Source organism: Medicago truncatula, chromosome 8 (assembly GCF_003473485.1).
Source record: "Medicago truncatula cultivar Jemalong A17 chromosome 8, MtrunA17r5.0-ANR, whole genome shotgun sequence".
Classification (NCBI taxonomy): Eukaryota; Viridiplantae; Streptophyta; class Magnoliopsida; order Fabales; family Fabaceae; genus Medicago; species Medicago truncatula.
In genome coordinates this window covers 23,715,244-23,837,004 of record NC_053049.1, presented here as the reverse complement: position 1 = coordinate 23,837,004, position 121,761 = coordinate 23,715,244, and the positions used below count along the sequence as shown (strand labels likewise).

Below are 121,761 nucleotides of genomic sequence, written 5' to 3'. Positions count from 1 at the left end.
GTCGTCAAAGTCACGTTCATACATACACACATGCATTCATCACATCAACGCTTCCATGCACTCATACAACCACAAGCTCATAACAATCATGCATTTACTAGTAATCATGTATTCGTGCGTACACAACATGCGCACGACATTGATTCATACATAAACTCATCAACCGTTTCGGCCATATCACTTCGGTCCAGTCTTAGTTTACCATTGCGTCAAGCCGCAAGTTTCTACGAGTAAAACATCTTCCATTTTATCTTCCATATTTCAAAGGTGTCATGCCCGGCGAAAAGCCGTGCTAAGTCATGTCACTAATCAATGCCAATTTCAACTTTAGTTTTGAAGTGTCATCCCCGGCGGAAAGCCGTACTAGTCACAACGCTAGTTAATCTCGATGTCAACTTCAAACTCCAGGTATCATCCCCAGCGTAGCTGTTCTAGAGATGTCACCAATCCAAACTTTTCAAGCGACCGATTCCAACAAACGAATAGCCTATGCCAATGTTTTTACCTTCCGAGCAACTAGTTCCAACAAACGAACAACTCATGTCAATCTTTTATCTTTATGCCCAGCGACCGATTCCAACAAACGAATAGCCTATGCCAATGTTTTTGACCTTCCGAGCAACTAGTTCCAACAAACGAACAACTCATGTCAATCTTTTACCTTTATGCTCAGCGACCAGTTCCAACCAACGAACAGCCTGTAACAAGTGGCCAATTTCAACCAACAAATAGCTTGTATCCTTCTATTATTTCATTTTCAAAACCAAGTCCACAAATGGACATTGGAGTCTGAACCATTTGCGCTTTGTTTCGAGATGTCGAGACAATGAGGAACAACCATTTTCCCCAGTGAAACCAGATTCCCCAGTGAAGTCGGATCCCTTTCTTCGAAGAATTTGGGTATCCTAGGGTCTTTTCATTCCAGTCGAGCCGTCATTGTCATCATGCATTCATAATTAAATCATGAACATTCATAGTATCTTAGGTCAAAATTGGTGCACTTTTGTATTTAAGTCTCTTCGGCTCATCGAATCAAAGATTCCATCTTCAAATCTCTGAACGAAGAAACTTAAATAGGGGCATCTGTCATACCCCAATTTTTGACCCAAGATCTCACTGACACACGCCATTTAAACCTGATCGGTCTCACGTTTCAGTAAAAAATTCGGCAGGGAGGTATTTTGAAATACCTCATAAAGTTCCGAATCGGGCCCTCTTCTCTCAGTCTTTGATTATTTATTTCCATCTTTTAATTTAGAACTCTAATTTTAATTTTAGTCCAAGTTAGATTAAATTTCTTTTATTCCCATTTTAATTTTTTCTTTTTTTTAAAACCAAAAATGTAGATATTACCCTTTTAATTATTTTTTTAAGTCCAAAAAGTCCAAAATCCAAAAATGTCCAGGTGCAAAATAACAGCATCACGCGTATGCTGTTCCAATCCAAATCCAGTTCACACTTCTTCTGAAACAAATCCAGTACGCGTTTCCCTTTTTCTCCTCCACAAGCTACTGATTTTTTGCTCATCAGTAACAAATCCTAGCCTCAAACTCACTCTATAAATAGAGACCTGCACAACAAAGAAAGGGACGGAGAACAACAGAGCACAGCAGAGCACACGAACAACAGAACGCAGCAGAGCACACGAGAAACAGAGAAAAAGGCATTGCACAGAAACGGAACACGGCCGCGCGCAACACAACCCACACACGCACACACAGAGGCGCGCAACCCCCAAACCGTCACAACAGCAACAAACACGCACACACAGAGGCGCGCAACCCCAAACCGTCACAACAGCAACAAACACACACGCACAGAACCGCAACATCAACAACACTGCATCACACAACGACACACACGCACAACATCACAGAATCGGCCACAAGAAAGCCGAATCCGTTTCTTAAACAAAAGGTATAAATTTCTTTCTTTTTTTTTTAGATCTACGCGTTTGGGTAAAGGTTTTGGGAACTTGAAGGCTAGAAGTGAACAGAGGGAGGGAAGTAGAAGAGAAAGAGCGGAAAAAATAAAAAAAAGGGGAGCTTTTTTAGCTCCGGCGCGGCGGCGCAGCCGCGATGGCTCGCCGGCCACCGCGCCGGAATTCCCCCGGCCACCGCGCCGGAATTCCCCCGGCCACCCCATCTCCAACCGGAGAAGAAGAGAGAGAACAGAGAGTTTAGAGAGAGAAGGGGACGGAAGAGAGAGAAGGAGGGGAAGGAAATGAAGAAATTTAGGGTTTACAACCCTTATATACTCTTCAAACCGGGTCGCCCATGACCCATGACCCGCGACCCGGTTCGTTTACTTAAAGCCCAATTCTTTTTTTTTGCTTTCTGCACACCCCTGCTTACTACTGCACCCCACCTTGTGTTTGGACCTTTTTTTATTCTTTTTTTCGTATTTATTTTTTTTTATTTATTTTTTTTAGCATTTTAATTTTTATTGCAGACCTTAGAATGTAAATAGGCTTTTTATGTAATAGTCATAGATTTTATATTTCTAACTTAGGGTAGCCGCGTTTTTATTCTTTATGCTCCGTTAGTTTATATTCTAATTCATTTATTCAAAAACAACAAAAACATGCAAATAACCAAAAATCACAAAAACATTTTCATAAACAAACCTTGATCCTAAATCAAGCGATCGTTTTTTTATTCTATTTTCTTAAACAAATATCAATCAATTTAATCATGCTTCGAGTCATCTTTCTTTTAATAAAAAACACAAATCGATTCTTATTTTGCCACTTGGCTTTTTTTTCATTTTAAAACCCTTTTTTCAAAACTAATAAAAAACACTCAACAAATCAAACGTCATTTTCTACCCCGAACTACGAGGTTTTGATCCTTCACGGGTACGTAGGCAGAGGACACTCGTCCTTCCAAACAATAAAAAATGTAGATAAATTAGGTCTCACTTTATTTTCTTTTTCATCACATTACTTCTTTCTTTTCAAAAGCAAGCAAGTTATAGCACATTAAATTAAATAAAACCAAGAGGTTCCCGTAGAGTACTACGGACGTAAAGGGTGCCAATACCTTCCCTTTATGTAACTAACCCCCGAACCCTAAATCTTTTCAATATGGGGTGTTTTGAACTTTTTTCCCCTTTTCCTTAAAAATTAAATGTTCGGTCGTGAAACAAATTAGTGAGTCAAAAGCTAATCAAATAGCCTTGATCTCCGAAAAATGACGCGACATAAGGTAAGGGGGTTAGAATTCATCATAATCATTATTGCAATTTTTCAATTATTTGTATGAAAAGTGCTTAATTGGGTGAATTGATTAATTGTTCATAAATGATGAAATTTGTGCTCTAATTATGATGACATGTTTGGATGTATGAAGTTATAGATAATTGAATTGTTGTTAGTTGAATTACATGTTCAAAGTATGAGAAATTGGTATATGTTGAAATTATGTTTAATTGGTGAATTATGCTATGTTGTTGATGAATTGTGATAAGTTTCATGATCAATTGATTTCGTTGTTGCTAGGTCATGTTGTTGATGTTAATCCATGGCTTGGGTTTGCATGATTCATGATTTGTTGTGGAGAAGTGAGATTTTGTTGGTGTTTTGGTGAAACTTGGTGAATTGGTCCTAATGTCAAGAGTTTTCATGTTGATTGAGTCTTTGTGAATCTTTTTAGTCATATTGACCTATAAACATCATCTGGAAACACATTTGGGCATTGAGGGATCAAATTTGGGGATTTTGGGTGAATAGGGGTTGAAACCTGTAACATTTTCTGCTGAACTGTGAACGTTCGCTTAGAGGTTCGCTTAAGCGACCAGTAAGCGAGCATTCATACATTTTTTCTGGGTTCAGGTCGCTTAAGCGACCTGCGAGCGAGCTGGTAAGCGTACTTTCTGGTAGCTTCTGGAACTCGTTCGCTTACGCGAACAGGTGAGCGACCAGACAGCGACCAAAAAGCGTACATTGTTGTTGGCTACTGGAACTTGTTCGCTTAAGCGAACCAGGTGGTTGCTTAAGTGAACAAGCCCAGTTTCAGCCACTTTAATCTTTTGTTCCGGGTCTTTGGGGGCCAATCCGAACTTTGTAAAATGATTCTTTCAACATGTTTAACTACTGTTTAATCCCCTAAACCTACTGGAACAAGATTAGCTTGCCTAAACTTAAAGTTTTCCATTTGAGTCTTAACTTGGAAGTTTTTGAGAATTCTAGACTTTTGTCGAAACCAAACTTTTGCAAACAATGGAACTTACAAGTTGATCCTACAACTCATATAGACTTAGGTAAGACTTGTAAGATTAGTCAAACATCTTAATCATGTCCAAAGTGATATTTCGGGTGCGAATGTGAAAGATTGTGAAATTGGGTTTTTCGTACGAACTTAAGTTCTTCTTGGATTAAAGTCTAATGGTCCGGAGGCGGCTTAAGTTCATGAATACATGATTGGTCAAGGTTGTTTGAGAACTTTCAACTTGTCTATGCCGTTTTGTCTTGGGATTTATCAATGTTGGCTGTTTGCCACTTGATACGGTTTTGGCCGGATATGTTTCAAATCCGATTTCAAAGAAAAGGGTATCAAGTACCTATAAAAGGGTCGAGAGCGACCTGGGATCTACGAGATCAAATGATGAAGATTCGATTAATGTCGTGGACATGTAATAAAAGATTGCATCCAATTGAGGACAAAATAGAAAACCTGATCCAAAAAGGAAAGTTGGGCAGGCTCGAGGTAGGAAACAAAGGAGGGTCTCAAGACTGAAGAGTCGTGTTAGAAGTCTCCTCCACTTAAGTGGAGATCAGTGGCTGAGACTGCTGAGGTCAAGAAATCTGAGAAGTAGTCTCGATATTCATCTTCAAAACATTTTGTAGAGGCACGCTCTATATCCAAGGGAATGTAATATGTGTCCAAAAGAATGTTCATTCCATGGAAAGATGTATTCGCCATCATGTCTTGTATAGGGTGTAACAGCCCGATTTTTCGCCAGATTTTTTTTAATTACTTTTATTATGTGTTTTATGTGCATGTGTGTGATTATTCATCATTGGGTGCATTTCCATGGGTTTCCGTGTTAGAAGGGTATTTTAGTCATTTTGGACTTAGGGGTATTTTGGTCATTTTGTGAGAACGGGTGAATTATAAGTTTGATGAGAATTATTTTTAGTATTTGGTGAGAGCCATTAGTTTTACCGAGTTACTAGAGTAATAATTAGTATTTTACCGTTTAGTGACTGTTGGTGATATTTTATCGTTAATTAACCGTTATTAGTGAATTGTCGTTGTGTGTGTAGAAACATTTTAGATGTGAGTTGAAATGGGTTATGTCCATTAAGTTGAGGGTTAGGCCCATTTATGGGACATACTATAAAAGCCTAGTCTTATGAGAAATTTCCACACACTTTCATTTCATAAGATATTTTTGAGAGAGTTAGAGAGAGAAAGTAGGAGCAAGAGGAAGAAAGGGTTAGAGAGAAGAGGACTTGAAGAATCAAGGATTGGGAGAGAGCTAGGAGCAAAATTGAAGCCTAAGCTAGGGAGATTAATCTAACTAAGGTAAGGGGGTTAGAATTCATCATAATCATTATTGCAATTTTTCAATTATTTGTATGAAAAGTGCTTAATTGGGTGAATTGATTAATTGTTCATAAATGATGAAATTTGTGCTCTAATTATGATGACATGTTTGGATGTATGAAGTTATAGATAATTGAATTGTTGTTAGTTGAATTACATGTTCAAAGTATGAGAAATTGGTATATGTTGAAATTATGTTTAATTGGTGAATTATGCTATGTTGTTGATGAATTGTGATAAGTTTCATGATCAATTGATGTCGTTGTTGCTAGGTCATGTTGTTGATGTTAATCCATGGCTTGGGTTTGCATGATTCATGATTTGTTGTGGAGAAGTGAGATTTTGTTGGTGTTTTGGTGAAACTTGGTGAATTGGTCCTAATGTCAAGAGTTTTCATGTTGATTGAGTCTTTGTGAATCTTTTTAGTCATATTGACCTATAAACATCATCTGGAAACACATTTGGGCATTGAGGGATCAAATTTGGGGATTTTGGGTGAATAGGGGTTGAAACCTGTAACATTTTCTGCTGAACTGTGAACGTTCGCTTAGAGGTTCGCTTAAGCGACCAGTAAGCGAGCATTCATACATTTTTTCTGGGTTCAGGTCGCTTAAGCGACCTGCGAGCGAGCTGGTAAGCGTACTTTCTGGTAGCTTCTGGAACTCGTTCGCTTACGCGAACAGGTGAGCGACCAGACAGCGACCAAAAAGCGTACATTGTTGTTGGCTACTGGAACTTGTTCGCTTAAGCGAACCAGGTGGTTGCTTAAGTGAACAAGCCCAGTTTCAGCCACTTTAATCTTTTGTTCCGGGTCTTTGGGGGCCAATCCGAACTTTGTAAAATGATTCTTTCAACATGTTTAACTACTGTTTAATCCCCTAAACCTACTGGAACAAGATTAGCTTGCCTAAACTTAAAGTTTTCCATTTGAGTCTTAACTTGGAAGTTTTTGAGAATTCTAGACTTTTGTCGAAACCAAACTTTTGCAAACAATGGAACTTACAAGTTGATCCTACAACTCATATAGACTTAGGTAAGACTTGTAAGATTAGTCAAACATCTTAATCATGTCCAAAGTGATATTTCGGGTGCGAATGTGAAAGATTGTGAAATTGGGTTTTTCGTACGAACTTAAGTTCTTCTTGGATTAAAGTCTAATGGTCCGGAGGCGGCTTAAGTTCATGAATACATGATTGGTCAAGGTTGTTTGAGAACTTTCAACTTGTCTATGCCGTTTTGTCTTGGGATTTATCAATGTTGGCTGTTTGCCACTTGATACGGTTTTGGCCGGATATGTTTCAAATCCGATTTCAAAGAAAAGGGTATCAAGTACCTATAAAAGGGTCGAGAGCGACCTGGGATCTACGAGATCAAATGATGAAGATTCGATTAATGTCGTGGACATGTAATAAAAGATTGCATCCAATTGAGGACAAAATAGAAAACCTGATCCAAAAGGAAAGTTGGGCAGGCTCGAGGTAGGAAACAAAGGAGGGTCTCAAGACTGAAGAGTCGTGTTAGAAGTCTCCTCCACTTAAGTGGAGATCAGTGGCTGAGACTGCTGAGGTCAAGAAATCTGAGAAGTAGTCTCGATATTCATCTTCAAAACATTTTGTAGAGGCACGCTCTATATCCAAGGGAATGTAATATGTGTCCAAAAGAATGTTCATTCCATGGAAAGATGTATTCGCCATCATGTCTTGTATAGGGTGTAACAGCCCGATTTTTCGCCAGATTTTTTTTAATTACTTTTATTATGTGTTTTATGTGCATGTGTGTGATTATTCATCATTGGGTGCATTTCCATGGGTTTCCGTGTTAGAAGGGTATTTTAGTCATTTTGGACTTAGGGGTATTTTGGTCATTTTGTGAGAACGGGTGAATTATAAGTTTGATGAGAATTATTTTTAGTATTTGGTGAGAGCCATTAGTTTTACCGAGTTACTAGAGTAATAATTAGTATTTTACCGTTTAGTGACTGTTGGTGATATTTTATCGTTAATTAACCGTTATTAGTGAATTGTCGTTGTGTGTGTAGAAACATTTTAGATGTGAGTTGAAATGGGTTATGTCCATTAAGTTGAGGGTTAGGCCCATTTATGGGACATACTATAAAAGCCTAGTCTTATGAGAAATTTCCACACACTTTCATTTCATAAGATATTTTTGAGAGAGTTAGAGAGAGAAAGTAGGAGCAAGAGGAAGAAAGGGTTAGAGAGAAGAGGACTTGAAGAATCAAGGATTGGGAGAGAGCTAGGAGCAAAATTGAAGCCTAAGCTAGGGAGATTAATCTAACTAAGGTAAGGGGGTTAGAATTCATCATAATCATTATTGCAATTTTTCAATTATTTGTATGAAAAGTGCTTAATTGGGTGAATTGATTAATTGTTCATAAATGATGAAATTTGTGCTCTAATTATGATGACATGTTTGGATGTATGAAGTTATAGATAATTGAATTGTTGTTAGTTGAATTACATGTTCAAAGTATGAGAAATTGGTATATGTTGAAATTATGTTTAATTGGTGAATTATGCTATGTTGTTGATGAATTGTGATAAGTTTCATGATCAATTGATGTCGTTGTTGCTAGGTCATGTTGTTGATGTTAATCCATGGCTTGGGTTTGCATGATTCATGATTTGTTGTGGAGAAGTGAGATTTTGTTGGTGTTTTGGTGAAACTTGGTGAATTGGTCCTAATGTCAAGAGTTTTCATGTTGATTGAGTCTTTGTGAATCTTTTTAGTCATATTGACCTATAAACATCATCTGGAAACACATTTGGGCATTGAGGGATCAAATTTGGGGATTTTGGGTGAATAGGGGTTGAAACCTGTAACATTTTCTGCTGAACTGTGAACGTTCGCTTAGAGGTTCGCTTAAGCGACCAGTAAGCGAGCATTCATACATTTTTTCTGGGTTCAGGTCGCTTAAGCGACCTGCGAGCGAGCTGGTAAGCGTACTTTCTGGTAGCTTCTGGAACTCGTTCGCTTACGCGAACAGGTGAGCGACCAGACAGCGACCAAAAAGCGTACATTGTTGTTGGCTACTGGAACTTGTTCGCTTAAGCGAACCAGGTGGTTGCTTAAGTGAACAAGCCCAGTTTCAGCCACTTTAATCTTTTGTTCCGGGTCTTTGGGGGCCAATCCGAACTTTGTAAAATGATTCTTTCAACATGTTTAACTACTGTTTAATCCCTAAACCTACTGGAACAAGATTAGCTTGCCTAAACTTAAAGTTTTCCATTTGAGTCTTAACTTGGAAGTTTTTGAGAATTCTAGACTTTTGTCGAAACCAAACTTTTGCAAACAATGGAACTTACAAGTTGATCCTACAACTCATATAGACTTAGGTAAGACTTGTAAGATTAGTCAAACATCTTAATCATGTCCAAAGTGATATTTCGGGTGCGAATGTGAAAGATTGTGAAATTGGGTTTTTCGTACGAACTTAAGTTCTTCTTGGATTAAAGTCTAATGGTCCGGAGGCGGCTTAAGTTCATGAATACATGATTGGTCAAGGTTGTTTGAGAACTTTCAACTTGTCTATGCCGTTTTGTCTTGGGATTTATCAATGTTGGCTGTTTGCCACTTGATACGGTTTTGGCCGGATATGTTTCAAATCCGATTTCAAAGAAAAGGGTATCAAGTACCTATAAAAGGGTCGAGAGCGACCTGGGATCTACGAGATCAAATGATGAAGATTCGATTAATGTCGTGGACATGTAATAAAAGATTGCATCCAATTGAGGACAAAATAGAAAACCTGATCCAAAAAGGAAAGTTGGGCAGGCTCGAGGTAGGAAACAAAGGAGGGTCTCAAGACTGAAGAGTCGTGTTAGAAGTCTCCTCCACTTAAGTGGAGATCAGTGGCTGAGACTGCTGAGGTCAAGAAATCTGAGAAGTAGTCTCGATATTCATCTTCAAAACATTTTGTAGAGGCACGCTCTATATCCAAGGGAATGTAATATGTGTCCAAAAGAATGTTCATTCCATGGAAAGATGTATTCGCCATCATGTCTTGTATAGGGTGTAACAGCCCGATTTTTCGCCAGATTTTTTTTAATTACTTTTATTATGTGTTTTATGTGCATGTGTGTGATTATTCATCATTGGGTGCATTTCCATGGGTTTCCGTGTTAGAAGGGTATTTTAGTCATTTTGGACTTAGGGGTATTTTGGTCATTTTGTGAGAACGGGTGAATTATAAGTTTGATGAGAATTATTTTTAGTATTTGGTGAGAGCCATTAGTTTTACCGAGTTACTAGAGTAATAATTAGTATTTTACCGTTTAGTGACTGTTGGTGATATTTTATCGTTAATTAACCGTTATTAGTGAATTGTCGTTGTGTGTGTAGAAACATTTTAGATGTGAGTTGAAATGGGTTATGTCCATTAAGTTGAGGGTTAGGCCCATTTATGGGACATACTATAAAAGCCTAGTCTTATGAGAAATTTCCACACACTTTCATTTCATAAGATATTTTTGAGAGAGTTAGAGAGAGAAAGTAGGAGCAAGAGGAAGAAAGGGTTAGAGAGAAGAGGACTTGAAGAATCAAGGATTGGGAGAGAGCTAGGAGCAAAATTGAAGCCTAAGCTAGGGAGATTAATCTAACTAAGGTAAGGGGGTTAGAATTCATCATAATCATTATTGCAATTTTTCAATTATTTGTATGAAAAGTGCTTAATTGGGTGAATTGATTAATTGTTCATAAATGATGAAATTTGTGCTCTAATTATGATGACATGTTTGGATGTATGAAGTTATAGATAATTGAATTGTTGTTAGTTGAATTACATGTTCAAAGTATGAGAAATTGGTATATGTTGAAATTATGTTTAATTGGTGAATTATGCTATGTTGTTGATGAATTGTGATAAGTTTCATGATCAATTGATGTCGTTGTTGCTAGGTCATGTTGTTGATGTTAATCCATGGCTTGGGTTTGCATGATTCATGATTTGTTGTGGAGAAGTGAGATTTTGTTGGTGTTTTGGTGAAACTTGGTGAATTGGTCCTAATGTCAAGAGTTTTCATGTTGATTGAGTCTTTGTGAATCTTTTTAGTCATATTGACCTATAAACATCATCTGGAAACACATTTGGGCATTGAGGGATCAAATTTGGGGATTTTGGGTGAATAGGGGTTGAAACCTGTAACATTTTCTGCTGAACTGTGAACGTTCGCTTAGAGGTTCGCTTAAGCGACCAGTAAGCGAGCATTCATACATTTTTTCTGGGTTCAGGTCGCTTAAGCGACCTGCGAGCGAGCTGGTAAGCGTACTTTCTGGTAGCTTCTGGAACTCGTTCGCTTACGCGAACAGGTGAGCGACCAGACAGCGACCAGACAGCGACCAAAAAGCGTACATTGTTGTTGGCTACTGGAACTTGTTCGCTTAAGCGAACCAGGTGGTTGCTTAAGTGAACAAGCCCAGTTTCAGCCACTTTAATCTTTTGTTCCGGGTCTTTGGGGGCCAATCCGAACTTTGTAAAATGATTCTTTCAACATGTTTAACTACTGTTTAATCCCCTAAACCTACTGGAACAAGATTAGCTTGCCTAAACTTAAAGTTTTCCATTTGAGTCTTAACTTGGAAGTTTTTGAGAATTCTAGACTTTTGTCGAAACCAAACTTTTGCAAACAATGGAACTTACAAGTTGATCCTACAACTCATATAGACTTAGGTAAGACTTGTAAGATTAGTCAAACATCTTAATCATGTCCAAAGTGATATTTCGGGTGCGAATGTGAAAGATTGTGAAATTGGGTTTTTCGTACGAACTTAAGTTCTTCTTGGATTAAAGTCTAATGGTCCGGAGGCGGCTTAAGTTCATGAATACATGATTGGTCAAGGTTGTTTGAGAACTTTCAACTTGTCTATGCCGTTTTGTCTTGGGATTTATCAATGTTGGCTGTTTGCCACTTGATACGGTTTTGGCCGGATATGTTTCAAATCCGATTTCAAAGAAAAGGGTATCAAGTACCTATAAAAGGGTCGAGAGCGACCTGGGATCTACGAGATCAAATGATGAAGATTCGATTAATGTCGTGGACATGTAATAAAAGATTGCATCCAATTGAGGACAAAATAGAAAACCTGATCCAAAAAGGAAAGTTGGGCAGGCTCGAGGTAGGAAACAAAGGAGGGTCTCAAGACTGAAGAGTCGTGTTAGAAGTCTCCTCCACTTAAGTGGAGATCAGTGGCTGAGACTGCTGAGGTCAAGAAATCTGAGAAGTAGTCTCGATATTCATCTTCAAAACATTTTGTAGAGGCACGCTCTATATCCAAGGGAATGTAATATGTGTCCAAAAGAATGTTCATTCCATGGAAAGATGTATTCGCCATCATGTCTTGTATAGGGTGTAACAGCCCGATTTTTCGCCAGATTTTTTTTAATTACTTTTATTATGTGTTTTATGTGCATGTGTGTGATTATTCATCATTGGGTGCATTTCCATGGGTTTCCGTGTTAGAAGGGTATTTTAGTCATTTTGGACTTAGGGGTATTTTGGTCATTTTGTGAGAACGGGTGAATTATAAGTTTGATGAGAATTATTTTTAGTATTTGGTGAGAGCCATTAGTTTTACCGAGTTACTAGAGTAATAATTAGTATTTTACCGTTTAGTGACTGTTGGTGATATTTTATCGTTAATTAACCGTTATTAGTGAATTGTCGTTGTGTGTGTAGAAACATTTTAGATGTGAGTTGAAATGGGTTATGTCCATTAAGTTGAGGGTTAGGCCCATTTATGGGACATACTATAAAAGCCTAGTCTTATGAGAAATTTCCACACACTTTCATTTCATAAGATATTTTTGAGAGAGTTAGAGAGAGAAAGTAGGAGCAAGAGGAAGAAAGGGTTAGAGAGAAGAGGACTTGAAGAATCAAGGATTGGGAGAGAGCTAGGAGCAAAATTGAAGCCTAAGCTAGGGAGATTAATCTAACTAAGGTAAGGGGGTTAGAATTCATCATAATCATTATTGCAATTTTTCAATTATTTGTATGAAAAGTGCTTAATTGGGTGAATTGATTAATTGTTCATAAATGATGAAATTTGTGCTCTAATTATGATGACATGTTTGGATGTATGAAGTTATAGATAATTGAATTGTTGTTAGTTGAATTACATGTTCAAAGTATGAGAAATTGGTATATGTTGAAATTATGTTTAATTGGTGAATTATGCTATGTTGTTGATGAATTGTGATAAGTTTCATGATCAATTGATGTCGTTGTTGCTAGGTCATGTTGTTGATGTTAATCCATGGCTTGGGTTTGCATGATTCATGATTTGTTGTGGAGAAGTGAGATTTTGTTGGTGTTTTGGTGAAACTTGGTGAATTGGTCCTAATGTCAAGAGTTTTCATGTTGATTGAGTCTTTGTGAATCTTTTTAGTCATATTGACCTATAAACATCATCTGGAAACACATTTGGGCATTGAGGGATCAAATTTGGGGATTTTGGGTGAATAGGGGTTGAAACCTGTAACATTTTCTGCTGAACTGTGAACGTTCGCTTAGAGGTTCGCTTAAGCGACCAGTAAGCGAGCATTCATACATTTTTTCTGGGTTCAGGTCGCTTAAGCGACCTGCGAGCGAGCTGGTAAGCGTACTTTCTGGTAGCTTCTGGAACTCGTTCGCTTACGCGAACAGGTGAGCGACCAGACAGCGACCAAAAAGCGTACATTGTTGTTGGCTACTGGAACTTGTTCGCTTAAGCGAACCAGGTGGTTGCTTAAGTGAACAAGCCCAGTTTCAGCCACTTTAATCTTTTGTTCCGGGTCTTTGGGGGCCAATCCGAACTTTGTAAAATGATTCTTTCAACATGTTTAACTACTGTTTAATCCCCTAAACCTACTGGAACAAGATTAGCTTGCCTAAACTTAAAGTTTTCCATTTGAGTCTTAACTTGGAAGTTTTTGAGAATTCTAGACTTTTGTCGAAACCAAACTTTTGCAAACAATGGAACTTACAAGTTGATCCTACAACTCATATAGACTTAGGTAAGACTTGTAAGATTAGTCAAACATCTTAATCATGTCCAAAGTGATATTTCGGGTGCGAATGTGAAAGATTGTGAAATTGGGTTTTTCGTACGAACTTAAGTTCTTCTTGGATTAAAGTCTAATGGTCCGGAGGCGGCTTAAGTTCATGAATACATGATTGGTCAAGGTTGTTTGAGAACTTTCAACTTGTCTATGCCGTTTTGTCTTGGGATTTATCAATGTTGGCTGTTTGCCACTTGATACGGTTTTGGCCGGATATGTTTCAAATCCGATTTCAAAGAAAAGGGTATCAAGTACCTATAAAAGGGTCGAGAGCGACCTGGGATCTACGAGATCAAATGATGAAGATTCGATTAATGTCGTGGACATGTAATAAAAGATTGCATCCAATTGAGGACAAAATAGAAAACCTGATCCAAAAAGGAAAGTTGGGCAGGCTCGAGGTAGGAAACAAAGGAGGGTCTCAAGACTGAAGAGTCGTGTTAGAAGTCTCCTCCACTTAAGTGGAGATCAGTGGCTGAGACTGCTGAGGTCAAGAAATCTGAGAAGTAGTCTCGATATTCATCTTCAAAACATTTTGTAGAGGCACGCTCTATATCCAAGGGAATGTAATATGTGTCCAAAAGAATGTTCATTCCATGGAAAGATGTATTCGCCATCATGTCTTGTATAGGGTGTAACAGCCCGATTTTTCGCCAGATTTTTTTTAATTACTTTTATTATGTGTTTTATGTGCATGTGTGTGATTATTCATCATTGGGTGCATTTCCATGGGTTTCCGTGTTAGAAGGGTATTTTAGTCATTTTGGACTTAGGGGTATTTTGGTCATTTTGTGAGAACGGGTGAATTATAAGTTTGATGAGAATTATTTTTAGTATTTGGTGAGAGCCATTAGTTTTACCGAGTTACTAGAGTAATAATTAGTATTTTACCGTTTAGTGACTGTTGGTGATATTTTATCGTTAATTAACCGTTATTAGTGAATTGTCGTTGTGTGTGTAGAAACATTTTAGATGTGAGTTGAAATGGGTTATGTCCATTAAGTTGAGGGTTAGGCCCATTTATGGGACATACTATAAAAGCCTAGTCTTATGAGAAATTTCCACACACTTTCATTTCATAAGATATTTTTGAGAGAGTTAGAGAGAGAAAGTAGGAGCAAGAGGAAGAAAGGGTTAGAGAGAAGAGGACTTGAAGAATCAAGGATTGGGAGAGAGCTAGGAGCAAAATTGAAGCCTAAGCTAGGGAGATTAATCTAACTAAGGCAAGGGGGTTAGAATTCATCATAATCATTATTGCAATTTTTCAATTATTTGTATGAAAAGTGCTTAATTGGGTGAATTGATTAATTGTTCATAAATGATGAAATTTGTGCTCTAATTATGATGACATGTTTGGATGTATGAAGTTATAGATAATTGAATTGTTGTTAGTTGAATTACATGTTCAAAGTATGAGAAATTGGTATATGTTGAAATTATGTTTAATTGGTGAATTATGCTATGTTGTTGATGAATTGTGATAAGTTTCATGATCAATTGATGTCGTTGTTGCTAGGTCATGTTGTTGATGTTAATCCATGGCTTGGGTTTGCATGATTCATGATTTGTTGTGGAGAAGTGAGATTTTGTTGGTGTTTTGGTGAAACTTGGTGAATTGGTCCTAATGTCAAGAGTTTTCATGTTGATTGAGTCTTTGTGAATCTTTTTAGTCATATTGACCTATAAACATCATCTGGAAACACATTTGGGCATTGAGGGATCAAATTTGGGGATTTTGGGTGAATAGGGGTTGAAACCTGTAACATTTTCTGCTGAACTGTGAACGTTCGCTTAGAGGTTCGCTTAAGCGACCAGTAAGCGAGCATTCATACATTTTTTCTGGGTTCAGGTCGCTTAAGCGACCTGCGAGCGAGCTGGTAAGCGTACTTTCTGGTAGCTTCTGGAACTCGTTCGCTTACGCGAACAGGTGAGCGACCAGACAGCGACCAAAAAGCGTACATTGTTGTTGGCTACTGGAACTTGTTCGCTTAAGCGAACCAGGTGGTTGCTTAAGTGAACAAGCCCAGTTTCAGCCACTTTAATCTTTTGTTCCGGGTCTTTGGGGGCCAATCCGAACTTTGTAAAATGATTCTTTCAACATGTTTAACTACTGTTTAATCCCCTAAACCTACTGGAACAAGATTAGCTTGCCTAAACTTAAAGTTTTCCATTTGAGTCTTAACTTGGAAGTTTTTGAGAATTCTAGACTTTTGTCGAAACCAAACTTTTGCAAACAATGGAACTTACAAGTTGATCCTACAACTCATATAGACTTAGGTAAGACTTGTAAGATTAGTCAAACATCTTAATCATGTCCAAAGTGATATTTCGGGTGCGAATGTGAAAGATTGTGAAATTGGGTTTTTCGTACGAACTTAAGTTCTTCTTGGATTAAAGTCTAATGGTCCGGAGGCGGCTTAAGTTCATGAATACATGATTGGTCAAGGTTGTTTGAGAACTTTCAACTTGTCTATGCCGTTTTGTCTTGGGATTTATCAATGTTGGCTGTTTGCCACTTGATACGGTTTTGGCCGGATATGTTTCAAATCCGATTTCAAAGAAAAGGGTATCAAGTACCTATAAAAGGGTCGAGAGCGACCTGGGATCTACGAGATCAAATGATGAAGATTCGATTAATGTCGTGGACATGTAATAAAAGATTGCATCCAATTGAGGACAAAATAGAAAACCTGATCCAAAAAGGAAAGTTGGGCAGGCTCGAGGTAGGAAACAAAGGAGGGTCTCAAGACTGAAGAGTCGTGTTAGAAGTCTCCTCCACTTAAGTGGAGATCAGTGGCTGAGACTGCTGAGGTCAAGAAATCTGAGAAGTAGTCTCGATATTCATCTTCAAAACATTTTGTAGAGGCACGCTCTATATCCAAGGGAATGTAATATGTGTCCAAAAGAATGTTCATTCCATGGAAAGATGTATTCGCCATCATGTCTTGTATAGGGTGTAACAGCCCGATTTTTCGCCAGATTTTTTTAATTACTTTTATTATGTGTTTTATGTGCATGTGTGTGATTATTCATCATTGGGTGCATTTCCATGGGTTTCCGTGTTAGAAGGGTATTTTAGTCATTTTGGACTTAGGGGTATTTTGGTCATTTTGTGAGAACGGGTGAATTATAAGTTTGATGAGAATTATTTTTAGTATTTGGTGAGAGCCATTAGTTTTACCGAGTTACTAGAGTAATAATTAGTATTTTACCGTTTAGTGACTGTTGGTGATATTTTATCGTTAATTAACCGTTATTAGTGAATTGTCGTTGTGTGTGTAGAAACATTTTAGATGTGAGTTGAAATGGGTTATGTCCATTAAGTTGAGGGTTAGGCCCATTTATGGGACATACTATAAAAGCCTAGTCTTATGAGAAATTTCCACACACTTTCATTTCATAAGATATTTTTGAGAGAGTTAGAGAGAGAAAGTAGGAGCAAGAGGAAGAAAGGGTTAGAGAGAAGAGGACTTGAAGAATCAAGGATTGGGAGAGAGCTAGGAGCAAAATTGAAGCCTAAGCTAGGGAGATTAATCTAACTAAGGCAAGGGGGTTAGAATTCATCATAATCATTATTGCAATTTTTCAATTATTTGTATGAAAAGTGCTTAATTGGGTGAATTGATTAATTGTTCATAAATGATGAAATTTGTGCTCTAATTATGATGACATGTTTGGATGTATGAAGTTATAGATAATTGAATTGTTGTTAGTTGAATTACATGTTCAAAGTATGAGAAATTGGTATATGTTGAAATTATGTTTAATTGGTGAATTATGCTATGTTGTTGATGAATTGTGATAAGTTTCATGATCAATTGATGTCGTTGTTGCTAGGTCATGTTGTTGATGTTAATCCATGGCTTGGGTTTGCATGATTCATGATTTGTTGTGGAGAAGTGAGATTTTGTTGGTGTTTTGGTGAAACTTGGTGAATTGGTCCTAATGTCAAGAGTTTTCATGTTGATTGAGTCTTTGTGAATCTTTTTAGTCATATTGACCTATAAACATCATCTGGAAACACATTTGGGCATTGAGGGATCAAATTTGGGGATTTTGGGTGAATAGGGGTTGAAACCTGTAACATTTTCTGCTGAACTGTGAACGTTCGCTTAGAGGTTCGCTTAAGCGACCAGTAAGCGAGCATTCATACATTTTTTCTGGGTTCAGGTCGCTTAAGCGACCTGCGAGCGAGCTGGTAAGCGTACTTTCTGGTAGCTTCTGGAACTCGTTCGCTTACGCGAACAGGTGAGCGACCAGACAGCGACCAAAAAGCGTACATTGTTGTTGGCTACTGGAACTTGTTCGCTTAAGCGAACCAGGTGGTTGCTTAAGTGAACAAGCCCAGTTTCAGCCACTTTAATCTTTTGTTCCGGGTCTTTGGGGGCCAATCCGAACTTTGTAAAATGATTCTTTCAACATGTTTAACTACTGTTTAATCCCCTAAACCTACTGGAACAAGATTAGCTTGCCTAAACTTAAAGTTTTCCATTTGAGTCTTAACTTGGAAGTTTTTGAGAATTCTAGACTTTTGTCGAAACCAAACTTTTGCAAACAATGGAACTTACAAGTTGATCCTACAACTCATATAGACTTAGGTAAGACTTGTAAGATTAGTCAAACATCTTAATCATGTCCAAAGTGATATTTCGGGTGCGAATGTGAAAGATTGTGAAATTGGGTTTTTCGTACGAACTTAAGTTCTTCTTGGATTAAAGTCTAATGGTCCGGAGGCGGCTTAAGTTCATGAATACATGATTGGTCAAGGTTGTTTGAGAACTTTCAACTTGTCTATGCCGTTTTGTCTTGGGATTTATCAATGTTGGCTGTTTGCCACTTGATACGGTTTTGGCCGGATATGTTTCAAATCCGATTTCAAAGAAAAGGGTATCAAGTACCTATAAAAGGGTCGAGAGCGACCTGGGATCTACGAGATCAAATGATGAAGATTCGATTAATGTCGTGGACATGTAATAAAAGATTGCATCCAATTGAGGACAAAATAGAAAACCTGATCCAAAAAGGAAAGTTGGGCAGGCTCGAGGTAGGAAACAAAGGAGGGTCTCAAGACTGAAGAGTCGTGTTAGAAGTCTCCTCCACTTAAGTGGAGATCAGTGGCTGAGACTGCTGAGGTCAAGAAATCTGAGAAGTAGTCTCGATATTCATCTTCAAAACATTTTGTAGAGGCACGCTCTATATCCAAGGGAATGTAATATGTGTCCAAAAGAATGTTCATTCCATGGAAAGATGTATTCGCCATCATGTCTTGTATAGGGTGTAACAGCCCGATTTTTCGCCAGATTTTTTTTAATTACTTTTATTATGTGTTTTATGTGCATGTGTGTGATTATTCATCATTGGGTGCATTTCCATGGGTTTCCGTGTTAGAAGGGTATTTTAGTCATTTTGGACTTAGGGGTATTTTGGTCATTTTGTGAGAACGGGTGAATTATAAGTTTGATGAGAATTATTTTTAGTATTTGGTGAGAGCCATTAGTTTTACCGAGTTACTAGAGTAATAATTAGTATTTTACCGTTTAGTGACTGTTGGTGATATTTTATCGTTAATTAACCGTTATTAGTGAATTGTCGTTGTGTGTGTAGAAACATTTTAGATGTGAGTTGAAATGGGTTATGTCCATTAAGTTGAGGGTTAGGCCCATTTATGGGACATACTATAAAAGCCTAGTCTTATGAGAAATTTCCACACACTTTCATTTCATAAGATATTTTTGAGAGAGTTAGAGAGAGAAAGTAGGAGCAAGAGGAAGAAAGGGTTAGAGAGAAGAGGACTTGAAGAATCAAGGATTGGGAGAGAGCTAGGAGCAAAATTGAAGCCTAAGCTAGGGAGATTAATCTAACTAAGGCAAGGGGGTTAGAATTCATCATAATCATTATTGCAATTTTTCAATTATTTGTATGAAAAGTGCTTAATTGGGTGAATTGATTAATTGTTCATAAATGATGAAATTTGTGCTCTAATTATGATGACATGTTTGGATGTATGAAGTTATAGATAATTGAATTGTTGTTAGTTGAATTACATGTTCAAAGTATGAGAAATTGGTATATGTTGAAATTATGTTTAATTGGTGAATTATGCTATGTTGTTGATGAATTGTGATAAGTTTCATGATCAATTGATGTCGTTGTTGCTAGGTCATGTTGTTGATGTTAATCCATGGCTTGGGTTTGCATGATTCATGATTTGTTGTGGAGAAGTGAGATTTTGTTGGTGTTTTGGTGAAACTTGGTGAATTGGTCCTAATGTCAAGAGTTTTCATGTTGATTGAGTCTTTGTGAATCTTTTTAGTCATATTGACCTATAAACATCATCTGGAAACACATTTGGGCATTGAGGGATCAAATTTGGGGATTTTGGGTGAATAGGGGTTGAAACCTGTAACATTTTCTGCTGAACTGTGAACGTTCGCTTAGAGGTTCGCTTAAGCGACCAGTAAGCGAGCATTCATACATTTTTTCTGGGTTCAGGTCGCTTAAGCGACCTGCGAGCGAGCTGGTAAGCGTACTTTCTGGTAGCTTCTGGAACTCGTTCGCTTACGCGAACAGGTGAGCGACCAGACAGCGACCAAAAAGCGTACATTGTTGTTGGCTACTGGAACTTGTTCGCTTAAGCGAACCAGGTGGTTGCTTAAGTGAACAAGCCCAGTTTCAGCCACTTTAATCTTTTGTTCCGGGTCTTTGGGGGCCAATCCGAACTTTGTAAAATGATTCTTTCAACATGTTTAACTACTGTTTAATCCCCTAAACCTACTGGAACAAGATTAGCTTGCCTAAACTTAAAGTTTTCCATTTGAGTCTTAACTTGGAAGTTTTTGAGAATTCTAGACTTTTGTCGAAACCAAACTTTTGCAAACAATGGAACTTACAAGTTGATCCTACAACTCATATAGACTTAGGTAAGACTTGTAAGATTAGTCAAACATCTTAATCATGTCCAAAGTGATATTTCGGGTGCGAATGTGAAAGATTGTGAAATTGGGTTTTTCGTACGAACTTAAGTTCTTCTTGGATTAAAGTCTAATGGTCCGGAGGCGGCTTAAGTTCATGAATACATGATTGGTCAAGGTTGTTTGAGAACTTTCAACTTGTCTATGCCGTTTTGTCTTGGGATTTATCAATGTTGGCTGTTTGCCACTTGATACGGTTTTGGCCGGATATGTTTCAAATCCGATTTCAAAGAAAAGGGTATCAAGTACCTATAAAAGGGTCGAGAGCGACCTGGGATCTACGAGATCAAATGATGAAGATTCGATTAATGTCGTGGACATGTAATAAAAGATTGCATCCAATTGAGGACAAAATAGAAAACCTGATCCAAAAAGGAAAGTTGGGCAGGCTCGAGGTAGGAAACAAAGGAGGGTCTCAAGACTGAAGAGTCGTGTTAGAAGTCTCCTCCACTTAAGTGGAGATCAGTGGCTGAGACTGCTGAGGTCAAGAAATCTGAGAAGTAGTCTCGATATTCATCTTCAAAACATTTTGTAGAGGCACGCTCTATATCCAAGGGAATGTAATATGTGTCCAAAAGAATGTTCATTCCATGGAAAGATGTATTCGCCATCATGTCTTGTATAGGGTGTAACAGCCCGATTTTTCGCCAGATTTTTTTTAATTACTTTTATTATGTGTTTTATGTGCATGTGTGTGATTATTCATCATTGGGTGCATTTCCATGGGTTTCCGTGTTAGAAGGGTATTTTAGTCATTTTGGACTTAGGGGTATTTTGGTCATTTTGTGAGAACGGGTGAATTATAAGTTTGATGAGAATTATTTTTAGTATTTGGTGAGAGCCATTAGTTTTACCGAGTTACTAGAGTAATAATTAGTATTTTACCGTTTAGTGACTGTTGGTGATATTTTATCGTTAATTAACCGTTATTAGTGAATTGTCGTTGTGTGTGTAGAAACATTTTAGATGTGAGTTGAAATGGGTTATGTCCATTAAGTTGAGGGTTAGGCCCATTTATGGGACATACTATAAAAGCCTAGTCTTATGAGAAATTTCCACACACTTTCATTTCATAAGATATTTTTGAGAGAGTTAGAGAGAGAAAGTAGGAGCAAGAGGAAGAAAGGGTTAGAGAGAAGAGGACTTGAAGAATCAAGGATTGGGAGAGAGCTAGGAGCAAAATTGAAGCCTAAGCTAGGGAGATTAATCTAACTAAGGTAAGGGGGTTAGAATTCATCATAATCATTATTGCAATTTTTCAATTATTTGTATGAAAAGTGCTTAATTGGGTGAATTGATTAATTGTTCATAAATGATGAAATTTGTGCTCTAATTATGATGACATGTTTGGATGTATGAAGTTATAGATAATTGAATTGTTGTTAGTTGAATTACATGTTCAAAGTATGAGAAATTGGTATATGTTGAAATTATGTTTAATTGGTGAATTATGCTATGTTGTTGATGAATTGTGATAAGTTTCATGATCAATTGATGTCGTTGTTGCTAGGTCATGTTGTTGATGTTAATCCATGGCTTGGGTTTGCATGATTCATGATTTGTTGTGGAGAAGTGAGATTTTGTTGGTGTTTTGGTGAAACTTGGTGAATTGGTCCTAATGTCAAGAGTTTTCATGTTGATTGAGTCTTTGTGAATCTTTTTAGTCATATTGACCTATAAACATCATCTGGAAACACATTTGGGCATTGAGGGATCAAATTTGGGGATTTTGGGTGAATAGGGGTTGAAACCTGTAACATTTTCTACTGAACTGTGAACGTTCGCTTAGAGGTTCGCTTAAGCGACCAGTAAGCGAGCATTCATACATTTTTTCTGGGTTCAGGTCGCTTAAGCGACCTGCGAGCGAGCTGGTAAGCGTACTTTCTGGTAGCTTCTGGAACTCGTTCGCTTACGCGAACAGGTGAGCGACCAGACAGCGACCAAAAAGCGTACATTGTTGTTGGCTACTGGAACTTGTTCGCTTAAGCGAACCAGGTGGTTGCTTAAGTGAACAAGCCCAGTTTCAGCCACTTTAATCTTTTGTTCCGGGTCTTTGGGGGCCAATCCGAACTTTGTAAAATGATTCTTTCAACATGTTTAACTACTGTTTAATCCCCTAAACCTACTGGAACAAGATTAGCTTGCCTAAACTTAAAGTTTTCCATTTGAGTCTTAACTTGGAAGTTTTTGAGAATTCTAGACTTTTGTCGAAACCAAACTTTTGCAAACAATGGAACTTACAAGTTGATCCTACAACTCATATAGACTTAGGTAAGACTTGTAAGATTAGTCAAACATCTTAATCATGTCCAAAGTGATATTTCGGGTGCGAATGTGAAAGATTGTGAAATTGGGTTTTTCGTACGAACTTAAGTTCTTCTTGGATTAAAGTCTAATGGTCCGGAGGCGGCTTAAGTTCATGAATACATGATTGGTCAAGGTTGTTTGAGAACTTTCAACTTGTCTATGCCGTTTTGTCTTGGGATTTATCAATGTTGGCTGTTTGCCACTTGATACGGTTTTGGCCGGATATGTTTCAAATCCGATTTCAAAGAAAAGGGTATCAAGTACCTATAAAAGGGTCGAGAGCGACCTGGGATCTACGAGATCAAATGATGAAGATTCGATTAATGTCGTGGACATGTAATAAAAGATTGCATCCAATTGAGGACAAAATAGAAAACCTGATCCAAAAAGGAAAGTTGGGCAGGCTCGAGGTAGGAAACAAAGGAGGGTCTCAAGACTGAAGAGTCGTGTTAGAAGTCTCCTCCACTTAAGTGGAGATCAGTGGCTGAGACTGCTGAGGTCAAGAAATCTGAGAAGTAGTCTCGATATTCATCTTCAAAACATTTTGTAGAGGCACGCTCTATATCCAAGGGAATGTAATATGTGTCCAAAAGAATGTTCATTCCATGGAAAGATGTATTCGCCATCATGTCTTGTATAGGGTGTAACAGCCCGATTTTTCGCCAGATTTTTTTTAATTACTTTTATTATGTGTTTTATGTGCATGTGTGTGATTATTCATCATTGGGTGCATTTCCATGGGTTTCCGTGTTAGAAGGGTATTTTAGTCATTTTGGACTTAGGGGTATTTTGGTCATTTTGTGAGAACGGGTGAATTATAAGTTTGATGAGAATTATTTTTAGTATTTGGTGAGAGCCATTAGTTTTACCGAGTTACTAGAGTAATAATTAGTATTTTACCGTTTAGTGACTGTTGGTGATATTTTATCGTTAATTAACCGTTATTAGTGAATTGTCGTTGTGTGTGTAGAAACATTTTAGATGTGAGTTGAAATGGGTTATGTCCATTAAGTTGAGGGTTAGGCCCATTTATGGGACATACTATAAAAGCCTAGTCTTATGAGAAATTTCCACACACTTTCATTTCATAAGATATTTTTGAGAGAGTTAGAGAGAGAAAGTAGGAGCAAGAGGAAGAAAGGGTTAGAGAGAAGAGGACTTGAAGAATCAAGGATTGGGAGAGAGCTAGGAGCAAAATTGAAGCCTAAGCTAGGGAGATTAATCTAACTAAGGTAAGGGGGTTAGAATTCATCATAATCATTATTGCAATTTTTCAATTATTTGTATGAAAAGTGCTTAATTGGGTGAATTGATTAATTGTTCATAAATGATGAAATTTGTGCTCTAATTATGATGACATGTTTGGATGTATGAAGTTATAGATAATTGAATTGTTGTTAGTTGAATTACATGTTCAAAGTATGAGAAATTGGTATATGTTGAAATTATGTTTAATTGGTGAATTATGCTATGTTGTTGATGAATTGTGATAAGTTTCATGATCAATTGATGTCGTTGTTGCTAGGTCATGTTGTTGATGTTAATCCATGGCTTGGGTTTGCATGATTCATGATTTGTTGTGGAGAAGTGAGATTTTGTTGGTGTTTTGGTGAAACTTGGTGAATTGGTCCTAATGTCAAGAGTTTTCATGTTGATTGAGTCTTTGTGAATCTTTTTAGTCATATTGACCTATAAACATCATCTGGAAACACATTTGGGCATTGAGGGATCAAATTTGGGGATTTTGGGTGAATAGGGGTTGAAACCTGTAACATTTTCTACTGAACTGTGAACGTTCGCTTAGAGGTTCGCTTAAGCGACCAGTAAGCGAGCATTCATACATTTTTTCTGGGTTCAGGTCGCTTAAGCGACCTGCGAGCGAGCTGGTAAGCGTACTTTCTGGTAGCTTCTGGAACTCGTTCGCTTACGCGAACAGGTGAGCGACCAGACAGCGACCAAAAAGCGTACATTGTTGTTGGCTACTGGAACTTGTTCGCTTAAGCGAACCAGGTGGTTGCTTAAGTGAACAAGCCCAGTTTCAGCCACTTTAATCTTTTGTTCCGGGTCTTTGGGGGCCAATCCGAACTTTGTAAAATGATTCTTTCAACATGTTTAACTACTGTTTAATCCCCTAAACCTACTGGAACAAGATTAGCTTGCCTAAACTTAAAGTTTTCCATTTGAGTCTTAACTTGGAAGTTTTTGAGAATTCTAGACTTTTGTCGAAACCAAACTTTTGCAAACAATGGAACTTACAAGTTGATCCTACAACTCATATAGACTTAGGTAAGACTTGTAAGATTAGTCAAACATCTTAATCATGTCCAAAGTGATATTTCGGGTGCGAATGTGAAAGATTGTGAAATTGGGTTTTTCGTACGAACTTAAGTTCTTCTTGGATTAAAGTCTAATGGTCCGGAGGCGGCTTAAGTTCATGAATACATGATTGGTCAAGGTTGTTTGAGAACTTTCAACTTGTCTATGCCGTTTTGTCTTGGGATTTATCAATGTTGGCTGTTTGCCACTTGATACGGTTTTGGCCGGATATGTTTCAAATCCGATTTCAAAGAAAAGGGTATCAAGTACCTATAAAAGGGTCGAGAGCGACCTGGGATCTACGAGATCAAATGATGAAGATTCGATTAATGTCGTGGACATGTAATAAAAGATTGCATCCAATTGAGGACAAAATAGAAAACCTGATCCAAAAAGGAAAGTTGGGCAGGCTCGAGGTAGGAAACAAAGGAGGGTCTCAAGACTGAAGAGTCGTGTTAGAAGTCTCCTCCACTTAAGTGGAGATCAGTGGCTGAGACTGCTGAGGTCAAGAAATCTGAGAAGTAGTCTCGATATTCATCTTCAAAACATTTTGTAGAGGCACGCTCTATATCCAAGGGAATGTAATATGTGTCCAAAAGAATGTTCATTCCATGGAAAGATGTATTCGCCATCATGTCTTGTATAGGGTGTAACAGCCCGATTTTTCGCCAGATTTTTTTTAATTACTTTTATTATGTGTTTTATGTGCATGTGTGTGATTATTCATCATTGGGTGCATTTCCATGGGTTTCCGTGTTAGAAGGGTATTTTAGTCATTTTGGACTTAGGGGTATTTTGGTCATTTTGTGAGAACGGGTGAATTATAAGTTTGATGAGAATTATTTTTAGTATTTGGTGAGAGCCATTAGTTTTACCGAGTTACTAGAGTAATAATTAGTATTTTACCGTTTAGTGACTGTTGGTGATATTTTATCGTTAATTAACCGTTATTAGTGAATTGTCGTTGTGTGTGTAGAAACATTTTAGATGTGAGTTGAAATGGGTTATGTCCATTAAGTTGAGGGTTAGGCCCATTTATGGGACATACTATAAAAGCCTAGTCTTATGAGAAATTTCCACACACTTTCATTTCATAAGATATTTTTGAGAGAGTTAGAGAGAGAAAGTAGGAGCAAGAGGAAGAAAGGGTTAGAGAGAAGAGGACTTGAAGAATCAAGGATTGGGAGAGAGCTAGGAGCAAAATTGAAGCCTAAGCTAGGGAGATTAATCTAACTAAGGTAAGGGGGTTAGAATTCATCATAATCATTATTGCAATTTTTCAATTATTTGTATGAAAAGTGCTTAATTGGGTGAATTGATTAATTGTTCATAAATGATGAAATTTGTGCTCTAATTATGATGACATGTTTGGATGTATGAAGTTATAGATAATTGAATTGTTGTTAGTTGAATTACATGTTCAAAGTATGAGAAATTGGTATATGTTGAAATTATGTTTAATTGGTGAATTATGCTATGTTGTTGATGAATTGTGATAAGTTTCATGATCAATTGATGTCGTTGTTGCTAGGTCATGTTGTTGATGTTAATCCATGGCTTGGGTTTGCATGATTCATGATTTGTTGTGGAGAAGTGAGATTTTGTTGGTGTTTTGGTGAAACTTGGTGAATTGGTCCTAATGTCAAGAGTTTTCATGTTGATTGAGTCTTTGTGAATCTTTTTAGTCATATTGACCTATAAACATCATCTGGAAACACATTTGGGCATTGAGGGATCAAATTTGGGGATTTTGGGTGAATAGGGGTTGAAACCTGTAACATTTTCTGCTGAACTGTGAACGTTCGCTTAGAGGTTCGCTTAAGCGACCAGTAAGCGAGCATTCATACATTTTTTCTGGGTTCAGGTCGCTTAAGCGACCTGCGAGCGAGCTGGTAAGCGTACTTTCTGGTAGCTTCTGGAACTCGTTCGCTTACGCGAACAGGTGAGCGACCAGACAGCGACCAAAAAGCGTACATTGTTGTTGGCTACTGGAACTTGTTCGCTTAAGCGAACCAGGTGGTTGCTTAAGTGAACAAGCCCAGTTTCAGCCACTTTAATCTTTTGTTCCGGGTCTTTGGGGGCCAATCCGAACTTTGTAAAATGATTCTTTCAACATGTTTAACTACTGTTTAATCCCCTAAACCTACTGGAACAAGATTAGCTTGCCTAAACTTAAAGTTTTCCATTTGAGTCTTAACTTGGAAGTTTTTGAGAATTCTAGACTTTTGTCGAAACCAAACTTTTGCAAACAATGGAACTTACAAGTTGATCCTACAACTCATATAGACTTAGGTAAGACTTGTAAGATTAGTCAAACATCTTAATCATGTCCAAAGTGATATTTCGGGTGCGAATGTGAAAGATTGTGAAATTGGGTTTTTCGTACGAACTTAAGTTCTTCTTGGATTAAAGTCTAATGGTCCGGAGGCGGCTTAAGTTCATGAATACATGATTGGTCAAGGTTGTTTGAGAACTTTCAACTTGTCTATGCCGTTTTGTCTTGGGATTTATCAATGTTGGCTGTTTGCCACTTGATACGGTTTTGGCCGGATATGTTTCAAATCCGATTTCAAAGAAAAGGGTATCAAGTACCTATAAAAGGGTCGAGAGCGACCTGGGATCTACGAGATCAAATGATGAAGATTCGATTAATGTCGTGGACATGTAATAAAAGATTGCATCCAATTGAGGACAAAATAGAAAACCTGATCCAAAAAGGAAAGTTGGGCAGGCTCGAGGTAGGAAACAAAGGAGGGTCTCAAGACTGAAGAGTCGTGTTAGAAGTCTCCTCCACTTAAGTGGAGATCAGTGGCTGAGACTGCTGAGGTCAAGAAATCTGAGAAGTAGTCTCGATATTCATCTTCAAAACATTTTGTAGAGGCACGCTCTATATCCAAGGGAATGTAATATGTGTCCAAAAGAATGTTCATTCCATGGAAAGATGTATTCGCCATCATGTCTTGTATAGGGTGTAACAGCCCGATTTTTCGCCAGATTTTTTTTAATTACTTTTATTATGTGTTTTATGTGCATGTGTGTGATTATTCATCATTGGGTGCATTTCCATGGGTTTCCGTGTTAGAAGGGTATTTTAGTCATTTTGGACTTAGGGGTATTTTGGTCATTTTGTGAGAACGGGTGAATTATAAGTTTGATGAGAATTATTTTTAGTATTTGGTGAGAGCCATTAGTTTTACCGAGTTACTAGAGTAATAATTAGTATTTTACCGTTTAGTGACTGTTGGTGATATTTTATCGTTAATTAACCGTTATTAGTGAATTGTCGTTGTGTGTGTAGAAACATTTTAGATGTGAGTTGAAATGGGTTATGTCCATTAAGTTGAGGGTTAGGCCCATTTATGGGACATACTATAAAAGCCTAGTCTTATGAGAAATTTCCACACACTTTCATTTCATAAGATATTTTTGAGAGAGTTAGAGAGAGAAAGTAGGAGCAAGAGGAAGAAAGGGTTAGAGAGAAGAGGACTTGAAGAATCAAGGATTGGGAGAGAGCTAGGAGCAAAATTGAAGCCTAAGCTAGGGAGATTAATCTAACTAAGGTAAGGGGGTTAGAATTCATCATAATCATTATTGCAATTTTTCAATTATTTGTATGAAAAGTGCTTAATTGGGTGAATTGATTAATTGTTCATAAATGATGAAATTTGTGCTCTAATTATGATGACATGTTTGGATGTATGAAGTTATAGATAATTGAATTGTTGTTAGTTGAATTACATGTTCAAAGTATGAGAAATTGGTATATGTTGAAATTATGTTTAATTGGTGAATTATGCTATGTTGTTGATGAATTGTGATAAGTTTCATGATCAATTGATGTCGTTGTTGCTAGGTCATGTTGTTGATGTTAATCCATGGCTTGGGTTTGCATGATTCATGATTTGTTGTGGAGAAGTGAGATTTTGTTGGTGTTTTGGTGAAACTTGGTGAATTGGTCCTAATGTCAAGAGTTTTCATGTTGATTGAGTCTTTGTGAATCTTTTTAGTCATATTGACCTATAAACATCATCTGGAAACACATTTGGGCATTGAGGGATCAAATTTGGGGATTTTGGGTGAATAGGGGTTGAAACCTGTAACATTTTCTACTGAACTGTGAACGTTCGCTTAGAGGTTCGCTTAAGCGACCAGTAAGCGAGCATTCATACATTTTTTCTGGGTTCAGGTCGCTTAAGCGACCTGCGAGCGAGCTGGTAAGCGTACTTTCTGGTAGCTTCTGGAACTCGTTCGCTTACGCGAACAGGTGAGCGACCAGACAGCGACCAAAAAGCGTACATTGTTGTTGGCTACTGGAACTTGTTCGCTTAAGCGAACCAGGTGGTGGCTTAAGTGAACAAGCCCAGTTTCAGCCACTTTAATCTTTTGTTCCGGGTCTTTGGGGGCCAATCCGAACTTTGTAAAATGATTCTTTCAACATGTTTAACTACTGTTTAATCCCCTAAACCTACTGGAACAAGATTAGCTTGCCTAAACTTAAAGTTTTCCATTTGAGTCTTAACTTGGAAGTTTTTGAGAATTCTAGACTTTTGTCGAAACCAAACTTTTGCAAACAATGGAACTTACAAGTTGATCCTACAACTCATATAGACTTAGGTAAGACTTGTAAGATTAGTCAAACATCTTAATCATGTCCAAAGTGATATTTCGGGTGCGAATGTGAAAGATTGTGAAATTGGGTTTTTCGTACGAACTTAAGTTCTTCTTGGATTAAAGTCTAATGGTCCGGAGGCGGCTTAAGTTCATGAATACATGATTGGTCAAGGTTGTTTGAGAACTTTCAACTTGTCTATGCCGTTTTGTCTTGGGATTTATCAATGTTGGCTGTTTGCCACTTGATACGGTTTTGGCCGGATATGTTTCAAATCCGATTTCAAAGAAAAGGGTATCAAGTACCTATAAAAGGGTCGAGAGCGACCTGGGATCTACGAGATCAAATGATGAAGATTCGATTAATGTCGTGGACATGTAATAAAAGATTGCATCCAATTGAGGACAAAATAGAAAACCTGATCCAAAAAGGAAAGTTGGGCAGGCTCGAGGTAGGAAACAAAGGAGGGTCTCAAGACTGAAGAGTCGTGTTAGAAGTCTCCTCCACTTAAGTGGAGATCAGTGGCTGAGACTGCTGAGGTCAAGAAATCTGAGAAGTAGTCTCGATATTCATCTTCAAAACATTTTGTAGAGGCACGCTCTATATCCAAGGGAATGTAATATGTGTCCAAAAGAATGTTCATTCCATGGAAAGATGTATTCGCCATCATGTCTTGTATAGGGTGTAACAGCCCGATTTTTCGCCAGATTTTTTTTAATTACTTTTATTATGTGTTTTATGTGCATGTGTGTGATTATTCATCATTGGGTGCATTTCCATGGGTTTCCGTGTTAGAAGGGTATTTTAGTCATTTTGGACTTAGGGGTATTTTGGTCATTTTGTGAGAACGGGTGAATTATAAGTTTGATGAGAATTATTTTTAGTATTTGGTGAGAGCCATTAGTTTTACCGAGTTACTAGAGTAATAATTAGTATTTTACCGTTTAGTGACTGTTGGTGATATTTTATCGTTAATTAACCGTTATTAGTGAATTGTCGTTGTGTGTGTAGAAACATTTTAGATGTGAGTTGAAATGGGTTATGTCCATTAAGTTGAGGGTTAGGCCCATTTATGGGACATACTATAAAAGCCTAGTCTTATGAGAAATTTCCACACACTTTCATTTCATAAGATATTTTTGAGAGAGTTAGAGAGAGAAAGTAGGAGCAAGAGGAAGAAAGGGTTAGAGAGAAGAGGACTTGAAGAATCAAGGATTGGGAGAGAGCTAGGAGCAAAATTGAAGCCTAAGCTAGGGAGATTAATCTAACTAAGGTAAGGGGGTTAGAATTCATCATAATCATTATTGCAATTTTTCAATTATTTGTATGAAAAGTGCTTAATTGGGTGAATTGATTAATTGTTCATAAATGATGAAATTTGTGCTCTAATTATGATGACATGTTTGGATGTATGAAGTTATAGATAATTGAATTGTTGTTAGTTGAATTACATGTTCAAAGTATGAGAAATTGGTATATGTTGAAATTATGTTTAATTGGTGAATTATGCTATGTTGTTGATGAATTGTGATAAGTTTCATGATCAATTGATGTCGTTGTTGCTAGGTCATGTTGTTGATGTTAATCCATGGCTTGGGTTTGCATGATTCATGATTTGTTGTGGAGAAGTGAGATTTTGTTGGTGTTTTGGTGAAACTTGGTGAATTGGTCCTAATGTCAAGAGTTTTCATGTTGATTGAGTCTTTGTGAATCTTTTTAGTCATATTGACCTATAAACATCATCTGGAAACACATTTGGGCATTGAGGGATCAAATTTGGGGATTTTGGGTGAATAGGGGTTGAAACCTGTAACATTTTCTACTGAACTGTGAACGTTCGCTTAGAGGTTCGCTTAAGCGACCAGTAAGCGAGCATTCATACATTTTTTCTGGGTTCAGGTCGCTTAAGCGACCTGCGAGCGAGCTGGTAAGCGTACTTTCTGGTAGCTTCTGGAACTCGTTCGCTTACGCGAACAGGTGAGCGACCAGACAGCGACCAAAAAGCGTACATTGTTGTTGGCTACTGGAACTTGTTCGCTTAAGCGAACCAGGTGGTGGCTTAAGTGAACAAGCCCAGTCTATACGGTTTTGGCCGGAAATGTTTCTTGAGCCGATTGGCTTATGAATTATTGTGATCATTCTTGTATGACTAAGTGAAGTTGTATAAATGAATGATTGTATTTTTGATATGATGTTTATCATGAGTTGGGTATGCTATCTTACTTAGAATGTAAGGAATGCTTGAAATGGTGAAAGCATATGTGATAATTGATGTTGGATGACATTGTTGATTGTTGATAATCATGTTGATGTGTGATGATGAATCCTATGATTTGATTGTGTATGGGTATGTTTTCTTGATAATGCAAATGTTGTGGAGATGATCAATATAATTGGGAGTTGTTCTATATATTGTGGTGAAAATTGTGAATTGTTGTCGCATTATCGAGTCTTGTTACATGTCCATGCATCATAGTCAAGTTGAGATTTGATAAGATGTTTTTGTTGCATCTTTGGGCTCCAGCCTAGCAGAGATCATTTAGTGATCTAGTTTTGGGGACTTCGGTCTTGCAGAGATCCTTAGTGATCTAGATTTGTGGAACAATCCACCGATGAGGGGAGGCTCGATAGGTTCTTGAGGAACAATCCACCGACTTTCAAAGGGAGGTTCGATCCAGAGGGAGCACAGACTTGGGTGCAGGGCATGGAGCGGGTTTTTCGAGCTATGGTGACGGGAGATGACCAGAAGGTCAGACTGGCGACTCATATGCTTGCTGAGGAAGCAGAGCACTTGTGGACTAATGCCAAAGGAAGACTTGAGTTGGGAGGTGATGTTGTGACCTGGGCGAAGTTCAAAGTTGAATTCTTGAGGAAGTGTTTCCCTGAAGACTTGAGGACCAAGAAGGAGGTTGAGTTTCTGAATTTAAAACAAGGAAGCATGTCTGTAGCCGAGTATGCGGCGAAGTTTGAGGAGCTTTCGAGGTTTTGTCCCTACATCAATGTTGAAGATGCTATGGTTTCGAAGTGTGTGAAGTTTGAGAGTGGGCTTAGGCCGGATATCTATCAGTATATGTTTGTCCAGGAGATCCGAGACTTTGATACTTTGGTGCATAAGTGTCGTATGTTTAATGATGCTGGGAGAGCTAAGACTAATTACTATAAGGCTCAGAATGAGAAAAGAGGAAGAGGTCATGGAGTTGGGAAACCTTACAACAAAGACAAAGGAAAGAAGAGGGAAGCTGGTGGGGGCTCTAAGCCGAATTTTGCGGATGTCAAGTGTTACAAGTGTGGAACCATGGGTCATTATGCCAATGATTGTAAGAAGGATATCAGTTGTCACAAGTGTGGGAAAGCGGGTCACAAGGATTTTGAATGCAAGGGTGATGCAAAAGAGATTACTTGCTACAATTGTGGGGAGAAGGGTCATATTAGTACTAAGTGTACCAGGCCGAAGAAGGCGGCGGGAAAGGTGTTTGCTTTGAATGCGGAGGAGGTGGAGCAGCCGGATAATCTTATCCGAGGTATGTGTTTTATCAATAGTACTCCTTTGATTGCAATTATTGATACTGGTGCTACTCATTCTTTTATCTCGGTTAGTTGTGTTGAGCGTTTGAAATTGGTTGTAACTCCTTTGTTGCGGGGGATGGTTATTGACACCCCGACCAGCGGTTCGGTGACTACTTCTTTTATGTGTGATAAGTGTCCTGTTAATTTTGGTAATGTTGATTTTGAGTTGGATCTTGTGTGTCTTCCGTTGAAGCATATGGATGTGATTTTTGGTATGGATTGGTTGTTATCTTTTGGGGTTAGCATTAATTGTTTGACTAAGAGTGTGACTTTTTCGAAGCCGGTAGACGAGTTAGATAGGAAGTTCTTGACCGCGGAGCAAGTGAAGAAGTCTTTAGATGGTGAAGCTTGTGTGTTCATGATGTTTGCATTGTTGAAGGAGAGTAGTGAGAAGGGAGTTGGTGATTTGCCGGTAGTGGAAGAGTTTTCGGAGGTTTTCCCAGATGATATTACCGAGTTACCGCCGGAGAGGGAAGTTGAGTTTGCAATTGATCTGGTACCAGGCACGAGTCCTATTTCGATTGCCCCGTATCGGATGTCTGCATCAGAGTTGGATGAATTGAAGAAACAGTTAGAAGAGTTGCTTGAGAAGAAGTTTATCAGGCCTTGTGCTTCTCCGTGGGGTGCTCCAGTGTTGTTGGTTAAGAAGAAAGATGGAAGCATGAGGTTGTGTGTGGATTATCGGCAGTTGAACAAGGTGACAATTAAGAATCGGTATCCACTTCCGAGGATTGATGATTTGATGGATCAACTAGTTGGTGCAGAGGTGTTTAGTAAGATTGATTTGAGATCAGGATATCATCATATTAGGGTGAAGGCAGAAGATATATCCAAAACCGCGTTCCGAACGAGGTATGGACACTATGAGTATTCTGTGATGCCATTTGGGGTATCTAATGCGCCAGGTGTCTTCATAGAGTATATGAATAGAATATTTTATCCTTATCTGGACCGTTTTGTAGTGGTGTTCATAGATGATATTTTGGTGTATTCGAAATCTGAGGAGGAGCATGCCGAGCATTTGAGGATTGTGTTGCAAGTCTTGAAGGAGAACCAGTTATGTGCTAAGTTGTCTAAGTGTGAGATTTGGTTGTAGGAAGTGAGTTTCCTTGGTCATGTGATTTCTAAGGGTGGTATTTCTGTGGATCCGTCTAAAGTTGATGCAGTGTTGCAGTGGGAGTCTCCTAAGTCTGTTTTTGAGATTAAAAACTTTCTTGGATTGGCAGGTTATTATCGGAGGTTCATTGAAGGATTCTCTAAGTTGGCGTTGCCATTGACGCAGTTGACTCAGAAAGGACAAGCTTATGTTTGGGATGCTAAGTGTGAGAAGAGTTGAAGAAGATGTTGACTTCAGCTCCAGTGTTGATTTTGCCGAATCCGAAGGAGTATTGTGATGCTTCTAAGATGGGGCTTGGTGGTGTGCTTATGCAGAATCGTCAGGTTGTGGCTTATGCTTCAAGACAGTTGAAAGTGCATGAGAAGAATTATCCGACTCATGATTTGGAATTAGCGGTCGTTGTGTCTGCATTGAAGATTTGGAGGCATTACCTGTATGGTTCTAAGTTTGAGGTGTTCAATGACCACAAGAGTTTGAAGTACTTGTTTGATCAGAAAGAGTTGAATATGAGGCAGAGAAGATGGTTGGAATATCTTAAGGATTTTGATTTTCAGTTGAGTTATAATCTCGAGAAGGCTAATGTTGTTGCTGATGCTTTGAGTAGAAAGACTTTGCATATGTCTGCTTTAATGGTTAAAGAGTTGGAATTGATTGAGCAGTTTCGAGATTTGAGTTTGGTTAGTGAGTTGACACCAGATGGTGTGAGGTTGGGGATGTTGAAGCTGACAAGTAATATTTTGGATGAGATTAAGAATGGTTAGAAGGAAGATTTGGAACTCGTGGATCGAGCGGTGTTGGTTAATCAAGGTAAAGGAGGAAACTTCGGATTGGATGAGAACAGTGTTTTGATGTTTCGTGACCGAGTTTGTGTGCCGGATGTTCTTGAGCTTAAGAGGCAGATTTTGGAAAAAGGTCATAGAAGTAGTTTGAGTATTCATCCAGGAGCGACTAAGATGTATCAGGATTTGAAGAGGTTGTTTTGGTGGCCTGGAATGAAGAAGGAAATTGCTGAGTTTGTGTATGCTTGCTTGGTTTGTCAGAAGTCGAAGATTGAACATCAGAAACCGTCGGGTTTGATGCAACCATTGTTTGTGCTAGAGTGGAAGTGGGATAGTATCTCTATGGACTTTGTTGTAGCGTTGCCGAAGACTAGTAAGAATTTTGATTCGATTTGGGTGATTGTTGATCGGTTGACGAAGTCAGCACATTTTGTTCCTATTAAGACTGGTATGTCTGTAGCGAAGTTGGCTGAGATCTACATTGAGCAGATTGTTAGGTTGCATGGTATTCCTTCTAGTATTGTGTCGGATCAGGATCCGAGGTTCACTTCTAAGTTTTGGGAGAGTTTGCAAGCTGTTTTGGGAACTAAGTTGAGATTGAGTTCTGCTTACCATTCTCAGACCGATGGGCAAACAGAGAGGACTATTCAGAGTTTGGAGGATTTGTTGAGAGCTTGTGTGTTAGAGCAAGGTGTCAGTTGGGACGAATGTTTACCTTTGATTGAGTTTACTTACAACAATAGTTTTCATTCTAGTATCGGTATGGCACCGTTTGAGGCTTTGTATGGTAGGAGGTGTAGGACACCGTTGTGTTGGTTTAAGTCCGGAGAAAGTGCCTTGTTAGGACCGGAGGTGGTGCAAGAGACTACGGAGAAGGTTAAGATGATCCAAGAGAAGATGAAAGCGTCTCAGAGTGGACAGAAGAGTTATCATTATAAGAGGAGAAAGGATATAGAGTTTCAAGTTGGTGATCATGTATTTTTGAGAGTGAATCATGTGACCGGTGTTGGTCGTGCTTTGAAGTGTAGGAAGTTGACTCCTCGTTTCGTTGGACCGTTTGATGTGGTTGAGAAGGTTGGGGTTGTAGCGTATCGGATTGCATTACCACCATCGTTGTCGAATCTTCATGATGTGTTTCATGTATCTCAGTTGAGGAAGTATGTGTATGATGCCTCTCATGTGATCCAAGTGGATGATTTGGAAGTAAGAGATAATTTGACCGTTGAGACTTGGCCGGTTAGGATTGAGGATTGTGAAGTGAAGCGTTTGCGTGGCAAAGAGATTGTTTTGGTCAAAGTGATTTGGGTTTGACCAACTAGGGAGAGTGCCACTTGGGAATCGGAGAGTAGGATGAAGGTTTCGTATCCGGAGTTGTTTCCTTCAGGTAATTTTCGAGGGCGAAAATTCTTTTAGGGGGGGAGAGTTGTAACAGCCCGATTTTTCGCTAGATTTATTTTAATTACTTTTATTATGTGTTTTATGTGCATGTGTGTGATTATTCATCATTTGGTGCATTTCCATGGGTTTCCGTGTTAGAAGGGTATTTTAGTCATTTTGGACTTAGGGGTATTTTGGTCATTTTGTGAGAACGGGTGAACTATAAGTTTGATGAGAATTATTTTTAGTATTTGGTGAGAGCCATTAGTTTTACCGAGTTACTAGAGTAATAATTAGTATTTTACCGTTTAGTGACCGTTGGTGATATTTTACCGTTAACTAGCCGTTATTAGTGAATTGCCGTTGTGTGTGTAGAAACATTTTAGATGTGAGTTGAAATGGGTTAAGTCCATTAAGTTGAGGGTTAGGCCCATTTATGGGACATACTATAAAAGCCTAGTCTGATGAGAAATTTTCACACACTTTCATTTCATAAGATATTTTTGAGAGAGTTAGAGAGAGAAAGTGGGAGCAAGAGGAAGAAAGGTTTAGAGAGAAGAGGACTTGAAGAATCAAGGATTAGGAGAGAGCTAGGAGCAAAATTGAAGCCTAAGCTAGGGAGATTAATCTAACTAAGGTAAGGGGGTTAGAAGTTATGGATAATTGAATTGTTGTTAGTTGAATTACATGTTCAAAGTATGAGAAATTCGTATATGTTGAAATATGCTTAATTGGTGAATTATGCTATGTTGTTGATGAATTGTGATAAGTTTCATGATCAATTGATGTTGTTGTTGCTAAGTCATGTTGTTGATGTTAATTCATTGCTTGGGTTTGCATGATTCATGATTTGTTGTGGAGAAATGAGATTTTGTTGGTGTTTTGGTGAAACTTGGTGAATTGGTCCTAATGTCAAGAGTTTTCATGTTGATTGAGTCTTTGTGAATCTTTTTAGTCATATTGACTTATAAACATCATCTGGAAACACATTTGGGCATTGAGGGATCAAAATTGGGGATATTGGGTGAAAAGGGGTTGAAACTCGTAACATTTTCTGCTGAACTGTGAACGTTCGCTTAGAGGTTCGCTTAAGCGACCAGTAAGCGAGCATTCATACATTTTTTCTGGGTTCAGGTCGCTTAAGCGACCTGCAAGCGAGCTGGTAAGCGTACTTTGTGGTAGCTTCTGGAACTCGTTCGCTTAAGCGAACAAGTGGTCGCTTAAGCGAACTGGTGAGCGACCAGTCAGCGACCAGAAAGCGTACATTTTTGTTGGCTACTGGAACTCGTTCGCTTAAGCGAACCAGGTGGTCGCTTAAGCGAACAAGCCCGATTTCAGCCACTTTAATCTTTTGTTCCGGGTCTTTGGGGGCCAATCCGAACTTTATAAAATGATTCTTTCAACATGTTTAACTACTGTTTAATCCCCTAAATCTACTGGAACAAGATTAGCTTGCCTAAACTTAAAGTTTTCCATTTGAGTCTTAACTTGGAAGTTTTTGAGAATTCTAGACTTTTGTCGAAACCAAACTTTTGCAAACAATGGAACTTACAAGTTGATCCTACAACGCATATAGACTTAGGTAAGACTTGTAAGATTAATCAAACATCTTAATCATGTCAAAAGTGATATTTCGGGTGGGAATGTGAAAGATTGCGAAATTGAGTTTTTGGTACGAACTTAAGTTGTTCTTGGATTAAAGTCTAAGGGTCCGGAGGCGGCTTAAGTTCATGAATACATGATTGATTAAGGTTGTTTGAGAACTTTCAACTTGTCTATGTCGTTTTGTCTTGGGATTTATCAATGTTGACCGTTTACCACTTGATACGGTTTTGGCTGAAAATGTTTCTTAAGCCGATTGTCTTATGAATTATTGTGATCATTCTTGTATGACTAAGTGAAGTTTTATAAATGAATGATTGTATTTTGGATATGATGTTTATCATGAGTTGGGTATGGTATCTTACTTAGAATGTAAGGAATGCTTGAAATGGTGAAACGATATGTGATAATTGATGTTGGATGACATTGTTGATTGTTGATAATCATGTTGATGTGTGATGATGAATCTTATGATTTGATTGTGTATGGACATGTTTTCTTGATAATGCAAATGTTGTGGAGATGATCAATATAATTGGGAGTTGTCCTATATATTGTGGTGAAAATTGTGAATTGTTGTCGCATTATCGAGTCTTGTTACATGTCCATGCATCATAGTCGTGTTGAGATTTGATAAGATGGTTTTGTTGCATCATTGGCCTCCGGCCTAGCTGAGATCATTTAGTGATCTAGTTTTATGGACTTCGGTCTTGCAGAGATCCTTAGTGATCTAGATTTGTGGGCTCCGGCCTTGCAGAGACCTTTGATGGTCTAGATATAGGTGATATGGTACCACATGCATATATGTGTCGAACTAGGTGCACATCATGACATGAGTCTTGTTTTGAAATGTGATTGGTGATTGGTGATTGTGTATGAATAACTGTGAATTGATGATTGTTCATGACACATGTGATTGGTGATTTATTGATGTGAGATATTGGGATCATGATATAAGTATACATATGTGGATATTATTATTGATCAAGTACATGATGTTTATATTGAATTATTCATGCTAACTGTTATTTGGATTATGATGATGTAATACTTACCCCCAGTGGTTTTGACCGCCTACCTGTCTGTATGGATGGGTAGACGTTGTGCAGGATTAGTTGCTCGGTGAGTCTTTTGTGCTTGGTGGATATCAGGAGCTTTCTCCGGTATCGGTGTTATAGAGTTTAGGTGGCTCTGATCTAGGTGTTGTCATAGTCTAGATTGTTTATTTGGATTATTGTTCATGATTGGAGATTTACCCATATGTTGGGAATTTGAGATTCATCTATGTTGATGTAATCATTAATCCATGACATGTTTATTTGGAGTTCTCTGGTTTATATTCCGCTACGACTGTTGAAGTTTATATATATGTTTATGGTTTTGAATTTTTGTATGATGACGTAACATCTATTTCTTGAATAAATGTATTATTCGCATGTTTAATTGCTTTAATAGAAATAGGAGTGTTACACGGGGAAGATCTACACCTCTTGGGAAAGCCTCCCCGTTATAGCCACCCTTCAAACTCTTCCACCTAGGAGTGGGAATTCAACCCGACCTCCAATTCAAGTTTTGGCAGATTCCCAAGGCCTGACGAGTATTCTAAAAACCTCACCAAGAGAAGAAAAGACGTCCGCCAATCTCTTTCTATGATGAAGATTTGCTCAGTCGAATTTCTAAACACCACATCTTGTTTCTTATTCTAGTTGTGATGGCGAACTATGATTTCGACGGGTTCCAGTTGACTGGAGTGATTTCTGTGACATCATGTTTGTTAGCTTGTTTCAAATAATAAGCCTCATAGAGAAATGTCACCTCATGTACGACGAATGCAAATTAAAGAGATTCAACGGTTCTTCCACATGGCTCGACAGTTCTTGCAATTACTTGTGCCCTTTGTACATAAGGAGTCCGAAAAGACTATCAAAATTCAATTCGTGGTTGTTGATTTCCCATTGATTTTCTTCCATATTCTTCATTTTATAACTCGTATACTTTCCTTCTAACCTTTTCTTTCTTACTTTTCTTTTAGGGTGGTTACAATGTCAATATTTTACTGTTGGCCTTGCATGTGAAGGGGTTAACAGAGACCTTGTGTCATCTTGTAAGATTAGTATGAATGGTCAAAGTTGGTTGTCCAATATCAACTTGTATGTCAGACCGATTTGAATTTAGGATTGTTGAGAGTAGTTTCCACCTTCTCCTGCCCTGTCATCTTGTGTTTCCAAATTATTCGAAGGGCACACGAGAGAAATGACAAACCTTCTCCTCCTTCTTCCTCCATCTTTTTGTATTAAAGTGTTTGATTCATTTGATAACTACACCACAAAATCACAAACACTTATCATGTAGATCTAAACACCAAGTTAGCCGCAGTTAACTATAATGGAGGAAAACATAATTTGTTTAGGATCAAGGTCGATATCACAATGTCTGGCTTATAGGAATAGTTGGACCAAATTAACCGTCAACTCAACCACAGAGACACAAGGAGGATGGAGAGTGTTGATTATCGTCGTCCATTAACCGACTTAGATCGAAGCGTCCAGTTCACCCAAATGAAGCTCAAGAACGACGACGACGTGAGAACCATGTTGTTATTATTTGGTATTTACATTTCTAAAGGACCGACCGAGTAAGACGCTCCCTTTATCAGATCTTTCCAAGACATTCGAGAAAGTTTGATTCGTCCCAAAAACTACGAAGAAATCAGAGCTTGCATGGATAGACCAGATGAAGAAGTTTGTTCAGCTGATTTGTGATCTTGTGCGTGTTTTATTATATTGTCTTACATTATTGAACTATGTTGTTGAAATTATGTTTAATGTTGTTGTGCATTCCTTTTTGAACTAAGTTTTTCTCTGTAACTAATAGTTAACTACCATTCTTGGGGCGACAATTAACTACGAATTGCTTCTAGGGGTATATGCCCAAGAGCAAACTATGGGTGCCTGAAGAGTAAACCAGGGGGCCTAAAGAGTAATTTTCAAAAGAAAAGTCTCTAAATATTTCTGGGTTGCAATTGTGGTTGTGGGCTTGCTTTCAAAAACCCAATCATCCATCCATCCTACCTAGTACTAGTTACCAACCAACTCATGCACGGTACACACAGTTGGTCATTTAACAAACATTTTGAAAGCACGCTGAGTTTGTTTTCACTTGACAATGGCGACACCATTCTCTACAATCCTTCAAAAGTCTCGTAACATCGCTGCAACTTTTCTACTGTGTAAACCATACTCTTCCACAGTCAGAAACCGTAGAAACCTCTTCGCCAGAATAAGCCCCCTTGGCGACCCTTCAATCAGCATTTCCCCCATTCTCGAAAACTGGGTCCAAGAAGGTAACCCTCTCGGTTACAAACAGCTTCAGCGCATCATCAAATCCCTCCGCTCTAGCAAACGCTTCAGTCAAGCACTCCAGGTCTCTCTATCTTAACTTTATAATTAGGTTTTTATTTATTTTTTATTATATATATTGTTTAGTGAAGACTTATTCTAATAGCTGAGAATAAATGCTCAACTAATTTAGTTGCTAAGTCAAATTATGTGAACATAGCTGTCTATGTTGCACCGAAACTTCTGATTGAAGGCGTGTCCCATGTCCAACACGTGTCCTGTACACAGACTCCTGTGATCACATCGAATCATGTCATTTTCTCAAAACTTGTCTGTGTCTGTGTCTGTGTCTGTGTCTGAGTCTGTGTCTGGTGTCCGTGTCCGTGTCTGTGCTTCATAGATAGCGGTAATAAGTTAAGATAGAAAATATTGAATATAGCTATATGTGTTCCTATGGTGTCCGATATTGAGACTTTTCAACATTAGACACTATTCAATCTGATGTGTTTGTGTTATGTAGATAAAAATTACATTCATCCCTCTATTAGTGAAAGTTGAATATTTTTAGAATTTGGATTGACCTTAACTCGCGGAGGAGGTCTCTTACTTATAAATATATTTTCAGACCCTATCTCATTCGATCTGGTACCCTGAATACACCCCCTTACTACATGAGTTGCTCGATAGCAAGTTCTTGGATAGACTCTGAATTTTATTTTTGGTTTTTATATGCAAATAGAAGAAATTGAGTGTAACTATATTTGTTAGTGTCCGTGTCTGATACTGCCACGTTTCAAACATTAGACACGCATTCAATCTAAGGTGTTAGTGTTGTGTAGATTAAAATTTAAACCTACATTTGTCCTTCTGCTAGAGACAGTTGTGTGTTATTTGGATTTGGGTTGGATTTAAATCAACCCCTAGATTTGTAAAGTTAGAAATGTCTCCAACTTATTAACATATTTTCCGGCCCTATATCATCTGAGATACACCCTCTTACACCTATGAAAAGACATCTAGTGCGTGACGTGAGTATCTTGATAGCGGGTGACCCGACAAATTTTGGATAGGTTTTGAAACTGTATTGGAATCTACATAGAGTCCAAGGTAGTTAAAATCAAGATTTTACACATAATCGATAAGAGGAATTAAAATTGTAAATCATTACAACCATAGGATTATACGAAATTCATAAAACTCAAATATATGCATATAAAATAGCATAAGTAGGAAAAAGAAAAACTCCAATCACACTTTCAATACTTAATTAAATGTAAGTTTATGAAATAATGGAACTAGAAAGCAAGGATCACAGGAAAAGAGAGAAGCAAGAGAAACGATCAGAGTGGGAGGTGTATGGAGAAGTTACGCTCTTCCAATTTTATAGGCAATCAGTAGCAGGGGAGGGAAAGGAAAGGTGCCTGTTGCACTGGAAAGGTGCGTGTCAAACTTACTGCACAGTTAAATGTGCACATGACCATTTAAAATACTCAATTTCCTATTAAGAGAAACTCCAGCCCTTGGTATTTTATGTTGTCCGCCAGCATGTAATGTTTGTTATTCCAATATTTTGCTCATTTTTCCGCTGGAGTCCGCCATAGTGGAGTAACCATCACTTTCTGAAGTAACGTTACTTTGTGGACCAAGTTAAATAACATGCATTGCTTTAAGTGACAATAAGTTGAAATATAAATATAATACTCATATATAAGTTAAAGATATTGAACCCAATATGAGATTTTTAGAGTTCACTGTTGGAGTAAAAAAATGTGAGTTGTTTTAACATGATGTGGCACAACGGGGCCCACAAAATAACCGTTAGTAGTGTTCACCATTGGAGGTGCGGTCAAAAACCCTAATTTCTAAATGGGATACTGATTCACGAAATGAAACTGGCCATATTCTACTCGAGTTACTGAAAGGGTCATATTCTTAACCCGAGTTACTTAAATGGGTTTTCTCTGACCAAAGAATGAAAACGCTCCATCTTTCCACAACCCTAGAGTGCACCGCGAGTTCTACCACTGCAACCAGAATCAAGGAATCGATTCAAAGATCGTGGATTCTATGATTTCACGATTGATAGGAGCGATTATACACGATTTTACTAAATTACGGTTCTGGGTATACTCATGATTGTTCAGGGCAACCATAATCGTAAAATCGTACGACTATATGATTAAAATCCTGATTTTGACTACTATGGTATCTGAGTTTTAGTTAATTAGTCATTTTTTAGTCCTAGTGATTTTTTTTTTTTTTTTTATCCATGTAATACCATGCATGTACCATTTTTTTGGTCCTTAAAAAGGAGAGAGAAAGAAAAGTGAAATAAAAAGTAGAATGTTGAAGGCAAAAAAGAATGAAGGTGTGTTCTCGTTTGTGAGTTTTAAGAAAGGGGAATTTGGAGTTGAAGGGATGAAGATTGTTATGCTCTTTGAATTTTATTCTAAAAAACTATTTCAAAGGCGTAGTCTTAAAATGAGGTGGGTGAAAATTTAATTACAAAAATGCCAACTCAGAGGTGCCACGTGGACCTCAATTAGTCACATCAGCAATTTTATAATGGAAAGTGACTTTAAAGACAAAAAAAGATTGCGGGATAAAAAAACAAAATTAAAATGACCAAAATCAAATTCGCTATATTTACATGGACTAAATGAATATCTAAACCCATTAAAAAAATGAATAACTAGACCTTAATTGTTTTTAGTGAAATTGCATGTTCCGAGTTGAGGAACTATTATTTACTTTTTTTGTTTTTGTTTTGAGGAACTAAACCAGGTGCCAAATTATTTCTCTAACAACTAGAATTGGTCTTAAGAGAAAAAGGAGTTGAAATCCTATCATGTGTTTCTTTCTTTAAATCGATCCTTTTGTCCCGGTTCTGAAATGCTGACTAAGATATCTTTAATGTTGATAAGTTCAGGTTTCTGAATGGATGAGTAGCAAAGGTCTATGCCCAATTTCAGCAAAAGACCATGCCGTGCAACTAAATCTTATTGGTAAAGTTCGTGGACTTGATAGTGCGAAGAGCTATTTCCAGAATTTAAGTGATGAAGATAAAACTGAAAAGGCTTATGGTGCTCTTTTGAATTGTTATGTAAGAGAAGGATTGGTTGATAAGTCACTCTCCCTGATGCAGAAGATCAAGGATCTGGGTTTTATTTCTGTTCTAAATTACAATAATATTATGTGTCTTTACTTGCAAACTGAGCAGTATGAGGAAGTCTTTGGTGTTTTGGAATCGATGAAAAAGGACGGTGTTTCTCCCGACACATTCAGCTATAGGATATGCATAAACTCTTATGGCACAAGGTCTGATTTTTTTAATATGGAGAAACTATTGGAAGAAATGGAACTGCAAAGCCACGTCAGATCAGATTGGGCCACATATGCTATGGTGGCTAACTACTTCATCAAAGCAGACCTGAAAGAGAAAGCTTTAGTCTACCTGAAGAAATGTGAGGACAAAGTAGACAAACGCGACACGATTGCATACAACTATCTGATTTCACACTATGCAAGTCTTGGAAACAAAAAAGCCATGATGAGATTATGGAAACTTCAGAAAGAGAACTGTAAGAAGCAACTTAACAGGGAATATATAACCATGTTGGGTTCTTTGGTGAAGCTGGGTGACTTTGACGAAGCTGAAAAACTTCTTGCAGAGTGGGAGATATCTACTAATTCTTATGATTTTAGGGTGCCAAACATCCTTTTGATTGGTTATTCCAAGAATGGATTGATCGAAAAAGCAGAAACAATGCTGCAAAGCATAATTGAGAAAGGGAAGAATCCTATTCCTAACAGTTGGGCTATCATTGCTGCTGGGTATGTTGCCAAAGAGAATATGGAGAAAGCATTTCAATGCATGAAGAAAGCTGTGTCTGTACAACCCAAGAATAAAGGTTGGAGACCAAAAATTGATGTTCTTTCCAGCATTTTGAGTTGGGCTATCAATAACAGAGATATAGATGAAGTAGAAGATTTCGTGAATTCGTTGAAGAATGCAACTTCAATGAATAGGGATATGTATCTGTCCTTGATCAAGATGTTTGATAGATCTGTGAAAGAGGTTGATAAAAGTTTAGACAGTATGAGAGCTGATAAAATAGAGGTTGATGAGATTTGGGAAAGTATGAAAGATGATAAAACGGAGCTTGATTAAGAGATTGAGGAAATTATTTACTCAAGATTGCAATAATACTGGTTTCTTTCTTCTCTCTCCAGTTTTAAATCTTACCATCATTGGTGTTGAATGCAGTTGATGTCAAATGAGTGATCCAGAAGTCCTACCTCAACCGCTAAAATGCTGAAATTGTTAGGCCGGATGCCATGACCGGGGTTCGAATGCCGGTACCTCCACTTGTGTGTGTGAGTTTATAATGACTTTGTCATTTCGTCTATCTACCAAAAAAAAAAAAAAAAGGAATAGCATTTTTGTGTGTCGTAGATCGATTTTAAAGCTGCATTTATCATGTAGACATGTAATCACTTTGATTCTATGATATAGTTGGATACCTGGATCTACTGTTAAATGGAGAATTGGCTGACAATGTCACATAGAGACCGATGTTATGATTATGGTAAATATGTTATTGAGTAACTAGTTGAATTATTGAATTGGTGAGCATAAAATATACCAAGAGTAAGAGGTCTAAATCAAATTTATACTAAACTAGTTACAAACCCGTGCGTTGCACGGGTTTAATAACGTGTTTTATAAAAAAAAATATTTTAAAAGAAAAATGAGCAAATTAATGAATATTGCACAAACATTATAAATCTTTATCAAAATATTTATGAAAGCTTTATCAAGTCTTTAATACACATTAATATTTGTGATGATTGATAAAAGAATTAAAAAGAGTAAAGGGTATAGAAATAAATTTATTAAAGAATTAACAATTTGTTTAAACTTATTTTTGTTACAATTTAGACCAAAAAAAATATTGGACTTCATTGAATTTCTCTATAATTTTTTTATCAGGCTTGAAGTTATGACTCTGAGTTTGAAAACCGCAAAATTCACAAAAATTATTGAAGAAACACTATAAACAAATAAATGGCATCGTCAAAAATGAAATCATATTTGGCTATAGTGATCAAGCAAACAAAAAAAAAGAAGCATATTAAATACCTATAATCAATGGATTCTAATTGCATAGAGGCGACACTTATACTTTCTCTATGTTTGTTCATCAATGAGAGTGATTATTTTGCGATTTCCTTTCAGAATTGTTCTTGACACCTAGTTTGGGAAATGCTAAACAGGGAAATAACTGTAATATTAATCTAATGCATATTAACATGGATAAGATGTATGCGAATATAGTTATATATAACTTATGAAATGAAGGTAACATAACTGATTTTAAGCTAAAGAAAATGTACCATGACTTCTAATTTATCTTTCTATTATCTTCCTATAAAGTCTAGAGAAATGCATGCATGTGCATTATATGTACCCCGTTGACCAATTAACATTTTTGAAATAAATGAAAATTAAGCATCACTCCCGCATGTGCATCTATAGCTAACACCATTTGACATTGATGTCTTCGAACATTTGGTGCAACTCTCATAATACCATCCAAACTGGTTAGGATTGAATTTAGTTGTTTTTCCAAATAGTGATGGAGTATGTATCCTAACACAAATTATGCACGTGAAATAAAGAATAGTGCAATATGCATTTTTAATTTGTGCGTAAAAAAACTCAAAGCATGTTTGTGCATAAAAAATAAAAAAAAAAACAGACCTTTACTAAGTTTATAGATTCATCAATTGGCCTAACTTGAGACAGATTGGAAAAATCGTTCTACGAAGTACTTTTTAAACTTTACTTTTTAATCTATCTGAGCTTGAGAAGTGTTAAGTTCACGACAACAATTCAAGAAACTTGGTCAATAAACAATCAAATCATATTGTGAAATAATAAGTTACTCTAACACTGTATTGTGAAATCATAATGCAAACTTACTAAGTCTTAAACTTTTCAACAATCGGATGATGTAGGTTGATGAGCAGCCTCGAACCTGACCAATTGTTACATCTATTTGCGTTGTCATTGACTACAAAATAGAAGCAAAGAATTCAAGGTAAATAAATGGTAAATGATAAAGCTACAAAGTATTTTACCCATAATGTTACATCAACTATATTCCCAATGCTCTAAATCTCTATATCGAGTTATTACATGAACTCGATCACCCTAAATCCGAGAAAGAAACCAAAAAATATAAATAAATCAAAATGTATACTAATAAGTAACATTGATAAATCATAAAAGAAATTACTACAAATCTTAACTAACTTATCTAACCTTTGCATCACAAATAATGAGCTTCATATGTTGATTCTCATTACTACCAGTCACAATTCAAGAATCCAGTACTCCAAATCCTATTTTCCAAACGTCTAAATAATTTTTGAGATACTTAATGTAGTCATAATCCTTTGACATTGAAATTCATATATAGAAATACAATAATACATCATTTAATTTTATTCCCTTTGTTCATTCTGATATCGAAAGAAGCTAACATATTTCTATGTGATCAATTTTTGTATCATCAAATTAACCTGATCTTAAATGTACAAATTTCTATCATCAACTTTCTGGACCCCAATGATTTGATCAAAACAAATTTACACCAATCAACTTTTTGCACGGCTCAATGATATACGAAAGAATAAATAAAATATGAAAACTGTTACAGCTTTAGGATTACTCACAAAAACTAAAATAATTGAAATGCATCAATTATTTTCAACTCCTGTACCAGAAGCTAAAATAACAATTGTGTCAAAACCTTACCATCAGTTAAAATTCAGTCATCATGACCTCTACTATACTCCACATAACAAAAGATGATTTTTCTACAGCCATGCAACATAACAAATTTTGGTACATAATCCAATAACAATTGGAAAAAAAAAATAAAAAACCCTTAAAATGCATAATCATGAAAAAAGGAAGAAAACCATCTATGATGAAGCAAAAACTAAAACGGTGTCGAAAAATGAAGCCCATAAGCCATAAAAATCAGTCAACTCAAGTCATGCATGGTCTCAGAACCATGAAAAAAGATAGAAAATGACCTTTTTTTTTTTGTGGTGGCCGGGGTTTGAACTCCGGACCTTGCATATTTTATGCATTGTCCTACCAACTAAGCTAAGCTCACGAGGACAAAGAAAATGACCTCTTATGAAGAAGAAAGTGAAACAGTGTTCCCGACTGAACTTAGATACCGTTTGGTCAAGGTTTATTACAGTTTAAAAGTTACATCAAAACAAAGTAAAAATAAAGGCCTTTAAGAAAGAAACTAAAGTTATTTGGTTTTTTTGTTTTGTTAGTTTTAAAGCTATTTAAGTTTAATGTTGTTTGGCAAAATATTGTACAAACTTTGAATTTATTATTTTTTATATGGTGTCTGGGGTTCGAACTCCGGACTTGGCATGTATTTATGCATTGTTCCTATCAATTGAGCTAAACTCATGAGAACAAAACTTTGAATTTATTATTAATTAACATAATAAATAAATAAAATGTTTAGAATAATTTATGAAGGCTAAAAATGTTAAAAAAATAAAAGATATTTTTTTTACAAATACGATATTTACTCAATAACGTTTATTCTGTGTAACATGAATACAAATTAATATCATCATATAAATAACTTGTTAAATATTTGAATAGGAGAAACAATTTAAGGAGTCTGGAATAATAATATAAATAATATCAAAATATTTGATTTTTTCTATTTCAATTATACTCTATAACAAATTTCGTTATAAGAATACCATATTTTTTGTGTCTTTCAAAAAGATAAGAATTTATATTATATGATATTATATTTGTTACATTGTTGGTGTCATGGAAACAGATATGTTTAATTTTTTTGAACATGAAAATGATATGCATAGTTTGTTACGATATAAAGGTGCAATATATATATATATATATATATACCTTTTTAGGCATCTATACCTTTTTTTGAAGAAAAGACATCTACAATTTTACTTTTAATTAAAATTTAAATTTTATAAAAATAATCATACGCATTATGCAACACTAAAAAAAATTATACACATTAGCGTAACAAAAAAACAGACACACATAAAGAATTACTCTAAACGCTAATGTGTATGTGCGTATATATTTGCGAGGTTGAAGAAAGAAAATACAAATATTTGATATCATTAAATGACAGCGTGAATAAAAATATTTGTGAAGTTGTGATGATTAAACGATATTGAAATTATAAGTGATAAAAAGATAATAAAATTCCTTTGAAAAAAAGGTAATAAAATTAAATGGAACCTCCTTAAAAAAAATTAAATTGAACGCTTCAAATTAAATGGAAGAAAAAAATATATTGAAGTATAATATTAAAAAATAAAAAAAAAAGGTTCCCAACGTGAATTGAAGAGAGATGCTTGTGAAATAAATTGTCGGGAATTAGTTTTTTGAAGAAGCATTCAACAACTTTTGGTCAAAGTTCATTGCATTCAATTTTATGCATTAAAAAATGTACATTTTTTAGAAAGTACTTAATTGATATTGTATTTGACCTAACTTCTCCTTAAAAATATAGGGAAGTTGAAAAAAAAAACCGGGTCAAACGGTATCTTAATTTCCCACAACGGCAGTGTAGAAACAACTGAATTTGGGAGAAAAAAATTGGAAAATAGTTAAAAATAAAAAAAATTGAAAAATAGTTAAAAAAAATCGGTGAGGTAGCACCTAACCAAACAACACTAAAAAAATTATATGCATCAGCGTAACAAAAAAACAGACAGACGGACATAAAATATTACTCTAAACGTTAATGTGTGTGTATATATTCGCGACGTTGAAGAAAGGAAATAAAAATATTTGGTATCATTAAATGACAGCGTGAATAAAAATATTTGTGAGGTTGTGATGATTAAACAATATTGAAATTAAAATAATTAATATTGTGTTTGACCCAACTTCTCCTTAAAAATTTAGAGAAGTTGGAAAAAAGTCGGGTCAAGCGATACCTTAATCTCCCACAACGGTAATGTAGAAGCCACTGAATTTGGGAGAAAAAATTGGAAAATAGTTAAAACTAAAAAATAAAAAAATCGGTGAGGTAGCACCAAACCAGGCAACACCAAAAAAAAATTATATGCATTATCGTAACAAAAAAATAGACAAACAGACATATAATATTACTCGAAACATTAATGTGTGTGTATATTCGCGAGGTTGAAGAAAGGAAATAAAAATATTTGATATCATTAAATGACAACGTGAATAAATATATCTGTGAGGTTGTGATGATTAAACAATATTGAAATTAAAATAATTGATATTGTGTTTGACCTAACTTCTCCTTAAAAATGTAGAGAATTTGGAAAAAAGCCGGGTCAAACGATACCTTAATCTCCCACAACGGCAATGTAGAAGCAACTGAATTTGGGAGAAAAAATTGAAAAATAGTTAAAAACATAAAAATTGGAAAATAGTTAAAAGTTATTAAAAATTAGAAAATAATTTAAAAAATTGGTGAGGGGCAAAATGGGAAATTTGGCATAAAAAAGATGAGGTGGCACCAAACCAAACCCACCAATTAGAAAATTACTTAAATGCCCATTCCAGGGATAAAATGGGAATTTCATATGGCATCAATTTTAATAGAGTATATAGACGATTTTTTTTAAAAAAATTTATACTAGTTGAACTAGTAAATTTTGTGTTGTAGTATAAAATATATAAATAATAAATTAATATGTTATATAATAGGTCAAATATCATCTATTGTCTTTTTAGGTTCCGTATAAAATGGACTAGTAAAATTTTTGGTTCATCATGGACCAATTTTTTCTACAATCTGATTTGATTATCTACCGAATCTTATCATGGTCCACTCATACCAAATTTAGCCTCAACTCTATCTTTTCATTCTACTCTCTTTTCTTTCTCTCTTCCCTGTATGCAAAAAACCAATACTGATTTTTCTTCTCATGTTTTCCTTCTAACTCTAAGCCAAGTGGTTCATCATTCAAGGCTCTCCAAACATTAAAAACTTGAGAAAAAAATAGTACAATTTCTAATAATGAATAATTTTGGTGACTCTCACCATGCATGTTACGGATCTCATTATGTTCCTGGAATTTTGTCAAGTCAATTTGGTGAATTATCAATTGTTTGAGTAAAACTACTACAAGATGTTCCAACTTAAAAAAAAAAAAAAAGAATCTTTACAGGATGGACTCTAGAACCGGCGCCGGAGTGACATATAGGGTGCCTGTGTTACACTGTCGGGTTGGGTATATTCCGGAGTGACATAAAGGATTGTGGTAGGTCTTACACTATATTATATATCCAAAAACAAAAACCAGTTAATTTACATGATAGAATCTAAGATGGACCGCCATATATGTTATCTATGGTAACTTACATCTTTTGGTAATTTAATTTAACAGAACCAAACAATAATACAAATTGAATTTAAGTGCGTCAAACATCAGTGCAGTTGGTTAGTTCAAGGTCGACCAATCTTGATCAATTAAGTGAAAAATTTACATTGAGAAAAATAATATTTTGATTTTTAAAAAGTTGAATGCACACAACTATTAGAACGAATATTTTGACACATGCATTTGGAGAACATGTTAGCATTTATCTTAAATAAAAAATTTAAAATCTTAATTATCTAATCTTGATAAGTCGGTTTAGAGGTGATGAATGCATCTAACTACACCGATCACTAAGTGCATTTAATCAAATTTCCAATATTACCATACACATCCATCTATCATGTTCATTTTTTTTTCACCATTGAAATCGTTCAATATCTTTGTTAGGAGAGTCTATATTTTCAATAACATGTGAGAATTTATACTGTTGAACTTTTATAACAATTTTTATTATATTTTATATTTAAATAAGAAAAAGCAAAGGAGAAAATGAAAAGTGAAAAAAGAAAATGATATGAGATCTAGCAAAGAGACCTTTCATGTAAGGAAAAGGAAATACAAACAAGGGGAGGGCCCAACAACTTGCTATGTGTTCCATTTGCAATCGCTGTATTATTGACCAATCTTTATCCGTGTGATGGGAATATTTAGGACCATCAAACTATCTTTATTTTGACAACTAATACCTATCAATAAAAGTTTGTATAATTATATACGTTAACATCAATTAAAAAATATAAATTTCAATACAAATTTACTATTTCGAATTTTTTAATATACGTAAATTTATACATGATAGAAAAACCATATAAAATACAAACAAGTGATTATGGTTGATGTCAATTCAGTATGTGTAACTCTACCATTTGAATTTTGCTCTTTCCCCTGCACTTTTCGCTCACGCCCTGCAAGCTTGTCCAAAATACCCATGCGTTAGTTAACTAGCGCAAGTGTAAATTAACGTGTTAGTTAACTAACGATGCACTACTTAAGTAACGCATGTGTCAAGCACTGCGTGAGTTAACTCACGTAGCCATTAGCACATGCGTGAGTTAAGTAAAGCTGCACAAGTTAACTCACGCAGCGCTACTTAAGTTACGCATAAGACTCAACGTACGCATGTTAAGTCACGCAGCGTGACTTAACTTGCACAAGGGTAATTTGGGCTATGCTGCAGGGCGCGAGCGAAAAGTGCAGGGGGAAGAGCAAAATTCCTACCATTTTTGTTTTTTTTTTTTGGTACAAAAGAGGGTCTGAGGCCCAAAAGATAGAGAACAAAAAAACTAAATTACACGCAGATTCCTAGGCATGCAAGCCCCAGAAATATCATCATAAATGAGTCTTTATAGTTCACTAGGTGGAGACTCCAAAACTACCAAATTCCAAGAATCCAAGGATAGGCTAAAATTTGCCAGCCAGTCAACACATTTGTTGTCTTTCCGCCAAGTGTGAATAACCTGAGTATGCCAATCTCGCTGAAGGATCTTATGAATACGTCGAACTAGAGAAGGGATGGTTCCATTGATCTTGCAATTGTTAGTAACCATATCAATAAGAACTTTTGAGTCACTCTCAACAATCACGTGAGATAAACCCTCACTCCAAGCCATATCAAACCCCAAATAAAGACCCCACATCTCAGCATGTAGAGCATCACAAATTCCAATTTTACGACTAAATCTTTTGATCCATCTTCCATTAGTTTAACATAAACATGTAAGAATTGATTATATTTTTTTATGAAGCCCATCAAACTGTCATTATTGGTCCATATGAGTCAGATATAAATTCTTTTTAAATTTAACTTAATGAGTGTCCTTTTCCTAATCCAAGCGGCAAAATCTCTAATTTAATTCAAATTTTAAAGGAGTATTATTTAAGAAAATTTCCCATAACGGCTTGTCTTTGGCCTCATTCCAATTCATCCAACCATTCACAAATCAGATCTTGTTCTCATATCATCTCAATGGAGAGTCCTTCAAGGGTACTCATTTTATCTACTAAAAAGCGTTAATAATTTTTTCTTTTTGTTGAATAATTGGGAGCAAAAGCATCCACCCCTAGATTAATAGCCCCGAGGGAAACCAATACAATTCAAATCTTCCATAAGAGGCATTATAGTAAAATCTGCAACATTAACAAAATCTTAGCTAACTTTATAAATTTTTGTAGTAAAACATATATATTTACTCAGAATACACAGTAATTAAACACCCCATTTTAGTATAAAAAATTTAAATTCTAAATTAATTTTGCTTTGTAGTCTATACTTAATCATGAGTACCTTAAGGTAGATGTATGCTTTTGTTCGTTTAGTAAACAAAAACCAACAATGGAGTGATCTAAGCAATAGAAGACATGTTCTTTTAAGAAAAATATCAAAGATTCAATTTTTAACTCTTATATTTTAATTTAACAAAAAACTTTCATATTTCAAAAAAATTTCAATTGTACATCGAGAATTACATTATACTCTCTCTGTCCCTTATTAGATGACCTATTTGATAATGTACACTTCTGACCTGACATATTTTGAGTGTATTTTTATACTAATATACAAAGATAAATAATACTCCCTCCGTCGCGCAATAGATGATCAATTTGAAAATGTGTAATTTTGACCTAACTTACTTTGACCATATTTTTCTACTAATATACAAAGATAAATAATATCATATAAGATATTGTTAGATTTGTCTCGATGAGTATTTTCAAAATATCAAATTTTCATAATTTTTTCTAATATATAATTCAAAATATTTAAGCTCAAAACCATGCATTGACATGCGTAATAAGGTCAACTGTGTCAAGTATTGTGGGACGGAGGGAGTATCATATAAGATGTTGTTGGATTCGTCTCGATGAATATTTTCAAATTATTAAATTTTCATAATTTTTTTAAATATATAATTAAAGATATTAAATATAAAAAATATGTATTGATATATGTGTCAAGTCAACTAAATCATCTAATATGTCCCACAAGTTTTCCATAAAAATGACGAAGTAGTAATGATACATTCATTACGCACACAATATTGCACTTTGCGGTTTAAGAAGACCAGTGGAACATTAATAAAACACCTAGTTAGATGTGTTCGAGAAGCACACAAAACACGGAAAAGAAAAAGCAAAGAAAAAAAAAACATTCACTTTAGAAAATCTCTGTCTTAATATTAATCTCTTTTTTCATTATATTAACCCAAATCTAAACCACTTTGCTTTTTCACACACCCTTTTCACACTTCCCTAGCTACCTCATTCTCTACTAACCCCTTTCATCTTCTTCATCTTCTACTACACTCATTGAAGCAAAACTTGTTAATTTGCATATACATAGTTGATTGATAATTGAAAATGAGGGGTCCATTAGGTGCAGTGATAGGAAGCTATACATCAAGTGATGGAGTTACTCAAATGGGTGGTGGAATCATTAAGCATAATAGAAAATGTAGAGATATCACTGCTCTTGTTTTCTTTATTGCTTTTTGGATTGCAATGATTGTTAATTCCAGTTTTGGTTTTAACCAAGGAAACCCACTTAGGTAAAAAAAGTTCAACATTGTGTGTATGTTCTTCTGTTATTTGGTGTTTCTGCAATTGGCAAGTTTTGATTTTTATTGCAAATTTTAATACATCTGGTACTTTCTCTTGATGGGTTTTTTTTTTATTTTTTTATTTGAGATTATTTTTAAGGAAAGTTTGTAAATGGATGCATTTTTCTTCCTAGGGGTCCATGATTTTCAATTTTTCTCTTTTTAGTCATTTATTATTTTACTTAATTAAGGATGATGCTTCAGTTCAGATTGCATGAAATTATGATTTTATTCAACATTTATGTCAAATTATTAATTTTTGATTTTGACTAATGTACTGGGTCTATTAGCTATTACAGTACTCGTTCAAGAAGGGATCAATCTTTTTGTTTGGTTGGTTAGCTATAATGGCTGGTTAAGAATTTGGGCCCTGTTTGGATAAACGACTTAATTAAGAGTTTATAGTAGAAAAGCTTATCATATAAGTGCTTATGTGTATGCCCTTTATATAACAAAAGATAAAATAAAGTCAAACTGTTTTTATAAGCTATCCTGGAGAGCTTATGAAAATAAGCTGAAAACAGCTTATGAACATGTCATAAGCAGTTAACACAGTCTCTCCCAAACAGTCTCAGAAGTGCTTATGCTAGTTGGTAAACTCAAATAAGCCAATTCAAGCAGGCCCGTATACTAGGAAGTAGGGCTTGAATGTGTAGCAGGATGTGGCAAATGATTTTTATTCTCTTTTTTGTTGTGAAAATTATGTAATTTTTTTTTTTTTTTTTATATCAGTGTCTCACTAGCAATATGATTTACTGCAGGCTTACTTATGGGCTGGACTACAAAGGTAATGTGTGCGGTGACAAGCATGCACATCCCGGCCTTGGTGAATTGGAGATCAGATATTGGCAGAATCCTAACCAAGTTTATCAGACTGGATTGAAGGATAGCCAATTCAAACTAGTCAATGCTCGTAGCATATGCTTGTCGGAATGCCCTATTCCTGCTGATGATTCTCTTAAATGGGTGTGTGATTATCCTGAAGGAGATATCCGTCTTTCCATGGAAGATTGGATCAAGAGTGACTATGATTATTATCAGTTCCTTACACCTGATATGAGAAACTCCTCTCTTCAACTTCAGGGTCCATGTTATCCTGTTATATTTCCTAGTGTAAATGGTGAGTAAACTGGTGCACATTGATGTTTTTACCCTTTCGACAACGTGTAATTCTGAAAGAGTATTTTTCTTTCTAGTTTACTGGAGTTGCCAGTTTATTGCTCGACCATCAAATACATCACTGAAGCATTGGGAGCAGATGGGTGGAGTTAGCATCAATGAAGACATTGTTATTGATAAATCAATTCACAAGTCTATTAATTCTCGATCAGCTGTCTTGAAGGTTAAATTTTTTCAACTTCCTACTACTTTTATTGGTGTTCTGATTGTAACTTTGTACAAGGAAGGCGTAACAATGCAATATCAACATTGTATGTTAGTGTCAAAAGAGAAGATAAGAAATTGAAGGAAGCAAAAAAATCGTGGCAGGGACCCTATGCATATTCAGCGTCATGTATATTATTGTAGGCTGTAGAATTAAAATGTGTTTCAATTTGTATTTACAGAGGTACATGGCTGACATAGGAAAGGCATGGCCTGTGCTGATTGTTTGTGGAGGGATTTTACCTCTTTTTCTGTCTGTGATTTGGCTGATGATGATCCGGCATTTTGTTGCTGCAATGCCGTGGATAACAGTGGTTCTCTTTAATGTTCTAATAATAGCAGTCACAATGTTCTTCTACATAAAAGGTTAGGATCTCTCATGGCCTATTTCAGTATTTCTAGAGTCAAATATGTGCCCTCTTATGAAAGTATCGTTATACCGTTGTAAAAAAATAAATATGAACATCCTTCTGAATTAACTTTTTATTCTTTTCTACGTTCTACGTGTTTTATGTGTAATGTGGAGTATGCTTGATGATTTTCAGTTTTATTCTTGTAGATTGAACTTTGACCATAATTATAATTCTGTTCATATCTTGTTGGTTATTCTAGTTTAAACCTATTCTTATATTATTCTGTTAAAACTTATTTAGCGAATTTGTCCCAAATTATGTGTCGTTTTAGAATATAAAGAATATCCAAAAATGAGTATCGTTTTGCTTTTTGGATGTGACATTAATTTTTTTCTTCCAATTCTACCCCCAAATCAATATTGTCTACATCGCTTTCAAGCCATCATACTCCACTAAACATTTGTGACAATGATTAGTAAGGATAATTTTATAAAATTGCAGCATTCTTTCATTCATTTACAGCTTTTCTCAATCTATTTGCAAAGACTTAGAACAACACTTATTTTGTGACTGAGGTAGTAATATTTTAGTTTCTTTATCTGGATTTTGGGCAACCGTCCGTCAATCAAACATTAATACTGAGTTGATTTTTCTTACAAATTTTCAGCTGGATGGATTGGAAATGATGCTATTTCTCCCATCATTGGTGAGCATGATCCTTACATTAATGTATTTGGGAGGGTGAGTAACATCCTATTGTGGAAAAGAATTGAAGTTTTCTCAAATCTTTAATGACTGGACAATATTTTGCATGTATACATCTAACAAAATGATTTCACTTTCAGGAGTTAACTCATCTACGTGCTGTCACTGTACTTATGACCGTTGTCATGGCTGTTTCCGTTCTCACTTCAATTGCTATTGTACGGCGCATCCTTATGGCAACATCTGTCCTCAAGGCAAGCATCACTTTGTGATATCCAATTATTAAATTATTTTCTTATTATTGTTTTTTGATTTCTCAAAACTTTCTGTGCTGGTTTAAGATACATAGCATGATTCTGATGATGCAGAATTCCTTTCATTAAACTATTTTCTTATTTTTGCCACTTTTGTGATCCTACCTCCATGTGTTGCGTTGAGTTTGCACATCCAGTTAACACAATGTTAAACAACATTTTCACAGAACTCTTAAACATAACTTGTCGAAAAACAACAGTGTTCAAGCCACTAATAACTGAAATAATTATGCTGCATTCCTTCAATTACCTGAGTCAGACAATTTAATTGGTATAATTCTAACTTTGTTCACAGGTTGCTGCAAAAGTAATTGGAGAAGTTCAAGCACTCATAATTTTTCCAATCATCCCATATGCTATTCTTGCCGTGTTTTACATGATTTGGACTTCAGCTGCTCTCCATTTATTCAGCTCTGGCCAGATTGTTCAGAACGACTGCAACTCTAACTGCTGCACGTATGATCTTGTGGCAAAACGGGTGAACTGTGACCGCTGTTGTGGATATAGCATTCATTACACACCACATATTGGAATTTCCATACTTTTTCACCTATTTGGGTGCTATTGGGCCACACAATTTTTCATAGCAAGCTCCTCAACAGTGGTTGCTGGGTCTGTCGCCTCTTATTACTGGGCCCACGGTGAAACATCTGTAAGTTGCTATATGGCTCAGAAGTTTTTCCTCATTGGTAAAAGATGTATTATGACGATATTAAAACACGGCTCATTGTGCGACAGATATAAAAAAATGTGTTTAATAATCAGATTGCTGAACTGCTTACATCAACAACTCGGCAAATTTGAGCTAATATTGAATAACGTGTTCCCATCAAAAGTAACAATATTTTAATAGTTTTCTTAATATGTGTAAGTAACCATAAAACGCAACTAAAAAGAAACAGAGGCGGGTATTTATTTTGGCCGACTTGAACAAGACCGTCTACTGATTAAGCTTTTTAATTTTGATACTTGCAAATTTCTCTGTTGTCCAAGTCATTAAATGGAATTTATATTTCTCAATGCAGCATGAAATTCCATTTCTGTCAGTCTTTTCCTCCATGAAAAGGCTTATGCGTTACAGTCTCGGATCTGTGGCTCTTGGTTCTCTGATAGTGTCATTTGTAGAATCAATCCGGTTTTTGCTTGAATCTCTTCGTCGCAAACTAAAAGTATCTAGCCATATGCATAGCAGCTGGATAGGCAAGGCTGCACACCAATCTTCTCAATGTTTTCTCAGGTGTATTGAGTGGACAATCAAATCAGTAAATCGAAATGCTTATATCATGGTAACTTTTGTTAATCTACATTATTTACCATAAAGCATAATTTTATGATGCCCGCAGATTGTTATATATATTGTTTTGACTTTTCTGATGTTAACTGTGATTATCTTCTTGATGCTTGCAGATTGCTATAACTGGCAACAGTTTCTTTAGTGCGTCTTCTATAGCAACAGATTTGATCATGAATAACATTCTAAAGATTGGGCGTCTTAATGTGATCGGAGATGTCATTTTGTTCCTTGGAAAACTGTGTGTCAGCCTCTCAAGTTCCGTGTTTGCATTCCTCATGTTAGACACACACAAGTACAGTTCTGGCCATAACAAGACCTCATCCCCACTCTTCCCTGTTGTGGTATGTCTTGTTTATAATCATATATTTTAATGTCAAATCCATATATTTTAGAAATTAGACATTGTTTTGAAACTCAAGAATAGTTCAAAACCATTTTGATCCTACATTAGCTCATGCTTTGCACCATCAAATTGTATGGTGCAAATGAAAGATTACAAGAGTATAAACACAGATATACATTAACGGGCTTATGCATTCTATGCTTAGAACTCTAACACGCTCCCTCAAGCTGGAGCATATAGATCATATGCACCGAGCTTGTTTCCGATAAACTCAGTTCGATAACTCATGAGACTAGGTGAGATTATCGGCTAGTTGAATATTAGAATAACTGTAATTAGTGACAATATAACCAGATATAACTTTTTCTCTAACTAAATGACAACCCACTTCAATGATTATTCCTTTGTAAAAATCGGGTTGGAAGCAATATGAAGAGCAACCTAAATATCGCAAAACAACTTCATTTGAAAACCTCAATAAATTTTTGCTCATGAACTAGTTGTGTGATCCAGACGAGCTCACATGTGACGCCATACCAACATATCTACCCTTAACTCTAGATCTAACAATAATCTCAAGCTTCTTATTTTCCAAGCAAGGGTGACAGACTGCTGTTAGGACGAGGTTCCTTTGGTTGCTCAGGCAAGATGTCGACATTGTGAGCAAGAGTAACACGAGGAGGACATCCATTCATTTTGAAGCACCTCTCCTTTGTGTGCCCACTTCCTATGACAGTAAGTGCTTGTAGGGTGAGATGCCTTGATGCTGCCTCAATGATCACCACCTTGTTCTTCTCTAGGGCTACATTGAGCATTGGCTGAAACTGAAGTAAAAGAACCCTTTGACGAAGGTTGATTAATTTGTCATCAACAGAGTATTATAAGCATTGAAGCCATTGGTGTTAAAATTTTTGGCTTGATTCCACCACACAGAAAGATTCTTAGTTGGTGTAGATGTTGCGATGAGACGGATTATAAGACTGGCATTAACATTTTGATCATCATTCTGTTCCTAAGTTTCCTTGTCCTTCTTCAATTCTTAAACCCCTTTCCAATAACACCACTTTTGAACAGTTTTAGACCTTGGACCATAATTAGAGGATCCCATTAATTTTTTTTTTCTTACAATAACACCACTTTTGAACAGCTTTAGACCATGGACCATAGTCAGAGGAGCCCATTAATTTTTCTTTTGCACTGCTAGGAGTAGATATGAAACCAGAGAAAGAGACCGACTTGTTGGATTAGTAAGAATTAGTCATTTTTAGGCATAACGAAGTGTCTGAAAAACCAAATAAGAGCACAACAAACAGTAGTGGTTCATGGAAGCTGGCCGGAGTTCCGGCAGCGATGGTGGTTGAAACTGACTACTGGGGCAGGCTCATAACAGTGATTACAATTGTGGTGGCAGACATGTGGCAGAGAAGAGTATATCTGGTCGAAATTGAACAGGGTCGATGGAGGTACTGGCAGTGCGTGAGAATTCTTTTCAGTGCTGCGTTTGATTGGCTGGCCAGAAGTGGCGAGGCAATGGTGCGCCGGAGGTGGGAGTCAACGTGCACCTGAGGAACAAAACATGTTGCCATAAAAGAAATTTTTTAAATTACTTTTCATTATTTACAAATGAGAGACAAGAGTATATATACATTTACACTAATGGGCTTATGGGCTCTATGTTTTTTGACAAAATGGACTGAATACTTGGAACTCGTAAACTATCTACATAAGGACAAAACTTACATCTAGATGATTGTATCATCAGCATCAAGTTCTCAAATCAAACAATGGCACGTAGTTACCTGTTTCTAACTTAGCTGCTTTCTCGCAATGTATGTTATTTAATGTTGAACAAATAGACCCCATTTCATTGTTTGTTTCAAAGTAGTTGATTACTTGAACATAAGAAACGTAACATAATTTTTTTTTTCTCACTTGTAATATTAGAACAAAATATATTGAAATCATGCATGCATTCACCATCAAATGTGAATTCTAAAACTATTGTCAGAACTTTTATATTTGGTGTATTGTAATGCAGGTATGCTGGGCTCTTGGATATACTGTTGCAACACTATTCTTTGCAGTGGTGGAGATGTCAATTGATACAATAGTTCTCTCATTCTGCCAAGATTCTGAAGAACACCAAGGGACAGCACAGTATGCTCCACCCCTTCTCATGGAAACTCTCGGTAACCAAAACGAGACGAATAGACTTACCCAAGGATCACAATGAAACTAGTATAATTTTGGTGATTATAACAACATTTAGATTTTCATTAAGGTGCTTATTTTTGCCACCATAGTTCTGTTCTGTTCTTACTTCCCTTGTAAATATGTTTATATATCATTGCTGGTAAAAGGTGGCATCGTTTGGGTTACCTTTTGGCAAATGGATTGATAACTTTGTGAGGATTTTGAGAATTTTGAGTAGGTATATGTACCTTTTCCATGATAAGAAAATCCCCCTTTATGTTCTTTCTTCCCTCAAAAAACAACTAGGTTCACAATAATAGCATTACTATTTTACGAATCTCACAAAAAGGGGTTCCTAATCATATTAATGTGACATAACTTTAAGCAACTTTATGATATGATAGTATGATACCTAGGACTTACACCAAAACCAAATATTTCTCCATCTTTAACCAAAAATACACCAAGAAATGAAGCATGGACACTCCTCGGTTAAGGCGTGTCCCGGTGTCGGACACGTGTTGCGTCTGACACCGACACTTATAATTACACTGAACTATGTGATTTTCTCAAATTATTAGGGGTGTCGACATGTCAGTGTCTGTATATGTTTGGATTAATGTTGGATTGTTGAAGCTCTAACCTTTGCCAAAATCATGATGGCTCACCGTAATTCTAACAATCTCACAACCAATCCAAACATGCACTAATACTAATACTCTAATAGTAAGGTAGTTGTGGAGGATAACCATATTGCTCAGGGGCAACAGTAGGATCATAATGTGGAGGAATATAACCATAATTATTATACTGATAACAGGGCATTGGTGGAGGAGGAGGATGGAATCCACTTTGATATTGTGGGTAAGCAGTGGCCATTGACCTATCCATAGGTTTATAATTGCTGCCACTGCCATATTGTTCCTCACTATTCATCCAGCAAAGCTTTACTTCTTTTTCATGTTTGGCTATCTTCCCTGAAATTGTAGCTTAACCTTATCATCATCGTAAAAATTATATACATTTCAGCATTTGATAAGAAAAATTATAAAAATAGTTGATAATTTTGTCTCTTAACTAATGTACTTAGTTTTACCCCTCGTTTCAAAGTGACATGTTTTTTGTCTCTACATTTGTAACTCAGTAACATGTGCCATTAGAACACATATTAGCATTTTCATTTTAAAATATATATCATTTGCGGTTTTTGAAAAACAATTTTAATACACTTTTGCAATCTGAGACTTAGAAAACAGGAACCACACATGATTTAAAAAAGTAAGGGAAAAAAACACACAATGCATGTTTAAAAGAGGAACTAAAACCATTTTTTTATAAGACAAAAATATATTTGATCCAAAATAAAAATGTCGACTATAAATAAAGGGATTAAATATATTTTTCATGTCTCATTTCTCTTAAATAAAATTAGGTTTTAGTCTTCAATTAAAAGTGACATGTTTTTGTCTCCTAAATTTTAAAATCTGCATTGTTTGTGGTTTTTAAATAACAATTTTGGTACTCTTGTTGAGCTTCACTGAGTTGGATCATAACACCGGTTTAAGAGCAATCACACAAACACCGCATCTTCGCTAAGAACTTTAAGACAATTGATTTATGAATTATCGCATTTATAAATTGCATAACCTAAACTTTTGCATTCAATGTGAGACAAAGGTTTCTTTCAAAACAATAATTCCTATAATAAAAGAATAATTCATATACATAGCTCCAACTAAAATAATTATTGAAAGAGCAAAGCATTTATGGGAGGGTTGGAAATCTGCCAATAGAAAGAGGCAAATGGTGCAGCAAACTGTTACAACAGCTGCTGTTACGCTGCCATCAGCTGTGCAGAATGTGAACAGCAGCATTGCAGATGTTCGGTGGTAGAAACCGAGGCGTGGAAGAGTGAAATGCAACGTCCATGCCTCTTTTTCGACTTCTATGAATAGGTGTGGTATTGGAATATGCATTCATGATGAAGAGGGGCAGTCCGTGCGTGCCAAAACTTTATGGTTCTCACCAATGTGCTTAGTGGATATCGAAGAAGCTCTTGGATTGTATCATGCTATGCGGTGGGTTAATGAATTACGGCTATCAAATGTGGATTTTGAAGTTGACTCGAAGCGAGTGGCTGACTACTTTAATCGAGGCGCCGGAGATATCACCGAATCTGAAGCTATTATGGATAGCAATATACAATTTTGTTCCACAAATTTAACAAACTCTCGAGGAGGCAAGCGAACGTAGTTGCCCATAAATTAGCTCAGACAGTTACTTCCTCACATAGCTTCCGTATTTATAATGATGTACCACTTTGTATAATCGATTTAATTGTTAATGAAATGCTATAAGCTTATTTTTCTAAAAAAAAAAAAACTAAACAATTATTGTTTTTGAAAACAACAATTCCTATACCCAATAAAAGGTTCTTAACTGTGGTTCATTTATATATTCTCATCAAGACAGTCATTGTTTTCGATCAAAATTCCTATAGTTTAACAGACCTATACTCAATAAAAGAACCATTCTAATTTATATGAAGACCTCCAAGACAAGGTTCAGGATCAAAATTGTAATTTCATTTGTTGATTTTAACATCCATGTACACAACAACTTTGTGAACATGAATCAATGGATCAACAAGTAGAAAAATCAGGATCTTACATTTCAACGCACAAATTTGATATTTGCTATGCCACCATATGTGGAAATAAACCATCAAAGTACATTACATGTATAAACACCAAATCCATAGTATGAACCTAAATAATGCAAAGCAGTCACACTAAATTCATAACATGAACCTAAATTTATAACACTCACACTCAATTGCACTCTATATTTTCACCCAGACTTTAAATTAGAAACTGCGAGTCTCTGTGTGAAAACATATAGTGCAGTGGAGTATGACAACTCTATAAACTAATATATAAAAATAATATTAAAATAAAATATCTTTGTCCTCAAAGCAAACGTCTTTGTGCTGCCCCTAATTTTTGTCCCTGTTTTTTTCCTTGTTTATTTCAGTTGCAAGGTTGGGACGAGTTTTGTCCACCCCTATTTCTAACCTCTTAAATAATCCCTAGAAATGCTAGGCAAACTGCTATTTCTTCTCCAATAAAGATCTGCCATGCCAGCCAAGTGGGTTGTAACCCGCCCTGACTCGCCCGATGAGTTCTATTATTTGATGGGCGAAAGTACCTTTCTATACCAAAGGTAAAGATCAATGATATCGATCAAGTATCTGAAAATTCTCTTCACATCTTGCACATAACCCTACTGCAGAGACTGTATCCGGCCTACTTGTAATCAAGTATAGAAATGATCCAATCATGCCTTTAAATTCTTTTTCAGATATTTGCCATCAACACTTCTTTAAGTTAATTTAAGTGTCATCAACACTTAAATTTTGTACTAAGTGTTCATTTTTTTTTTTATTTTACTTACTCTCCTTGGAAATAGGTACACGCGTTAATTTCCTTGTCATTGTTTAATATTAAGTTTGGGATTGCATATGAAATTAGCAACATTCTACCTTTTGGGTAGGGATACTACAGAACTAAGAGACACACGTCTGTTTTAAAAAATGAAAATATAGAGCCATTAATCCGTAAAAGTATGGTCTCTTAAAAAAATTAAAAGAAAAATAAATAGTTCTCCTAGTACCTAGTTTGATTGGCATGTCAGCTTGGTGATTAGTTTGTTTATTATCCTAGGGAAAAGTAGTAGGTATCTAACTTCTATTTAGCCTATTTCCGTAAATGTCCCATATTTGCTTAAGTCACGTTATTAACCTTAAATCCTTAAAAGTGGGTGTTTTTTGTATTAATTTTAAGGTTAAATATCTTATTGGTCCCTATATTTAGCGCGACTTTGAAGAATAGTCCTTACATTTTAATAAATGTTTTTAAAATCTTCATATTTTTACTCCGTTAGTACAATTGGTCATTGCCGTTTATTTTTGATGACTGGGCTAACGACATCTATGTGGCATCTTCCGTTAGCCCAGTCATCAAAAATAGACGGCAAGGACCAATTGTACTAACGGAGTAAAAATGTGGAGATTTTAAAAACATTTATTAAAATGTAAGGACCATTCTTTAAAATCGCGCTAAATGTAGGGACCAATAACATATTTAACTCTAATTTTAATTAGTTGTTTAAAATGTCTTCAATCCTATAGTTAAATGGCATGTGTATGTTGATTAAGTGACTTCCCTTAATCCATGATTAGAGGATTAATGATCTTGAGTGAAAACTTTGTGTTTAGCTAGCATCTTTATGGTAATTTTCTTGGACCTATCGAGACTAAAGTCTTCGGTAGATAAGTATTTTTTGAGGAAGAATGCGCAAGTAACACCGGTGGTCCCATTGCCGTTTTGAGATTTTTATTATTCAAGGAGATTTGTTAATTTACTGCATATTTTTATTTAACAAGTATGTTCTTTGAGGACAAGCATCTATTTAGGTTTGGAGTTATGACAACAGTCTGTCGTGCCATATTTTTAGTGTATTTTAGGAGTGGTTTGCACTTTTTTTTAGTAAATTTATTTATGTTTTAGTTGAGTTTTGTAATGAATTATAGAAATGATTATGAAAAGAGGGAACTGCTTAAAAGGCCTTGAAACCGGCTTGAATTCACCATAATAAGGAATATTTGGAAAAGAGAAATGATATTTTAATTTTTTGACAACTTTCTCTCTTATACTCACATTATATTTTTATTCTCTCTCTTCCTTTTTTTTTTTTTCTTTATATTATTTTGGACCAATGAGAAAGGAGAAAATAAAAGTTGTCATAAATAGTTGTACGTATATCATTACTCATTCGAAAATACTTAAAAAGTTGTCACTCAAAGTTGGGTTATAAGCTTATAGTCTAGTTCGACATGTACACTAAAAAAAATCTCTTCGAAAATTATCAAAAACGTTGCTAAAAAAGACTGTTTTATGGCAGTGTTCGAAGGCCTAAATCATTCAAATTCAAATAACTTCCATATTAGAAGTGTCCAGAAGAAACTTGAGAGTTAGTTGCATCAAATACATATTCGTCTAAGAAGGCAACAGTCAGATTCGTAGACAAGAACAAACTTGCAAAGAAAATATAAATAGTTTGAGAGATATGTGTCAAGGTCTCCATGTGCAAGTGTAATAAGGCCCTCTGCGCAAACTTAGAGTGGCCTCAAAATTTGCAAAAAAAAAAAAAAAAACATTTCTACCTGCGGATAAAATTCGTCACTAAATGTTATTTTTTGTAGGTAAAAGTCCGGAAGACAACAATTTTACTGCCAATTATGCATTGTTCATAGGTAAATGTCTATTTATCTGTAGATAAAAATCATGCTTAAATTGTGCCTCATATATTTTAACTAAATTTAGTTGTCTATCATTATTAATAGTGTTGGACATTTTTTTTTAAATGAAATTTGTAAAGATTATAATAGAGCCTCCGAATTGTTGGAGATGTTCTTGTGTGTCATACATGCAAACTTAGAAGTTGTTTTCTTTATTTTAGGCTTGTTCTCCATGCTAGGGAGTTCACTTCTACTTTTATTCAAGACAATTTCATCAAAAAAATATATACTTATGAACTAACAACCTGTTACCTACTGTTTTTTTTATTTTAAGAAAACCTGTTACATACTATTGAACTTGTTGGAAACACGATATTAACTTGCCATTCGAAATTTGAACACGTAATTGTTAAAGCAGAAACAGTACTCCCACATGTATTAAATATATATTACATGAAATATTACTGTTTTTTGGAATCTAAAACAGTTAATTAACGTAATGGCCTCTTGGGAAAAATCACAATCTTAGTCACAAAAGCATTCTGTTATAAATTATAATAAACGAACTATTGTACCTCATCTTTACTTAGACTATTGCTAAATGAGTTGGAGTTAGCAACACCTCACCCCTGCATGCCATGAATTGACATAATATATATATATATATATATATATTTAACATATAAATTTGGTAACTCAAAATCTCACATCAATGAAGTTTAAATTTGTGGGATAAATAATAATGGCAACTTAACAATTAATGCATAATTCAAATCATAAAACTAAATTATCTCCAACCAAAACAATTGATAACAAAACACACTATCTAAAGACTAGGAACACATAATATATGAATGAATCATTGAGAAGTTAATTTTTAAGATTGATTGTGGACACGTTGAATGTTTAAAGACCTTAATCAAGGAGATTTAGGTTAGGTTAATGTAAAATTAACACTCATAATCAAACGGTAATTACTTCATTCAAGAAATTCATATATCACAATTAAATTGTTGAAAGTAAAAGGATAAGGGAAAGAAAAACATTGAGATTTATAGAGGTTCTCCCTTTTCTTCCTCACTAGGGATATGTCCTCTCTTCGTAGAAGAATATGTATCATTTACGAGCTTCTAGTATGATGAAAATGTTTACAAGTGTATGAATACAAAGATTCTTTCGATTCCTAATGTTCTATGCTAAGCAATCACACAAGATCCAATCTTCAAAACCTCTTGAATTTGGACAGCCATAAGATCTTCGAACCTCAAGCTTGCATGCAATCCTTTGAACTTCTACTTTGAGAATTCGTCTTTGCTATGCCTCCGCTTCGATCTCCTTGAATCTTGGATTGTTGAGAAACAACCCCCATAATTACCTTTGGAGGTGAAAAGTGTCTTCCTTTTCTTTAGATCCATGATGCTCCACTAAGATCCTTGAGATAAATCCACTAAGATCCTTGAGAGAAACCAATCTTACAATATCCTATAATACCCTAACAATCTAGACCTCAAAACCTACTAAAGTTCTTAGAAGAAGTGTTTAATCTAAAGAAGTTGTAGAGAGAGGGGGTTTGAAGATTTTAGAGTGTATTTGCAAATTGATTCTATGAATGGGAACGTGTGTGTAAAGGTATATATGAGTGTGAGTAAAAAGAGTTAATTTAACCACACAATAGCGAATTTGAATCGAATCACATGAAGTATGAATCAATTCAAATAGTGTAACAAAAGGAGATCTGAAAGCTATGAAGATTCATACGAATGTCACGAACTATGAATCAAATCAAGCATTTTCCAGATGAAGATTTAATCGATTCAAATCTGTATAAGCATGGATTTGAAACGGATCATGGTATCTAGAGGAAGATTGATATGATTAAATGAACATTGATACAAATCAATAAGCAATGACCAGATACCAAAAAGGTCAAATGAATCGATTAAAAAACTCCCATGATAAGTTTGAATCTAATCAAACCTTCAGAAAACCAAAGACAACTGAGTAAAAAGATGATTCAATTCAAACATGGTTGGCAGCATTTTGAATTGAATCAAAGACCCTTAAAACCCAATTTTGAGCAAACTTGACTACCAAGAAACTCCTAAACACAATACTAATTCTTGTTAACATAGGACAATATTATAAGATGACCTGAGATCATGGGTTGAGTAGGGTCTTTTAACAATTAAGCTATTTTAAAGGAGAGAGGAAAACACAAAATATAATATTAATAAAAACATCTTCAAAACCTGAACTAAATGATTAAATGAGCAACTACCCCGAGATCCCTCTCTTTTGGTTATCCAAGATTCACATCTTGAAGCTTTGAACTTCACCAAAGATCCTCAACATTTAGTATCTAAGTACCCTGAAAGTTCCCTCCTTTGGTTTCAATGAGATTCACCGAGCTTACCCAACAAAATGAACAAGGTTGCTGTCAAAGTAGTGTCACGATTTGCCAAAATGGTGCCACGATGAAGCTCGTACCCAACACAGTACTACACCCATATCCAAAAATCACGCTACAATTTTTTTCTTCCTAGAAGCTTCCTCAACATTCTGCCTAAAAATCGTGCCACGATTTTCAACTTCCACCATAACACTAAATTTTGAGTCAACACCAACAATTTTCCGCCTTGACTCCAAATTTGTGGTGATGCCAATTTAACCATCAACCACCTTAATCCTTAACCTTGCCTTGACTTCTCCTCAAGACAAAACCAATCAACTCCAAATTCTCGTTTGAACCTTGATCTACACACCGACCTCCACTTGCATCCAACCACCCTCGGTAGTCCCACAAGCTTCCAAATTCAATTTTCCCCTTGCATATAACTACAATTTGAAGTCCCATAAGTTTTCACTTTTACCTCTTCAAACCTCAGAATGCCTTCAGCCCTCTTGAAGATCCTTGCACCCAACTACACTAGGAATATATATTAGCAAGCACATTCATACTTGGTTACATAGTTTGGTTAGGTTAATTTTTGAGGTATTTTGTTTCATGTTTGGCATGCTTTATTCTTATATAGAGGGATATATTGTGTCTCTGAAAATTGCAAGTGAGTATGGATATGGAGAAAGAGATGCAAGACATTGAGGCTCAATCCACTTACAAAACTACATTGCAGAAGGAAGCATCTAAAATCTTCCACAAGAGAAATCCTCCAGTAACTTTGAAGGTATTTTGAGTTAAAATTACAAGAAATCGTTTTCATCACGATTATTATTATCATAACCTTCCTCTTTAATTTGCATGGATTAATGTCGAAATAATCCCTTTTTTTCTCACTGTTTAGTTCTAATAATAGCCTTTGTAATATTCAATTAAATATATTTCTGACATTGTTTCCCCCACAGTTCCATGATGTTGTATATAAAATCAACAAGACCAAAAAGTGGAAATTACTTGAGAGAAAAACCAAGGTAGAAGAGAAAGTAATACTGAATGGAGTTACAGGAATGGTTCGGCCGGGTGAGATTCTTGCCATTTTAGGTCCATCTGGAAGTGGTAAAACAACTCTCCTAACAGCACTAGGAGGAAGACTAGGAGGAAAACTCTCTGGAACAATAACTTACAATGGCAAAATCTTTTCAAATTCGATGAAGAAGAGCATTGGATTTGTTACACAAGAGGATATTCTCTATCCTCACTTGACTGTTACAGAAACTCTAGTTTTCACTTCCCTTCTAAGATTGCCTAATAGTTTCACCGAAAAAGAGAAAATTGAGCTTGCGAAATCTGTCATGGCTCTACTTGGTTTAACAAAATGTAAAGATAGCATCATTGGAAAACCAATGTTGAGAGGGGTTTCTGGAGGGGAAAGAAAAAGGGTAAGCATAGGACAAGAGATGCTTATAAATCCAAGTTTGTTGTTTTTAGATGAACCTACTTCGGGATTAGATTCAACAACGGCGCAGAAAATCGTGTTCAATTTATGGGAGCTTGCAAGCGGAGGAAGAACATTTGTGATGACAATACATCAACCTTCAAGTAGGATATATAATATGTTTCACACTGTTTTGATTTTATCAGAAGGAGTTCCTTTGTATTATGGAAAGGGTTCTGAAGCTATGGAATATTTCTCTGGTATTGGATATGAACCTGAAATTGCCATGAGCCCATCTGATTTCCTTTTGGATCTTGCAAATGGTATGTTACTCCTTGTTCTATTTATTTAGCAAAGTTTCAACATTCGTCGTTTTTATGAACCAATATACACTTGCATTTATATGAAAAATAATTCGAAGAAAGAATTTTTCTTTTTAGTATTTGCATATATTTTGGTTCATTTTTTTAATATTTATTTTTAAAAAAAATTAATGTAAAGATATCATTGTGATTATTCAATTCCCAACTACGTTTTTTAAAATTTAATGTAAAGACATCATTGTGATTATCTAGTTACTATGTTTTATGTTGGCCACATCGGAAAAAATTGCAGGAGTTTACACTGATCAATCAAACGAGGATCATGCCTTAAATAAGAACGAATTGATTTCTGCATATAAGAACTACTTTGATGCCAAATGGAAGCCAATAATACTTGATGAAAATCCCGACAACGGTGAAATCCAGAGTGGATTTGAAGACAGCGGCTTTGGGAAATGGTCTACTAGTTGGTCGCAGCAATTCATTGTGCTGTTAAAAAGAGACCTGAAAGAGAGAAAACATGAACCATTCTCCGTCCTGCGAATTTCTAAGATCGTTGTGATTGCCCTTCTTACAGGACTACTTTGGTATAAGTCTAGTGTTTCGCACTTGCAGGATCAGGTAATAAGATTTTCAATTCATGAAAAAGGAAAAATGAAAATAAGTTGTGTTCCTAAGATATCAGATTTAGTTCAATTGTGTAGAATTTGGCTTATAAAATATTAGCAAACATACATGATTCATGAATGGCAAAGGATGATAGTTGACCATAACTCAATTCTTACGTGCGTGTAGATTGGCCTTCTATTCTTCATTAATAGCTTCTGGGCTGTGGTACCTTTCTACAAAGCAATATTCACTTTCCCTCAAGAGGCAACTATGCTGGAAAAAGAAAGATCTTCCGGAATGTATAGACTCTCATCATACTTCATGTCAAGGATGATAGTTGACCTTCCAATGGAGCTTATTCTTCCCACCATATATATTATCATAATATATTTTATGACAGGGCTGAAACCTAATGTGATCAACTTCTTATACACTTTGTTTAGCCTCTTACTCAATGTTTTAGTTTCACAAGGACTAGGCCTAGCCATTGGTGCTATTATTATGGAACAAAAATCGGCAATCACGCTTGGCTCAATCATCTTGCTTAGTTTTGTGCTGGTTGTTGGATTCTATGTTCAACATGTTCCAAAATTTATAGCATGGATCAAGTACATTTCCATCACATACTATATATACAAGCTCGCTTTAGGGTCTCAGTATGACATTAATGACACATACCCATGTTCTAATGGGAAGTGTTTGATTGCAGAGTTTCCATTGATAAGGCAAATGGGAGAACTAAATCTGCAAGGGCAGCTCATGGCTGTATTTCTTCTATTCATAATGCTAATAGGTTATAGACTTATGGCTTATTTTGCTCTTATGAGGATTGGGGTGACAAAGAAGATTTCTATCTGACTCTAGTATAAGCTATAGTAACTATTAGAATTTGAATCTTCTCTAAAGTACTTGAAGTTGTAATATGTCTATTAAGTTTGTATTCAAGTGGTGTGGATGTGTGGTTAGTAGAGTGGGTAAAAAGTAACCATGGTTACTGCTTTGTGTAGATTTACTGCAGATGTTTATTTCTGTCCAACAAGTACTATATATATGTTTTCTAGTATGTGTTTGGTTGGGGTAATGCAGAAACCTTTCGCTCTCCCATTTTTTCTACTATTTTTCTGTTTTTTTATTTGTTATTGCCTCCAATTGTTGATGCTTATGTTTTTCTAATATGGTATGAAAGCTTCATTGATATATAGGGTCTGTGATGGAAAGAAAACCACTGAAAAACATTGTGTGTGAAAGTTTGTTTGAAGATCTGTTAACTAAATAAGCATGGTGTGTCCCCAAACCCTTCGGCAATCCATCTTTACTGAGTAAACTAGAAACCAGTCTTAGGTACAAGAAATGGAGTAGATATTTGACTAATGATGTCAAGTTCATGTTGATTCTTTAGTTGTAGAGACAATGTTCTTGATAATTTGCAAACAACAAATTAAAATGCAGGAGAAGTTGAAAATGTTTTACAAATATTGCCATCTACTCACAAAAACAACAAGTCTCGAAACTAAGGGACAAAGGAATCAATGAAGTCCCACAGGACAGATATTTCACAAATTTTCCATAACAATACTTAAAAGAAAAATGTGACTAGTCTACCTTCTCCATTATATACCTTTGGAACTCTTGGGCATGAGATGAGACGATTTAGGTGTCTGAGCTTCAGGCACGGTGACAAGCAAAACGGCATCAATATGCTATACGAAATCACTAAACTAATACAAAGAACAAAATAACATCAGAATAGGAATAAATAACTCTTTTATTCTGTAAAAGTGAATGGAATAACAAAACATAAAATCAAATAGAAAGATATATTGGCCAAACATGAAAATTTTTACTTCACGAAATTGATTTGGATATGCACCGGATATAACTTGAGCATTATGGACTTGAAATGCTTCTTCGACACGAAAGCTTGATCATAGCAGAGTATCATCTTTTTAATTAATTGATTGTTTCCTTTTGTTTAAAGCTCAAGATCTTCAAACATACTACCTGCAAGTGACAATCTTAATATGCTAGCTGGAAACCTTTAATTGTAGTCAAGGCATACATAATATCAAAATTTCAAATAAATTGAAACTATCATTTTTGCTCTTTCTGCTTCTAGGCTCTTCATAAAGAACTCACTCCCCCTATCTCAAAAACCTCCTAACATGTAATGCTCTCATTTTCCTTTATCAACTATAAATGCTGCGAGGAATGAGGATTGTCTATGGCTAATCCATTTAACAAAGAATCTATACTCATGTGCTTCTTATGTTCTTGCATACATTTATCCAAAATAACATCAAAGTAGGTAACAGAATCAGTTATCCAAATTACAAGTATAAGATAAAAGGGTTAAATAAGTAAATGGCCCCTTAAATATACCAAAATTTGATTTTATTCCCCCTAAAATATTCCTTAGACTAACAAAACATATTTGAGAACCCAAATGAGTAACTAAAGAGAGACTTGAATGTGTGTGCAACTTCGATACATTCAAGGATTATAATGAATGACAATGTCTCACGCATTCAGGGATCAAAATGGTTGTTTATGTGATTAATAATGTTGTAGTTACTGCCCTATTCCACCATTAACAGACACACATTGAAAATTAAAAACACTTTTATCAGCAGAATAGAACCCACAATAACAGCCCACTGTACCATTTTGTCAAACACATGATGTTCAAGACCCAAACAGAAATACATTAATAACGACCCACTGCAATATATTTTCAACCAAGAAAATTTACTCGCAATGTCTCAAAGTTTTTGGGTTTTTGCTGTAGTATTGGTCTTCATCTAAATAATTTAAAGAATAACTAAAGAGCCATTACTAATACGAGTATGTTAGCAGCACGAAACTTACTGAATCTTCATGACGACAGCAATGGCTGAATAGGAAACGCATGGCGTGTTCTTCATGCCAGCGCATGGCGTTAGTGAGCGTGAGGGAGACGGGCATTAGCATGCGTTGTTGTTGTTGTTGTACCAGAAGAGAGGAGACGAAACCATGGTAAATGGAGCATTGGAGTGCGAGGGTGAGGGTTATTAGTTCTTAATTCAAGTTAGTTGTGATTAAATCATGTTTAGAAAGTTTGTTGCAAGTTTGTTAGAGTTTGTTTTATTGCTTACTAAACAAGCTATGTGTGAATAAGCTCTACATAAACTAGTTGTAAATTAACAGTTATCACAACCTAATTAGAATTATAGTTTACAACAATTATTACTCTTTTTCTTCTCTAAATTATCCCAATTTTCTCAACCCTAATTTTCATAGAAAACCTAGCTTGTATCGGAAGCAATTGGTGCTGCGCTATCAAGGGTGAGAGTGAAAGTGTGGAAGAAGATAAAAGAGTCAAAAGTTAGTTAGACTATTAGTTGAATAACTAACCCTCTACAAGTTTATAATACCTTTTTTTTTTTAACCATTTCGAGAGAAGTAAAGTCAAACCATGCATAAAAAAAAAAAGTAAAGTCATATTTAAAATTACGAGTCTCGATAATTATCTAGAGGACGATGGTTAAGGAATTCAATAATTTTATTTTAAAATATAAGTTTTTACTTTTGTCTTAAAATGAGTGCACAACCTTTTTGATGCAAACTTACTAATTTGAGTATTTTAAATTATTTTACTTTAAAAAATACAAGTTTTTACTTTTGTCTTAAAATTATTTTACTAAGGAGTGGAATTGAATACTTTTGAATAATTATTTATTTGATAGAGTTTATTAATCACTTGAATTTAATTACTTAAAAAAAATATTTGACGAGGCTTAGTTGTACTTGTCCTTTGTTGTATAAAATAGTCTACAAACACAATAATAATAATAATAATTATGTGATCATTTGATAAAAATTTTGATTGTTAAGTATCTTCAGTCGGGAAGTTGGGTAACTTGATTTGTTTGAGCTAAAGTGTCAATGAGTTGGAGGTTCAAGTCTTAGCAATAAGAAGAAAACTAACATAACAATTAACATATTAACATTTGCCATTAAAAAACATATTCACTCTCTCATTCTCTCTTACTATCTTTTCTTTGCTAAAATACTCATTACTTTGTTTCTTTATCAAATCACTTCACGCACTAATTTCAGTTCTAATCTTGTCAAGTGTTCTATCAAATTGAATCAAGAGATTTTTATGTGAAAGATGGCAAGTCCAAATAATAGTAGTTTCCTCGGTCATTTACCAATCCTTGAAGGGAAGAATTACGATCATCGTAAAGACAAAGATAATCTTTGGATATCAAGATGTTCTTGATGGTATCAATGAAGGTGTTTTCAAGATTTGCTACAGAGGCACAAACCAATGCACACAAAAATTCGAAGATGAAAGATGGGAAAATGTTGTTCTTGATTCATCAACGTGTTAATGGTGAAATCTTTGAGAAGATAACGTGTTGTGAAAATGTAAAGGAAGCTTGGAGTACACTTGAGAAAGTGAGATTACAAGCATTGAGAAGGAAGTATGAACTCCCAATGACTAATAAAGAATTGATGAGTCAGTTAGATCGATTGATCAACTTAGCAAACTAGATGAGAAGGAATGGTGACATTATTTCTAACTTCATGAAGATTGAAAAGGTGTTGAGAACTTTGACATCAAAGTATGAACATATTGCAGTAGCCTTGGAGGAATCAAAGAATCTTGATGAAATGAAAGTTTGATGTAGGAGGGTTTTCTTAGTAATTTCATAGCATTTTTATTTTTAGCCTAATTTTAGTGATTTTCTATTTTTGTTTCAGATCGTTATTTTCTATAGTATTTTAGGAGTTGTTATTTCTCTATACTTAACAGTTGTAGACTAATAAAAACTTTTATTACTTCAATAATACTTTAGAGAGTTTTCTCAATTTCTGATGGATTCCGGAACCATATTTTCACAAATTTGTCGCTTGCAAACTTGTTTATTTTCAATCTAGGTTTAACCCTCGCTAGCCTACGCTTCCAACTGCGTCAAAGTTGAAGAACTACAAGAAAGTCTAGAAGCTCAAGAGTTGAGGTTAACAAAAAGAAATCAATACAAGGAGAAGTCCAATGAAACTGCAGTTGATCAAGCATTGCAAGTTCAATATGGAAAGAAATGAAAATTCAAGAAATGAAAGAATAACTAGAAGAGTCAAAACTCCCAAGAATCGTGGTGAAGGTTCAAGCAAGAGCAAAAAGCACAACTCAAAAGAAGAAAGTGCAAATAGTGGCTCCAATGGGTTGCAAGGGATAGAGCAGATGAAGTGCATTTTGGCTACAATGAAGATGAATTTGACGCAGATGAAGTTCTACAGATGGCTACTATCAAAGTGAGGAAAAAGATGGTGACCAATGGTCAAAATCACATGAGTGTCAACATTAATTGTCTCATTAATCTTAATGAGCAAGTTAAAAGAAAGTTAAAATTTGCATACAACAATGTGGTTAACTATAAGGGTTTGGAAAGGTTATGGTTCAAAGTAAAGATGGTAGAGAACCTTTCATCTCATATGTGCTTTACTCCCTCCGGTTACATTTATAAACAAAAATCAACTTTTTAGATACATTGAATAATTAATTTATCAAGTCACATTTATAGGTTAGATACATTGACTATTCAATGTATCTAAAAAATTATTTTTTAGTTATAAATGTGACCGGAGGGAGTATGTCCCAACTATATATGAGAAGCAAACTCATAAGTCTTGGATAGTTGCTTGGGAAAGGTTATTCCATAAAGATGGAAGCACAAACGATGAAGGTGATGGAAAAGGAAAAGTGATTTTTAAGGCACCATTGTCAAGACAAAGGACCTTCAAAATTGGAATCAATGTAGTTGACAAAAAGGCTTGATGATGACAATGGAAAATTATGAGAATTGGATGTGGTATTAGAGATCTTAGCATTGGAATTTTAAAAACCGAATAATTAATGCACAAGAAATTCAGAATTTACTGGTCGATTCTATATATCGAATCTTTATTTATAATTTTTTATTGGGGTGGTGAGGATTTTAGGATAATTTATTGGGTGGATTGGGACTCTGTTTGTTTATCGAGGGAGGATCGTGGATTAGGTGTGAGAAGGGTGAGGGAGTTTAATGTTTCTCTGTTGGGGAGATGGTGCTGGCGTATGTTGGTTAATAAGGAGGGTTTATGGTATCGAGTCTTGAAAGGCTAGGTACGGGGAGGAAGGGAGGCGGTTGAAGGAGGGTGGGAGAGATAGCTCTTTGTGGTGGAGGATGATTTCTAGTATTCCCCGCAGTGTGGGTGAGTGGGAGGGGAGCTGGTTCGAAGATAATTTGCGAAGGGTAGACGGTGGCAAAGGTAGCACATATTTTTAGTCAGATAATTGGGTGGGGGGTGTGTTTTTGCAGGTGCAATTTCCTCGCCTTTTTGATTTGGCGGTTGATAAATGAGTGACGGTGCGTCAGATGGAGAGTAGGGGGTGGACCGATGGTGGTGGTGCTTGGGAGTGGAGGAGACGCCTTTTGGCGTGGGAGGAGTCGGTGTCCCAGTGTACATCTCTGTTGCAGAATGTTGTTTTGCAGGACCATATTATTGACAGGTGGCGGTGGATTCTTAACCCTATTCATGGCTATTCCGTTAAGGGTACTTACTCTTATCTCACGGCGTCGGGTATCTATTCAGAGTGTGGGTTGTCTGTCGATTTGTGGAAGAAGCAAGTTCCGCTTAAGGTCTTTGTTTTTGTTTGGCGACTTCTCCGCAATCGAATTCCCACTAAAGACAACCTTCTCCGTAGGCGCATCAATTCTCTTGACAACACTTCCTGTACTGGTGGGTGCGGTTCTTCCGAGACTGCGAATCATTTACTCATCCATTGTGTTTTTTTTGGTATGGTGTGGCATCGTATCTATCAGTGGCTAGGCATCTCATTTATTGTTCCAGCATCCGCTAGTGATCACCTTCATCATTTTGGTCACCCTGCGGGGATACCGCGATCGTCACACTCTTTTGTGACGGTAATTTGGATGGCTGATGTTTGGGTTATCTCGAAGGAAAGAAACAACAAGATTTTTAACCAGAAGATTGACACCTTGGACATTTAGTAGACAAAATTAAACTTATGTCTTTTTCTTGGCTACAGACAAATACGGCTACTTTCGCCTACAGTTACAATGACTGGAGGCGTCACCATTTACCTTATATGTGTGTTCTTTTGTAGCTTGTTTTGTCTTATTTTCTTCAGGATTGCTATTTATGGCACTAGACTTGTAACTGTGTTTTTTGGTGGGGAGTCCTCTTTTGCACATCTTGTACGAGATGAATCACCTTTTGTGATATAATATATTCAATTTTGCCTTATTAAAAAAAAAAAAAAACAATTTCTGTCAATAATTTGTCATCATTGACGATCACATTGATAACATTATTGTTTAGTTTTCCGCTGGTAATGACTTTTAAAATAAAATGTAATTTCCTAAAAAAAAAAAATGTAATTCACAAATTCTCTCTTATTATATGATCACCTTCACTCTCTCATTCTCTCTTATATATGATCACCTTCACTCTCTCATTCTCTCTTATTCTCTCTTCTATACCAAAATTCTATTACTTTCTTTCTTTGACAATTACTTGCACACACTAGCTTTGGTTCTATTCTTGTTAAATGTTTTATGAAAATGGTATAAAGTTATAGGTATATAGGATTAATAGGGTGCTTCGTCCTTCTTATGTAATTAATTAAATAGGCTCTGTTTGGTAAAAATAAACTATAAGTTAGCTGATAGCTGATAACTGATAGCTGATAGCTTATATCTGAAAAGCTTGGTTATTAAAAATAATGTGTTTGGTAAAATTAGCTGTTGAAGTGGCTAATAAGTATAAAATGACATAAAAGAACATGTTTTTTATTTTATTTTAATATACATATAGACACACATATTTTTTTGCAATGTATTTATTTTTAATTATAGTTAAATTTTTTTTTGGTCCCTATAAATATTCAAACTTTTGGTCTTAGTCTCCATAAAAAAATTCTTCGACCTTTAATCCTAAAAAAAATAAATCACCTACAATTTTGATCTCTGCTTTATGTATCCCAAAATTAAGAGAAAGGTGGAAACAAAAAGTGAGCTAGAATATATAAAATTTTACAACGTACAAAAGACTAGTTATTTTTTCCTTTAAAAAAAATAGGCTAGTTATTTTTTGTGAGGTGTACGGCAGGTTAGTTATGGCAAAATATAAAGCATTTCCTTAAAAAAATACATACATACATACATACATACATATATATATATATATATATATATATATATATATATATATATATATATATATATATATATATAAAGTGCTCCTTAAAAAAAAACTACGTGGCATTTTTTTTAAGGGAAAAAATGGGGCGGTTATAAAGATGAACATGGGTAGTTGTTTAATTAAAAAAATAATTTCTTTAAATTAATAGGGTTAAAGTTGGAAGAAAATATAAAAAGCTACCAGCTATAAGCTAAAAAGCTACTTGAAATAGCTTTTCAAAAAACGTTATAAGCTCATGAAAAAAGCTTGTTACCAAACACGTTATGTTTTCATCTAACGAGCTTATAAGCTAATCCAACAAGCTATAAGCTAACTTTTTTGTATTACCAAACACAGCCTAAAGCATGGACTGAAGGAATTTAAGTTAGGGGGACCAAGTTGAGAGTATAACTGAGTGAAGAAAAATAAATTTCAAATGCATAATAATGTAATAATGTATACAAGATATTTAATAAAGTATAGGATATATTCAAAATTAATAGATATTCAAAATTATAAGAAACTTTAAAAATATAAAAAGTTGAGTATCTTAAGATTTGTCAGAAAATGGTGAGACTAAAGCGATCTTTGAATAACACAAAAGAAAATATGAAACACAAAATATATTAATGTAGAAAGGTTAAATCGGGTAACACTTGGATGACATATGTGACATTGGTCAACCACAATGTCAGAATAGTACAAAAAAACAAAAAAAGAACTTTGTGAAAAAGACCAAAGAAAATCACTTGTGATATTGTGGTTGACCAATGTACTATAAACACTATATCACCTAATTGCTATCCGATTAAATCACAACCAATGAATCATTGGTAATGGTTGAGAGTGAACAAAGTTGCAAACAATGATTTGATATTTCTAAGAGACATTGCAACAAAGAATTATAAATTGAAATTCCATATAAAGATTAAGATTCTTCTATAAATTGGAGATAAAACTCTTCTTTCTTTTTCTGTGTTAAAGATTTTAGTTAGGATTAGTGCAATAAAGTCGAAAAACATAATTGTTTAAGGCACAATAGATTGAGTCAAAAAATTCATTATATAATATCATATAAAGTCTACAAAATATAAATATTGAGACCAAAAAATATAATAACATACTAATATATAAGGATTTTATTTTAAAAATTTATAGAAAACCATGACTTCTTCTGGTCCCTCTTCTAGCTCCGTCCCTCAAATAAACAATGAGTTATACAATTTTAAAATTCATTTAAGCTTTATATAGTTATCTAGTAAAATAGTGCTTACATGCATGTTACTAAAATGAAGAATAAAGACACAAAATTGATGAGTGACTAAAAATTACAATTGAAGATAAACATTACAATTGCTAAAATTAAGTCTTGTTTATGAAAGCCACACAAAGTACAAGCTTAGTTTACGTATTATCTAAACTCTCCTCCTCCTCCCAATTTATGGGGGATGTTTTTTGTTATGTTGTACCAAATTATTATAATTTCTTTCAAATTTGGAATTTGACCATAGCATATCCAAATAAGTGAGGAAAGTGTCCATTTTCTTTCTTATCTTGAACCTAAACTTGTCCACGTTCACAAAACTATAAAAATGTCATCAATCATGGGAGAACAATTCAGTGAATCACACCAATATATTATTTTGACCTTGACTAACAACGTCACCATATGTTACTTTTTTATGAAAACCACATAAAAGCTCAAAATCTTAATCCATAATTACTTGTAAGCTTGCTCGTAGAGGTTGAGGAGTGAAAGAAAGACCTAGGCCAAAAAAGTAGCTCAACTCAAAAAGTAGGTAAGAGTAAGTATAATTGAATATAGCACGTGTCGAACAACCTAGCTTACAACACAACAGCATCGTTGAATGAATATACCAATTTGTTTGTCTACCATCCAATCATCTAATCATTATCATAATAAGGAAAAATGCTCCACTCAATGAATAAATACAAAGCTTTCGACCCTAACTTTCACGAAGTTGCGATTTTAATCCCTAAAAAGAATACAAAGTCGCCTCTTAAGTTTTATAATTGTAGCAGTTTTGGTTCCCCAAAGCCAATTTTTGATAAAAAAAAAAAAAAAAAACACTTGACACCTCACTTAAGTGCCACATCAGCGTAGACCAAGTCAAAATTGACTTTGAGGGCCAAAACTGACACAAATGTAAAACATAAAGGGCAATTTTGTAATTTATTTTTAGAGTATCAAAATTGCAACTTTAAAAAAGTTAGGGGGTTAAAACTGCTATTAAACCTAAATACAAACAAATTGATTTTGAATGTTAAATGAAAAAAATTAAAAAGCTTTATCCTTTCAATTTGGTTTTCATATGTATCTTCAAAACATTATATTATTAGATAGAATATAGAATATTCGCAACTAATAGATGTAACTTATATAATAACTCTGATTTAAGTAAATTGAGGAATAAGATATATTATATACGTATTATTGAAATAAATAATTTCATTGGATTTTATTTTGAAATGTTCATAATATTTTTCTAGCCTAACTTTAGCACTTGACGCGTGTTCACCGTCCTCCTGTGGAAACTCACACGTGAAAAATGACAATGACGAAATCGAATAAAATTATTTATAAAAAATAAAAAATGTTTAGATTTTGTTTACGTTTACGCTGACGCACACAGTCACAGCAAGAAGAAAGAAACTGAGAGAAAGTATTTTGTCTCTATATACACGTGTGTAGCTTTATATCTGTGATTCGTTTTTTAATTATTTTAGAAATAATTAATTAATTAATTTTTTTTGAAGGAAAAATTAATTAATTGATTGACATGCACATATTTATTTGTATTATTTATTGCACTTTTTCTTCTTTACGAGATACAGAGAGCCTACTTTTTGTTGTTAACACTTGGAAAATTATAAAGTTATTTTAAAGCGTAGGTTAGAAATGTCCTCGCGAGCTTAGCTATGGACAATGTATAAAATATGTAAGGTTTAGGGTTCGAATTCCGACAACCACAAAAAAAATATATATATATACGTTCCAATATTTAGTGATTAATTATATTTTCCAATATAATTATTAATTCAACATAGTAATTAAACATAAATATAGAATAATAATATATAATTTACAAATGTGCTTCATCCATTTTAAAATATTTGTCACAATTAATCGTTGCACACCAATATAGAACTTAACCATTAATTTTTTTTAATTATATATGATAAAAAAATTACAACAATTTGAGATTTTAAAAATGTTAATATAGATAAATCGAACAACATCTATATCTATATATGCTAACATTTGTAACTATATATCAGTTAAAAATATGATAAAACCAAGTTCAATTAATAATGCACTACTACCCCTAGGACATCCCAATCCTCTTAAAAAGACTTTTATTTGAGGGAATATCCTATAAAAAAGACTTGGTACAATCGTTATTATTGATTTTTGATAATGAATAAATATATATCAAGTCTTTATTCATTGAAGGGAAGAGATAAATATTAAATACTTTCCTTTTGTATTTGGTCAACAATTCAAATTAACATATTTGGCTTTAAACAATGAACAGTTCCATACATTGAATCGGACCCGTCAAAAGCCACGGACCGTACGGTAAATAGATAAGATTGTCCGTTCATCTTTTTAAACCGTTAACGTGGCACATCCTTAAAGGCTCCAAACTCAAATTGGTCCCACATAGTACAACAACAAAGATCACGATGCATTTTCTCTTACCAATATAAATAACCGCAATCTCTCCTTGTTTTAGGGAAAAAAGAGAAAAACAAACATTAAAAATTTAGAAAGAAAAACACGTTTTGTTTTCTTCATCAATTGTTCTTTCTTTGTTTTATCATTATTATGGGAGTTCCAGAGAGAGATCCTCTTTCACAGTTGAGTTTACCACCTGGTTTCAGATTCTTCCCCACTGATGAGGAGCTTCTTGTTCAATATCTATGTCGTAAAGTTGCAGGACATCATTTTTCTTTGCCAATTATTGCTGAAATTGATTTGTATAAATTTGATCCTTGGGTTCTTCCAGGTAATTATCTATCACCAATGTTTATTTCAAGTTTTAGGTTGCAATTGTAGAATTTTTCATGTCTTTCAATTTTAAATATATGTTAGAATCACGGTGAACCAGTATGATTTTGCAATAGTTACACTTTCTAGCTAGTAACTTTTGCAAGATCGCACCCTATTCTAACACTTTTGCAATAGTTAAGAATCATATGCTTAACTCAGTTGGTATGGACAATACATAATAATAATAATAATAATATGCAAGGTCCACCACAAAAAAAAAAACACTAAAATCACAAACAACTATGTTAATCCTGCTGCTAAATATTGTGTTTATATTTAGTAATTAGTTTTATTGGGATGCAATTTTAATATTGTTGTAATGGTTTTGGTGCAGGCAAGGCGAATTTTGGTGAGAAAGAATGGTATTTCTTCAGTCCAAGGGACAGGAAATATCCAAATGGTTCTAGACCAAACAGAGTTGCTGGTTCTGGTTATTGGAAAGCCACAGGAACAGACAAAATTATCACAACTGAAGGTAGAAAAGTTGGCATAAAAAAAGCACTTGTTTTCTACATTGGCAAAGCACCAAAAGGAACAAAAACTAATTGGATTATGCATGAGTATCGTCTTCTTGACGCTTCGCGAAAACACAATCTTGGTAGCTCAAAAGTAAGTAACACAATCATATTATATTTCTTTGCTCATTTTTATTGATAAGAAAAGTAAAGAATCTAACTTATTTGATTTATTGATGCAGCTTGATGATTGGGTTTTGTGTCGAATATACAAGAAAAACTCAAGCTCACAAAAGGAAATTCCAACATTTTCAAGCAAAGAATGCTGCAATGCTTCTTCGCCTTCATCGTCGTCCCAAGTGGATGAAATGTTGGACTCATTCTTGGAAATTGATGATCAGAGCTTTGCACTGCCGCGGGTGACATCACTACGAATGCTACAACAAGAGGAGAAGTTCGGCTTTAACAACATGGGTGCCGGAATTTTTTCCGATTGGGTTAACCCAACGGATATTGAATCCTCACCGGAATTTGGTTTAGGAAACCAAAGTGATGGGATGATGAATTACGGTTGTAATGACTATTGTGTTCCTTCCGTGCCACCGTTTGGCAACATGGATTTGTCGGCGGAGTCCAGAAACCCCACCGACGAAGAGGTTCAAAGCGGCATGAGGACTAACCGGGTCACTGACCCTTCTAGTTTATATCAACATAATACTAATGTATTTTTATCGGGCTTGGGTGACCCATTCGGGTTTGGGTATTCGGGTCATTAATTATAGGCCAAGAAGTTGTTTATGTCGTGATAGGTTTTTAAGAAGAAAATTTAGATTTAAGAAGACACATCTCATACAAGACCAAAGTAAACGACAATCTTCAATGATGATAATGGAATTTATGTTGGTAACAGATTATTGCACTATGCATGCCTATGTGCAAATAATTGGTTATTCAATGTGAAGGATTGGTTTGGTTATGGATAATGTTAAGAGTCCCACATCGGTTAGGAGTTGGCCTGACAGTTTGTTTATAAGTGGGGGGCAATCCTCATCTCATAAGCCGGTTTTGTGAGGTTGTGTTAGACTCAATCACGATTTATAATAGATACCAAAAGTAGAAAGACAAAACATGCAGTTTTGGTCCTTGTGGATGTTACAGAATGGATGTAACTGTGCAATGGTGCATGAACCCATTGGAGCTGAAAAGTAGTTCTCATTGCAACTTTGCATGACATTATTTGGCTGTATCAGGCAACATTAAACACGTTGTACCTAAACACAAACAATATTGCGGCTGTTTTCAATAGTTTGGTTTAGATTTATGTGAGTATTTAATGTCTAGTAGCATGTCTACAAGACAAAATGAATACGTAAAAATAAAAGGGTTTATTTTTTCATTTTTCTTAAAACTTAATATCTTATCTAAAAGACCGACTAATTTGAAAACGAGTTTATTGTTAAATACATAAATTTAACAAATTCATGAAATACAAGTTTGGGTCATGATAAGTGTATTTGGAAATAACAAAAGGTGGTTTTTCCAGCTTATCAAAGCATTCATCCAAATTATTATAGTAGACGTGAACCATTAGACGAATGTGAACGCATGAAACACAAGAATGTGAACGCATGAATGAAAGTCAAAAGCAGAATCATACATGTGATTAATATCAAGGCTTCAGTCCTAGGTTTTGATTTGTTGTTTTTTACGCAATCCTAGGTTTTTTTGAGTTTGATAAATGATATTTTTAAAATCATTTTATGATAATTTTTGAGACAAGTCTCACTATCTCTTACAAACATTATGTTCTTACTTCTCTTTTTCTCTTTCACTCTCTCATATTTTTGTCCCAAAAGAAGTGGGAAGAAATAATTGTCCCACAAAGTTATCCATACAAATATCATTCATCTTTCAAGTTTTATATGTAGTTAAATTTGAATCTTGATTGAGATTCAAATAAGTTTTGCTACTCCAACTCAAATTTCATCCTCATTTTTGACATTCTTTACCCCATGGTTTGAACAATAAATTATAGCAAATATTATTGTTTGACAATATAGTAAAAAATATTATAAAATATGTTCCTGTTTCATACCAGATTTCAGCCAAATACACTCCAGCCCAATAACCCATAATCTACATTGGGTCATTGGCAACCAATAATCATATGTGCAAGTCATAGCAAACAAACACCGAAGATGAGAAAAAGCAAAAGGGAAGGTGAATTGTGTTGCCTCTTTTTTTTTTCTCTGAAAAATCTTTTTTATTTGATTGAACAAAGCAAATCAGTTAAGATAATCAGAGACAACCAGAGAGACACAAATACAACACAGAAAATTATCCTTGTTCACCCCACAATTCGAGGTTAGTCCAGTCCCCTTGCACTTTCTAATAGATTTTCCACTACAATCACACAAGATTACAACTGCTCAAACACACAAGTTTGAGACTTCCTTGTCTCAGACAAGAGGACTCACACAGTTAGAGTTTAACAAATAAATGAGACTGTGTTTACAGTTTAATATCATAGAGTGGTAAACAAAACTTAAAGTTCAAGTAACTTCTCAAACTAAGAAATTCTAAGATATACAATTGTAAGAAGTTTCTAAATGTTTGTGCTGTAACACCCGCTTTCGTTAATTGTTTATTTAATCGAGTTTAGGCGATTATATTATATTTATATAATATATGCATGATTTTGGTATGATTTGAATGATTTACGACTATATTGATGGTTTGGTTGATATTGTGATAAGCTATGAGTTTTGGAAGATTTGATAAGATTAAGGGACTTATTTTATTGTTAAATAAAATAAAGATTTGAAAATAATATAAAATATTTAGTTAAGGGTTGTTTTGAGATTTTAGATAGTTTTGGGGGAGAAAGTGAGATAAGATAAGTTATTAAGAGGAGATATAAATAGAGAAGACCTAATTGTTAGAAAAACCATTGTACGTGAAAACTTTTGGAAAAGGGAGAAAAAACTTAGAAGGGAGAAGATCAAAGAGAGGGTTGCGATTTCTTCATAACCAGGTAAGGGTGAGACTAATAACTTAGTAATGTTAATTGATTGTAATTCTGATGATTAGTTAGCAAGCTTTAGGATTGAATTGGAGAAAACGAAAACTAGGTCAAATCCCTAGAATTGATAATCGAACGGTAGGAATTGGATAAATTGATGTAGAAAGTGCCCCTAGACCTTAGATAATGTTTAGGACGAACTTTGGAATCAATATCAGGCTTAGAACCATGTGAATCGTTGAATTTTTGTGAAAATAGGAGGTCTGGCCGTAGCGACATTCATCGCTCGCCACGGCGAGCTATGAATCTCGCCTCTCGAGGGATGAACATTCATCGCTCGCCTCGCAACCCCTTTTCTCTCGCCTCGCGAGTTGTGCAATGCAGCTCGCCACAACGAGCAACCTTACTCGCCATAGCGAGTTAAGGCAGAGAGCATGTTAGATTTTGTATTTTCGACTTTTTAGTCAGACCTTGAGTGCCTGAACATACCTAGTAATGATTAGGGATGAATGTAGGACAAGATTAAACCCAGAACAACTTTAGTTTGGTTTTGTCTGGTACTCGCCATGGCGAGTAGGAACTCTCGCCTCGCGAGCACTTTCAGATTGGAGTGCATTGAGTGTTTGTGCGATCTGTGTCGCACGTTTTGATCAAGAGTGAACCCCTAATTGGTAATGAACCCTAATGATGACGTTTAGTGCAATCTGTAAAGCCGTTTAAGATATGTTGATATTAATTTAGCATGAATTAATGTATTATACATTATGTAAGATTATGAATGAAATATTATGATGCCATTGAATTGCAATTGATATATTGATATCATCCTGTTGTTGTGTGACTTGACTATGCTGCTGCTGTTATTTAACTAAGTGCATAATGTCTATATATGATGAATAAGATGACGTTTAGCTCCAAATTATTGGATGCTTATTGATATGTTGATTACGGTGATTTGTTGATAAGAGTCCATGCATTAGTATTCATTGAGCTTAGTCCTCACCACGATTATTAGGAGCTTTGTCCTCCGCACGATTTATTAGGAGCTTTGTTCTCCGCACGTTTAAAGTATATTAATACTTATGATGACGATTGGTACCACATGCATATAAGGAGTCTAAGAGCATTGTCGCATTGTCATGTCTAGTATGCTATGTTGTTGATGACGATTGAATATGTGATTACGTGATGATTGTTTATCAAATATGCAAAGTTGTTTAAGATTGATATGATGTTAATTATGATTCAAATTACTTTGATTAACATTATTTTGTTATGAAATCTCACCCCTTCTGCTTGAAAATGTTGCCCTTCGTATGGGTAACTTGCAGGTGATCGTGCTTAGTGTGCAGTTTCCGTCGTGAATGACCTTGCCTTCACTGTGTCATCTAGGTTGCTCTGATACGTAACGGGATGGGGCTATATGTTATGCATGCTTCGTTCTATTACGTGAATAATATGCTATTCGTTATATTGAACTAACTCTTTTGAGATTATTTTTATGGGGCCTGCGTGCCAAAACGTTTTATGGATTAGGATATAATTTCCGCTGCAATGTTTAAGATATTTGGTTAAATTATTATTTAACTGTTAGATTATGTTATATGTGATATCCCGTTGTTTATGATGCTTACTCTGATAAATGATTTAAAAAATTTGTATATTGGGAAAACAGGGTGTTACATGTGCAATTTTGAATTTGACAGAGTTTTGACACTTGTAAATTATGTGAAGTCACTTAAGTTCTTCAAACTGCTTAGGTCCTTATATTGGAGAGAAATGAGAGAGTCGTTGTTTGAAGAGTGTCAGCGCATCAAATTCCTCTTTGAGAAGCTTTGATGAAATTTGTAAACTTTGCCTCTAATGGATAATGTCGTTGAATAGTACTAGAAATGTCCTTTAATAGTTTGGAAATGATATGTTATATTATATTTTCCATTGAAGTTCTCTGTCTGTTTCTATACATGGTCAAAAGAGGAAAAACAATACGACTAGAACTTGAAAGTGATGTTCCTTCAGAATTTTTAAGACAAAATTGGTTAGAGTCTCATAGACTGTTGACGTGTCATTTAGAACTTGCTTTCTTCAAAGTATAATTCCATCAAAACTTGTTATCATCAAAGTCTTTAAACCTTGATGCATCTTCTGATAAAAAATTTAACTTTTTATTGACCTATCTTCATATCATCCTCTAAGTCTTCAGAAGTCTTCATAGCTTCTCATGAGTACCAAAATGCTTTCATTTACATTCAGAGTTTGATGTATTAGAACCAAAACTTGACTTTGAAGTCATGATTTGATTATATGGTCCTACACACTTGAACACACATTAGAGTATCTAATTGTTCTTTCAAACATTGTTATCATTTAAACCTTATAGACATTGTTTTAAAACTCACTTTGGTTCAACAAACATAGCTCTGACGAGCGCCCTCATATAAGGACAATTGTGCACCATTTCAAGGACAAATTCATCATTCATCGCTTAATAAAACTATACTATATAGTATTCTCTAGATTCTCTCTTGTAATATCATTGTACTCTCACGAGAGCATTAATTTTCATATAATGCCTCAACAAAAAAAACACAAGATTATTACAAGTTGTGTAGTTGGATCACACAACAATATGTCAGATTTGTTGAGGCAAAATCCCTAATTAATTTTAAAGATAATAAACTTTAAATGATTAAGGACTTAATTAACTTTGATTATTTTCTTGGTATTTAACTTGCTCATGAGTGTTTTTACTAAGACAGAAACAAAGTTTAAATCGCACCAAGATACAAGAAATCAAAGGACATTGAATTCATGAACTAATTCTAAAGTTCAGAATGTAACGCCCTATTTCTATTAAAGCGATAAAACACGTGAATAATACAAATATTCAAGAAATAGACGCCACATCATCAACAAAATCCAAACAACATGCATATATAAAAATTCTCAACAGTTGCAGCAGATAGAAACCATACACCTCAAAAGTATACATGACATAAGATCAAAATACAACATCATAAAAATTCTTCAAATCCCGACAAATGGGTAGATCTCCACAACATAAATAAATCCAAGATAAACAATCTAGAATAATCATAAGACAGACATCCTAGATCAGAGCCTATCCTAAGACACTAAGGAAACGATAACGGAGAGAGCTCCCGCTATCCAAACAATCACCAAGCAACTCACCAAAGAAACTAATTCTGCACTTCGTCTACCCATCCATACAGACAGGTAGGCGGTCAAAACCATTGGGAGTAAGCTCTACATCAATCATAATCAATAAAATAAATTCGAACATAAATGAATCATTCAAGTTCCAAATAATTAACATGAATATTTAATCTCAATAATAATTCATAATGATAAATCCAAGTATCACAACCAATCACTCACATCCACAAGTATATCAATTATTTTCACAATTAGAACTCATGCCACAACATGATATGTTCCTAGACACGATACCTAAATGCATGCGGTACTGTCGTCACCAACGTCTAGGCCGTCACCCCATGATGCCAACAGAACACCATAATCACCTCAATTGGATATAAAATTTGTCACCATCAGTCATGAATGCATGAACACATGACTCAACAACAAATGCATATGTTCACACAAACAATTCACCACAATCTCACCAACACTTAGCATATAGGCATTCACCAACAATTCACCATTACTTGCCATATATGCACTCAGCAACAATTCACCACGATTATTCAACATATATATGTTCACCAACAACATCATAATTAATCAATATATATATATATATATATATATATATATATATATATATCTACAATTATCATCTTCTTTACATAATTCAATATCAATACATGAATTTCCCGCATTCCGAGTAAAGATAAAATACAATACCTTATGATGAACATCATATCCAACATCTAACAAGTCACTCACATAACTTTATTTAGTCATACAAAGCTATTCACGAAAAATTTAAAAGTTAAACGACTTTAAAGAATCATTTCCGACAAAGTCCGTATCAAGTGGCAAACGGCCAACATTGATAATTTTCAAAGCAAAGTAACTTATTCAAGTTTGGCAACCTACCATTCAATCTTAATCAATCATGTAGTCATGAGCATATGCCACTTATGAACTATCAAGCATTAGTTCAAAGATTAACCTAAGTTCGTATGAGAAAACCCAAAGTTCACATATTCCACAATCCCACCCAAAAATCAAGTTTGGTGTGATTAAGACATGGTACCAACTTTACAAGCCTTGCCTAAGTCCACATTGACTGTAGACCCAACTTGTAATCCCTTTGGTTCGCAAAAGTTCATTTCCAACAAAACAAAAATTATCAAAATTTCAAGTTTCAACCCAATTAGAAAATCCCAAGTTTGAATAAATAAATCATGTTCCATTAGGTTTAGGAGTACAAACAGAGATAAAACAAGTTGAAAGAAGTGTTTTACAAAGCTCGGATTGGCCTCCTAAAGCCCGGAATGAAAATCAAAAGTTGCTGAAACTAGGCTTGTTCGCTTAAGCGACTAAGTTCCAGAAGCTTACAATAGCTGTTCGCTTAAGCGACCAAGTTCCAGAACCTACTGTGATTGTTCGCTTAGCGTTCGCTTAAGCGAACAGTCATCAGTTCTACTGAAAAACTTGTGGGTTTCAACCCTTTTTCACCCAAAATTCCCAATTCTGATCTCCCAACACCCAAATATGTTTCTAAAGTTTGTTTACAAGTCTTAGCACTTGAAAGGGCTCTCAAGAACACATCAAACATGAAAACAAATGTCATTTAAACATAATTCACCAAATCAACCCATTTTCACAAAACCAACAACAACAACAACTTATTTCACATCAGAAACTCATGATTTATGAACACCTAAGTTATGATCATCTACAACAATATCTCTCAACATCAACAACATCAATTAAACATGATTCTCATCAAAACTCAACAACAAAATAGCACAATTCAATAATTAGAGCACAGTTTGTTGAGACAAAATCCTTATTTGATGTTTTAAAGATTACCAACATATTATATTTATTTAATCTTGTTATCTACTAATTCGTTTTTGTGAGAATTTGTTTCATGAGAATGAACTGAGAACGTTCTGGCGAAAACGATGAAAATGGAACAGTACATCAAAAGTGAGCAAGTCTGCACAGCAAGAAAGCATGGTTGATTAAAAGGGCTTCAATGATCTCAAGCATTATTATTGGGATGAGCCTTACCTCTTCAGAAGAGGCTCAGATAGGATTTTCAGAAGATGCATTCCTGAAAACGAGGTAAGTAGTATTCTAACCCATTGCCACTCCTCTTCTTATGGTGGCCACGCCAGTACACAAAAGACTTCTTTCAAAATTCTTCATTCTGGTTTCTGGTGGCCATCACTTTTCAAAGATGTGCATCTCTTTATTTCTAAATGTGACAAATGTCAATGCACTGGTAGTATTACTAAAAGAAATGAAATGCCTTTGAACAACATCCTTGAAGTAGAAATTTTTGATGTTTGGGGTATTGACTTTATGGGACCATTCCCCTCTTCTTTTGGGAATCAATACATATTGGTAGCGGTTGACTATGTGTCCAAATGGGTTGAGGCCATTGCCTCCCCCCACTAATGATGCACAAGTTGTTATAAAATTGTTTAAAAAAAAAATCATTTTTCCAAGGTTTGGAGTGCCAAGGGTTGTGATAAGCGATGGAGGGTCTTACTTCATTTCAAAACATTTTGAAAAACTTTTGCAAAAACTTGGAGTAAGGCACAAAATTGCAACACCTTATCACCTACAAACTAGTGGACAAGTGGAGGTCTCAAATTGACAAATCAAAGCTATCCTTGAAAAAACTATTTCAACCTCTAGGAAAGATTGGTCAAGTAAGCTTGACGATGCCCTTTGGACCTATCGGACGGCTTATAAAACTCCCATTGGAATGACTCCTTTTAAACTAATCTATGGGAAATATTGTCACCTTCCGGTTGAGCTCGAGCATAAGGCTTATTGGGCAATTAGAAATCTCAACTTAGACCCCAATTTAGCCGGTGAAAAAAGAAAACTTCAATTAAGCGAGCTAGAAGAACTTAGGACAAATGCCTATGAGAATGCCCGCATTTACAAGGAAAGAACTAAGAATTGGCATGACAAGAAAATCGTCAAAAAGCACTTCAAAAGCGGTGACCTTGTGCTGCTCTTTAATTCTAGGCTAAAGCTCTTTCCAAATAAACTAAGGTCGCGATGGTCCGGTCCATTTCAAGTTCGCACGGTCTACCCTTATGGGGAAATTGAAATCTTTTCTGAAGAAACCGGATCCTTTACGGTTAATGGGCAAAGACTTAAAATCTATAATACCAGAGAAGTAAATGAAGTGGTGGCTGATTTTATTCTAAGTGACCCTCCTTAAGGATATTTATCCTTATTTTTGCCAAGCTAGTGACAATAAAAGAGCGCTTCATGAGAGGCAACCCACTGATTTAATTGCTTTCATTGTTTTCTAATATTTCTCTTTGTTTTGTAGGTAAATGTCCGAGATTGATTAGGAAACGCAAGAAAAATTAAAGTTACAAGACCCAGAAAGGTGGCACGGCCCGTGCTTGAGATGGCACGACCGTGCCAGGATTCAACACACAAAATCAACCGAAGTTGGCAGAAAGATGGCACGACCCATGCTAAAGTTGGCACGGCCGTGCCAACCTGACAGGCCTCCAGGGTTCAATTTTTTTTGGCAAATTGTGAGCTTTCCGCATCCTTTCCCACTATTTCCTTGTTTCTTTCATTTTTCTTCTTAAATCATTGAGGACAATGCTTCTCCTAAGTGTGGGGGGAGCCTAATAAAGTGTCTTTAGTCGTAGTGTTTCCAAACTCCCTTGAACTTTATTCTTTTGTTTTTGTTTTCTTGTGAAAGGCATGGTTAAGTAGCTTGTTTTTAATGAAATAAAGCATGGCATAAAAATTTTATTGTCTCCTCTCAGTTGGTTGTTTCTTGTACATGAAAGTGAACTCTTTTATTTTAAGTTTTCTCGATATACCCACATCTTGTTTCAAAATGAATAATATTCTCCAATGAGATAAACACAAATTGCTTCCCTTGAGTAAGTGTATGAATAGGTATTTTAAGGAAAAACGTTCTAATTTTAGTGGTACATTGACCTTAAACTCTCAAGTATAAGGGAGCATATAAAAAGCCAAATAGCCAAAATAATTTCAAGATTGCATTATTGAATCTAGATTGGAGAAGGGGGGTAGGCCCTCCGACTTCCTACGTGAAGATAATGTTATCTTGGAAAACTTTAAAAAGCATCGTCGAATCTAGATTGGGGAAGGGGGTAGGCCCTCCGACTTCCTACGTGAAGATGATGTTTTAAGGGGAACCATTGAATCTAGATTGGGGAAGGGGGTAAGCCCTCCGACTTCATACGTGAAGGTGTTTCTCCTTAAACAAAGTATGTTTAAATTCCAAATATGTGCTAAGGGCAAGGATAAAAAAGATCGCAAACACTTCCATCTCTCTCATACAAAATGAAGAAAGAGTTTTTATTGGTTGGTTTAGTACTAAGATTAGAACATGTTTCCTCATAATACCTGTTTTATACAGAAGCAAGAAAAGGGTTGGACTACTCACATACACACACACACACACTCATTTGAGACTTGATTGTTGGGTTGAAAAAAGATTACAAGAAATGATTGAGTTTGTGAGGAGACATGTGCTTTGATTAAATTGTCATATGATAATGTTGTTTTGTGCTACCATGTTTATGCCTTTTGCTTGAGGACAAGCAAAGATTTAAGTGTAGGGGAGTTTGATGAGTCAGTTATTATCTATTTTTATATGTTATTTGGTTTAGTTTTAATTAGATTTTATTTTATTTTATATTAGTATTATTTCCTTTTTGAGATAGTTTACTACAAATTGCATTTTATTATATTTCAGGAATGAATATTTGATGGATTGAATCTTGGAGCAAAAGAAAGGGACTTGGAGTTGATTTAGTGCGAAAATACGAAGATTCGGAGACAAAAATATGTCTCCTCAAAGTCAGAAGCTTGGCACGGCCCGTGCTAGCATTGGCACGGCCGTGCCACCCTCCAGAGTCACTTTTGCTGCTTTTGCTTAGATTTTAAGCTACTCTATTTTAGCCCGCAGTCTCTTGTGGAACATTCTAGTGATATAATTGCTTAGATTTTATGTCGAATGTATGCTATAAATAGAGTAGCTATCCATCACAAATATTCATCTTTTCTTGTAATTCAATAAGTGACAATTGCTTTTCTAATAAAAGTTCTTTCCTTTTCTTTTACTTTCTTGTCATTTACTTTTATGCTTTCTCTCTTCTTCCCCATGTCTACGATGAACATGAGTGAGTATACTTATCTTTGTCTTGGGATTATTGGATAAGTCTAAATGACATAATCCTAATCAAGCCAAGCTCTAAGCCTTAATCTTATGTAACCCTAATTTCTTATCTAAATTCACCGCTTTAACATGGATCAACCATTATCAAACTGTGGAAACGAAAGTGGAAGGTTTGATAATTGTTTATCCATCATCTCAAATATCAATTCATAAAATGAAAGTGGAGCTTTGATATTCGAACAAGTGAATTTAGACAAGGATTTCAAAGGCAGCGAAATAGTCTTTGCAATCTTTGAGAACCAAAATCTAATAGTAATCAAGTCAGCAAAATAGGCTTGGTTGCTCGAGGAACAAAAGAGAATCTGCCTTGAGAAATTAGGTCTAACATAAAGTTATAAACTTATAGTTTGGTTTGTGAAGGACTTGTCATTTAGATGAACCAACGATCCCAAGGCTCATTTTCTTATTATTATCTTTCAATCGCTTAAAAACCCCAACTTACAACTCATTTCTCCTCTAATCATTATCAAAGGTTAATTGAATTAAACTACTCCTTGTCGGAACGATACTCTTTTTATACTACTTCGGTAAGACCGTGCACTTGCGGTTTTATCTCATCACAAGCTAATATCTCTCTAAGTGAAAATCATCACTACAAACAAAGCTCTTCGCAAACAAAGAAAATTCCAAGCTCTCTCACTATATCTCTTGGATCTTCTCTTTCGAATTTGCTATTGTAAATCTCAAACAAAGAATTGAGTATTTATTTGATCCAAACAAATCTCCTCATAAAAAGTGTGTTGTATTTCTCAAAGTATATTGGGCTTAATAGTTTTGAGATAGAAAATTCCAACCTTTCTTTTGCTAGTGTGCAAAGAATTGTAGAAGCCTGCTGAGGTTGATAATACAGGTGTAACAGACTGATCTGGTGTGATCAAGATCTTATAGTGCTAGTCAGAAGTTTCTGTTAGCAAGACAACTATAATGGATAATGTCACACGAGGTGTGGGGACTGGAAGTAGCCGGGTTTGGTGAACCAGGATAACTCTCATGTGTTATTCTTCTCTCTCTCTCTCTCTCTCTCTCTCTCTCTATTTAAAGTTACACAACACACACACATTATTTTATTTATATTAATCTCCAGAACATTCTAGTCCAAGATAAAACAATTGCCTAAATAATTGACTAAAGATTAAAATCAATATATATTATTGTTTTATCACACGAGGTGTGGGGACTGGAAGTAGCCGGGTTTGGTGAACCAGGATAACTCTCATGTGTTATTCTTCTCTCTCTCTCTCTCTCTCTCTCTCTATTTAAAGTTACACAACACACACACATTATTTTATTTATATTAATCTCCAGAACATTCTAGTCCAAGATAAAACAATTGCCTAAATAATTGACTAAAGATTAAAATCAATATATATTATTGTTTTATCATTCTGTCTTATATTAATCATTCTTCAGAACATTCTGGTCCTTGTTAAAATAATCTTTTATTTTTAACTTAACATCATTTTTCTCATTTTGCTTATAATCATTCTTCAGAACGTTATGTTCTAAATCAATTAATTGTTATATACTCGAATCTTGTTAAACTAACATACACCAAGATCATTCTTGAGTATTTAAATCTAAACTTAAGTTTCAAGAATAATTTTTAAAAGGGTCACAATTCAAACCCTCCCTTTCTTGTGACGTTTATTGCTACTTCAATTGGTATCAGAGCCCGGGCTCTACAAAAACACCTAACAAGTGTTGGAGGAAAAGATTCAAGAAGAAGGCAATGTCAAAAGAAAAGTATATACCAGAAGGTCTATCATGCACAAGACTACCATTCTTGAATGGAAAGAACTATTATTTCTGGAAAGGAAAAATGGAACTATTCCTTAGATCCCAAGACGTGGATATGTGGAAAATAATCACGAATGGAAATCATATACCTATGACAACTGATGCAACAACAAAGGTGGAGACAATTACACCAGAAGCATCATGGTCAAAAGAAGATAAAGAAAAAATACTTCTAAACTCTAAAGCTCTACTCTTTCTATCATGCGCACTAAGCATGGAAGAAAGTAAAAGAGTTGATGAATGTGTTACTGCATAAGAGGTTTAGGACACTCTAAAAATTCATCATGAAGGAACTAGCCACGTAAAAGAAACAAGAATAGATATTGGCGTAAGAAAATTTGAAATCTTCGAAATGACCGAAGATGAGAACATTGATGAAATGTACTCCAGATTCACATCTATTGTGAATGAGTTAAGATCACTTGGAAAAACTTATACCACTCATGATCGGATAAGAAAAATTTTAAGATGTCTTCCAAGCACATGGAGACCCATGGTAACTGCAATCACACAAGCTAAAGACTTAAACTCCTTAGCTCTTGAAGATCTCATTGGATCATTAAAAGCTCATGAGACGTTACTTAAAGATGATAAACCATCAAGGAAAGGAAAGATGGTTGCTCTCAAAGCATCTCAAAGTGAACAAGAAGATGTCTTTCCACAAAACGAAGAAATTAAAGAATCGAATGAAGAAGAAAACATCCAAGGGGAAGCAGAAGACGAATTAGCTCTCATCACAAAGAAGATTCAAAGAATGATGAGAAGAAGAGATCAAATAAAGAAATACTTTCCTAACAAGAAAGATAACTCAAAAGGAGAAATTGACAAAAGTCAAGTAACCTGCTTCGGATGCAACAAATTAGGACATTACAAAAACGAATGTTCATTAAACAATCAGAAGAAATCTCCCTACTCAAAATCAATGTTTACATGGGATGATCTTGAAGAATCAAAAGATGAAGACACTGAAGCCAACATGGTTCTAATGGCAAATTTAGAAAGCGAAGAGGTAATTCTTATCAACCAACCTCTAGTGTATAAAGAGTTAGAAAATAAGTTTGATAGTCTTTTATTTGATTCAAACTTTTTAACAAACAAATGTCACTCTTTACAAAAAAAATTTCCGAGTTAAAAGAAGAAAAAGATAAACTTCAAACTTTGATAATGATCAAAAGAAAATCATTCAAAGTCTACAAGACTCTTATTTTCAAGCAACTGAAAATTCTAAGAATGAAAATGTTATTCTTAAAAAGGAAGTCAAAGAACTTATAAACGATCTTTCACAATTTATAAAATCAACAGAAACATTTCAAAAAATTGTAGGTTCACAAATGGCAGAATTTGACAAATCTAGTTTAGGTTTTAATCAAATTTATGAAAAGTGTCTTATACCACAAAAACTAAAATGTTCATTCTGTAATAAAAGAGGACATCATGAATCTGTCTGTTTTCATAAAAGGAGAAAACTAGAAATTAAAGAAGAACAATCTATCTCAGAACATTCTTCTTCATTAAAAACAAAAGAATGCTCATATTGTAAGAGATTAGGACATCTAGAATTAAACTGTTTTCTTAAGATTAAACACCTTGTGATTAAAGAAACTAACCTCAAAGGACCCACATCTTCATGGGTACTGATGAGTCATTTATATGTTATTTTAATATGCTTTTTAGTTTAGATTTTATATAATTTTATATGAGTATTATTTCCTTTTTAGGATAGTTTACTTTAAAATGCAATTTATTATATTTCAGGGAAGAATATTTGATGGAGAGAGTCTTGGAGCAAAAGAAAGGGATTTGGAGCAGATTGGACACAAAAACATGAAGATTGGGAAACAAAATATATCTCCCACAAGTCAGAAGCTTGGCACGGCCCGTGCTAGCCTTGGCACGGCCGTGCCACCCTCCAGATGTCTTTTGCTGCTTTTGCTTTGACTCCAAGCTATTCTATTTTGGCGCACAATCTACCGAGGAATATTCTAGGAATATACTTGCTTAGATTCTAAGTCAATTGTGTACTATAAATAGAGTAGCTAGCCATCACTAATATTCATCTTTACTTGGAATACAATAAGTGACATTTGCTTTTCTAAATAAAGTTCTTTTCCTTTATTTCTTGTCTTTTACTTTCATGCTTTCTCTCTTCTCCCCCATGTCTACGATGAACATGAGTGAGTAGACTTCTTCCTGTCTTGGGATTGTTGGATAAGTCTAAATGACATAATCCTAATCAAACCAAGCCCTAAGCCTTAATCTTATGTAACCCTAATTTCTTATCTGAATTCACCGTCTTAACATGGATTAACCATTATCAAACTGTGGAAACGAAAGTGGAGGGTTTGATAATTGTTCGTCCATTATTCCAAATATCAATTCATAAAACGAAAGTGGAGCTTTGATATTCGAACAAGTGAATTCAGACAAGGATTGCAAAGTCAGCGAAATAGGCTTTGCAATCTTTGAGACATATAGTTTCGATCTTCAAGGGAACTAATAACAATCAAGTCAGCGAAATAGGCTTGGTTGTTAGAGGAACCAAAATCCAATAGTAATCAAGTCAGCGAAATAGGCTTGGTTGCTAGAGGAACATAAGAGAAACTGTCTTGAGAAATTAGGTCTAACATAACATTATAAGCTTATGGCTTCGGTTTGAGAAGGACTTGTTATTTAGATAAAACCAACGATCCCAAGGCTCTTTTATTATATTGTTTTTAACCGTTTAAAAACCCCCAACTTGCAACCTCTTCTCTCTTCTAATCATCTCTAAAGGTTAACTAAATTAAACTACTCCCTGTCGGAACGATACTCTTTATTACTACTTCGGTAAGACCGTGCACTTGCGGTTTTATCCCATCAAGTTTTTGGCGCCGCTGCCGGGGAGTAAACTAATTTAATTAACTCTTTCTTAGTGATTAGAACTCTCTTCTCTTTTCTCTTCCTCTCCTCTTCTATTTTTCTTTCTTTTTGTTTTTACCACTAACTTCTTGGTTTCTCGGTTTCTTATGCGAAGAAGTAAAAGTCTCGGAGAATTTATTCCTGAGATCGAAAGGTTTTTGCATAAGAAAAAGAGAAAGGCACAAAATAATACCGCTATGGCTGAACGTACTCTCAAAGAGTATGCTACTCCTTCAACGGAAGAGCCACAAGCTATTATCGTGTACCCAACGGTTGCGGGTAATAACTTCGAAATCAAGCCTGCACTACTCAATTTAGTGCAGCAAAACCAGTTTTCTGGATCACCCACTGAGGATCCAAATCTCCATATTTCTTCCTTCCTTAGACTCAGTGGCACCATAAAAGAGAACCAAGAAGCCGTAAGACTTCATCTCTTTCCCTTTTCCTTAAGGGATAGAGCTAGCGCTTGGTTCCATTCCCTAGAAGTCGGTTACATTACTTCATGGGACGATATGAGGCGAGCATTCCTCGCCCGATTCTTTCCCCCATCCAAAACAGCTAAGCTTAGAGACCAAATTACGTGTTTCAATCAAAAAGATGGGGAATCTCTCTATGAGGCGTGGGAGCGTTTCAAGGAAATGCTTAGACTTTGTCCCCACCATGGCCTAGAGAAGTGGCTTATAGTCCACACGTTTTATAATGGCTTGACTTATACCACTAAAATGTCTGTTGATGCAGCTGCAGGTGGAGCTTTAATGAACAAAACTACACGGAGGCTTACGCTTTGATTGAGGACATGGCTCAAAATCACTATCAATGGACCAACGAAAGAGCCGTCACAACTCCTACTCCCTCTAAGAAAGAGGCAGGTATATACGAAGTCTCTGAATATAACCACCTTGCTGCTAAGGTTGAGGCATTAACACAAAAAATTGAAAAACTTAATGTTAATGCTGCCCCATCCCCTACTTGTGAAGTCTGTGGTATAACTGGTCATGCAGGTGTTGATTGTCAGTTGGGTAGTGCTTCCAATATTGAGCAACTAAATTATGCTCAATACAACCAAGGAATGAGGCCAAATCAAAATTTTTACAAAAATCCTCAAGGTTCCTATGGGCAAACAGCACCACCTGGCTATACAAACAACCAGAGAGTAGCTCAGAAATCTAGTTTGGAAATCATGTTAGAAAATTGCATGATGAATCAAAATAAACAGCTTCAAGAGTTAAAAAACCAAACGGGATCTCTGAACGACTCTCTCTCCAAGCTCAATACCAAGGTTGATTCCATCGCCACACACGCCAAAATGCTTGAAACACAAATCTCCCAAGTGGCCCAACAAGTGGCCACCTCTTCTCAAACACCAGGAGTCTTTCCTGGACAAACTGAAACAAACCCCAAAGCCCATGTCAATGCCATTTCTCTTGGGGGCAATAAGTTAGAAGAGACCATTACAAAAGCCAAAAGTGTCAAGGGAGAGAGTATTAAGCTTCTAGGTGAGAAGGATGCGATAAAAACACCTCTTGTTAAGAACAAGACTCTTAATCCATTAAGGCTCACTAAGCTCAACTTGGAGGCCCAGTTTGCTAAATTCTTAAACATACTTAAAAAGATTTGCATTAAGATCCCCTTTGTTGAAGCTCTATCTCGTATGCCTCTATACGCCAAATTTTTAAAAGAAATTTTTTCAAAGAAAAAGGCTATAGATCACAAGGAGACAATAGCTTTAACTAGGGAAAGTAGTGCAATCATCAAGAAGCAACCCCAAAAGCTTAGAGATCCAGGTAGTTTTGCCATCCCTTGTGTGATAGGAAAAGAAACCGTTGACAAAGCCTTGTGTGACTTAGGAGCTAGTGTAAGTTTGTTGCCTTTATCCCTCTTCAAAAGGATGGGAATAGGAGAGCTTAAACCGACCGAGATGATTTTAAAACTAGCAGACCGTTCTACTATCCCCCTAGCTGGCTTCATAGAGGACATACCCGTTAAAATAGAAGGGATATATATCCCGACGGATTTTGTTGTGGTCGACATAGAAGAGGACCTTGATGTCCCAATAATCTTAGGACGACCCTTCCTAGCTACTGCAGGTGCTATAATAGATGTTCAGAGTGGAAGGATAGTTTTTCAGGCAAGTGATGCAATGATTGGGTTCGAGCTGGAAAATGTTATGAAAGGTCCCGCTCTTTATTCTTGTAACATGATTGAAGTACATAAAGTGAAAGAACGCTTTCTAGCGTCAACTACACAATATGACCTCTTTGATCCTTTCTAAGGACACTTTCCTAACGTCAAGCTAATGACAATAAACGAGCGCTTCGTGGGAGGCAACCCACGCATTTAACTGCTTTTGCTTTTGTTTTTGTTTCTTTTAAACTATTTTGTAGGTTATTATCCAAGAAAAATTCAAGAAAACATAAAATTTTGAAGCCTAGCATTCCAGAACCTTGGCACGGCCCGTGCTCACACTGGCACGGCCGTGCCAGACCATCATGTACCAAACAAATGGCCTAGGTCTAGAATGTTGGCACGGCCCGTGCCAAGCTTGGCACGGCCGTGCCCGACACCAGGTGACTATAACCCTACCTTTTGAACTTCTTCTTCCCTCACTCTCCAACACAAACTTCTCTCTACTTCCTACCTTCTCTCTCAAAACCTCCATAACCATACAAAAACAAACCTTCACAACTACCCCCAAATCACACCCATTCACAAAATTTCTCCACCAAATCAACCCCTAACACCATTCCAACCATAACCCACCATTCCAAAACAACTTTCATCCACCAAAACCACCATCACCCAATTTCGTAACCCACCATAACCTAACCCAAAAACTCACCTCAACCTTCACCACAACACTAATCCAACCTCTTTCCACCAAAACAACCCTTCACCAAACCACCACACCAAAGGCAAGGTTCAGGCAATGACTTCAAAGAGAAGTGGAAAAGAAGTTGCAAGCTCATCCGGAGGACCTCCCCCAAAGAAGAAAGCACAAGCCAAAAATCATGGCATCATCTTCCGGGACAACAAGCAAAGGGATAGGTACAAACTTCTAATCTCTAAACCTCTACAACCTTGCAGGTACCCTGATAACCATGATATGAATAAGCTAGGTATTAAAGATAATGTGTTAAACTTGCTAGAAAGGCTAGGATGGGTTGATATGTTGAAACCTATGCGAGGGTATGAAAACTTCACCTATGAATTTTTAAGTTCTATTGTTTTTACAAAAGATAGGTTGAACTTTGATAACCCCAACCATCGAGTTTCTTTCCGGCTTTTGAATATTGATTATGAGATGTCTCTTCAGCACTTCTGTGATGAGATGGGCTTCGCAAATGCGGGGTTCATTCACGACTCTTGGGATCAAAATTTAAAACCGGTTAACTATCAACCCGCCGCCTTTTGGGAGCAAATCACCGGTCTTGACCAATTTAACACACGTGCCAACAAAGCTAGCAACATTCACAACCCCGTACTTAGGTACCTTCAAAGGATTATAGCTTGTACCATTAGGGGACGGAAAGAATTAGGGAACACTAGGAATGATGAACTCTTCATGATTTGGGCTATGTTGCACAACCAACCCATTAACACTTGTTTTTACTTGCTTGACTACCTTTCCCTTATAGGAAATAGGTCCGATAGTAGGGGAGAAATAGTAGTTGGTGGTGTCATAACATACATAGCTGGGCGATTCGGTGCGAGTGAAGACCTAGGGATAAACAAGATCGAGGGTAACAATAGACTAAACATAGAAACTCTCATCTCTATGAACTTCATAAAAACTCGAGTCCCCTATGTCTATACACTCCAACTCAATGTGCCCATCTTGATTTTATTGCCTAACCCATCTCGCACTAACACCGAGGTGGAAGCAAATTTGTTGTATGTTGTTGATGACCCACAGGTGCCCATAGAACAGCCTAATGAAGAAACAGAGGATGCACACTTGCATCCGGAAGAGGAAGGTGCACAACTGCACCATGAAGAGGCATACCATGACCATAATGAAGATGAAACAAATGAGGATGCAAGATGGGCATGGATGACTACCGAGGTTGAAAGAATAAACACCGAGCAACAAAGGCAAGGTGTTGAACTCATGAGCATAAGGCATGATGTCCAAAGGGGCAACCGCATATCCGAAGAAAATAACCAAATGCTTCGGAACATGATGCACCACTTTCACCTCCAAGGCCTCCATATGGACCTCAATGATAAAAATGTGAGCTTTCCTCTTCCACTCTTCCCTTCTTATCTTTCTCCTCCTTCTTCTGCTTCTTCTTCTTCTTCTACCTCTACTTCTCTTTTATTTTTTCTTTTATCTTGAATCATTGAGGACAATGCTTCTCCTAAGTGTGGGGGGAGCCTAATAAAGTGTCTTTAGTCGTAGTGTTACCAAACTCCCTTGAACTTTATTCTTTTGTTCTGTTTTATTGTAAAAGGCATAGTTAAGTAGCTAATTTTTATTGAAAAAAAATCAAGACACAAAAATTTTCATTGTCTCCTCTTATTTTGATTGATTCTTGTACATGAAAGCAAACTTTTGTGTTTTAAGTCTTCTTGATATAACCACATCTTGTTTTAAAGTGAATAAAATTCTCCAATGAGAAAAACACAAAGTTGCTTCCCTTGAGTAAATGTATGAATAGGTATTTTAAGGAAACACATTCTAATCTTAGTGGTGCATTAACCTTTAAAAATTCTAAAAGCGCCAGTAGTATAAGTGAGTATAAGGGAGATCATAAAAAGCCAAAAAGCCAAATAAATTCCAAGATCTCATCACTGAATCTAGATTGGGGAAGGAGGTAGGCCCTCCGACTTCCTACGTGAAGGTGATTGTTATCTTGAGAAAAACTTTAAAAAGCATTGTTGAAACTAGATTGGGGAAGGAGGTAGGCCCTCCGACATCCTACGTGAAAACAATGTCTTAAGGAATATCATTGAATCTAGATTGGGGAAGGGGGTAGGCCCTCCGACTTCCTACGTGAAAATGTTGTTCCTTAAATAAAGAACTTAAAATGTGCATATGGCAAAAGAACAAAGATTCTCAAAAACTCCCATCTCTCTTATATGAATTGTAGAAGGAATTTTTCTTGGTTAGTTTAGTACTAGGATTAGACCATGTTTCCTCATTATACCTATCTTATACAGGAGCAAGAAAAGGGTTGGACTTCACACACACACTCACTTGAAACTTGATTGTTGGGTAGAATAAAGATTTCAAGAAACACTTGAGTTTGAGATTAGTGTACATTTTGGGATTTAAGCCCTTGAGGAGACATGTGCTTTAATTAATTGTCATTTGATTTAAACTATTGATGCTACTATGTTTATGCCTTTTGCTTGAGGACAAGCAAAGATTCAAGTATGGGGGAGTTTGATGAGTCATTTATATGTTATTTTAATATGCTTTTTAGTTTAGATTTTATATAATTTTATATGAGTATTATTTCCTTTTTAGGATAGTTTACTTTAAAATGCAATTTATTATATTTCAGGGAAGAATATTTGATGGAGAGAGTCTTGGAGCAAAAGAAAGGGATTTGGAGCAGATTGGACACAAAAACATGAAGATTGGGAAACAAAATATATCTCCCACAAGTCAGAAGCTTGGCACGGCCCGTGCTAGCCTTGGCACGGCCGTGCCACCCTCCAGATGTCTTTTGCTGCTTTTGCTTTGACTCCAAGCTATTCTATTTTGGCGCACAATCTACCGAGGAATATTCTAGGAATATACTTGCTTAGATTCTAAGTCAATTGTGTACTATAAATAGAGTAGCTAGCCATCACTAATATTCATCTTTACTTGGAATACAATAAGTGACATTTGCTTTTCTAAATAAAGTTCCTTTCCTTTATTTCTTGTCTTTTACTTTCATGCTTTCGCTCTTCTCCCCCATGTCTACGATGAACATGAGTGAGTAGACTTCTTCCTGTCTTGGGATTGTTGGATAAGTCTAAATGACATAATCCTAATCAAACCAAGCCCTAAGCCTTAATCTTATGTAACCCTAATTTCTTATCTGAATTCACCGTCTTAACATGGATTAACCATTATCAAACTGTGGAAACGAAAGTGGAGGGTTTGATAATTGTTCGTCCATTATTCCAAATATCAATTCATAAAACGAAAGTGGAGCTTTGATATTCGAACAAGTGAATTCAGACAAGGATTGCAAAGTCAGCGAAATAGGCTTTGCAATCTTTGAGACATATAGTTTCGATCTTCAAGGGAACTAATAACAATCAAGTCAGCGAAATAGGCTTGGTTGTTAGAGGAACCAAAATCCAATAGTAATCAAGTCAGCGAAATAGGCTTGGTTGCTAGAGGAACATAAGAGAAACTGTCTTGAGAAATTAGGTCTAACATAACATTATAAGCTTATGGCTTCGGTTTGAGAAGGACTTGTTATTTAGATAAAACCAACGATCCCAAGGCTCTTTTATTATATTGTTTTTAACCGTTTAAAAACCCCCAACTTACAACCTCTTCTCTCTTCTAATCATCTCTAAAGGTTAACTAAATTAAACTACTCCCTGTCGGAACGATACTCTTTATTACTACTTCGGTAAGACCGTGCACTTGCGGTTTTATTCCATCAGGTACCTAAGGAACCACTAAGTCAAAATGCAGGGATCCTCACAAGATGCAAGAACAAAGTCATGGTACTTGGACAGTGGTTGTTCTAGACACATGACTGGGGATAATCAATGATTCATCTCCTTCATAAAAAAGGAAGGAGGTCTAGTAACCTTTGGTAATAATGACAAAGGAAAAATTAAAGGTAAAGGTATTATTGGTAAGAAAGACTCTGCAAAAATTGAGGATGTTCAATATGTTGAAGGTTTAAAACACAATCTACTAAGCATAAGTCAATTATGTGATAGTGGCTTCGAAGTTGTTTTTAAACCTAACATATGTATTGTAAAACACAAATCCTCAGGTAAGATTTTCTTTACTGCTTTTAGAAAGAAAAACCTATATGCTTTATACTTAGATGATATTCCAGCTAAAATATGTTTTATGACTGTCATACCCAAATTTTTTACCTAAGGCCCGACTAACACGTGTCACTTGACTCTGATCGATCTCTGATTTTTCAGTGAAAATTCAGCAGAGAGGTATTTTAAAATACCTCATTTTTGTTCCGATTGCGGGCCCTCTCCTCACTTTTTTATTTATTAGTCTTTTAGTTTTATTTTTAATTTTCCATCTTTTACTTTTGCCTTTCTTTCTTATTTTTATTCAGTTTTACCTTTATCTTTTATTTTTATTATTATTACTTCCATTTTTAGGTCTTATTTTTTCTTTTTTTCTTTTTTCATGGTAATAAATGTCAAAAATAAAGTTTCAATAAGTTAGAAAATCTTTGTCCGAGGTCCATTCTTTCCTCAGCTCAAACACGCCACCATCAGTGGCAAAAGTTACTCAAGTCAGCTTATTCTTGCCAAATCAAGCTAAAATGCGTTTCAGCCTTTAACAGTCACTTAATTACCAATCAAGCCAATTCATGGTCCTTTAATCTATTTCCTTTTAAGAATTTGTATCAGCCTTTAAAAGAAAGAGAGGAAATCAGAACTGGGGACAGACGGGTTTTACCAGAGAAAAAAAGCATCACCAAACCCTAGCCGCAAATTTGCATACAAAAATCGAATCAAAAAACCTGCATCAAAAAAATTACAATACAATCACAATTCCAAAATCCACACAAACTCCTCACAACCGATCCAACAATTTTCCAAACCCCTCCATACAAACCGATTCTCAAGAACACGAAACCTAACCCTTCAATACAACAACGCCGAATTTGACTCAACCACACCGAATCCGAACCAAAGGTGCAACCGACGGGATCCAGATCGAATCAAACTAACAAGTTTCGATCCAAAACATCATCGTTCCAACAAAGGTAGTTTGAATCTTCTCTCTTAGATCTAGGATCACACGTTGGGTTTTTGAATGTTTTAAAGTTAAGAACGGAACCAGAGAGGAGAATAGGAGTAGAAAAATATATTTTTTTTTTAAAAAGGACAAACTTTTAATTTTCGGCGGCGCCGCCGCCACTCTTGGCCGACCACCACTGCCGGAAAACTCATGAGATTGAAGAACATAAGAAGAGAGAAAAGAGAGAAAGAAGAAAGTAGGGAAAGGAAAGAGACAGAAACGTGTTTGGGAAATGAGTGAAAATGGGTTTACAACCCATATATACTTCCCTAACCGTTTCGGTTCTCCTGGACCCGACCCAGCCTGTTCCTAAGCCCATATTCATTTTCTATTATTCTGCACACCCCCTGATTCCTGTTAATACCCCCCTTGGCAGTAATTTTTTATTTTTCATGCATTTCTTTGCATTTTATTTTCGCATGCCTTTTAGTAGTTTAGGCCCCATATTCAGTAGTTTATTATCATACATGCATATTTATTCGCAATTTATTATTCATTCATTTTTAGTTCAGTTTTATCATGCATTTTAATTTATTCTCTTGTCATTCATTTTCTGCAGACCTTAGAATGTATAATATGTTTTATGTAAGGTGCATGTGTGCGTGTATGTTTACTTTTATGCTTAGTAGTTTAGGTCAAAGGTCCTCGTGGTAGTCCAACGCCACCATAAGGTACCTACGTATTACTTTCTCGCTCCGTTAGTTTTAATTTTAGCTATTATTCAAAAACAACAAAAACATGCAAATAGTACAAAAATCACAAAAACATTTTTCATAATAAACCTTGATCCAAATCAATTGACCGCTTTTTATTTTATTGTCTTAAATCAAACATTAATCAATTTAATTCTACTTCGAGTCTATTTTCATTTAAATTAAAAAACACAAACAAATTCTTATTTGCCACTTGGCTTTTCATTTTAAAATCTTTTTTTCAAAACTAATAAAATATACCCAACCAATCAAACGTCGTTTTCTACCCCGAACTACAAGGTTTTGATCCTTCATGGGTACGTAGGCAGAGGACCATGTGCTTCCAAATCAATAAAAAATGTAGATAATTAGGTCTTTATTTTTCCACTTTAATTCCTTCTTTTCAAAAATAAGCAAGCAAGTTATAGCATGAAAAATAAATAAAATCAAGAGATTCTCGTAGAGTACTACGAATATTTAGGGTGATAATACCTTCCTTAAATATAACCAACCCCCAAACCCTAAATCTCTTAATATAGGGTGTTCTGAACTTTTTCCCCTTAAAAAAAAAAATGTGTTCAGTCGTGAAATAATTAGTGAGTCAAAAGCTAATCAAATAGCCTTGATCTCCGAAAAATGACGCGACAGAAATGGCGACTTCACTGGGGACCCCCTAAGAGGGTTGAGCCTAACTTGGCTTTATTTATTTCTTTGTGCTCTAACTTGCTTAAAACGAAAACAAAAATAAAAGATGGAAATACATGTATATATGGGCTCCCTTCTTCTCCCTCTTTCTCTTAACGTGAGTGGTGAGATAAGTTCTACACCCGGGCTTGAGGGAAACATAAGACAGGATGGTGGTATAACCAAAGTGCCTTTCCGAGAGTCAAGTCTCGTGTTTTGGTTCATGTGATATAATCCCACTCAATGGAGGGATCTTGGAAGTAATTTATGTTGGCATGAGTAGTCGTGTTGGCATTGTATTTTCAAGTGACCGTCGAAGTTGATTACCTTTAGTTACCATTAACCCATCTTGGCCTTTTAGGACGTAGTGCGGTGGCTAATCAAGAGTAGTCTTGAATTGGTTGATACGCGATACTACACCCAAACGAGACAATCCTACGAATATTGTTGGAACGGGAGTAGTCCCGTAACCCGATAAAATTTGAAAGTGGTTAACGACTTTGGGAACTTGGTAGAACCCGTGATACAAGTGCAATTTGAAACCATAGTCCTTACCAAATGGCATCGTTACCCTTGGCTCCAAATTTGTGGACTTAACCTCACCATGCATTCCATGTTCTTTAGCATAATCATGCATACATGCATTCATTCATAAAAACTTTTTTTTTCTCACTAATATCGAAGTACTTAGATATGTTTTTGTAAACATCAAAGATACAGACCTTGTAAGGAAGAACACCCACCAAGAAATCCAAACTTCAAAAATCTTAACTAAGCTTTAGCTTTTGTTTAGAACTTTTATCCTTGGTTTCGTTCTTACTTTTTGAAAAGGGAACCAATTGCAACATCTTCACAATTTTCAAATAAAATAATGTTCCTTATCATGTTTACAATGACTTTGACAAGTCCTTCAAAAAAATGTGTCTATTTTCGAATAAACATAGCATGCATCATTTTGCATTCATAATTTCAAATCTGAGTCTTACAGCTGTAGTTCCGGCAAGGGCCCGAACGCCAACATCAACAGCAGCCTCAACAACAGGCTCCAAGGATGCAGTTTGACCCGATCCCAATGACATATGCGGAGCTACTTCCCATCTTGCTTCAGAAGAACCTTATCAAGACCAAAGCGCCTCATCGGGTTCCTGACACGTTGCCAGCTTGGTATTAATCTAACCTCTCCTATGCCTTCCATCAACGAGCACCGGGCCATGACATCGAGCATTGTTTCTCTTGAAGACTGAAGTCTAAAAGCTTATTGAAGCCAATATCTTGCTTTTCGAAGATTGAATTCGGACGTACAAGTGCCGTATTAAATTATCTAGTTGTGTGACACGTGAAGTGGATAGCCGTAATTGGGTCACTGTTGACGTTCCTTCCGCTACTCTTCTGCTCGAATAATGTGTTTGTTTGTTGCTTGCTTCTTTTCAAAATAATAAATCCTTTCGTCCCGCCCGAGATGAAAGTGAACTTGTGTAGGGCTTTTTGCTTTAAGAATTGTCATCATTAACAAAAAATTCGTTTTGATCCCGACTTTGTTTTCATTTTGTGCTTCTTCTTGAAAAATGGTAATACAAAAAACCAAAAAAATCTTTCTTTAATCATTCTCAAATATCTGCATCATCATAACTTATACTTACTTGTCAAAATCAATAATCAAATCATGCATTAATAAACCCGTTGAACACATTAACCATGTCCTCTCTACCGACTTTGAGTTCCTTGTATCTGAAACTGAAGAAGAGGAAAGTGAAGAGGCTGCCGATTAGATCTCTCATATGCTGGGGCATCATAGCCGTCAAAGCTACAAACAAAAATCATGAAGATAGTCTAGAAGATGGTAATCGCTTACGAAAACTGGCTCGATGTGCTACCATTCGCTTTTCTCGGATATCGTGCTTCAGTACACATTTCAACAGGGGCAACCCCCCCTCATTCCCTCAAGTATATAACATGAAGGTCGTTCTTCCTGTGGAGGTCGAAGTCCCGACAAGAGGATTTCTGCCGAAGTCCAAGCTTGAACGAACTTAAAATGCATGACGACCTTGTACAACCATTTCAAAAGAGGTTGAAACAAACTTCCAACAAGAAGGTTCGTCCCCGTGAATTCCAACAAAGAGACTTTGTGCCCAAAAGGTACTACCTTTCAAACCAGACTCCAGGAGCAAGTGGACGCCTAACTATGAAGGCTCGTGTGCAATGACTTTTACAACTATGGATGGTGACAAACTTGCACTTCCTATGAATGCTGGTGCAGTCAAGAAATACTTTGTCAAACATAAAAGCTCGATAAGTCGCTAACCTGATGATGAGATCAAGAGCTCATTAAGCATGTGGAAGGAAACATATAAAAAAAATGAATATTTTATTTATTTTTAATTCCAAACAAGCATGTTATTTTTCTAGTAAAATAATTTGGCTATTATACAAATGGTTAATTATTAGTACAGTTTGGTTTTAATTAAATAATTGACAGCAGGTTGCAAGTTAGTGATTATCTCATGGAGATGTAATTAGCCCAAGGTGCTGATTCATGTTCTCATCTCAAAAAGGCCAATAACATGATTAATCACGTTGGCATTATGGTGGTTACTGTTCAGTTTTGCCTTTGGTATTTCCTTTGCATAAATCAGTTGGAAACTACTCACACTTCAAGACCTAAATGAGCCAATTCACTTCATTTTGAGAAGTAACGGCTTGACAATCAAATGGAGAGATTCTTAATTGCTATTGGCCCATTCAATTTGAAATGAAATGCATGGTAGTGATTGTGTGAATGATAACAGCTACATGGGAGAATGAAAGTTGTAAACGGCCTCAGACTTCATTTGCCATTACATAGAATTATTTGGTGCAGCTCAAGGAAGTAATTGGCTTCTCACATCCCTTTAGTGACGTTTTCATAATTTATTTCTAGAGAATAAATGTAAGGCTAATCAGCCATTATTTGGGTTTATTTTAATTTATTAGAGTCCATTAGGTTACTTTGTGAAAACTCTATAAATTGTAACTTTCTCTATGAAATAAGATAGGTTGAATTTTATAGAATTTTACACATATGTGTATTGAGAGCTTTGTCTCTTGTGGTTCTGGATTGAACCATCCTTGATCTTATCAAGAAATCATATTTCTTGTGGCGATCCTCGCATCCATAGACTTATCACTTTCTTGGATTAGAAAGTGTGGCGTCCCTGTCTATCCATTCTATTTCTTCAATCTTTAGTCTTTTCACCATTTCCATCAACATTATTCTTAATTTGCTTCCGACGGCTCCGTGGCACTCATCACCTGAAAAGGCGGCTTAGGAAAAAATGAGCGTCTCGGTAGACTGAAAACCTGAAAGGGCGGTCCAAGCAAAAGTTAGAGACATGAACAAAAATGATTATCCTGATAGATTGAAAACCCGAAAGGGCGATCTATACAAAAATTAAGGATAAAAAAAAAAAAACAAAGTAACTGCATCCGCTCAGGCACAATCCACTTGGGGCATCCAGCTATCAAAAGACCTCCAATTCAAAGCATCTGCAGATCAAAGACTCGGAGCAGGGGCATTCAAAGTTGTTAGGAAGAATAACAGTTATTGTGTTCAATGTACCCTTCCCATTACATTTACCATTTTTCCAAAATTTTCAAAAATTCGTGGAGCCATGCCCTTGGAAGGTCGCCACTCAATTCATCAAATTTGAGACTGTGCCCATTTATTTGGAACTCTCATTTATTCTATTTGCATGATTTCTTATATTTTTGATGGCAATACTTAAAGAAAAAATCTTCAAAATACAAAAACTTGTTTTACATCTTTTGAAAAGTGTGAACAACAAACACACTCTCTTTGAACTCGTGAGTAGATGTTGGCTAAGCGCTATGGAAAGGACCTCTGCTTGGAGCAAGATGTTGTCACTGTCGAAAAATACAAAAAAAAGAAATACAAAAAATCAAAGCTCGCTAAGTTGAAAACCTGAATAGGCGGCTTAGCCAATAGAGAGCGTCCCGGTGGACTGAAAACCCGAAAGGGCGGTCCAGGCAAAAATTAAGGGCAAAAAAGAATATATTCCCGGTGAACTGAAAACCCGAAAGGGCGGTCCAAGCAAAAGTTAGAGATTTTCAAAAATAATAAAACAAAAAGCATGACTGCTGAAGCATACCAATGGAAGGATACTCTGTGACGATTTACAAATGGCGACTTCCAAACTTTTTTAGCAACAACGGGCTTACGCCTAGGAGGCATCAGTTTCTATCTTGTGCCAGGTTCTTACACCGCCAACGACTCGATTTGCTCAAAATAATATCATCTCCAAGGAAGTTTGCCGAGTTGTTTGTACTGCGATGTCGGTCCACCTCCCATCTTACCTGTCTTGTTTCGTTTCATCGAGTCACCCGTCATATACAGTCTATATAGTCATGCAGTTGCATATTCGTATATTCACACATTCATACATTTACATATCCATACATTCATACAATCATGCATTCATCCATATTTTCACATATTCATACGTTTATACGTACACAACATATGCACAACATCAATTCACACATAATTGTATCAGTCGTCCAGAATCTCGATTCGGTCGTGTCTCTTCAGTTCAGTCTTAACTTACCGTTGTGTCAAGCCGCAAGTTTCTACAAATGAGAATCTTCCATTTACCTTTCAATTTCAAAAGTGTCATCCCCGGCGTGAAGCCGTGCTAGTCATGACACTAGTCAATTTCAATTTAAATTTTCAATTTCAAAAGTGTCATCCCCGCGCGTGAAGCCGTGCTAGTCATGACACTAGTCAATTTCAATTTCAAAAGTGTCATCCTCGGCGTAAAGCCGTGCTAGTCATGTCACTAATCAATTTCAATTTCAATTTCAATGTCAAAAGGGTCATCCCCGGCGTAAAGCCATGCTAGTCATGTCACTAATCAGTTTCAATTTTAGTTTCAATTTCAAAAGTGTCATCCCCGGTGTGAAGTCGTGCTAGTCATGTCACTAATCAATTTCAATTTCAATCTCAATCTCAATTTCAAAAATGTCAAGAGGTACCGCTAAAAAGTGTTGACTTCGTTAAGCTATCGTTCAAAACCAAAGCAATAGTAGACACTCTCTTCCCTAGTGAAACTGCAATTCCCTAGCGGAGTCGGATCCCTTTCTCAAAGAATTTGGGTATCTGTTGTCATTTCTCAATCGAGTCAAATCATACTACATTCATAAATTGCATCACATGCATTCATAGCATCTTAGGTCAAAAATTGTGTATTTTGTATTTAAGTCTCTTCGACTCGTCAAATCAAAGATTTCATCTTCAAATCTCTGGACGAAGAAACTCAAATAGGGGCATCTGTCATACCCCAATTTTTGACCTAAGGCCCCATTGACACGTGTCACTTGACTCTGATCGATCTCTGATTTTTCAGTGAAAATTCGGCAGAGAGGTATTTTAAAATACCTCATTTTTGTTCCGATTGCAGGCCCTCTCCTCACTTTTTTATTTATTAGTCTTTTAGTTTTATTTTTACCTTTCTTTCTTATTTTTATTCAGTTTTACCTTTATCTTTTATTTTTATTATTATTACTTCCATTTTTAGGTCTTATTTTTTCTTTTTTTCTTTTTTTATGGTAATAAATGTCAAAAAATAAAGTGTCAATAGGTTAGAAAATCTTTATCGAGGTCCATTCTTTCCTCTGCTCAAACACGCCACCATCAGTGGCAAAAGTTACTCAAGTCGGCTTATTCTTGCCAAATCAAGCTAAAATGTGTTTCAGCCTTTAACAGTCACTTAATCACCCATCAAGCCAATTCATGGTCCTTTAATCTATTTCCTTTTAAGAATTTGTATCAGCCTTTAAAGAAAGAGAGGAATCAGAACTGGGGACGGACGGGTTTTACCAGAGAAAAAAAGCATCACCAAACCCTAGCCGCAAACTTGTATACAAAAATCGAATCAAAAAACCTGCATCAAAAAAATTACAATACAATCACAATTCCAAAATCCACACAAACTCCTCACAACCGATCCAACAATTTTCCAAACCCCTCCATACAAACCGATTCACAAGAACACGAAACCTAACCCTTCAATACAACAATGCCGAATCTGACTCAACCACACCGAATCCGAACCAAAGGTGCAACCGACGGATCCAGATTGAATCAAACTAACAAGTTTCGATCCAAAATATCATCGTTCCAACAAAGGTAGTTTGGATCTTCTCTCTTAGATCTAGGTTCACACGTTGGGTTTTTGAATGTTTTAAAGTTAAAAACGGAACCAGAGAGGAGAATAGGAGTAGAAAAATATAATTTTTTTTTTAAACTCATGAGATTGAAGAACATAAGAAGAGAGAAAAGAGAGAAAGAAGAAAGTAGGGAAACGAAAGACAGAGAAACGTGTTTGGGAAATGAGTGAAAATGGGTTTACAACCCATATATACTTCCGTAACCGTTTCTGTTCTCCTGGAACTGACCCAGGATTGAACTGAACCAGCCCCAGCCTGTTCCTAAGCCCATTTTCATTTTCTATTATTCTGCACACCCTCTGATTCATGTTAATACCCCCTGGCTGTAATTTTTTTATTTTTCATGCATTTCTTTGCATTTTATTTTCGCATGCCTTTTAGTAGTTTAGGCCCCACATTCAGTACTTTATTATCATACATGCATATTTATTCGCAGTTTATTATTCATTCATTTTTAGTTCAGTTTTATCATGCATTTTAATTTATTCTCTTGTCATTCATTTTCTGCAGACCTTAGAATGTATAATAGGTTTTATGTAATAGCTTTAGGTGCATGTGTGCGTGTGTGCGTGTATGTTTACTTTTATGCTTAGTAGTTTAGGACAAAGGTCCTCGTGGTGGTCCAACACCACCATAAGGTACCTACGTTTTACTTTCTCGCTCCGTTAGTTTTAATTTTAGCTATTATTCAAAAACAACAAAAACATGCAAATAGTACAAAAATCACAAAAACATATTTCATAATAAACCTTGATCCAAATCAATTGACCGTCTTTTTATTTTATTTTCTTAAATCAAACATTAATCAATTTAATTCTACTTCGAGTCTATTTTCATTTAAATTAAAAAACACAAACAAATTCTTATTTGCCACTTGGCTTTTCATTTTAAAATCTTTTTTTCAAAACTAATAAAAAACACCAAACCAATCAAACGTCGTTTTCTACCCTGAACTACGAGGTTTTGATCCCTCATGAGTACGTAGGAAGAGGACCATAGGTCTTTATTTTTCCACTTTAATTCCTTCTTTTCAAAAATAATCAAGCAAGTTATAGCACGAAAAATAAATAAAATCAAGAGGTTCTCGTAGAGTACTACGAATATTTAGGGTGATAATATCTTCCTTAAATATAACCAACCCCCGAACCCTAAATCTCTTAATATAGGGTGTTTTGAACTTTTTCCCCTTAAAAAAAAAATGTGTTCAGTCGTGAAATAATTAGTGAGTTAAAAGCTAATCAAATAGCCTTGATCTCCGAAAAATGACGCGACAGAAATGGCGACTTCACTGGGGACAACCTAAGAGGGTTGAGCCTAACTTGGCTTTATTTAATTCTTTGTACTCTAACTTTCTTAAAACAAAAACAAAAATAAAAGATGGAAATACGTGTATATATGTGCTCCCTTCTTCTCCCTCTTTCTCTTAACGTGAGTGGTGAGATAAGTTCTACACCCGGGATAGAGGGAAACATAAGATAGGATGGTGGTATAACCAAAGTGCCTTTCCGAGAGTCAAGTCTCGTGTTTTGGTTCATGTGATATAACCCCACTCAATGGAGGGATCTTGGAAGTAATTTATGTTGGCATTGTATTTTCAAGTGACCGTCGAAGTTGATTACCTGTAGTTACCATTAACCCATCTTGGCCTTTTAGGACGTAGTACGGTGGCTAATCAAGAGTAGTCTTGAATTGGTTGATACGCGATACTACACCCAAACGAGACAATCCTACGAATATTGTTGGAACGGGAGTAGTCCCGTAACCCGATAAAATTTGGAAGTGGTTAACGACTTTGGGAACTTGGTAGAACCCGTGATACAAGTGCAATTTGAAACCATAGTCCTTACCAAATGGCGTCGTTACCCTTGGCTCCAACTTTGTGGACTTAACCTCCCCATGCATTCCATGTTCTTTAGCATAATCATGCATACATGCATTCATTCATAAAAACTTTTTTTTTCTCACTAATATCGAAGTACTTAGATAAGTGTTTGTAAACATCAAAGATACAGACCTTGTAAGGAAGAACACCAAGAAATCCAAACTTCAAAAATCTTAACTAAGCTTTAGCTTTTGTTAAGAACTTTTATCCTTGGTTTCGTTCTTACTTTTTGAAAAGGGAACCAATTGCAACATCTTCACAATTTTCAAATAAAATAATGTTCCTTATCAAGTTTACAATGACTTTGACAAGTCCTTCAAAAAAATGTGTCTATTTTTGAATAAACATAGCATGCATCATTTTGCATTCATAATTTCAAATATGAGTCTTACACTTTGTCTTTTCTACTAAAGGTCAATCCATCTCAAAAGTGTTCCGACTATCCTCGTCCAAAGCCAACTCGCACTTACAACAATCGTGCAAACAAAAAGAGAGAACATATCAATCACGAGCATTAGAGAGACTGAGTACTTTGGTAGCTTCACTGGTAGCTTCGCAAATATCAGCTGCAGTTCCAGCAAGGGCCCGAACGCCAACATCAACAGCAGCCTCAACAACAGGCTCCAAGGATGCAGTTTGACCCGATCCCAATGACATATGCGGAGCTACTTCCCATCTTGCTTCAGGAGAACCTTATCAAGACCAGAGCGCCTCCTCGGGTGCCTAACACGTTGCCAGCTTGGTATCAATCTAACCTCTCCTATGCCTTCCATCAAGGAGCACCGGGCCATGACATCAAGCACTGTTTCTCTTTGAAGACTGAAGTCCAGAAGCTTATTGAAGCCAATATCTTGCTTTTTGAAGATTGAATTCGGACGTACAAGTGCCGTAGTAAATTATCCAGTGGTGTGACACGTGAAGTGGATAGCCGTAATTGGGTCACTGTTGACGTTCCTTCCGCTACTCATATGTTCGAATAATGTGTTTGTTTGTTGCTTGCTTCTTTTCAAAATAATAAATCCTTTCGTCCCGCCCGAGATGAAAGTGAACTTGTGTAGGGCTTTTCGCTTTAAGAATTGTCATCGTTAACAAAAAATTCGTTTTGATCCCGACTTTGTTTTCATTTTGTGCTTCTTCTTGAAAAATGGTAAAACAAAAAACCAAAAAAATCTTTCTTTAATCATTCTCAAATATCTGCATAATCATAACTTATACTTACTTGTCAAAATCAATAATCAAATCATCCATTAATAAACCCCTTGAACACATTAACCATGTACTGTCTACCAACTTTGAGTTCCTTGTATCTGAAACTGAAGAAGAGGAAAGTGAAGAGGCTCCCGATGAGATCTCTCATATGTTAGGGCATCATAGCCGTCATAGCTACAAACAAAAATCATGAAGATAGTCCAGAAGATGGCAATCGCTTACGAAAACTGGCTCGAGGTGCTACCATTCGCTTTTCTCGGATATCGTGCTTCAGTACACATTTCAACAGGGGCAACCCCCCTCCTTCCCTCAAGTATATAACATGAAGGTCGTGCTTCCTGTGGAGGTCGAAGTCCCGACAAGAGGAGTTCTGCCGAAGTCCAAGCTTGAACGAACTTAAAATGCATGACGACCTTGTACAACCATTTCAAAAGAGGTTGAAACAAACTTCCAACAAGAAGGTTCGTCCCCGTGAATTCCAACAAAGCGACTTTGTGCCCAAAAGGTACTACCTTTCAAACCAGACTCCAGGAGCAAGTGGACGCCTAACTATGAAGGCTCGTGTGCAATGACTTTTACAACTATGGATGGTGACAAACTAGCACTTCCTATGAATGCCGGTGCAGTCAAGAAATAGTTTGTCAAACATAAAAGCTCGATAAGTCGCTAACCTGAAAAGGCGGCTTAGGAAAAAATGAGCGTCTCGGTGGACTGAAAACCCGAAAGGGTGGTCCAAGCAAAAGTTAGAGACATGAACAAAAATGATTATCCTGATAGATTGAAAACCCGAAAGGGCGATCTATGCAAAAGTTAAGGATAAAAAAAAGCAAAGTAACTACATCCGCTCAGGCACAATCCACTTGGGGCATCCAGCTATCAAAAGACCTCCAATTCAAAGCATCTGCATATCAAAGACTCGGAACAGGGGCATTCAAAGTTTTAGGTCTTATTTTTTCTTTTTTTTCTTTTTTTATGGTAATAAATGTCAAAAAATAAAGTGTCAATAGGTTAGAAAATCTTTGTCCGAGGTCCATTCTTTCCTCTGCTCAAACACGCCACCATTAGTGGCAAAAGTTACTCAAGTCGGCTTATTCTTGCCAAATCAAGCTAAAATGTGTTTCAGCCTTTAACAGTCACTTAATCACCCATCAAGCCAATTCATGGTCCTTTAATCTATTTCCTTTTAAGAATTTGTATCAACCTTTAAAAGAAAGAGAGGAAATCAGAACTGGGGACGGACGGGTTTTACCAGAGAAAAAAAGCATCACCAAACCCTAGCCGCAAACTTGCATACAAAAATCGAATCAAAAAACCTGCATCAAAAACATTACAATACAATCACAATTCCAAAATCCACACAAACTCCTCACAACCGATCCAACAATTTTCCAAACCCCTCAATACAAACCGATTCACAAGAACACGAAACCTAACCCTTCAATACAACAACGCCGAATCTGACTCAGCCACACCGAATTCGAACCAAAGGTGAAACCGACGGATCCAGATCGAATCAAACTAACAAGTTTCGATCCAAAACATCATCGTTCCAACAAAGGTAGTTTGAATCTTCTCTCTTAGATCTAGGTTCACACGTTGGGTTTTTGAATGTTTTAAAGTTAAAAACGGAACCAGAGAGGAGAATAGGAGTAGAAAAATATATTTTTTTTTAAAAAGGACAAACTCATGAGGTTGAAAAACATAAGAAAAGAGAAAAGAGAGAAAGAACATAAGAAAACTCATGAGATTGAAGAACATAAGAAAAGAGAAAAGAGAGAAAGAAGAAAGTAGGGAAACGAAAGAGAGAGTAACGTGTTTGGGAAATGAGTGAAAATGGGTTTACAACCCATATATACTTCCCTAACCGTTTCGGTTCTCCTGGACCCGACCCAGGATTGAACTGAACCGGCCGCAGCCTGTTCCTAAGCCCATTTTCATTTTCTATTA

At 35.7% G+C, this 121,761-nt stretch overlaps 7 protein-coding genes and 1 non-coding gene across 8 annotated transcripts; 7 read left to right on the top strand and 1 right to left on the bottom strand.

Annotated features, from left to right (window-relative positions):
- The first annotated feature begins 32,530 nt into the window (after positions 1 to 32,530).
- LOC120577502 (uncharacterized) lies at positions 32,531 to 34,620 on the top strand. The gene is made up of 3 exons (XM_039829060.1): positions 32,531 to 33,274; positions 33,752 to 33,828; positions 34,599 to 34,620. Exons 1-3 carry the CDS (start codon positions 32,531 to 32,533, stop codon positions 34,618 to 34,620), a joined length of 843 nt encoding a protein of 280 aa, XP_039684994.1.
- Positions 34,621 to 41,339: 6,719 nt separating this feature from the next.
- Positions 41,340 to 46,157, top strand: LOC25501236 (pentatricopeptide repeat-containing protein At4g21705, mitochondrial). Its single transcript, XM_013589950.3, has 2 exons — positions 41,340 to 41,670; positions 44,515 to 46,157. Exons 1-2 carry the CDS (start codon positions 41,413 to 41,415, stop codon positions 45,754 to 45,756), a joined length of 1,500 nt encoding a protein of 499 aa, XP_013445404.2. The 5' UTR covers positions 41,340 to 41,412; the 3' UTR covers positions 45,757 to 46,157.
- Positions 46,158 to 55,153: 8,996 nt separating this feature from the next.
- Positions 55,154 to 62,503, top strand: LOC25501237 (choline transporter protein 1). The gene is made up of 10 exons (XM_013589951.3): positions 55,154 to 55,585; positions 56,398 to 56,756; positions 56,833 to 56,978; positions 57,202 to 57,385; positions 58,040 to 58,113; positions 58,218 to 58,331; positions 58,687 to 59,043; positions 59,417 to 59,677; positions 59,799 to 60,026; positions 62,067 to 62,503. Exons 1-10 carry the CDS (start codon positions 55,398 to 55,400, stop codon positions 62,259 to 62,261), a joined length of 2,106 nt encoding a protein of 701 aa, XP_013445405.1. The 5' UTR covers positions 55,154 to 55,397; the 3' UTR covers positions 62,262 to 62,503.
- Positions 62,504 to 70,215: 7,712 nt separating this feature from the next.
- On the top strand, positions 70,216 to 73,398 carry LOC25501239 (ABC transporter G family member 9). The gene is made up of 4 exons (XM_013589953.3): positions 70,216 to 70,702; positions 70,881 to 71,673; positions 71,966 to 72,294; positions 72,469 to 73,398. Exons 1-4 carry the CDS (start codon positions 70,589 to 70,591, stop codon positions 73,138 to 73,140), a joined length of 1,908 nt encoding a protein of 635 aa, XP_013445407.1. The 5' UTR covers positions 70,216 to 70,588; the 3' UTR covers positions 73,141 to 73,398.
- A 5,285-nt stretch (positions 73,399 to 78,683) lies between these two features.
- LOC112417361 (uncharacterized) lies at positions 78,684 to 79,319 on the top strand. Its single transcript, XM_024772958.1, has one exon. It carries the CDS (start codon positions 78,684 to 78,686, stop codon positions 79,317 to 79,319), a length of 636 nt encoding a protein of 211 aa, XP_024628726.1.
- Positions 79,320 to 84,257: 4,938 nt separating this feature from the next.
- On the top strand, positions 84,258 to 86,356 carry LOC25501241 (NAC domain-containing protein 72). Its single transcript, XM_013589955.3, has 3 exons — positions 84,258 to 84,542; positions 84,921 to 85,195; positions 85,284 to 86,356. The coding sequence occupies exons 1-3, from the start codon at positions 84,362 to 84,364 to the stop codon at positions 85,815 to 85,817; spliced, it is 990 nt and encodes a 329-aa protein (XP_013445409.1). The 5' UTR covers positions 84,258 to 84,361; the 3' UTR covers positions 85,818 to 86,356.
- A 6,901-nt stretch (positions 86,357 to 93,257) lies between these two features.
- LOC120577501 (uncharacterized) lies at positions 93,258 to 94,463 on the top strand. The gene is made up of 2 exons (XM_039829059.1): positions 93,258 to 93,346; positions 93,926 to 94,463. Exons 1-2 carry the CDS (start codon positions 93,258 to 93,260, stop codon positions 94,461 to 94,463), a joined length of 627 nt encoding a protein of 208 aa, XP_039684993.1.
- A 7,268-nt stretch (positions 94,464 to 101,731) lies between these two features.
- On the bottom strand, positions 101,732 to 101,838 carry LOC120577806 (small nucleolar RNA R71). Its single transcript, XR_005643786.1, has one exon. It is a non-coding gene; the product is annotated as a small nucleolar RNA R71 (small nucleolar RNA).
- Between the last annotated feature and the right edge of the window lie 19,923 nt (positions 101,839 to 121,761).

What these genes read in the sequence shown, in the direction of transcription:
- LOC120577502 (XM_039829060.1), top strand. Translation starts at nt 32,531, where the DNA reads ATGGTGACGGGAGATGACCAGAAGGTCAGACTGGCGACTCATATGCTT. An exon ending in CGAAGAAGGCGGCGGGAAAG is followed by an intron (nt 33,275 to 33,751) that starts GTGTTTGCTTTG and finishes GCATTGTTGAAG; the next exon opens with GAGAGTAGTGAGAAGGGAGT. An exon ending in TTCCCAGATGATATTACCGA is followed by an intron (nt 33,829 to 34,598) that starts GTTACCGCCGGA and finishes TTGGATTGGCAG; the next exon opens with GTTATTATCGGAGGTTCATT.
- LOC25501236 (XM_013589950.3), top strand. Translation starts at nt 41,413, where the DNA reads ATGGCGACACCATTCTCTACAATCCTTCAAAAGTCTCGTAACATCGCT. An exon ending in GCTTCAGTCAAGCACTCCAG is followed by an intron (nt 41,671 to 44,514) that starts GTCTCTCTATCT and finishes TGATAAGTTCAG; the next exon opens with GTTTCTGAATGGATGAGTAG.
- LOC25501237 (XM_013589951.3), top strand. Translation starts at nt 55,398, where the DNA reads ATGAGGGGTCCATTAGGTGCAGTGATAGGAAGCTATACATCAAGTGAT. An exon ending in TATATTTCCTAGTGTAAATG is followed by an intron (nt 56,757 to 56,832) that starts GTGAGTAAACTG and finishes TTTTCTTTCTAG; the next exon opens with TTTACTGGAGTTGCCAGTTT. An exon ending in CCCCACTCTTCCCTGTTGTG is followed by an intron (nt 60,027 to 62,066) that starts GTATGTCTTGTT and finishes ATTGTAATGCAG; the next exon opens with GTATGCTGGGCTCTTGGATA.
- LOC25501239 (XM_013589953.3), top strand. Translation starts at nt 70,589, where the DNA reads ATGGATATGGAGAAAGAGATGCAAGACATTGAGGCTCAATCCACTTAC. An exon ending in ATCCTCCAGTAACTTTGAAG is followed by an intron (nt 70,703 to 70,880) that starts GTATTTTGAGTT and finishes TTTCCCCCACAG; the next exon opens with TTCCATGATGTTGTATATAA. An exon ending in CCTTTTGGATCTTGCAAATG is followed by an intron (nt 71,674 to 71,965) that starts GTATGTTACTCC and finishes AAAAAATTGCAG; the next exon opens with GAGTTTACACTGATCAATCA.
- LOC112417361 (XM_024772958.1), top strand. Translation starts at nt 78,684, where the DNA reads ATGGAGAGTAGGGGGTGGACCGATGGTGGTGGTGCTTGGGAGTGGAGG.
- LOC25501241 (XM_013589955.3), top strand. Translation starts at nt 84,362, where the DNA reads ATGGGAGTTCCAGAGAGAGATCCTCTTTCACAGTTGAGTTTACCACCT. An exon ending in TGATCCTTGGGTTCTTCCAG is followed by an intron (nt 84,543 to 84,920) that starts GTAATTATCTAT and finishes GTTTTGGTGCAG; the next exon opens with GCAAGGCGAATTTTGGTGAG. An exon ending in ACAATCTTGGTAGCTCAAAA is followed by an intron (nt 85,196 to 85,283) that starts GTAAGTAACACA and finishes TTATTGATGCAG; the next exon opens with CTTGATGATTGGGTTTTGTG.
- LOC120577501 (XM_039829059.1), top strand. Translation starts at nt 93,258, where the DNA reads ATGATCTCAAGCATTATTATTGGGATGAGCCTTACCTCTTCAGAAGAG. An exon ending in GATGCATTCCTGAAAACGAG is followed by an intron (nt 93,347 to 93,925) that starts GTAAGTAGTATT and finishes TTCAACCTCTAG; the next exon opens with GAAAGATTGGTCAAGTAAGC.